We start from the raw sequence: 108284 nt of genomic DNA, 5'->3' as shown, positions 1-108284 counted from the left end.
GTAACAAGAGACAAAGAAGGGCACTACATAATGATCAAGGGAACGATCCAACAAGAGGATATAACACTTGTAAATATCTATGCACCCAACGTAGGAGCACCTAAATACATAAAGCAATTATTAACAGACATAAAAGGAGAAATAGACAGTAACACAATAACAGTAGGGGACTTGAACGTTCCACTTACACCAATGGATAGATCATCCAAACAGAAGATCAATAAGGAAACATTGGCCTTAAATGACACACTAGAACAGATGGACCTAGTAGATATATACAGAACATTCCATCCAAAAACTGAAGAATACACATTCTTTTCAAATGCACATGGAACATTCTCCAGAACTGATCACATATTAGGCCACAAAACAAGTCTCCATAAATTTAAGAAGATTGAAATAATACAAAGCGTCTTTTCTGACCACAACGGTATGAAACTAGAAATCAACTATAGGAAGAAAATCAGAAAAGCCACAAATATGTGGAGATTAAACAAAATGCTACTGATCAACGATTGGGTCAATGAAGACATCAAAGGAGAAATCAAAAAATACCTGGAGACAAATGAAAATGAAAATACAACATGCCAAAATTTATGGGATATAGCCAAAGCGGTTAGAGGGAAGTTTATAGCAATACAGGCCTATCTCAACAAACAAGAAAAATCTCAAATAAACAATCTAACAGTGCACCTAAAGGAACTAGAAAAAGAAGAACAAACAAAGTCCAAAATCAGTAGGAGAAAGGAAATAATAAAAATCAGAGCAGAAATAAATGAAATAGAGACTTAAAAAGCAATAGAAAAAATTAATAAAACCAAGAGCTGGTTCTTTGAAAAGATCAACAAAATTGACAAGCCTTTAGATAGACTCACCAAAAAAAAAAGAGAGAAGGCTCAAACAAGTAAAATCAGAAATAAAAGAGGAGAAATTACAATGGACACCTCAGAAATACAAAAGATTATAAGAGAATATTATGAAAAACTATATGCCAACAAATTGGACAATCTAGAATAAATGGATAAATTCTTAGAATCATACAACCTTCCAAAACTGAATCAAGAAGAAATAGAGAATTTGAATAGACCAATCCCCAGTAAGGAGATTGAAGCAGTAATCAAAAACCTCCCCCAAAATAAAAGTCCAGGACCAGATGGTTTCCCTGGTGAATTCTACCAAACAGTCAAAGAAGACTTAATACCTATCCTTCTCAAACTCTTCCAAAAAATTGAAGAGGGAGGGAAGCTCCCTAACTCATTCTATGAAGCCAAAATTACCGTGATACCATGACAGACAAGGATAACACAAAAAAAGAAAATTACAGGCCAATATCATTGATGAAAATAGATGCAAAAATCTCAACAAAATATTGGCAAACCAAATACAGCAATACATTAAAAAGATTATACACCATGATCAGGTGGAATTTATTCCAGGGATGAGGCATGGTTCAACATTCGCAAATCAATCAATGTGATACACCACATTAATAAAATAAAGAATAAAAATCACATGATCATCTCAATAGATGCAGAGAAAGCATTTGACAAGATACAGCATCCATTTATGATAAAAACTCTGAATAAAATCGGTATAGAAGGAAAGTACCTCAACATAATAAAGGCCATATATGACAAACCCATAGCTAATATCATCCTCAATGGTGAGAAACTGAAAGCTATCCCTCTAAGAACAGGAACCAGACAAGGATGCCCACTCTCACCATTCCTATTTAACATAGTATTGGAAGTCCTAGCCAGAGCAATCAGGCAAGAAAAAGAAATAAAAGAGATCCAAATTGGAAAGGGGGAAGTGAAACTGTCACTATTTGTAGATGACATGATTTTATATATAGAAAACCCTAAAGAATCCACCAAAAAACTTTCAGAAGTAATAAATGAATACAGTAAAGTTGCAGGATACAAAATGGACATACAAAAATCAGTTGCATTTCTATATACTAACAACAAAGCAGCAGAAAGAGAAATTAAGAATACCATCCCATTTACAATTGCAACAAAAAGAATAAAATACCTAGGAATAAACTTAACAAAAGAGGTGAAAGTTTGTACACTGAAAACTATAAAACATTGCTGAAAGAAATTGAAGAAGACACAAAGAAATGGAAAATTCTTCCGTGCTCTTGGATTGGAAGAATTAACATAGTTAAGAAGTCCATGCTTCCTATAGCAATCTATAGACTCAATGCAATCCCTTCAAAGTTCCAACAACATTTTTCACAGAAATAGAAGAATCCTAAAATTCATATGGAACAACAAAAGACCCTGAATAGCCAAAGGAATCCTGAGAAAAAAGAACAAAGCTGGAGGTTTCACACTCCTTGATTTCAAAATATACTACAAAGCTATAATAACCAAAACAGCATGGTACTGGCACAAAAACAGACACACAGATCAATGGAATAGAATTGAGAGACCAGAAATAAACCCACACATCTGTGGACAGCTAATTTTCCACAAAGGAACCAAGAACAGACAATGGAGAAAGGAAAGTCTCTTCAACAAATGGTGTTTGGAAAACTGGACAGCCACATGCAAAAAAATGAAAGTAGGCCATTATCTTACACCACACACAAAAATTAACTCAAAATGGATTAAAGACTTGAACATAAGACCTGAAACCCTGAAACTTCTAGATGAAAACACAGGCAATACGCTCTTTGACATCGGTCTTAGCAATATATTTTCAAGCACCATGTCTGACTGGGCAAGAGAAACAATAGAAAAAATAAACAAATGGGACTACATCAAACTAAAAATCTTCTGCACAGCAAAGGAAACTATCAATAAAATGAAAAGACAACCTAACAATTAGGAGAAGAAATTTGCAAACCATATATCTGATAAGAGGTCAATCTCCAAAATATACAAAGAACTCATACATCTCAACAACAAAATATCTAACAACCCAATTAAAAAATGGGCAAAAGATCTGAACAGACATTTCTGTAAAGAAGATATACAGAGGGGCAACAGGCACATGAAAAGATGTTCAACATCATTAACTATCAGGGAAATGCAAATCAAAACTACAATGAGATATCACCTCACGCCCGTCAGAATGGCTATAATTAACAACACAAGAAACAACAAGTGTTCGAGAGGATGTGGAGAGAAGGGAATTCTCGTACACTGCTGGTGGGAGTGCAAACTGGTGCAGCCACTATGGAAAACAGTATGGAGATTCCTCAAAAACTTAAGGATAGAACTACCATATGATCCAGCTATTCCACTGCTGGGTATTTATCCAAAGAACATGAAAACACCAATGTGAAAAGATACATGCACCCTTGTGTTCATTGCAGCATTATTCACAATAGCCAAGACTTGGAAGCAACCTGGATGGAATTCAACCCATCAAGGGATGAATGGATAAAAAAAAATGTGGTATATATACACAATGGTATACTACTCAGCCATAAGAAACGATGAAATCCAGCCATTTGTGACAACATGGATGGACATTGAGGGTATTATGCTAAGTGAAATAAGTCAGAGGGAGAAGGTCAAATACTGTATGATCTCACTCATAAGTAGTAGATAAAAACAACAACAAACATATAGAGACAGAGATTGGACTGGTGGTTACCAGAGAAGAAGAGGGGAGGGAGGAGGGCGAAAGGGATGATTAGGCACATGTGTGTGGTGATGGATTGTAATTAGTGCTTGAGTGGTGAACATCAGAACATGATGTAATCTGTGCAGAAATAGAAATATAATGATGTACACCTGAAATTTATACAATGTTATAAACCAATGTTACTGCAGTAAAAAAAAAAAAAAAAGATCAAGGAATCAATATCCAAAAGAAACCCAAAATCCTCTTGAAAAATAAAAGTCCAGGACCAGATGGCTTCTCCAGAGAATTTTACCAAACATTCAAAGAAGATTTAATACCTATCCTTCTCAAACTATTCCAAAAAATAGAGGAAGATGGAACACTTCCTAACTCATTCTACGAGGCCAACATCACCCTGATACCAAAGCCAGACAAGGACAATACAAAGAAGGAAAATTACAGGCCAATATCGCTGATGAACATAGATGCAAAAATCCTCAACAAAATATTGGCAAACCGAATACAGCAATATGTTAAAAAGACCATACATCATGATCAAGTGGGATTTATACCAGGGACACAGGGATGGTTCAACATCCACAAATCAATCAATGTGATACACCACATTAACAAAATGAGGAATAAAAACCACACAATCATCTCAATAGATGCAGAGAAGGCACTTGACAAGATCCAACATCAATTTATGATACAAACTCTCAACAAAATTGGTATAGAAGGAAAGTACCTCAACATAATAAAGGCCATATATGACAAACCCACAGCCAACATCATACTCAATAGGGAAAAACTGAAAGCCATTCCTCTGAAAACAGGAACAAGATAAGGATGCCCACTCTCACCAATCTTATTCAACATAGCGCTGGAGGTTTGGGCCAGAGCAATTAGGCAAGAAAAAGGAATAAAAGAAATCCAAAAAGGCAATGAAGTAGTGAAACTCTCACTGTTTGCAGATGACATGATTTTATATGTAGAAAACCCTAAAGAATCCACCAGAAAGATATTAGAAATAATCAACAACTATACCAAAGTTGCAGAGTACAAAATCTACTTACAAAAATCAGTTGCATTTCTATATACTAATAACAAACTAGCAGAAAGAGAACTCAAGCATACAATGCCATTTACAATCGCAACAAAAAGAATAAAATATCTAGGAATAAAGTTAACCAAGGAGGTGAAAGACCTATACAATGAAAACTATAAGACATTATTGCAAGAAATCGATGATGACATAAAGAAATGGAAAGACATCCCATGCACATGGATTGGAAGAATAAATATAGTTAAAATGTCCATACTACCTAAAGCAATCTACAGATTCAACACAATCCCAATCAGAATCCCAATGACATTCTTCACCGAAATAGAACAAAGAATCCTAAAAATCACATGGGGCAACAAAAGACCCCAAATAGCTAGAGCAATCCTGAGAAAAAAGAAGGAAGCTGGAGGCATAACAATCCCTGACAGCTATCAAAATATACTACAAAGCTATAATAATCAAAATAGCATGGTACTGGTACAAAAACAGACACACAGATCAATGGAACAGAATTGAAAGCACAGAAATAAAACCACACATATATGGACAGCAGATCTTCGACAAAGGAGCTAAGAACATACAATGGAGAAAGGAAAGTCTCTTCAAGAAATAGTGTTGGGAAAACTGGACAGCCACAGGCAAAAGAATGTAGACCATCTTCTTTCACTATACACAAAAATTAACTCAAAATGGACCAAAGACCTGAAGGTGATACCTGAAACTACAAAACTCCTGGAAGAAAATACAGGCAGTAGACTATTTGACATTGGTCATAAAGGAATCTTTTCACATTTCATATCTACTCGGACAAGGGAAACAAAAGAAAAAATAAACGAGTAGGACTTCATCAGATTAAAGAGCTTCTGCAAGGCAAACGAAACCAGGATCAAAATGAATAGACAACCCACCAGCTGGGAGAAAATATTTGCAAATCATATATATGACAAGGGGTTAATGTCCATAATATATAAAGAACTCACACAACTGAACAACAAAAAAACAAATAACCTGATCAAAAAATGGGCGGAGGATATGAACAGATACTTTCCCAAGGAAGATATACAGATGGCCAATAGGCACATGAAAAGATGTTCAGCGTCACTAATCATCAAGGAAATGCAAATTAAAATTACACTAAGATATCACCTCACACCCGTTAGAATGGCTATAATCACCAAGACAAAAAACAACAAATGTTGGAGACGTTGTGGAGAAATGGGAACCCTAATTCACTGCTGGTGGGAATGCAAACTGGTACAGCCTCTGTGGAAACAGTATGAAGATTCCTCAAAAAATTAAAAATAGAAATACCTTATGATCCAGCTATCCCACTACCATTTATCTATCCAACGAACACAAAATCAACAATCCAAAGAGGCTTATGCACCCCTGTGATCACTGCAGCATTATTCACTATAACCAAGAAGTGGAAGCAACCCCAGTGTCCCTCGACTGATGACTGGACAAAGAAGATGTGGTATATATATTACAATGGAATACTACTCAGCCATGAAAAAGGCAAAATTGTCCCATTTGCAACAACATGCGTGGACCCGGAGGATATTGTGTTAAGCAAAATGACCCAGGGAGAGAAAGATAAACACTGCATGGTTTCACTCATATGTGGAAGATAAACTAACACACGGACAGAGTGAACTGTTTGGTGGTTACCAGGGGCAAGGGGTAGGGGGGTGGGCACAAGGGATGAAGGGAGGCATTTATATGGTGACTGACAAACAATAATGTACAACTAAAATTTCACAATGTTATAAACTATTAAGACATCAATTAAAAAAGAAAGAATACAATCCCATTTATAATCACGACAAAAAGAATAAAAAAATAGGCAACGTAGGTGATTTTATTCTCCTCCATTTCTTCAAATTCCTGGTAGCATCTGTCCATGAAATTTCTCTGTAAGACCTGGAACTCTTCATCCACGATAATGTCCTCTAAATATCCAACCATAGCATCAATTCTGCACCAGAGGTGGAGCAGATGGACAGTATGTTTCTCTTCCTCCAAGGAAGACAGTGGTACCAGTTGGCCTCCTACCCTGCCCCTGGCCCAAGCCCAGCTTTGGTCTGCTCCAGAGAGCCATAACGAGCATCAAGGGCACATGGATGTGGAGGCCTCATGGTTACCACTCATGAGTCAGGAGCACTAGGCCCCAAATGAAGCCTCCACCCACTGAGGCTATGCACCCACACGGGGTTCCTTATGTCCATTACTCTCAACATAATTCTTTCAGAGTAATCTTAGGTTACAAGGAGAAGCAGCAGAAGCATATAAAGGAAATAACAAGGATCAAGAAGATAAGAGGAAGGAGAGGGAAACTGAATCAGTAAAGAGGAAGAGGGAAAGGAACAAAAGAATAATTGTATTCTGAGCAAATGGCTTCATCAAAGCAACAACATCACCAAATAAAAGCTGGTTCTTACTGCGGATCTAGTTCTTTGCAGAGATATTCTTAAAAGTGGACACTGCAATCCTGGACTTATAAAAGTGATAGTATTCTATTGCCATCATGTGTCCTTAGATAGTGACTAAATGTATATTTTATCCAGAGCAGTCCAAGAATGGTGGGATGGAGATGGGGGCCAGAAAGACAGACTTAGGACATTATTAAGGATGACAAAAAAGATGACAAAATAAGGAGGAGGGAGATTTTTAGGGAAAATGACAGCATGTCTGAGATAAATGGGAATTGGAAGTTGTCCAAGGAAACAGAAAATGGTAAATTTGTGGAGATAGACTTACCTCTTCCCTAAACTCTCTCAGAGATTGCCACACTTGGTAAGTTCTGTTGCCCAAATGACTTTCTTTTTTTTTTTTTTTTAATTTTTTGTTTATTGCAGTAACATTGGTTTATAACATTGTATAAGTTTCAGGTGTACATCATTATACTTCTATTTCTGCATAGATTACATCATGTTCACCACCCAAATACTAACTACAACCCATCACCACACACATGTGCTGAATTATCCCTTTCGCCCTCCTCCCTCCCCCCTTCCCCTCTGGTAACCACCAATCCAATCTCTGTCTCTATGTGTTTGTTTATTGTTGTTATTATCTACTACTTAATGAAGGAAATCAGACGGTATTTGACCTTCTCCCTCTGACTTATTTCACTTTGCATAATACCCTCAATGTCCATCCATGTTGTCACAAATGGCTGGATTTCATCGTTTCTTATGGCTGAGTAGTATTCCATTGTGTGTATATACCACAGCTTCTTTATCCATTCGTCCCTTGATGGGCACTTAGGTTGCTTCCAAGTCTTGGCTATTGTGAATAACGCTGCAATGAACACAGGGGTGCATGTATCTTTGTGCATTGGTGTTTTCAAGTTCTTTGAATAAATACCCAGCAGTGGAATAGCTGGATCATATGGTACTTCTAGCCTTGATTTTTTGAGGAATCTCCGTACTGTTTTCCATAGTGGCTGCACCAGTTTGCACTCCCACCAGCAGTGTATGAGAGTTCCCTTCTCTCCACATCCTCTCCAACACATGTTGTTTCCTGTCTTGTTAATTATAGCCATTCTGATGGGCGTTAGGTGATATCTCATTGTAGTTTTAATTTGCATTTCCCTGATAGTTAATTATTTTGAACTTCTTTTCATGTGTCTGTTGGCCATCTGTATATCTTCTTTGAGGAAATGTCTGTTCGGGTCTTTTGCCCATTTTTTAATTGGGTTGGTAGTTTTTTTGTTGTTGAGATGCATGAGTTCTTTATATATTTTGGAGATTAACCCCTTATCAGATGTATGGTTTGCAAATATCTTCTCCCAATTGTTAGGTTGTCTTTTCGTTTTGTTGATGGTCTCCTTTGCTGTGCAAAAGCTTTTTAGTTTGATGTAGTCCCATTTGTTTATTTTTTCTATTGTTTCTGTTGCCCGGTCAGGCATTGTGCTTGAAAAGATGTTGCTAAGACCGATGTCGAAGAGCATACTGCCTATGTTTTCTTCTAGAAGTTTCATAGTTTCAGGTCTTACATTCAAGTCTTGAATCCATTTGGAGTTAATTTTTGTGTATGGTGTAAGGTAAGGGTCTACTTTTATTTTTTTGCATGTGGCTATCCAGTTTTCCCAACACCATTTGTTGAAGAGACTTTCTTTTCTCCATTGTATGTTCTTGGCTCCTTTGTTGAAGATCAGCTGTCCATAGATGTGTGCGTTTATTTCTGGGCTTTCGATTCTCTTCAATTGATCTGTGTGTCTGTTTTTGTGCCAGTACCATGCTGTTTTGGTTACTATAGCTTAGTAGTATATTTTGAAATCAGGGAGTGTGATACCTCCAGCTTTATTCTTTTTTCTCAGTATTCCTTTAGCTATTAGGGGTCTTTTCTTGTTCCATATAAATTTTAGGATTCTTTGTTCTATTTTTGTGAAAAATGTTGTTGGAACTTTGATAGGGATTGCATTGAATCTATAGATGGCTTTAGGAAGTATGGACATCTTAACTATGTTAATTCTTCCAATCCAAGAGCACAGAATATCTTTCCATTTCTTTGTGTCTTCAATTTCTTTCAGCAATGTTTTATAGTTTTCCGTGTACAGCTCTTTCACCTCTTTGGTTAAGTTTATTCCTAGGTATTTTATTCTTTTTGTTGCAATTGTAAATGGGATGGTATTCTTAATTTCTCTTTCTGCTACTTCATTGTTGGTGTATAGAAATGCAACTGATTTTTGTATGTTGATTTTGTATCCTGCAACTTTACCATATTCGTTTATTAGTTCTAAAAGTTTTCTGGTGGATTCTTTAGGGTTTTCTGTATATAAAATCGTGTCATCTGCAAATAGTGAGAGTTTCACTTCTTCCTTTCCAATTTGGATCCCTTTTATTTCTTTTTCTTGCCTGATTGCTCTGGCTAGGACTTCCAGTACTATGTTAAATAGGAGTGGTGACAGTGGGCATCCTTGTCTGGTTCCTGTTCTTAGAGAGATAGCTTTCAGTTTTTCACCATTGACAATAATATTAACTGTGGGTTTCTCATATATGGTCTTTATTATGTTGAGGTACTTTCCTTCTATACCCATTTTATTCAGAGTTTTTATCATAAATGGATGCTGTATCTTGTCAAATGCTTTCTCTGCATCTATTGAGATGATCATGTGATTTTTATTCTTCATTTTATTAATGTGTATTACGTTGATTGATTTGCGAATGTTGAACCATGCCTGCATACCTGGAATAAATCCCACTTGATCATGGTGTATAATCTTTTTAACATATTGTTGTATGCGATTTGCTAGTATTTTGTTGAGGATTTTTGCATCAATGTTCATCAGTGATATTGGCCTGTAATTTTCTTTTTTTGTGTTGTCCTTGTCTGGTTTTTGTATCAGGGTAATGTTGGTAATGAGTTAGGGAGCTTCCCCCCCTCCTCAATTTTTTGGAAGAGTTTGAGAAGGATAGGTATTAAGTCTTCTTTGAATGTTTGGTAGAATTCACCAGGGAAGCCATCTGGTCCTGGATTTTTATTTTGGGGCAGGTTTTTGATTACTGTTTCGATCTCCTTACTGGTGATTGGTCTATTCAGATTCTCTACTTCTTCTTGATCCAGTTTGGGAAGGTTGTATGATTCTATGAATTTATCCATTTCTTCCAGATTGTCAAATTGGTTGGCATATAGCTTTTCATAGTATTCTCTTATAATCTTTTGTATTTCTGAAGTGTCTGTTGTAATTTCTCCTCTTTCATTTCTGACTTTACTTATTTGTGCCTTCTCTCTTTTTTTCTTGGTGAGTCTAGCTAAAGGTTTGTCAATTTTGTTGATCTTTTCAAAGAACCAGCTCTTGGTTTTATTAATTTTTTCTATTGTTTTTTTGGTCTCTATTTCATTTATTTCTGCTTTGATTTTTATTATTTCCCTTCTTCTACTGATTTTGGGCTTGGTTTGTTCTTCTTTTTCCAGTTCCTTCAGGTGCATTGTTAGATTGTTTATTTGAGATTTTTCTTGTTTGTTGAGATAGGCCTGTATTGCTATAAACTTCCCTCTTAGAACCGCTTTTGCTGTATCCCATAAATTCTGGTATGTCGTATTTTCATTTTCATTTGTCTCCAGGTATTTTTTGATTTCTTCTTTCATTTCTTCATTGACCCAGTCATTGTTCAGTAGCATTTTGTTTAATCTCCATGTATTTGTGGCTTTTCTGATTTTCTTCCTATAGTTGATTTCTACTTTCATACCGTTGTGGTCAGAAAAGATGCTTGGTATTATTTCAATCTTAAATTTATGGAGACTTGTTTTGTGGCCCAATATGTGGTCAATCCTGGAGAATGTTCCATGTGCATTTGAAAAGAACGTGTATTGTTCGGTTTTTGGATGGAATGCTCTGTATATATCTACTAGGTCCATCTGTTCTAGTGTATCATTTAAGGCCAATGTTTCCTTATTGATCTTCTGTTTGGATGATCTATCCATTGGTGTAAGTGGAGTGTTCAAGTCCCCTACTATTATTGTGTTACTGTCTATTTCTCCTTTTATGTCTGTTAATAATTGCTTTATATATTTAGGTGCACCTACATTGAGTGTGTAGATATTTACAAGCGTTGTATCCTCTTGTTTGATTGTTCCCCTGATCATTATGTAATGCCCTTCTTTGTCTCTTGTTACAGTTTTTGTTTTAAAGTCTATTTTGTCTGATATGAGTACTGCCACCCCAGCTTTCTTTTCATTGCCATTTGCATGGATTATCTTTTTCCATCCCTTCACTTTCAGTTTGTGAGTGTCTTTAGGTCTGAAGTGTGTCTCTTGTATGCAGCATATATATGGGTCTTGGTTTTTTATCCAATCAGCCACCCTATGCCTTTTACTTGGAGTATTTAGTACATTGACATTTAAAGTAGCTATTGATAAGTATGTATTTACTGCGATTTTTTAACTTTTTTTCCTCAGTGTTTTAGTAGTCCTTCTCTGTTCCTTTCTTCTTCTACAGAATTGATGGTCTCTTTAGTTTGGCCCCTGTCTGAAAGCTCTACTCTTTAACTCCCCTCCTCCCTCCTTTTATGTTTTTGATATCATATCTAACCTCTTTTTTGTGCATTTGTATCCATTACCCTCTTATCATGGAAATAGATAATTTTTCCTATTTGTGGTCTTCTCTTTTCCCCTTAAATCAGTCCCTTTAACATTTCTTGTAGCACTGGTTTCTTGGTGACAAACTCCTTTAATTTTTGCTTGTCTGGGAAATTTTTGATCTCTCCTTCCATTTTGAATGATAACCTTGCTGGGTAGAATATTCTTGGCTGTAAGTTTTTTCCTTTTAGCACTTTAAATATATCATGCCATTCTCTTCTAGCCTATAAGGTTTCTACTGAGAAGTCAGCTGATAGCCTTATGGGGTTTCCTTTGTATGTAACTTGAATTTCTCTTGCGGCTTTTAGGATTCTCTCTTTATCTTTAATTCTGGACATTTTGATTATGATGTGTCTTGGTGTGGGCCTCTTTGGGTTTATCTTGTTTGGGGCTCTCTGTGCTTCCTGTACCTGGATGTCTGTTTCCTTCCTTAGGTTAGGGAAGTCTTCATCTATTATTTCTTGAAATAGATTCTCTGCCCCTTTGTCTCGCTCTTCTCCTTCCGGGACACCTATAACACGGATGTTAGTGTGCTTGATGTTGTCCCAGAGGTCCCTTAGACTGTCCTCACTCTTTTTAATTCTTTTCTCTTTTATCTGTTCAGCTTGGATAATTTCTTCTAGTCTTTCGTCCAGCTCACAGATCCGTTCTTCTGTATCTTCTACTCTGCTTTTGTGTCCCTCTAGTGAATTTTTCATTTCCAGTATTGTATTCTTCATTTCTGATTGGTTCTTTTTTATATCTTCCATTTCTTTGTTGACATTCTCACTGAGTTCATCTATTCTTCTCCCAAGATCAGTGAGCATCCTTAACACTCTTAGTTTGAACTCTCTGTCGGGTAGGTTGCTCATTTCTGTTTCACTTAGTTCCTTTTCTGGGGTTTTGTCCTGTTCCCTTACTCGGAATGTATTCCTTTGCCTCCTCATTTTGCCTCTTTCACTGTGCTTGTGTCTATGTATTAGGTAGGTCAGCTACGTCTCCTGCTCTTGGATAGGTGACCTTATGTAAGTGATGGCTTAGGAGGCCTGCCGTGTGCTTCCCTCAGTTCTCAATGTTCCAGGGGTGACCCCTATGTGGGCTACGTGTGTCCTTCTGTTGTGGCCAAATGACTTTCTTGGGGAGATTTTGAGTGACTCTACCTCTTTCTCTAAAGCCAGATTTCAATCCACTCTTCTCATTTTGATGCAAGATGTTTGCCAGATGTTAACCAAAGATTATCTCTGGCCATTGGGATTTTGAGTAATTTTTTTTTTGTGATTGATTCAATGTTTTACATTAAACATGTATTGTATTTATAATTGGGAAAAATACCAATAAAACTATTTTTATTGGAGAAAAATGTTGCCCAGTTACTGTCCACGGTCCTGGGTCAAGGTCAGAATCCCAGGAAGCTGATATCAGAATTTCCTCACCATTTCCCTGGGGGCCCTCACCAAGGAACTGATGCTTGGTGTAGGCTAGAGTTGTAAACAGGCCCCATTCAGGAAGAACAATGGTTGTCAGGGGGTGTCATCTGAGAGCAGTGACCAGCATTGTCTTGCCTCAGAGGATGCATATTCTGGCCCCAACCCAGCCCCCCAAACATTATATTTTCTTCTTCTTGACTTTGGGAAAAGTCTTGAACACTCAAGAGGTGTGCAGCTGAGTTCCTATGCACCCAGAAAAAAAATCTCACATGGAACTATAGCTCCAGTCAAGGTGAGGAATTTCATGTGTTATAGTTGAAATTTTAAAAATAGTTATAAATATATATATATATATTTTTTTTAATTTCCTTACTGCCTCCTCAAAAGTCCTAGGGGAATGGAAGGTTTGTGTCAGAAAGAGAGATTGTCTCTTGAATCACTGACTTGACCCCATTCATAACCTACCTTACATCCTAAATAAGTGCCTGCATTAGTCAGGGTTCTCCAGAGAAACAAAATCAATAGAATATATATAAAAAGATATTTATTATGAGGGATTGGCTCACATGATTATAGAGGCTAAGTCCCACAATTTGCTGCCTACAAGCCAGAAGGCCAAGAAAGCTGGTGGTGTAGTTCCGGTCCAAACCTGAGGTCCTGAGAACCAGGAGTGCCAGGGTCTGAGGGCAGAATAAGATGGATATCCCAGCTCAAGCAGAGAGTAGATCAAGATAAGCATTGTGGGAGTCCCAGAAGGAGGAAAGAGAGAGAAAAGGACAAAGAGAATATATGAAGAAATAATGGCTGAAATCCTCCCAAATTTGATGAATATAAACATCCAAGAAACTCAACAAGTTCTAAGATGAACTCAAAGAGATCCAGATTGAGATGCATTATAATCAAAATTTCAAAAGCCAAAAACAATGAGAGAACCTTGAAACCAGCAAGAGAAAAGCAAATTATCATATATAAGCAATCCTCAATAAGATTATCAACAAATTTCTCATCAGAAACTTTAGAGACAGGAAAACAGTGGGCCAATATATTTAAAGCACTAAAAGAAAAGAACTGTCAATCAAGAATCCATTATCCGGAAAAACAGTCCTTCAAAAATGAGGAATAAATTAAGATATTCCCAGATAAACAAAAGCCAAAGGAGTCTGTGACCACTAGACCTGCCCTGCAAGAAACGCTCAAGAGAATCCTGTGGTGAAATGAAAGGACACTGGACAGTAACCTGAAGCCATATGAACAAATAAAGATCTCAATAAAGGTAAATATATAGGCAATTATAAAAGCTGGTATTATTGTGACAATGGTTTGTTACTGCACTTTTTGTTTTCTACATGATTTAAGACACTAATATATTTAAAGAAAAAAATTAATAGTGTAAAAGCTAGTATTACTTTAAATTTGGTTTGTAACTCCAAATCTTATTTTCTACATAATTTAGGAGAGTAATGCATTTAAAAGAATTAAGAGTTTATGTTTTGGGGCACACAATGTATAAAGATTTAATTTTGTGACATCAACAACCAAAAGGGGTGGAGATGGAGCTATAAAGCAGGAGAGTTTTTGTATTGAAGTTAACCTGATATAAATTCAAATTCAAGTGTTACAACTTTAGGATGTTAAATGTAATTCCCATGGTAATCACAAATAAAATAGCTATGGAATATACACGAAAGGAAATGAGAAGAGAATTAAAACATTTCACTGTAAAAAATCAACTAAAGGGGCCAGCCCAGTGGGATAGTGGTTAACTTCGTGCACTCTGCTTCGGCGGCCTGGGGTTCATGGATTCAGATCCCGGGTATGGACCTACACACCACTCATCAAGCCATGTGGTGGCAGTGTCCCACATACAAAATACAGGAAGACTGGCACAGATGTTAGCTCAGCAACAATCTTCCTCAAGCAAGAAGATTGGCAATGTCTGTTAGCTCAGGGCCAATCTTCCCCACCAAAAAAAAAAAAACAACTAAACACAAAAGTAGACAGTAATGCAGGAAATGAGAGACAAAGAACTATAAGGTGGGCCAGCACTAGTGGCCTAGTGGTAAAGTTTGGCATGCTCTGCTTCAGTGACCCAGATTTGGCTCCCAGCCACAGACCTACACCACTCTGTTAGCAGCCATACTGTGCTGGCAGCCCATATACTAAATAATAGAGGAAGATTGGCATGGATGTTAGTGCAGGGCAAATCTTCCCCAGCAAAAAAAGAGCTAGAAGGCATTTAGAAAACACATAGCAAAATGACAAAAGTAAGTCTCTCCTTACCAGCAACTACCTTAAATGTAAATGGATTAAACTTTCCAATCAAAAGATAGAGATTGGCAAAATGGATTTTAAAAAAAAATGATCCAGGGCCGGCCCCGTGGCTTGGTGGTTAAGTGAGTGCGCTCCGCTGCTGGCGACCCGGGTTCGGATCCCGGGCTCGCACCGACGCGCTGCTTCTCTGGCCATGCTGAGGCCGCATCCCACATACAGCAACTAGAAGGATGTGCAGCTATGACACACAACTGTCTACTGGGGCTTTGGGGGGAAAAAATAAATAAATAAAATCTAAAAAAAAAAAAAAAAAAAAATGATCCAACTATGTGCTGTCTACAAGAGACTCACTTTAGATCCAGAGACACAAACAGGTTGCAAGTGAAAAAACAGAAAAAGATATTCCATGCAAATAGTAACCAAAAGAGAGGTAGGGTGGCTATACCAATATCAAACAAATAGATTTTAAATCGAAAAAGTTTACAAGAGACAAAAAAGGACATTATATATTAATAAATGTTCAAAACAGCAAGAAGATATAATTATAAACATTTACACACCTAATAACATCATCAAAATATATGAAGCAAAACTAACAGAATTGAAGGGAGAAATAGACAATTCTACAATAATAGTTGAAGACTTCAATGCCCCACACACAATAATGGGTAGAACAACCAGACAGGAAATAAGTAAGGAATTAGAGGGCTTGAACAACACAATAAACCAACTAGATCAAACAGACATATACAGAGCACTCTACCCAACAACAACAGAATACACAGTCTTCTCAAGTGCACATGGGACATTTTCCAGGATAGACCATGTGTTAGGCCACAAATTAAGTCTGAGTACATTTTTAAAAATAGATATAATACAAAGTATCTTCTCTGACCAAAACAGAGTCAAGTTAGATCAATGACAAAAGGAAAACCAGAAATCTTACGAAATTGTGGAAATTAAACAACACACTTTTAAACAACCAATAGATCAAACGAGAAATCATAAGGGAAATTAGAAAATACTTAAAATGAATGCAAATAAAAACACAACATACCAAAACTTAGGGGACACAGTGAAAGTGGTGCTAAGGGGGAAATTTACAGGTATAAATGCTTACACTAAAAAACAAGAAAAATCTCAAATCAACAACCTAACTTTACAACTTAGGGAACTAAAAAAATCAGAACAAACTAAATGCAAAGATAGCAGAAGGAAGGAAATAATAAAGATTAGAGCAGAGATAAATGAAATAAAGAATAGAAAAATAGAGAAAACCAATGAAACCAAAAGTTGATTCTTTAAAAAGATCAACAAAATGGACAAACGTTTATCTAGATGGACTAAGTAAAAAAGAGAGAAGACTCAAATTACTAAAATCAGAAATGAGGGGCCGGCCGAGTGTAACAGTGGTTAAGTTCACGCACTCCGCTTCAGTGGACCGGGATTCACAGGTTCAGATCCCGGGTGCCAACCTACACACTGCTCATCAGGCCATGCTGTGGCAGCATCCCATACATAAAATAAAGGAAGATGGGCACAGATGTTAGCACAGGGCCAATCTTCCTCAGCAAAAAGAGGAAAATTGGCAATGGATGTTAGCTCATGGCCAATCTCTCTCACCAAAAACAAAAAAGAATGTGGCACATTACTACTGGTTCTACAGAAATGAAAAGGATTATAAGAGAGTACTATAAAAAACTGTACGCCAAGTAACTGAATAAGCTAGATGAAATGGCCAATTCCTAGAAACACAAAACCTATCAAGAATAAATCATGAAGAAATAGAAAATCTGAATAGATCTATAACTAGTAAAGAGATTGAATCAGTAATCAAAAAACAACCCCCCTCTGCAAAAAAAAAAAACAAAAAAAACAAAAACCCTGCACCTTATGGCTTTACTGGTGAATTATACCAAACATTTAAAGAACTAATACCAATCCTTCTCAAACTTTTTCCAAAAATTGAAGAGAAGTGAACACTTCCTAACTCACTCTATGAGGCCAACATTACCCCAATACCAAAGCCAGACAAAGACACTACAAGAAAACTACAGCCCAATCTCCCTTATGAACATTCATGCAATAACCCTCAATAAAATACTAGCAAATGGAATTCAGCAGCATATTAAAAGGATTATGCACCATGACCAAATGGGATTTATTCCTGGAATGCAAGGATGGTTTAACATACAAAAATCAATCAATGTGATATGCCATATCAACAGAATGAAGGAAAAAAACCCACAAGATCATATCAATTGATGCAGAAATGGCACTAGACAAAATTCAACACACTTTCCTGATAAAAAAAACACTCAACAAACTAGGAATAAAAGGAAACTACCTCAACATGATAAAATCCATATATAGAAAACCCACAGTGAACATTATAGTCAGTGGTGAAAGACTGAAAGCTTTCCCTCTGAGATCAGGAATAAGACAAGGATGCCTGCCCTCACTACTTCTATTCAATATAGTATTGGAAATTCTAGCAAGAGCAATTAGGCAAGAAAAAGAAACAAAACGCACCCAAACTGGGAAGAAAGAAGTAAAATTTTCTCTGTTTGCAGATGATATGATCTTACACGTAGAAAACCCTAAAGATTCCACCAAAAGATCTGTTAGAACTAATAAATGAATTCAGCAAAGAAGCAGGATACAAAGTCAACGCACAAAAATCAATTGCATTTTTACACATGAACAATGAATAATATGAAATGGAAATTACAAAAACAATTCTATTTACAATAGCATCAAAAAGAATAAAATACTTAGGAATTAACTTAACCAAGCAGGTGAAAGACTTGTACAATGAAAACTACAAAACATTTCTGAAAGAAATTTAAAAAGACATAAATAAATGGAAATACATCCCATATTCATGGATTGGAAGACATAATATTTTTACAATGTCAATATTGCCCAAATCAATTTACAGATTCAATGAAATCTTTACCAAAATCCCAATGACATTTTTTGCAGAAAAAGAAAAACCCATCCTAAAATTAATGTGGAATCTCAAGGGACCCTGAATAGACAAAAGAAATCTTGAAAAATAAAAACAAAACTGGAGGACTCACACACTTACTGATTTCAAAACTTACTACAAAGCTACAGTAATCAAAACAGTGTGGTATTGGCATAAAGACAAAATGGAATAGAATAGAGCACCCAGAAATAGACACACCCATATATGATCAAATGATTTTTGACAAGAGTGCCAAGACTGTTTAGTGGAGGAAAGAATAGTCTTTTAAACAAATGGTGCTGGGAAAACTTGATATCCACATGAAGAAGAATGAAATCAGAAGTTTACTTTGCACCATATATAAATATTAACTCAAAATGGATCAAGAACTTAAATATAAGATCTAAAACAATAAAACTCTTTGAAGAAAACATAGGACAAAAGCTTTATGACATTGGATTTGGCAATGATTTTCTGGATGAGACACCAAAGGCACAGGTAACAAAAGAAAAAATGGACAAAGTGGACTTCATGAAAATTTGAAATTTTTGTGCATCAAAAAACACTATCAACAGGGGGCCGGCCCGGTGGCGCAAGTGGTTAAGTGCGCGCGCTCCGCTGCGGCGGCCCGGGGTTCGCTGGTTCGGATCCCGGGCGCGCACCGACGCACTGCTTGGTAAGCCATGCTGTGGAGGCGTCCCATATAAAGTGGAGGAAGATAGGCACAGATGTTAGCCCAGGGCCGTCTTCCTCGGCAAAAAAAAAAAAAAAAAAAAAAGAGGAGGATTGGCGGATGTTAGCTCAGGGCTGATCTCCTCACAAAAAAAAAAAAAAAAAAAAAACACTATCAACAGAGTGAAAAAGCAACCCACAGAATGGGAGAAAATATTTGGAAGTCATATATCTGATAAGGCATTAAAATCCAGAATACATAGAGAACTCTTAAAAGTCAACAACAACAAGAAAAAATCCTGATTCAGAAATGGGCAAAGGACTTGAATAGACATTTCTCTAAAGAAGATATAAGAATGGCCAATAAGCACACGAAAAGAAGCTCGACATCACTAATAACTAGGGAAATGCAAATCAAAACTGCAATGAGATACCATCTCACACCCATTTGGATGGCTATTATCAAAAAAAAAAACAGAAAATAAGCATTGGCAAGGAAGTGGAGAAATTAGAATCCTTGTGCACCGTTGGTGGGAATGTAAAACGGTACAGCCACTGTGGAAAACAGGATGGAAGTCCTTCAAAAAATTAAAAATAGAATTACCATATGATTCAGCAATTCCACTTCTCAGTATATACTCAAAAGAATTAAAAGCAATGTCTCAAAGAGATATTTGTGCACCCATGTTTATAGCAGCACTATTCACAGTAGCTAAAACATGGAAGCAACCCAACTCCCCATCAATGGATGAATGGAGAAGCAAAATGTGGTATATACATACAATAGAATATTATTTAGCCTTAAAAAGGAAGGAAATTCTGCAATATGCTACAACATGGATGAACCTTGAGGACATCATGCTAAGTGAAATAAGCCAGTCACAAAAGACAAATACTTATGAGTCCACTTATACAACGTACTAAGAGTAATCAAAATCATAAAGACAGAAAGTATAATGGTGGTTGCCAAGAGCTCTAGGGAGAGGAGATTGGGGAGTTATTGTTTAATGGGTATAGAGTTTCAATTTTACAAGATGAAAAGAGTTATGGGATGGATGGTGGGGATGGTCGCACAACGACGTGAATGTATTTAATACCACTGAACTGTACACTTAAAAATGGTTAAGATGGTTAAAAAGAGAAAGAAAGCAGGTGTAGCTATATTAATTTCAGGCATAGCAGATTTCAAAGCAAGAGGAGTTATCAGGGATAAAAAAGGGCATTACATAATGATAAAGGGGTCAATTCTCCAGGAAGACATAACAATCCTTAATGTGTATGGAACTAAAAATAGCATCAAACTAAATGAGGCAAAAACTTACAGAACTGCAAGGAGAAATAGATGAATCCACTATCATAGTTGGAGACCTCAACATCCCTCTATCAGAAATGGACAGATCTGGTAGGCAGAAAATCAGTAAGGATTTAGCTGAACTCAACAACACTATCAATCAACTGTACATAATTGACATCTATAGACTACTTCATCTAACAACTGCAGAATACATATTCTTCTCAAGTTCACATGGAACATTCACCATGATTGACCACATTCTGGGCCATAAGACACATCTTAACAAATGTAAAAGAATAGAAATCACACAATGTCTGCTCTCAGACCACAATGGAATTAAACTAGAAGTCAACAACAGAAAGATAACTGGAAAATACCCAAATACATGGATATTAAACAAACAAAAAAAGCTTCTGAATAACACATGAGTCAAAGAAAAATCACAAGAGAAATTTAAAGATATTTTGAACTCAATGAAAATGGAAACACAACTTATCAAAATTTGTGGGATGCAGCGAAAGCAGTGCCTAGAGGCAAACTTATAGCATTGAATGCATGTATTAGAAAAGAAGAAAGATCTAAAATCAATAATCTAAGTTTCCACCTTAGGAAACAAGAAAAAGAAGGTCAAATTAAATCCAAAGTAAGCAGAAGAAAAGAAATAATAAGAATTAGAGCAGAAATCAATGAAACTGAAAACAGGGAATCATTAGAGAAAATCAATGAACCAAAATCTAGTTCTCTGGAAAGATCAATAAAATCAATAAGCCTCTAGCCAGGCTAACTAAGAAAAAAAGATAAAAGACACAAATTACTAATATCATAAATGTGAGAGGGGTCATCACTACAAATCCCACGGAAATTAAAAGGATAATAAAAGAATACTATGAATATCTCTATGCCCACAAATTTGATAACCTAGATGAAATAGACCAATTCCTTGTAATTAGTCTTTGGGTGGTGAACATGATGTAATCTATGCAGAAATAGAAGTATAATGATGTACACCTGAAATTTATACAATGTTATAAACCAATGTGCTGCAATGAAATAAAAAAAAAAGACACAATCTGCCAAAACTTACACAAGAAGAAATATATGATCTGAATAGGCCTATATCTATTAAAGAAGTTGAATTAATAATTAATAAACTTCCAAAACAAAAAGCATCAGGCCCAGGTGGGTTTACCAGATAATTCTATCTAACATTTAAGTAATTATGACCAATTTCACACAACCTCTTCTAGAAAATAGAAGAGGAGGGAACATTTCCCAATTCATTTTATGAGGCTAATACTACCCTGACACCAAAATCAGACAAAGACAATACAGAAAAAGAAAACTACAGTTCAATATCTCTCATGAACTTAGATGCAAAAATCCTCAACAAAATATTAACAAATTGAATCCAAAAATGTAAAAAAGAATTATACACCATGACCAAGTAGGATTTATCCCAGGCAAGCAAAGCTGGTTTAACATTCTAAAAGCAGTTAATGGGGCCGGCCCCATGGCTTAGCAGTTAAGTGTGCACGCTCTGCTACTGGCGGCCTGGGTTCGGATCCTGGGTGCGCACCGACGCACCGCTTCTCCGGCCATGCTGAGGCCGCGTCTCACATACAGCAACTAGAAGGATGTGCAACCATGACACACAACTATCTACTGGGGCTTTGGGGGAAAAAAAGGAGGAGGATTAGCACGGATGTTAGCTCAGGGATGATCTTCCTCACAAAAAAATAAATAAATAAAAGCAGTTAATGAATCCATCACATCGACAGACCAAAAAAGAAAAACTGCATGATTATATCAATACATGCAGTAAAAAGAACTTGACAAAATTCAACATCCATTTATGATAAAATCTTTCAATAAACTAAGAATATAAGGGAACTTTCTCAACTGAATAAAGACTATCTACAAAAAACCTACAGTTAACATCATAGTTAATGGTGAGAAACTCAAAGTTTTCCCACTAAGATCAGGTACAGGGCAAAGATGTCTCTTTTTACCACTCCTTTTCAACATTGTGCTGGAAGTCCTTGCTAATGCAATAAGGCAAGAAAAGGAAAATAAAGGTATATAGATTAAGGAGGAAGAAATAAAACTGTCTTTGTTCGCAAATGACATGATCATTTATGTAGAAAATCTAAAAGAATGAACAAAAAACTCCTGGAATTAGTAAGCAATTATAGCAAGGTTGCAGGATACAAGGTTAATATACAAAAGTCTATTGCTTTCCTATATACCAGTAACGAACAATTGGAACTTTAAATTAAAAACACAATACTATTTACATTTGCACTCCCAAAAATGAAATACTTAGATATAAATCTAACAAAATACGTGCAAGATCTATATGAGGAAAGCAACAAACTCTGATGAACAAAATCAAAGAAGAATTAAATAAATGGAGGGATATTTCATGTTCATGGATGGGAAGACTCAATGTTGTCAACATGTCAGTTTTTCCAACTTGATCTATCAATTTAACACAATCCCAGTCAAAATCTCACCAAGTTATTTTACAGATATTGACAAACTGATTCTAAATCTATTCCAAATATGGAGAGGCAAAAGACTCAGAATATCCAACACAATTTTAAAGGAGAAGAACAAAGTTGGAATACTGAAGATAACATAGGAGAATACGTAGATGACCTTGGCTGTGGTGATGATTTTTTAGATACAACACCAAAGGCATGGTCTATGAAAGAAATGATTGATAATTCAAGATTTACTATAAATCTACAGTAATCAAGACAGTGTGGTATTGGTGAAGGAATAGACAAACAGATCAATGGAACAGAATAGAGAGCTCAGAAATAGACCCCTATAAATATAGTCAACTGTTCTTTGACAAAGGAGCAAAGGCAATACAATGAAGCAAAGATATTTCTTCAACAAATGGTGCTGGAACAACTGGACATCCACATGCAAAAAAAAAAATGAATCTAAACACCGACTTTACATCCATCACAAAAATTAATTCAAAATGTATCATAGACCTAAATGTAAAACTATAAAACTTCTAGAAGATAACATAAGAGAATACCTAGATGACCTTGGATTTGGTGATCACTTTTTAGATACAACACCAAAGGCATGGTCTATGAAAGAAATAATTGATAAGCTAGACTGCACTAAAATTTAAAACTTCTGCTCTACAAAAGGCCATGTCAAGAGACTTGGAAGACAAGCCACAGATTGGGAGAAAATATTGCAAAAGACACATCTGTTAAAGGACTATTATCCAAAATACACAAAGAACTCTTAAAACGCGATAAGAAAGCAAACAGCCCAGTTAAAAAATGAGCCTAAGACCTTAACAGATACCTAACCAAAAAAGATATACAGATGGCAAATAAGCATATGAAAAGGTGCTCCACATCATATGTCATCAAGGAAATGCAAATTAAAACAACAATGAAATATACCACTACACATCTATTAGAATGGCCAAAATCCAGAACACTGACAACACCAAATGCTGGCAAGGATGTGGAGCAACAGGAACCCTCATACATTGCTGGTGGGAATGCAAAATGGTGCAGCCACTTTGAAAGACAGTTTGGCAGTTTCTTACAAAACTAAACATGCTCTTACCATATCATCCAGCAATTGCACTCGGTGGTATTTATCCGAAGGAGTTGAAAACTTTGGTCCACACAAAAACCTGCACACAGATATTTACAGCAGCTTTATTCATAATTGCCCAACCTTGGAAGCAACCAAGATGTCCTTCAGTAAGTAAATGGGTAAATGAACTGTGGTACATCCAGATAATGGAATATTATTCAGCACTAAAAAGAAATAAGCTATTAAGCCATGAAAAGACATAGAGTTACCTTAAATGCATATTACTAAGTGAAAGAAGCCAATCTGAAAAGGCTACATACTGCATGATTCCAATTATATGACATTCTGTAAAAGGCAAAACCACAGAGACAGTAAAAAGATCAGTGGTGGCCAGGGATTGGGCAGTAGGAGGGATGAGTAGGCAGAGCACAGAGGATTTTAGGGCAGTGAAAATACTCTGTATGATATTATAATGATGGCTACACATCACTTATACGTATGTCCAAACACACAGAATGTACAACACCAAGAGTGAACTCTAATGTAAACTATGGGCTCTGGGTGGTGATGACGTGTCTATGTAGGTTCATCGATAGTAACACATGCACCACTCATGAGTGATGTCGATAATAGGGGAGGCTATGCATGTGTAGGGGCAGGGGGTAAATGGAAAATCTCTGTACCTTCCTCTCAATTTTGCTGTGAACCTAAAACTGCTCTAAAAAATAGTCTAAAAAAAGAATGTTATTTTTACAAGTAAACTGTACTTTCTTGATTCATGAAAAAGAATATTACTGTCAAATGAAAACTTTTCTCAATAGTGTATAAATTGCAGACATTTGAGTACACATCCAAGCATCACAGTTTGAGAAACAGCTCTACAAACCCCCAATCCCAGCAACATGAAAGATCTCCTATGGAGACTCATCATTATTGCAACAGCAGGGGTGTTCTGGATCTTCTTTTTCATTAAAGAAATCCCCTTTGATACTACAAGTTTCCTGTCTTTGGTGAGTACCAGAAACTATGGGCAAAATGAAATCCCTGGACTGGAAAAAGGAGACATTATCTAAGTGTCTTTTTGTGTGAAATTGTCAGTAACATTGTAGACATTCAAAAAAGAAGAAAGATAATAAAGCTTGAGGACTCAACATATCATTTTTCTTTGATGGAGACAATAAGGGACGTAGCACTCTGGAAGAGAGACTTCAGGGCTGGGAAGAAAGACACTTATTTAATGTTTCAGCAGAGTTGGCTCTTTTTTTTTTTTTTACAGCAATTGATGAGGTAGAAACTATTCTCCTTGTTAAGTAAGTTTCCCATTTTAGAAAATTTCCCATGGTTTCAAAGTTACACATTTTCCCCCCATTTTATACCATAGGATCCTGACCATCAGAGAAGGTAAGTCATTTCTCCAAGCCAAGAAAAATTCTAAAGAGTTGAGAAAATTCCGCCAGAACCAAGAAAAGGCAAAGAAGAAAAGGGAGAGTGGTGAATGGATTATGAAGGGGGAAATGCCACCATGGGAAAGAGTTTAGACTGGGGCAGTGAGTGGTATCACCTTGTCTCCTGTATCTCTCACATCTACACATGCTTTGTCCTTCATGGGATTAAGTGACCTACATCAGACTGTAGTCACAGGGATGAGTGTGGGTGAAGCATGACATAGACTGACATCATCTCATTCCCTCCGTGTCACCCAGGAGAGCTAGAGAAATCCTAACTGCCTTCATTCTTGGACCCATAACCTATACAAGAACTCCTTGTGCAGAATTTTTTCAGATGATAAGAAAGAGACTGGATTGACCCCTGAGCAACCTGCCCTGTATCCTGGAGATATTTCATTCTGTTATGCAAAGGGGAGTCCACCCAGCCATTATTCCTAAAGGGCATGAGTCACAGAGCTGAAACTTACCCTTTTCTCAGGAGGAAAAGGAGATGGTAGCTTGGCAGAGAGCCTGGATGCAGATCAACTCAGGTAGAACAAACCACCTGGAAACCTTCAAACATATGCAGAAAAAATCAGGACCGCTCAAAAACGCGAACTCCCATATCGTGATTGGAGCCCCTCCTGTGGAAAAAAGTAAGTGTGCACTGGGGTATAGACTGTGCAGGGACAGGACAGGCAAAAGTAGAGAGGGCGGGCAGGTGGAAAGGAAAAGGGCCTATGACACCATTTGACATGGGAGGTCCCTCTCTTCTTTCATCACTCCCTTCAGTTGCTTCCAGGATCCCAAACTCTTCTGGTTTTCCTCCAGCTTCACTGGTACATCTTCAGTACCTTTTGCTGGTTTCTCTTCTCTCTCCAAAGTCTAAATGTTGATGTTCCCCAGAGGTCATCCTTGTCTAGACTCATTGTCTTGGTGACTTCATCCAGTTTCACAGCATTAAGTACCATCTATATGCTAATTACTCTCAAAATTACAGCTCCAGCCTAGATGCACCTGTGGTCCTCATTGACCTCTGCAACAGTGGTATCCCTTTTTCCCCTGTCACTGGTAACCATGCTGGCATCTGTTACTGCAGTCTATGGCTAGACAATATGTAGCCTTTTCTCTGTCATCTCAGTCATGACTTCTTGATTCTCCTTGCTGAACCAGCTTCACTTTGGCACTGTGTACCCTCCTAAGGTCTGGCTATGACACTTGTTTGATCCCCATAAGCAGCAATGGTATTTGATAAGAAAAAAATAAACCTTGAAACAGAATAAGCTTTTTCTGACTCAAATACTTTAAGAATTCAAAGGACAGGGCTAAGCTATTTATTATGTCAATAAAATAAGATTAAATTCAAGAGGGCTTAAGTTTTTGGCCTTAATAATACAAAGAACTCTCAATAAGGAAAATCTACTTTTTTCTTTAAGTTTAAACACGTTTTTTAATTGAATGCATTTTGAAATATCAGTATGAACTCATGATGTGTTTTATCTTTTTTTTAAAAAAATGTTTTAGCTCTACCCACCGGGGCCTAGAAAGGACCCACTAGCAATGAGCAACCGTTATATAAACACTGTTTTCCACTAAAAAGAACCAGGGTTCCTTGGAAAAAATGGCTGATTCCAGGTGCAAGGCAGGAAGTGTCATACCAGATAGCAAGGAAGCTTTTGAAAATGATTCAAGTTGTATCAAAAGGGCTCACGATCCAACTTCAAGAGGCTACTTGCCAAAGACAGGGCAATTTGAGCATCAACAAAGATAAAATTTCAATGGTTTGAAACACATAAAATCCATGAGTTCATCCAGATACCAAAAAAAACCCTGATAAATTGTATCACCATTGGAGAATGCTAGGGAACCAATCCATTATTTTGAAAGCTGGTAAATAAAGGGAAAGAATCAAATATTTATCTCCCTTGCCTATATGAACTATACCACTGGGTAACCAAAAAGGAGGGGAATTTTATATAAGCACTCCAGATAATAAATGAAGAAGGAATGTTTGACTTAGAATATCACCATATTGCAACCCGTAGAGTATTGAGGGATCTGGGCACTGGGCATCAAAGGCTGCTGACAGCCTCGAAACAAAAACAACCGGCATTATGTGCCTTCTGATGGAGGAACACAGCCCCAACCCAGGAAATATTATTGCCAGAAAATCTAACCTGAACTTGATCAAGTCCCCATATCCGTATTTTCTACAACCTCTTTCTGATTCATACAAGCCTGTTCTTTTGCCAAAGAATATGATTTCCTCTCTAATCTCTCTGAGGACTGATTTAATATGTTTGAAATTTTCTTCAATTCACTATTTTCTCTGTTGACTTCTATTTTTGGAGTTCTCTTTCTGGTTGAGTTGTTGCTTTTCTTCCAATATGTTGGTGATTCTTATTTCATATTTATATTAAAATGTTTAGTGATTCTTGTTTCAGATTTATATTCAAGGATCTAGAATGAACAGTGTACTTCTCTCTCAGTAACCATCGCTGTTTGCCTCTCTGTAAAAGTGGGTTGTGCTTATGGAAGCCTGCCTCATTAGATTGTAGGGAACCAGTGACACATGGAGGAAGTAAGGAATGTGGGTAGCTGATCTTCTGGGTGACATATCCTCCCTCTCTTCTAGCAAAGCCCTAAGTCATCTGGGGCATTTCCCCATTTATCTGCTTAGACATACTCTGGCAACCTCTACGTTTCTGAATGTCTGCTTCAGGGAACCGTACACAGAGCTTTATCCTAGAGGCAAACATCATAGTCAGCTATGTTATTTCCTCTTCCCCCTGTCGCCTAGAGCTCTTGGCTTTAATTCTGACGTTCTCTCCAGCCCCAGGACTCACACTGTGGGCTCCCCGCTGCAGACCTTCCACTTCATTTAGAGAGAAATCCTAGGACTTTAGCCTGGGGATGGACGTTGCTATCACCAACCCCTTGGTGGTCACTGGTCCAGTGGTTCTATAATTAATTATCCAGATGACCATCCCAGGGCCTGTACCTTTGAATTTGATGGCTCGAACTTAGAATTGCTTGCAGGCTTTTGGTATAAAGATGCATCTACGTGTTGTTTTCTTTGTGTGTCTTTTGGACTATGACTTCCAGGAATTCTTCAAATATTGTGGTTCTCTCATGGCAAACTTTCTGGTTTTTCAGTGGGATTTTGGGTGGGAGGAGATATAGATGCAAATGTTTTTAGTTTATCATCTTTATCTATTTCTCTCACAATCGTTTTTGAATGGTAATGATTTTTTTAAAACTCACAATTTGTGACCAGATATTAACTCCTAAAATGGTCCATACTCAGGCCTGTGGGAGAGAAAATGTAAAATAACCACAGGAACACATGAAGTTAGCATGTGGAAAGACCTAAGAGAGTATTATAACTTCACCCATAGCAACTATTTTCCTCACTTCCCTAAGTTGATAAAGGTCCGTTTTTCTCCCCAATCCTAGAACTGCTGACCATAGGGGTGTCCTCAGTGCCGCGTCCCCGAGGGAGCTACCTCTTGGACACTCTGCAGTCTCTCTTCTTTGCTTCCTCCTCATCTGAGCAGAAACACTTCATTGTTCTGGTACACCTGGCAGATCCTGACCCCAAGTGGCTTGATCAAATGAGTGCCAACATCTCAACTCTCTTTAAGCCATATATCCACGCCAGACAGCTAGTAGTGATCAATACTCCTCTTAAAAGCTATCTTTCCTTGAAGGACCTTAAGAAAAACCTCAAGGACACCCCAGCCTATGTAGCTTTCCGCTCCAAGCAGAGCATGGATTATGCCTTCCTCATGAACTTTGCTACCAACCACTCTGACTATTTCCTGATGATCGCAGATGATGTGAAATGTGCCCCTGGATTTGTCACCCAGATAGCTACTACAGTGTCTGCCTGGGAAAACAAACACTGGGTGACTCTGGAATTCTCTCAGCTGGGCTTCATTGGAAAACTCTTCCATACTAGAGACCTCCCTCGCTTTGTTCATTTCCTTCTCCTCTTCCACCAAGAAATGCCCTGTGACTGCCTCCTCTCGCATTTTCATGACCTCATGCAACAAACGCCAATCCAGTTCCTCCCTTCCCTCTTCCAGCACATGGGTAATTACTCCTCCTTTGAGGGCAAATTCAATAGTCTCAAAGATAAAGAGTTTAAGGAAAATGACGTTGGCTCTCCCAGCAACCCTGCTGCCTCCATCTACACTAGCCTGAAGGTTGCTAATGACTCTGTTCTCATGAATTCCTATAGCTTGGATAAGAATTTCTTTTACGCCAAGTCAGCTGAGGCTGGCAGTCATCTAACTGTGGTTTTGGATATATCTGCCAAAGTGTTCCAAGTTCAAGTGCTGACTGGCTCTGACCTAAAAGACAAGAATCAGCTGAAAGAGGGACAAGTAGAACTGGGCTATGATTCTACTAACAGGGTCAATGACTGTGATGACTATATTCTGCTGGGGCTACTGGTAAATGGCATCCTGAATAAGCAGGTATTATCAAACAAGTCTGGGAAGAAGGTGAAATGTGTGAGATTGCTTGTGACAGCCACTTCACCCTCTGGAATAATAGTCAGGCATATCAACCTCTGGACTGAGTGAAGTTTAAGTAATATATGGAGAAGCCATTGGGAGTTCTGAGAGGGGTCAAGTTGGAGGTTAGAATCTACACAGGTAAAAAATAAAATCTTGAAGTCGGTCAGGGATATCCCATTGTTGGGTCCTTTCAGGATTCTTTTTTTTCTTGAGGAAGATTGGCCCTGAGCTAATATCCGTGGCCATCTTCCTCTACTTTATATGGGACGTTGCCACAGCATGGCTTAACAAGCAGTGCATCAGGGCCCACCCGGGATCCGAACCTGCGAACCCTGGGCCACCGCAGCACAGTGCACTTACTTAACCACTTGCGCCACCGGGTCAGCCCCTCAGGATTCTTAATACAGAAGACACAGTGTGTTGAAAGGCGGAGTGAAGGTAACATCCTCTTGGTCCCAGGGGGCCACTAGTGGAAGAGGTAGGCTTGTTAAACCCCTCCCTGGTTTTATATCCAAAATATCTACCATCCAAAATTCTTTCCTTGGGGCAAGAACACTTGCTATAAACAACAAGAACATGTGGGTAGGACTGACTGACGCTCATATCACAAGACTCTAGCAGAGCATGAGAGAAGATAGAGGATATTTCCACCAGCCAAGAAATGGATTCATTATAGGCTGAACTTTCCATGTGACAGAAAAAAGTAGACTGGTCAGGAGAGGAACATGACTGTTTTCTCTGTGATCTCATTTTTCCATTACAAGGTAGTCATTCATTCGATAAACATTCATTGAGTACCTTTTATGGTTAGGCTGAGTCCTCTTCTACGTGATCATCCAACACGCCAGGGTATTCTTTTTTAAATAGCATCAAAATTATTAAAAACAATTTTCCCTGATTTCTGGTAGCTCCTGTCTCCAGCATAGAAGTATCTCTGGGATTATAAGGTAACTTGGATGTTTCTGAAAGGAAAGACTTTGGGTATTTTACTAACTTTTTTTAGTTCAGTTTGGCTATGAGATCTTTGTTCCAAGAAAAATCTGAGCTCTGAGCCCTGAACTCAGCTAATGTACAGTGTCTGGTTTTCACTAGCTTGAGACTATAACCCATGATGGCAGGGAGAAAGGAAAAGGGAGGGACCACTTTGAGAGAAATATTTGGGAAGAACTGAAATCAAAGCCAGACAGTGTGTCTAAATGAGTTGTAATCAAAACAGTTAGAAAGAGCTGGAGAATTTGGGAACAGGATGATGGGATGGAAACAAGGAGAGTGATGTGGAGGAAACAAACAAGGATGGGAGGTAGAAGCTTTGGGAGTATCTGATACAGGGGACTGCAGCAAGAGTATATTGTAGCCATGAGAATGCACTGTTCAAATCGCCTGCTACAGGGCGCATGATTGACCGGCAGCTCCACTGCTGCCCTCTGTGTTGGTGCCAAGGCCACGCTTCCCACAGAAGGCTCCCAGCCAATGACTGGCCACAGCAGGGGTACCAGAAAGGCCCATTCTGGCAAGATGGGGGACTCCTCCAACAGGTGATATTAGCTCAAGGGCTCCCCATCAGCCTGTTTGAAACTTTCTTGGAACCACATTGCAGTCCTAGGCTTTTCTTAGCCAATCCTGCCTTTTCTGTCACCTTCCACAGTTGTCAGACCTTCACTACCATCTGAACCTCTCTCTGCTTTCTCCTTCTCCCTCCACTAATAAATCTCTTGGATGTCTAATCCCATTTTCACGTCAGTCTCTTGGCAGGTATGAACTAACACAAGGGGTACCAAGAGTATTCTGAGAAAATGGATAGTAAGTTGAGGATTTGGAACTGGCTTACAACACTGAGGAAGTTGTGGAAATAGAGGCTAAAATAGGTCAGTGAAACATGTCATCACTATGGGAAAATAATAAGGCTGCTACTTAACATCTACAACCAAGAAAAGGCAAAAATGGAGGAGCAGGAGATTGAGGACAGTCACCTCAATAAAAAGTCATAATCCTTGCTTAGTTCCTGGACCTGAGCCGATTTTTAGATCCATGTGCATTGACAGAAGAGGTGGTCATATCCCTAGAAGGAAGGACCTTGCAACAGATATATCCTGGAATTATTGTCCAGTTTTTCCCCCAAAGGGACCTACAGTCATTTACTTGGCTAATTTTACAACTGGGGAAAGGGAAATCCCCAGACATTTTCACAACTATTAGACACGAGATCTCAGCTGATATTGATATCCAGAGATTCAAAGCACAATCATAGCCTTCTGTTACAGTGGGAACCTAAGGGGGCCAGGATATAAATGGAGCCCTTGCCAAAGTCATGCTTAGCGTGGGACCACTGTGTCCACAGAGCCATCCAATGGTCATTCTCCCAGTCCCTAAGTGTATAATTGGAATTGATATATTTGCTGGCTGGAGTAACCCCACATTCAATCCTTGGCCTATGGGATAAAAGCTATCACAGTGTGAAGGACCAAGTGGAAACCTTGAAGTTGCCCTACGCCTGGCCAAGATAGTAAATCAAAAACTCTTATATCCCAGGTGGGGGAGGATGGCAGAGATTAGTGTCACTATCAGAGACCTAAAGTATGAAATGGAGGAGTCCCTGTCATATCTCTGTTTAATCACTAGTCTGCCCCTGCAGAAACTGGATGGAGCCTGAAACATGACCATAGACTACCACAAGCTCATCCATTTAGTGGCCCTGATTGTAGCTGCTGTGCCAGATATGCTATCATTTCTAGAGCAGATTAATGCGCCCTTGGGTACATGCTATGCAGCCATTCATGTGGCAAATGCATTCTTTTCAATTCTGATTAGAAAAGAAGATCAGAAACAGTTCACATTCATATGAGATGGACAATATTCGTTCACATTTTTGCCCCAGAACTACGTTGACTCTCCTGCCCTCTGTCATAATATAGTCCAAGGAGATGTGGACTGCCTGGACACCCCACGGACCATCACGCTGACCCAGTACATGCTGATTGGGCAGGACAAGCAAGAAGTGGCTGGATGCTGGAGGTCTTAGTAAGAGGGTGAGGTTCAGGAACTTGCCACTTGAGTGAAGTATTTTGGAGTCCACTGGTCAAGGCAGTGCCAGAATATTCCCTCCAAAGTGAAGGAACAATTACTGCATTTGCATCCTCTACCCCGAGAAAGGAGGCATGATGCCTGGCAGGCCTCTTTGGGTTCTGGAGGCAACAGTTTCTACATCTAGGAATACTGCTTTAGCTTATTTACTGGGTGACACTGAAAGCCGCCAACTTTGAGTGGGTTTTGGAGCAAGAAAGGACTTTGCAGCAGGTCCAGGTTACAAGGCAGGAAGCCTTGCCACTTGAGCCATACAATCTAGCAGGCCCTATGGTATCAGAGGCTATACTGATGGGAAAAGATGCAGCGTAGGGTTTATGACAAGCCCCAGTGGGAGAATCGCTGTCACTACCACGTCTGGCACATAAGTAGCTCAGTAAATATTAGCTCTCTTGGCTCCATTTTTCTTCACATTTATCAGAGGTGGTACTTGAAAATTTGAAAACTTGAACTTAACAAGCACCCTTCAATCAAAACAAGCACTGGACTCAGCAATAGGGTGGGTCCTAGAAGCCCCCTGCAGGGCCAGGTCTTAACTCTTTCGTTGCCAGGTCATGGGAGGTCTGGAGAGCCTCAGGGAAGGGGCAGACATGGCTAGGCCATTGGGGCACACCCAAGGGCAGGTGTTTACTAACAACTGGTTACTAACTGGGTGAACATCAACCCTACGTTACTCATAAGAGTCTTCACAATCTGGATCAAACTTCTCGGACTCATATCCTACTGCCTCCCACCCCACACACAATTCAGATGGTCTAATATGCACTTTTCCTTAGATTTACTTACTGGCAAATTCCTAACCAGCCCTCAGATTCTAGCTTAATTGTTATCTTCTCTGTGAAGCCTTCCCTAATTACTCAGAGACAGAGTTAATAACGCCTTTCTGCTACTTTCATAATATTTTATGCTGAACTCTTTTAGCACTTCTTTCAATCAAGAAATCTATTAAGTGCCTTCCATGTTGTAAGAACTGAGCAAGGAAATACCCTACTGGTATCGTCATTTTCTGCCCACCTATGTCCCACATTCAACGAGATCTCCAGAAGCCACTGGGCAAGGTCTTGTTCTTCTTTTGATCTCCTACAAGACTAGCACAGTGCCTGGCAACCAGGAGAAACTCAACATATATTTGTTGAATAGGTGGATTATTTTCAGTCAGTCAGAAAGTAAGTAAGTCAACCATTCTCTCAAAACTAACTGTGTCCCCTCTCTTTGCCAAGCATAGTGCCAAGCATGGAGATTCAAAGACTGAGGGCACAGTCCCTGGCCTCACAATGTTTACAGACTAGTAACAAACTAGAACAGCACATCCTCGTATCATGAGAAATGCTGGGTAGAAAGTGAGAATGGCACAGAGGAGAGGCCCCAACCCACACTCTCCGAAGCATGAATGGTTTCTTCCAAGAGACTCCACAGGTTCCTAAATTCTAGGTTGTCAGCTGCAGAATTCTGTGAATGGGGGACTTTTGTGAAAAGACACCCAATAATGGAGAGTTTTTAGCCTGGAGTTAACCTGAAGTTAAATATAAAAGTGTGTGTGAGATGTGTGTATGTGTGGTTTTTAGAAGTGGGTATCCGTGTGGGTTCGTGTGGGCATGTATGGAATATACAGGTGGGTGGTGGGTGAGGGGGTAGATGTGTAAGTGAGAAGTATGAACTTTGTGTGCGAGTGGATGTATCTGTAAGTGTGTGGGGTTGGCGTGTGGAAGGTTGGTGTGTACGGACTTGTGGGAGTGGATATATACGCAAGGGTGTGGGGAGTGAATCAGTGTATGTACGGGTGGCTGGGGGGTTGTGGGGGTTCATGTAAGTAGGTGCTGGGTACTTTTTATGCATTTTTCTAAGAAGGTCCAAAGAGGTCTATGGCTGAAACATGATGAAGAGCATCTTCTGGATGTTCTTCCCTTTCCCTCTGAAGAACATTTGAGTTTATCAGTCTAGAAAGTACCATCCCTGAGTACAGCAGAGGCCTGGTGAACTGGATATCACCCAGAGACGTATTCCTGACCCCTTAAGGAAAAGAGGACATCTATTATTGCCCCTTTGTTCCATTTCTAGTCCTTGCTTGCATCAGAAGGGCACAAAGGAGAAGGAGAAAGGGCTGGTGAGCTCCACCTTCAGAAATAATATCAGCTGGGGCTCTAGTACCAATAGAGCAGCCACAAGCTGGCCCTGCGCCAACCCCTGAACACTTCCTGAGGCTCCTTGACTGCCAGTCAGGTCCTGTCTTATCCACCCAGGCGGACCCAGCCACGGCACTGTTTGCTGCCTTGATCCTCTTACCCTGCCTGCATCAGTTCCCTGTTCTACACAGAAGCCTGCCCTGGGCTGGGCCAAGCAAATGAGAACAGGTGGTAAGCAGTATTCAAAACCCGACAAGGCAGCTGTCAGCTCTGCTGGGCTCTCTGGTTCAATAAATCAGCCCAGCCCCTATAGCATTGTCGCTGAAAGCTTTTCTTGAAATTGCATTTTAAAAAAACAGCATCATTCCTTTTATGACAGAGGCAAGAAACAGTGGAGTGGTCAGGTAGCTTTGGGTGGAGCATCATGAAGGGCAGCCAGGAATGCTCCCATGTTCTTCCTGGGCTACTCACTGGGGACTGATTATCTGGGATGACCTATCCTTTCAAATCCCTGTTAAGAGGGTCAAGGAAAATTCCACGTTTTCAGCACACCCACAAAGCGCACAGGCATAGGTCTTGAAGTCTGGTAGGAGCTGCATCATGTTGGTGGGAGGTTGGGCTACAGACCCATGGAACTGTCCCAAAAGCATCAGTGGAACTAGTCAGAGAGAGCAGGACTGGCTAAGTCTGCGAATGCGGGAAATACACTCCACTCTTACCATCGTCAGTCGGCCTCTGAGGGCCACTCCCCTTTCTGCTCTGAGCATCTTCACCCGGATTCTGACCGGGTGAAACAAAATTTACTGACCAGGGCTTCCTTAATCTCACTGTAATCCCTTGAGCATTGTGGGTTTATGAGAAAAATTGGTTATTTCCTGTCATAGGTGCCTGGGCCAAGAGGGCTGGTCAAGGTCAGGCTGCAGGCCAGAACTTGTATAGGCCAGATGGTGACAAGCCCAGCCAGAAATGGAGGAAGCCAGAGGGTGACAAAATAGTGCCAAAGAGAGGACTGACACACAGGATGGAGAAGCGAGATCTGCTTCAGTTTCAAGGAGTTGTCAGGTATGGGACTGGAAGGGAAGCCAAAAAGTCAGGATCAGTGTGAGGTAGGAAACCAAAAGCAAAGGGAGGCAAGAAGATTTTGCCAAATACTGTGTAATGACTGTGTAGGGCATTAGAGGGTTATCCTGGTACACTCTCTGACCACAAAGGAATAAAAGTAGAAAACAGTAACAATCATATATCTAGAAAATCCCCAAACATTTAGAAATCAAGCAATTTTCTAAATAGCTCATGGGTCAAAAAAAATCACGAAGGAAATTAGAAATTATTTTGAACTGTATAATGATGAATACGACATCTAAATTTAAGTGATGCAACTAAAACAGTCCTTAGAATAAAGTATATAGCTTCAAAGGCTTGTTTTGGGGGGAGATGATCAATATCATTAACCATTAGGAAAATACAAATTAAAAACACAATGAGATATTACCATATACCTATTAAAAGGGTTACAATTTTTTAAAAAATGCAAGTATTGATGAGGAGCACCTGGAACTCTCATACTTTGCCAGTGGATATTCAAAATGATACACCACTTTAGAAAAAAGTTTAGCAGTTTCTTATAAAGTAGACATACACTTATCATATAACTCAGCAATTGCACTCCTGGGTATTTATCTGAGAGAAATGAAAATTTATGTTACACAAAAACCTGAAAGGGAATATTTGTAGTGGTTTTATCTGTAATTGCCCAAACCTGGAAACAACCCAAATATCCATCAAATCATGAATGAATAAAAAAGCTGTGGTCTATCCATGCAGTTGAATACTACTCAGCAGTGGAAAGGAATGAGCTAGTAATATACACAAACACATGGGTGCATCTCAAATGCAGCATGCTAACTGAGAAGAGCCAGACTCAGAAGGCTGCATATTGTATGATCCCACTGACATGACATTCTGGAAAAGGCAAAATCATGGAGACAGAAAACAGGTGAAGAGTTGCCAGAGGCTGGAAGTGAGGGGGGTATTGACTACAAAGAGGCATGAGGAATTTGGGGAGGTGATGGCAGTGTTCCATAACTTGATTATGGTGGTAATTACACTGTAATTACCTGTATATGTAATTGACTGTATATGTATGTCAAAACTCACAGAACTCTACACTAAAAATTGTAATATTACTATATATAAACCATATCTTAATTTACAAAAGAAAAAAAACCACAGTGGGATACCAGCACACACCTACCAGAATGGTTAAAACTGAAAGGATTGACAATACCAAGTGTTGCCAAGGATACGGATGAATTGAATTCTCATACATTGCTGGCGGGAGTGCAAAATCAGACAGCCACTTTGGTAAACAGTTGGGCAGTCTCTTATACAGTTAAATCTACCCCTAGCACACAAACCAGCCATTCCACTCTTAGATATTTACCCAAGAGAAATGAAAGCATATGTCCACACAAAGACTCACACATGAACTTTAGTAGCAGCTTTATTCATTACAGTCAAAAGCTGAAAAACCTCTCATGTTCATCAAAAGTCACGAATCGATGAACAACTTGGGGTCCATCCACACACATGACTCAGTCACAAAAAGAGAACAAGGTGCTGACATGCAATAACATGATTGAATCTCAGAGCATTGTGCTAAGCGAAAGAGACCAGACACGGGAGACGACATACTGGGTGATTCCATTTACTTTAAATTCTAGAAAATCAAACTGTAGTGGCAGAAAGCATATCAGTGGTTTCCTGGGACCAGAGGTGGAGTGGAGGAGGGCAGGGAGGGAGACAGTGACTGTGAAGGACCACAAAGGAACTTTTTAGAGTGACAGAACTGTCCTATATCTTGATGGTGGGTCCATAACTGTATACATTTGCCAAAATTCAATGAACTGTACACTTAAAATGATTTGTAAATGCTACATAAATAAAGCTGGCTTAAAAGCTAAAAAAATAGAATAAATTATTCTAATTAAAATGGCATCATTTAAGCACAAGAGTAGAAAAGCACGCCAAGAAATAGGGGTACAGAAAAACCCAATTTATAGTAGAGATGACACTGCAAATGAGTGGGGAAAGAACGTTCATTTTAATAAACAGTGCGAGGAAGCATGGTCATCCACATGAGAAAAATAATATGATTGGAACCCTAACGCACATTCTACCTAAAAATCCATCCTACATAACTTCAAAAAGAATACATAGGAGACCATCATTGTGATCTCAGAGTTGGGGGAGAGGAGAGACAATGTGACACTATTTACAATAGTAAAGACAGTCAAACAGATCAGTGGAACTACATAGAGTAAAAACAGTCTCATGCTTATACCGTTAACTGATTCCGACAAGGTAACAAAGTAATTCAGAGGGTAAGGGAAAGTCTTTTCCACAAATGATGCTGGGACAACTGAATGTCAGTGCAAATAAATGAACCTCAACCCCTACCTCATTCCATACACAAATATTAATTTGAGATGAATCATAGACCTGAAGTTAAAAACTAACACTATATTCTGCACAGCAAAGGAAACAACCAACAAAATGAAAACATCATCCTATGTAATGGGAGAAAATATTTGCAAACCATATATCTGGTAAGGGATTAATATCCAAAATATATGAGGAATTCATACAACTCAACAGCAAAGAAAACAACCCTGTTAAAAAATGGGCAGAGGACCTTTACAGACATTTCTCAAAAGAAGACATACAAATGGCCAGAAGGTATATGAAAAGGTGCTCAACATCACTAATCATCAGGGAAATGCAAATCAAAATCATAATGAGATACCAACTCACACCTGTCAGAATGACTATTACAAAAAAAAAAAAAGATAAGTTTGAGGATGTAGAGAAAAGTGAACCCTTGTACACTGTTGGTGGGAACATAAATTGATACAGCCACTACGGAGAATAGTATGGAAGTTCCTCAAACAATTAAAAATAGAACTAACTTATGATCCAGCAATCCCACTGCTGGGTATTTATCCAAAAGAAATGAAATCAGTATCTCAAAAAGATATCTGCACTCCCATGTTTATTGCAGCATTATTCACAGTAGACAAGATATAGAAACAACCTAAATGTCTGTTGCCAGATGAATGGATAAAGAAAATGTGGTGTGTGTGTGCATATATATACACAGTGGTATATTATTCAGCCTTTAAAAAGGAGAAAATTCTGCCCTTTGCGACAACATGGATGAACTTGGAGGACATTATACTAAGTGAAATAAGCCAGACATAGAAAGACGAATACTGCATTATCTCATTTATATGTGGAATCTAAAATAGTCAAAATCATAGAAGCAGAGAGTAGAATGGTAGTTTCCAGGGGCTAGGGCAAGGCAGAAATGGGGAGATCTTAGTGAAAGGGTACAAAGTTTCAGTTATGCAAAATAAATAATCTCTGGGGATCTAATGTACAGCAATGTGACTATAGTTAAAAATACTGCATTGGATACACAAAATTTGCTAAGGGGGTAGATCTTAAGGGCCTTCACCAAAAAAAAGAAAGAAAGAAAATGGTAACTAGGTGAGGTGATAGATATGTTATTTAGCTTGATTGTGGTGATTATTTCACAATGTAAATGTATATTAACATATCAAGTTGTACACTTTAAATATATACAATTTTGGGCCGGCCCCGTGGCTTAGCGGTTAAGTGCGCGCACTCAGCTGCTGGCGGCCTGGGTTCGATCCCGGGCGCACACCGACGCACCGCTTCTCTGGCCATGCTGAGGCCGCGTCCCACATACAGCAACTAGAAGGATGTGCAGCTATGACATACAACTACCTACTGGGGCTTTGGGGGAAATAATAAATAAATAAAATTATTTAAAAAAATGATAAATATATATAATTTTTATTTGTCAATCACACCTCAATAAATCTGTGGAAAAACACTAACACTATAAAGCTTCTAGAAAGAAACATAAGAGAATATCTTTGCAACCTTGGAGTATACGATATTTCTTTTAATTTTTGTTTTTGTTTTTGGTGGAGTTTTTTTGAGGAAGATTGGCCCTGAGCTAACATCTGTTGCCAATCTTCCTCCTTTTTTCCTTTTTTCTCCCCAAAGCCCCAGCAGATAGTTGTAAGTCATAATTGTACATCCTTCTAGTTGCTCTATGTGGGATGCCACCTCAGTATGTCTGGAATCTACACCCAGGATCCAAACCGGTGAAGCCCGGGCCGCCAAAGCGGAACATGCGAACTTAACTGCTACACCGTGGGGCTAGCCCCCAGTATTTCTTAAGCAGGACAAAAAATCACTGACCACAAAATAAAAAAATAATACATTGAACATCAAAATTATACATAACTTTTAATGCAAAAAAAATTGTTCTAGATCTTCTCTAACCATCTTAACTTCAATATAAAGCTTTTAGTAGTTTTTTTTATTTGCTTCTTTGTTTTTTGGTTTCTAGAGGAGAAAGAGGGGGTAAAAGAAGAAAAATTGGAAGAAGAGGATTCAAAGAAGGGAAAGAGGGGAGGAGAAGGGTTTTAGTTCAAAGAAGCTATGCCCTGGTAGAAGACCGTAGTTTTTAAATACATGGCCTTGTCAAAACAACACTATTATGGTTAAAGAAAATGTGGTGTATGTGTATACATATACACAATGGAATACTATTCAGCCATAAAAAGAAGAAATCCTGCCATTTACAACAACATGGATGGGCCTTCAGGGCCTTAAGCTAAGTGAGACAAGTCAGACAGAGAAAGATAAATTCTGTATGATCTCACTTATAGGTGAATCTGAAAAAACAAACTCAAAGAAAAAGAGAACTGATTTGTGGTTACCAGAAGTGGGGCAGGGGTGGGGGGGTCTAGGGGATGGGGGAACTTGATGAAGGAGGTCAAATACACAAACTTCCAGTTATAAGATAAATAGGTCCTGGGGATATAATGTACAGCATGGTGACTATAGTTAACTCTGCTGTGTGGTATATTTGAAAGTTGCTGAGAGAGGAAACCCTAAAAGTTCTCATCTTGAGGAAAAAATTTTTTTCTTCTTTTCTTTTTTTTCTTGTTTGTATCTATACGAGTTGATGGACATTAACTAAACTTATGGTGGTAATCATTTTGCAATATATGTAAAGAAAGTCATTATGCTTGTGGAAATTAATAAAAGAAACCTTAACTAAACTGAAGTCAGGGAGGCCTGTAGGGGGCGCTCTCACACCCTATCACACATCATCAATTACACCAAACAGGAAGAGCGCACTTGCATCTTGACAGGAAGTGAAACCACTTTACTACTGAAGGAAGACTTCTCTCCCCACCCAGCAACAGGTCAGCCAATGAGAAACATCACAACTCAGCCAATGAGAAGTTGTTGCCACTCTGAATTGCTACTTTCCCCCACTGGACTTTCCTTCAGAACAGTCCCTCCCTCTCCCTCTTTTTCTCTATAAAAGTAGCTCCCCTCCTTTGTTTTCTGGATTTGCCTATGGTTTGCCATAGCATGCACATCCTGAATTGTAATTCTTTTGGCTATTCCCAAATAAACTTATGTTGAGATAAAATAACAGGCAAATTTGCTTTTAAAGTTGACATGCTCTACACCTTAAACTTATACAGTTCTGTATGTCAATTATATCTCAATAAAACTGACAGAAAAAAACAACTATAAGTAAAATCTTATCCTAAATGCAGATTCTGTTTTTCATATCTAAAAAGTTGAATTAACAAAACTAAACACATCAAGAGATAATGTCATTTGATTATCTTCTTTTCTTAGTAAAAGGCCAAATCCACATTTTGCCTAATGCCCAGTCAAGCATTGAGGGGAAGAGTGGGGAGAGCAAGGAAGAACTGGAAATACATTCTTAGTAACCAAAAAATAAACAGATAAAGAGAAGAAAAGAAACTTCAGGGGCTCACTAGGCAGTTCTGGGCCCAAGAAAGAATTGGAGATTTAAGGACCAATATGTGGTAACTAAGAGACCCACCAGGCACCCACCCACAGCATGACAGCAGCCTGAGCCCGGGGGAGAGGGGGGGCACAGAATGGGAGCGGTGACTCCTCCAGGAAGCATCTATGGGGGCCCTCTAATAGGGGAAGGGCCTTTTAGATATCCATTCAATATCCATCTTTGTCAATTTGATTCAAACTGACAGTTAATTTATAAACTTCTGGGTTTGAGATAAAAGACTGGAAAGTTGGCTTTAAAACTTGCCTCCCACTTTATCCAGAAACAGGTGCTTGATGTGAGGCTGGAGTAGTGAGCAGCTCCCCATTCAGGGTGAACAATGGTTGTCAAGCAGGGTCGCCTGGGAGAGGTGACAAGTTTCAGCTACCTCAGAGGAGCCACTCTGGGACCCCATCCTGCAACATTAGAGTTCTTTCTCCTTGATTTCTGAGAAATCTTTGCTCTCTGATAAACCCTCAAGTCACATTTTCTTTTAGAGAAAAAGACTCCAACAGATATAGCACTCTGAACATGGTAAAAACTTTCATATGATTAGAAATTTCTGGTCACTTTTAGGTTTCCATCCTTCTTACCAGTCCAGGATGGGGAAGATAGACTAACACAAGTTTCCCTTGGTCCCTCTGACTTGATTCAAAACCTCATAATCTGCTTAACATAATCCTGGGAAGGATCAGACACAAAAGTAAGTGGGAAGCTAATAGATGAGACCCAATTTGCTGATCAACAACACCCAAGTGGAGACTCTGGCTTGAGCTGAAAGCTTAGAGAAGGGTATGATTAATACCTAACCTTTGATTTCCTCTTCTTGTCAACACATCCTCTCTGATTGGGTCTCTACTCCAAGAGTGGATAAACGAAAGAAGCTACTCCAATTTCACCTGGAAACCCAGACAAGAGGTGAAGAATGTAGAGGTTAAACAGAATCAAACTCCTTGACCTTTATCTCTCCTTAGATGGCTACGAGTAGGCGGGAAGGGTCGAAGTGGGTGGGAAAAGGCTTAGGAAATAATTTGGCAGTTGTGTCTAGGAGGAAGGATGAGGGAAAGGAAGCGGCAGGCTCCCAAGCAAGAGGAGGACACCTCTATGCGTCTCTGAGCAAGAGGCACTCAGGACCCATACTCTGCTCACATTTCTTTACAGAGCTGCTCCAGGCCCCAGCACCATGCATCATTGCCTGTGGAAATATATCATAGTTGCTCTGTCCTTCATCTTCCTAAGCTTCTTCCTCCAGGAGAATAATGAAGAGCATCTTGAGTACAGTTTATCATTGGTAAGTACCAGAGATTGAGGTCGGACTACTTGCCAATTCTTCAGTAGGAGGGAAATTCTTCAGTTATGCAAACACTCTAGTATTACCATAGAAGTTCTAAGAAGAGAGCACTTGAAGAATCAGCATAGTGTCAGAGAAAAGATAAATACTGAACCAGCCTTGAAATATGTATAAGATTTGAATAAAGGCAGGGAGGAAGAGAGGGCATTTTAAGTGTGGAGAGAGAAATGCACAGACACTTCTAAAAGACCATGAGACTGGCAGGACCAGCATATGATGATGACTGCCTGGGTTCTGGCCACTTTCCTCACCAGGGCCTAGCATAAGAGATGTTATTCTTCCCATTTCTCACACGAAGGGATTGAGACTCAGAGCCCTAAAATAACATCTCCCAAGTGTTCAACATCTGCAAGTGGAGAAAGCCACATCTGACACAGGTCATGCTCATGTTTAGATTCCACATTTTTCCTGAATGCCTCAGACCAGCTAGACCAACAGCTAAAGCAAAGCATAACGTGGGTGTGGGGAAGTGGTTCAGAAATGTGTGTGCTCAGAATTGAGCAAAAGAAAGGACTGTAGAATTGAGGCACTGTGTGTAACTTCCTCAAGGACAAGATCAGTATTGGTCTTCAGCATCTGTCACAGAACCTAGCACAGTCTAAGCCAAATTAGATGACTTTTGCCAGCCTGATAACGGTAGGAGAGATTAGATGTGGGGTATGGGGGGGCAGGCAAGTTCTTACTCTACTGTACCCTAGGACCTTCCTACAGGCATTCCACACAGAACTGGGGAGCCCCCTTTCCCTGATGCCAGGACTCACCCCTTCTGGAAAGCACTGTGTGTTCCCCTGATGAGGCAGGGATAGCAGTTAGCTGAGCCCTGATACTTGGGCTCCCTGGTGACTGCATCCTGGGACTTGCCTAGCCTGTCCTAAAAGGGGGATCTGCCCCTCAATTGTCTCCAGGGATGTAGGGATGAACCTCAAGGCTAATGCTTATCCTATTCCCAGGAGGAGGAAAAGAAGAAAATACTGTGGCAGCTAGACCAGGAGCGAATCAGATTTGAAAGCAAAAACCATCTGGACACCTTCAAGGAGATGCAGGGAAACTCCCCCTTACTCCATCATGCCAACTACAAATTCCTGGCTGGAGCCCCTCCCCAGGAAAAGAGTAAGTATGTGGGAGGGAGTGGTCAGACCAGGTTCCAATAAGAAAGAGGAAGGTGGAGAAACGGGGAATGAGCTGGCATGTTGTGAGGAAAGGAGGGTGCTCGGAGGGAGGACCACTCCCACTATGGAATTTGGTGCAAGGATAATCCTGAGTGCATTTTCTTCCCACCTGCCGCCCCCTTGACTGACCAACAGGATGAGAAGTCCATGGTGACCCATCAAGGAGCCATCCAATAGTGAAGCTCACTCATGGCAGGGAGGGGAAGACAGGATGGGAAGGGACCCAGAGGGAGCCATGGGAAACAGCCTGGGTAGAGGGAGAAGAGGGTGAATGGATGTTGACTCACTGTACAGTAGACTGCCAGAGCCCCAGTGTTTACACAGGGCCCTGGAGATCCTCGAGTCCAGATCTGGTTGATCCACGGGAGCTGCGATAACTCTGAGGTCAAGGCTAGGCTAATTTGCCATGCCAGCAAATTTACCTTTGGTATGGGGCAGCCTTCTCTATCAGAGAGAGCCTTTTCCTTCATAAAGATTCCCCAGTACCCTTTCAAAGTAGAGATGAAATAAAACCACTTCACAACTTCTGGCCAGAGTTTAACCTCTTATCCAGACCACACTCTCCCAGGGAAAAGAAATGTGAATTTGTCACAGGTATTGGCATTAAGGGGAAGACCTGGGAGGAGAGACCCACGAACTTTCACCCTCCTGAAGACCTAAAGGCTCCCTTTTCTCTCCCACCCCTAGAACTGTTGACAGTGGGGATTTCCTCAGTGTGGAATCCTCACGGGAGCTCCCTCTTGGATACCCTGCAGTCCCTGTTTCAGGCTTCCGCAGAACCCGAGCTGAATTGTATCGTCGTGCTGGTCCACCTGTCAGATCCTGACCCTGAATGGCTCAGCCAAGCAGTTGCCAATATTTCAGGCCTCTTCAAACCACACATTGAGGCCCAGAAGCTGCTCGTCATCCATAGTTGTCTCAGTGGCTCTCCTTTCCCAAGAGATCTGAATAACGTTAATCATTCCTCACCCTGTGAAGCACGTTATTCCAGGCAGAAAGTTGATTATGCCCTCCTCATGAACTTTGCTATCAACCTCTCTGAATACTTTCTGATGCTAGAAGATAATGTTCACTGCACCCCAAAATTTATTTCTACCATCTACTGGGCATTATCAGCCTGGAAAGAATTACCTTGGGTGATCCCGGAGTTCTCCAGCTTGAGCTTCTCCGGGAAAGTTTTCCATACCAGTGACCTCTCCCGCCTGACTTCTTTCTTCCTCCTCTTCCATAAGGACACTCCTACTCACTTGCTTCTCTCTGAATTCCGTCTTCTCTTGGCTCAAAACACTCCAATTCGTTTCAGTTCTTCAGTCTTCTACCATATGGACAATTATTCTGTGTTGGAGGACACATGCTTTCCTGTGGAGAAGGAAAAGATCCTTGGTGAACCAGACAACCCCGTTGCCAGTGTCCTCACTGACGTGATGACAACATCAAATATTATTCCACAATACGCTTATACTCTGAACAAGGAGTTCTATTCTACCCTTGATCCTATAAGAGGCAACTACCTGACAGTGATTATGGAGAGGCCACAAAAAGTCATCCAGATAGAGGTGCTGACAGGTTCTGACAAGCAAGGGCAAGTAGAACTGGGCTATGATCTCTTAGAGAATTCCAACGGCTGTGCTCGCTATTCCCTGCTAGGTCCACTGGTGGAAGGAAATTTGGACCAGAGGTATTTTATGAAGAAGATTCTGTGGAGGAGTTGCATTGTATACGACTGCTGGTGCTAGCGTCTCAAGAGTCTTGGCTCCTGATCAGGCAGATCAAAGTCTGGACTCAGCACAAGGAGAAGGAGAGTTAGAGGACACACTGGGAATTCTGGAAGGACAGGGTTTGGGAATGGAATCACTTGGTTGACAAGAAATAAAGCTAGAAACTGATTGAAGCCTGCTCATTCTGAGTAGGGTGACCATGTGACTTGTTGTCCAAACTGGGACACTTTTGAGAGTGAAAGGAAGCACTATGAAAAAGTACACTAGAACAGCGGATGTAAACCAGGACTGTCCCAGCAGGCTCAGATGTATGTCATCCTATTTCTGATTTTTGTGGGCTCCTTACAAGAGATAGGGCAGAGACAAGACAATACCCTTCTGGCTTCCAAGGGCCAGAGAAAGGGAAAGAGTCACCACAAACTGCCTTGGTTTTTATCCACACACAAGTATAACACCCTAAGACCTTTCTGTGAAGGAGTTACTGCCCTATCTGGAGTTGCAACAGTCTTGATAGTACCATGATCATGGAGGTGGAACCCACTTTGGCTCACATCTGTACACCTGTCTTAGTCTGTTTGGGCTGCTATAACAGAATACCATAGCCTGGGTGGCTTATAAACAACAAGAATTTATTTCTTACAGTTTTGGAGGCTGGGAAGTTTAAGATCAAGGTGCTGGCAGATTCTGTGTCTGGTGAGAGCCTACTTCCTGATTTATAGATGGCCGTCTTTTCGCTGTGTTCTCATATGGCAGAAGGTGGTAAGGGAATTCTCAGGCTTCTTTTATAAAGGCACTAATCCCACTCATGAAGGCTCTGTCCTCAAGGCCTAATCATCTCCCCAAGGCCATCACCTTGGGGGTTAGGATTTCAATACAAATTCAGGGGAGACACATTCAAACCATAGCAAGACCCAAACCTCCAACGTGCCAATGTTGAGACCTTGCTGGAGCAACGTTTGCTTAGCTGGCATTGGAGAATGGACATTTTAAGTATCTATGAATCCCCTAGAATTGTGTGCAAAATTTGGTATGAATTCATATGTGCATTTTCCTAAGAAGAGAATACTTTCATCAGAGCATTGAAATGTTTCATATCTATTCCTAAAAAGTTAAGAAGAGCTAAACCAGCAGTTTTAACCTTCTTGAGAGAAGAAACAATGTTATTCACAATAAATTTTTCTATTTCCATTGAAATCTATTAAAAAAAAAAAACTCTTAGAACTAATGATTTTAGCAAGTTCACAGAATACAAGGTCAACACACAAAAATCAATCATATTGCTATGATATACTAATATCTACATATACTACATATACTAATAATATACAATTGGAAATCAAAATTTTACAAAGCAATAACATTTAAAATAGCATCCTCCTGTTATGGCCTGAATTGTGTCCCCCTCAAATTCATATATTGAAATCCTAGCCCCTAGTACCTCAGAATGCAACTGTATTTAGAGACAGAGTCTTTAAAGAGGTAAACTGAGGTCAATAGGGTGGACCCTAATCCATATGACGTATCCTTATAAGAAGAGGAAATTAGGACACAGACACACACAAAGGGAAGATCATATGAAGGGAGAAGATGGCCACTTACAAGTCAAGGAGAGAGGTCTTAGAAGAAATCAAAAGCAAATGTCAATCTGGTTGGGAAACTATGTATGAGAAAGAACACCATCTTGGCAAATTGGTAGCTCCAGTGGGCTCCCAGTGTCTGTTTCTTACCCCTCTTGTCTCATGCTTCTGCTGCCAACAGAGGTCAGCTCTAAAACCCTAAGTGAGCATCCGTGCTGTCTTCTGGGTCATTATAGAGGCTGACATCTGTTGAGTATTTTGCTCTTCGACAGTCAGTACACTAAGCATGTTACATATCTCATTTAAGTCTCACAATAACCCTATGAACTACATAGATGATAGTACATATCCATCTATATAGATGAGGAATCACAGAGAAATTGAGTAAGTTGTCCAAGTTTACAGCCAGTAAGCGCTGGACGTGAGATTCTTATTCAGTACAGTCTGCCACCAAAGCCCAGGTCTTTGACCCCGAGAGCAGGAGAACCCAGATCTGGACAAGGAGCTTGACTGGACCCAAAGGAAGCTCCTGAGTGATCCCGATGGCCTGATGTCCTGGCACTGTGAGCAAAACCTGTCAAGTGGGACCAGGAAATGAAGTTGCTATGCACTGTTCACGCCTGAAGGAGACTCCGCCAAGCTGGTCAATTCTGTTGTTGCAATTTGCCTGTTGAAAAACTAGGGTGACTACACAAGGATTAATTTCAGCCCCTCCTACTCCACTTTGAGCCTGTCTCTGGCTCAACGCCAGGCACTTGTATGCTTAGCATTCGCAGACTCAGATTTCCAGTCGCCCAACTTGGTGTGGCTCTACATTTGAGAGGACTCCCACCCTGTTTGGGACTAAGCGGCGCTAAACGGGTCTAAGTGGCAGGGATAGAAGGCTGGGGATGAGGGGCTGGAGCTGCGGTCTTAAGAGGTCTCGGGTAAGTACCGGGCTCCCGGGCCCAGCGGCCAGCAAGTCTAGTAGGGAAGGGGTGGGGCTCAGAGCGACTCCGCCCTCCGGCCCCACCCGCTTCCCGCCCCGCCCCCTTTGGGCCCCGCCTCCTGCCTGCCCCGCGGCGCATTGTGGGATCTGTCCGCGGGCGGGCGGTGGCGGACGTGGTTTGCGGTCATGGCCTTCCAGCCGGTGAGCCTCTCGCTCCATATGCTGTGCCAGGGGACTCCGCGTCACCTGGTTCTGGGCACTCAGCTCCGGACCAGGGTTCTTCTCCGCCGACCCCGCCCTGGATGCTGGGGTCCCGGTACCGCACGTGCGGGCTCGGGACCCTGCCCAGGTTCCCCCTCCGGCCACGGCCTGCTCCCCCGCTGGAGCGCCGGGTCCCCACCGCTGGAGCGGCTGGGCATAGGGGACGGTCACCACCCACTCCCCGGGCGCTTCCCCAGCGTGGCAGTCACGCGGCCTCCTCTACCCGCAGAGCCCAGTCCTGCTGGCCTCCCTGGGGGTGGGGCTGCTGACTCTGCTCGGCCTGGCCCTGGGCTCTTACTTGGTTCGGAGGTCCCGCCGGCCGCTGGTCACTCTCCTGGACCCCAATGAGAAGTACCTGCTGCGACTGCTAGACAAGACGGTAAGTTGTGGAGGAAGGGGCCAGGGTAGAGGAGGGGACCCGAGTTCCCTCCTGGTATGAAACGGACAGCATCCACTGTGGTTGCGATACCCCCAGGCAGCACCAGACCTGCCTGGTGTAACACTCGTGTCATCCATCCTCCAGACTGTGAGCCACAACACCAAGAGGTTCCGCTTTGCCCTGCCCACCGCCCACCACATTCTGGGGCTGCCTGTGGGTAAGGAAAGTGTGGAGTGGGCTCTTTCCCTGGTATCCTAAGAGGGTGATTCCCCTTCTGGGGTCTCTTGCAACACGCTGCTTCAATCTATTGCCTCCCCACCTCCTTTCCCCTCCTCCACCTGGCACTGGATCCTCCAGGCTGTGAGGTGCTACTAGGCCACTGTAGGGTATGGCATCTGTGCCCCAGATATCTTGAACACTCAACAGTCCTCCTTCCTTCCTGCAGGATTTGCTCATACCTGCCCTTGAGCACACACTCATTTTTTTCCCCATTGCCCAGACCCTCTACTCACTGCTGTGTAAGGTCCTGACAGTAATTGGTAAGAGTTTCTCCATTGGGGGGCTTATGAAGGATCCAGCTGGGTGTTCAAAGGGGTGTTCAAAGGGGTGAATCCTCCCTGCCTGGTAGCTCATTGGGACCACAGTAGGAAGCAAGACGTCCTTTTTCTCTCAAATCTCCCTGAGTATTTTGAAAGGTAACTGGAGTGCAGCATGTCCGCAAGCAGCCCTTATGTAGCTCTCCACATGGTCCCCAGGCAAACATGTCTACCTCTCTGCCCGAATCGATGGCAGCCTGGTCATCAGGCCATACACTCCTGTCACCAGTGATGAAGACCCAGGTTACGTGGATCTTGTCATCAAGGTAAGGGGGTAGGAGCTCCTTATCCTACTTTTTCTGGGATTTGTAGAAACTTCCAAGATTTGTTTGATAGCAGGAGATGCGTGTCCTTTGTGGATATCAAGAAAGTAGGTGGACTGGGAAAAGATGGCACATGTGTAATCCCTGCCCCAGCTTCAGGGAGGGTCAGTCAACAGGGGGCTCAGAAACCAGTGGCATTCCAAATAAAGTATTTTCCATTCTCTCTTATCAGGTCTACTTGAAGGGTGTGCACCCTAAATTTCCTGAGGGAGGGAAGATGTCTCAGTACCTGAATAGTCTGAAGATTGGGGATGTGGTGGAGTTTCGAGGGCCAAGTGGGTTGCTCACTTACAATGGAAAAGGTAACAGCCTCTCATCTCCTTGAGCCTTTCTCCCACTTCTCCAGTGCCCACAGTCCTCTTGGCACAATGTGGCTGTGTGTTCACATGTGTGTACATGTGTAAGGACCAGAGCTGCCCTTCCTTTAAACACAGCACTGCTATTATGGAAAGGCATATTTCTCAGCCCCATTTGCCACAGGGATCAGTTCCCTGTCCATTTGAATTGAGCAGCCATGACAGCTGTGGAAATGACTAAATAAACACCGCCTCTCTTTGCCTCCCTCAAAGATTCACCCCTCAGGCTGAACTATTCAGAGAGCCAGAGATAGCTTTCAGCCCCTCTCATGGGAACAGCTGGGTGCATTAGCAAGCCTCTGGAGTTGCTCTGTGCCACTTGGGAAAGTAGAGTCACACCTGGCTCCATGCCTGTTGCCCTCACCAGGGAGTGACCCTCTGCCAGAGGCAGCTGATGACTCACTGTGTGGCCCTAAACTGACTGGTAGTTAATAATATGGGACAGGGGCTGGCCCTGTGGCTTATCGGTTAAGTGCTCTCGCTCCGCTACTGGTGGCCCAGGTTCGGATGCCCGGCGCGCACCGACGTACCGCTTCTCCAACCATGCTGAGGCCTCGTCCCACATACAGCAACTAAAAGGATGTGCAACTATGACCTACAACTATCTACTGGGGCTTTGGGGGGTAAAAAAAAGGAGGAGGATTGGCAATAGGTGTTAGCTCAGAGCTGGTCTTCCTCAGCAAAAAGAGGAGGATTAGCATGGATGTTAGCTCAGGGCTGATCTTCCTCACAAAAAAAAAAAGAAGTTGGATGGTTTTCTCTGGTTATGAAAAAAAAAAAAAATATGGACAGATAGTCCTGGCCCCATTGTCCCTCAAGTGTATTATTGTCAGAGCTGGCTCGACTCAAACCCCCATCTAAGCTCCAGGATCAGGTTTCATAGCAGCTGCTACACTCACCTGGCACACGTTTCGAAATCTGCATTTGTTTTCTTAGTTCTCTATATTGACTTCATTCTCCCACCCTTCTCTTCACTTCTCAGGGAATTTTAGCATTCAGCCCAACAAAAAATCTCCACCAGAACCCCGAGTGGCAAAGAAACTGGGAATGATTGCCGGCGGAACAGGTGTATGTCACTTGAGGGGTCATTCTCTCCCACCGTTATTGACTGTTGCCATGAAAACTCCCAAGTGACCCTCAGAAAGTTTGGTAATCATAGACAAGCTGTTAATCAGGATTCCCAGCGGTGCCTAGAGCTCCCCAGTATCTGATAAACAAAATCATAATCAGGTAGAAACCAAAAAAGATTTTTTTTTAACTGATAGAATGAGAGAAGTAAATCAGGTGGGCTCTCCCAAGACCTCAAATTGAATGCATCTAATAAGTTTTAGATGAGAATAGAGAGAATCAGTTAGGAAAAGGATAGTCAACAAGAAAGAAAATTAACATTGGATACTTCTATATTAGACATTATGCTAGTCACTTTATGTATGTATCTACCAAGTAGGTACTAGCCTTCCGCTTTTACAGATGACAGACTGGAGGTTCAGAGAGGTTAAATGGCTTCCATAGGGTTGTTTAATTGGTAATGGCCAGAGGCAGGATTAGTATCTACTCTGCCCAATTCCAAAGCACATGCACTTGACCTGCATGTCCAGTGTTCCAGAACCCACATCACTGAATCAGTGGGTACTTGTAGTCATCTGTGACATTTGAGTCCTAGCCTCCATGGGACTTGCAGAGGAAGAGTCTTAGATTGACTCCTTAGAAGGATTTCAGCAGTATGAATTTAGTATTGAGCATGACCACAATTCACCTACCATATAGGAATTTTAGTGAGTTTGGGGTAAAGGGCATATCTGTCCAGAAATGTAGGTACTGGAGGATACACAGGAGGAGATTAGAGGATTGGGGCACTAAAGGAAAATGGAGTGGAGTAGTGAATGAGGAGAATTAAGAGAAAGGGTTGGTCACCTAAGGAGCTGGGTCAGGGGAGAGGCTGTGGCCACCCTATCTCACTCTGGGGTATCTGTATGCAGGAATCACCCCAATGCTACAGCTGACCCGGGCCATCCTGAATGACCCTGAAGATCCAACCCAGTGCTCTCTGCTTTTTGCCAACCAGGTTGGTTTGCTTTTCTCAGTCCTGGGACTGCAAAGTCACTGTGTGGGTAGGGCTAAGAGGTGTGGTGCTGACAGCCAGAACTGGTCCAGTGCCTGTGCTAGCCTCTGCCCAAGGTGCCCCCACAAGGTAGAGGACCCTCTCCTACAATAAGAAGGACAGAGCACTGGGCCAGATTCCTTCCCTGCCCAAAGGAAAGAAGGAAAGAAAACATGTAAGGAATCTAGTCCTGACATAGAAATGTGGTTGTCCTTGGTTAAATGTTCCATCTTTATTCCCTTATACTGTGTAAATAGAGGCTGTACCCCTCTCCTTCCCCTCATCCTAACTCCCTAAAAGTTCTGCTTATTCCCTAGAACTTGAGTTTTCTCTTTCCCTCCTGGTTGGAGAGCTATTATAGCAGAGCAATTTTTTATGTGGGCCTGAGAAGTTTCCTAAAGACTGCTTCCCCTTTTCATTTCAGACTGAAAAGGATATAATCTTACGAGAGGACTTGGAGGAACTGCAGATCCGATATCCCAATCGCTTTAAGCTCTGGTTCACTCTGGATCACCCCCCAGAAGGTACTCTGGACCTCCCAAAATCAGGGCCTTGCACCTCTGAGTTCTGGTTTCCGTGAAACCAACACTCCCTGTCACTGCCAGATTCCCAAGTCCAAGTGCATGGGAACACGGGTCTCCTGGCCCTTTCCTTCCAGTTACTGTTCACCATGGGGTGGCAGGGATGGCTCTGCCACTACCCGTCCAGCTGCTGCTATACCAGATACCTGCTCAGGAGCCTCTCTGGGCCCTCCCCATCTCCTGGCACTACACCCCCTTGCAGCATGGGTCTAGAGTGTCAGTTCTCTCCTCTCCCCCATCCTTCAGAGTGGGCCTACAGCAAGGGCTTTGTGACTGCTGACATGATCCAGGACCACCTGCCCGCCCCAGGGGATGACGTGCTGCTGCTGCTCTGTGGGCCTCCCCCGATGGTACAGCTGGCCTGCCATCCCAACTTGGACAAACTGGGCTACTCGCAGAAGATGCGATTCACCTACTGAGCATCCCCTAGTTCCCTGGTCCCTGCAGTTGTCCCCAGTCAGTACATAAATGCCATAAGCCCTAGATTCCTTTCCTGACAGGATCAGCCTTTTTGTCTTACTCTGGAGCTGAAATCTGCATGGTACCTGCAGGAACAACATCCTTGTAGCCATGGAAGAGGGCCAAGGCTGAGTTGTTCCCTGGAAGGCCCCCTAAATCTTCCTGTGATAAGAGGTCCAGGTCAGGCCCATGGAACAGTCTCTTCCATGGGTCAGAAAGAAGGAAGCCTGGACATTTGTTCCAAGACTGGCTAGTTCGTTGATAGCATACACTCTTCTTTGTGTCAGTGATGAAAGGAACAATCTATCCAATGGGTTTTACTTAATATTCAGTGCTTAACCCGTAGCAGATTCTGTATGTGTGAGTGAGTGCAAGTTGAGCAGACTTACAGAGGTAGTCTTACAGAGATCGCAGGAAAAAAGGAAATGGTTTCTCCAGACCTTAGAGAATGGAATCTGAAATATTGATTTGTGTCTGTCTCTCTGTGTCCCTGCACAGGCTGGAGGGAAATAGCCATCCGCAGTCTAAGACTGCTGCTTGTGGCAGGAACCTCTGGCTATGCAAATAAATGGGACTAAGGTCCCAGTGTTATACCTAAGGGGTTGTTGTGTCTGGAGTCCTTGTGTCCAAGGCTTTTCATGCCTGAGAATCTTGGGAGGAAGGGTTTCCCAGCACAGAATTTCTCCCAGTTCTTCCAAAGAACCTTTGAGCAGTTGTACCATGTGCTGAAATGTGAGCTGCCACCAAACTCGGTGATCATCTTAGCAGCTGTCTCAGCAGAGCCAGAAGCTCAACTTCTCCCTGGAGGCTTTTAACAGGGGGGAAAGAGAACACAAGTTAGAGGGGATGCTTTTTGAACCCAGGAACCCGTCACAGTGGTCCCCTGGTGTGGCCCCTCCTTCCCTTCTTTCTCTTGGCCCTTCCTTCACCATATTTATCTTTCAGGGTACCAGGCAAACAAACCAGAGTATTGTCTTTCTGTTTGGAAGAGAAGCCTTCTCCTTTAAAAAGGAACCTGATATCACCAGCCCTGGCCAGACTTGTTGGTGCCTGGACAGAGCTGGCTTCCCCCAGGCCCATCTGTCCTGACTGCCTGTCTCCTCTGCTATGAGAGCATGACTGAGTCCACTCCCTTCTCTCAGGACTGGACTAGGGCAGCTTCTTCAGATCTTCTTTGTTAGTCCCAATGGGACAGCACAAAGCATCAGTCTCAGGAGGAGGGTAGACATTGTCTTTCTGCATGGAACTGTGTATTGCTTTCCCTGGGGCCCCTGAAAGAAAGGCTTGTGGGACCCTCAGAATATCCCCCTCCAGAGGGCAGAGTCGTTAGTGAATTCTGTTGTTGGTATTGTATCAAATATTTCTTGATCAGCTAGTATGTGTATGGCACTGTGCTCTGTGAGACACACTTGGCCACTTCACCTCCAAAAAGGAAAATCTTGCTTAGGATTGTTGGGCTCAGATAGTGAAGCAGCCCAGCAAAGAGAATTTCCCACATGGAAGCTTACCATTCCTTGTCTTGCATGGGTTTCTGCCTCACCCACTCGACATACAGACCTGTATTAAAGACCTGCCATGTGCCAAGCACTGTGCTGGGCCCTGAAGATATGATTGTGACCAAGACTGGTCTTAGACCTCCAAAGTACTCATAGTCTAGAGTAAGAAAGAAAAGTGATCAACAATTACAACATGGTGTGATTAATACTGTAGTAGAGATACATACACGGTGCAGATAGGGAGGGGCTGGGAAAGATTCAGAGAAGAATTAACAGCCACGTACCAGGTACTGTGCTAAGTACAGATCATATAATTTATGACAGCCCTGTGAGTCTAAGATTAAGGATTGCCAAAGGTCAGACAGCTGGTCAGTAGCTGGCAGAGCCTGAATGTGAACCTAAGATTGTCTAAGTCAAAAGCTGAGTCTAGAACTGGGCATTGTAAGTTGCTTGGGTATTTCAGCAGAGAATGGGCGAAGGGAAATCCAACAGAAGGATCAGCATGGGCAAAAGCCCGGAGGAATGAAAGAGAAGTTCATATTTGGAGAACTTCGAAAAGTCCCTTGAGGCCCAAATGCCAGAGGGAAGGTGGAGGAAGATGAGGCCTTGAGATGCCATGCTGAAGAGACTTCAACTCAACCCCGTGGACAGTGGACGTTTCTGGGGGTTCAGGCAACACACCACATCCAACGTTCGTGAAGCACTTACCATTTGCCAAGCATCAGCCTGGGTAAATTATCTCACTTAATCCTGACAAAGACCCAGTGAAACAGCACTATTTTATTCCCATTTTTCAGATGAGGTAATTATCATTTGGAAGGGTTCAGTAAGGTGTAGATCATAGGCTGGCCAGCCCACGCTTTTAACCAGCACCAATAACATTAATCCCACTGCCCTGAGGCATCCATATAAGATTATGATAAACTACCTTCTCTCTGCGTCCAGAATATCACTAGTTACATGCCATCTCTGGGAGAACTGAGAAAACTGTTCTGTGGTTCCGATGAGGACCCACCACCCTGGAGCCTCCCCGACATGCAGTCCGGGGCCACCACTCTGGCTGCAGTGTGGTAGCACGCGCTGCAGCGGGGCGTCCTCAAGCAAGGCTAGTAGAAACGATTCCGCTGTTCTGATGAGAAATAACGGGAGCCAAGACCAGCCCTGTGCCCTGCATGTGATATGCGCCCGACGAGTATTTGTGCAAAGGAGGGAGGGACCACGAGGTCGGAGAAGAGAGATTAGGAAGCGTTTCGGAGATAAAACGACTGGCGTTGGTAAAAGATGAGACGTAGGGCATTTCCCAGCTTAGAGAACAAGGTGTAAGGTAGGTTCCTTCGGAGGGTTGGGTCCAATTCCCCGAAAGTCCTTTTCCATCACGCGCTCCAGTTTGCGACTTGAGGGTGTGGCCCTCGCGAGTTCTGGCGAGCGGGAGTTCACTGCGGGAGCGGAGCGAAGGGGCGGGGGCCGAGCTGGAGGGGCGGGGCGGGGGCGTGGTCGAGGGCGTGGCAGGGAGGCGGGGCCGGGGGAACCGCCTGGTGCGAGGAGAGGGAGCGCCGGGAAGAGGTGACGCGACCGCGGAAGTGACGCCTGTAGGCGCGCGCCTCTTCCGGCGCGGGGAGGGGGCTGAGGATCCGGGCCGCTCGGCCGCAGGCCGCCTCCAGCGCCGCGGGATGTAGCGCGGGACCGCGGCCCCAGTAGAGCCCGCCCGGCCGTAAGTGTCCCCGGGCTGCCACGGCGAGCGGGTGGGCGGGGATCGGCCGGAACGCGGGTCCCCTGGGAGCCTCGGCCCAGGCCTGAGGCGAGGACAGCCCGCGCCAACCCGCCCGAACGTCCCGAGGGTCTCGAGACCCCCGCCCCGGCGCCGGCCGGGCCTCCGGGCCTCTCCGCGGACGGTGTTGTAAACATTTCCGGCCACTCTCACTGCGCGCCGCCTCCGGGGCGGCCTCCAAGCAATTTCGCGGCGCGTGGGCTGCTCGTGCCCCGTCTTCCCCGGACGGCCAGCAGTCCTGGTGAGTGCTGTGTCTTCCCAGCCCGCTGGGCCTGAGACGTCTCGATCAGGCTCCGGCTCGGGACGGGCCAGGCCGGAGCTCAGCCTAGTCCCAGGGCCGCGGCGCGAGGCAAATGCGGAGTGGGTGTGCGGGCCCCCGTCGCAGATCCGCCTCTCAGCGGGGAACACCGCCTTTGGTGGCCTGGGAAGCCCTAAGCCTTTGATCGACCAACAGTCTTTTGCAGATCAAACTGTGACACTGCCCCCACCTTGATGGGGGAGAAGGGGAGGTTGGTGAACAGTTTACCTTTGTTTAAGGTCATCCTAAAAGCTGAAGTGTGAGTAGACTCTAGACTGCTTTGGGGAAAAACGAAATTGCATTCCGTGGGAAATCTCCAGTTTATGTATGCCATCTTATGTTGGAGATTTTTGGTCCTCAGGCCTTCGATTTTTAAGCAAATAATATAGATTTGTGCTTTCCTTCAGTTTCTGGTGCTTCATAGGCGAATAGGAAACTGAGGAGGCGAATTTCACTTTACACGCTTTGAGGTGTCAGAGGAGCAATAGGAGGCCTACATAGTACTTTGTTAGATTCACCGTAGTATTTGCCTCAAGTATTTAGAACACAGGCTAGAGACTTAAATCAAGTGAACACCGTAATGGTTGTTCTTTTCTGAAATGAAGTAGTAGTGGGATCTGTTCACTGCCTTTCTCTCTTGATAGGGGTTGGATCACCTGTTATGGTGCAACTGCGGTTCCTGATGTTTTTATAGTATCTGTAAGTGCCAGGAGTTTAGACTGGGTGGTGCTAAACAGATTGCAGTGCCAGGGTAGCGGGTCCCAGCTTGCAGCTACTAGATTTCTTTATTCCAGGAGTAACTTCTAAGTTCCCGTATAGTGGTTGGTACTTGGGAATCCATCTTAAAAACTAGTGTTTTACCTGAGAAGATCAATCTTAAGATAGACCTCCACAAAACCATACCTAATTGCAGAGTAGAATCTGAAATCATTCTGTTCTAAGTGGCCAAGAAATTACATGATTCCCAAGTGATAAAAAAAAAGAAATATAACCAACCACTTTGCCTGCAAGTAGGAGAGAATCTCAACAAGTATCAGGAAGCAACATTAATCCTCTAGGCTCCCCATTGCCAACGGGTAAAGTACACCATCTTAAGTAGGCTTCGGTTTCTTTAGTCTGGCCTCATTTTACCTTTCCAAGACTCCTTTATGGAAAAGTGGGTTATTCACTGCCCTGGGGGCTATGTTCCTTCAAAGCTGCCTTGGTTCATACCACGGTCCCCTCCTAGAATGCCCTGCTCCCATCTTTACTTATCAAGATCTTTTGTTAAAATCTTCCAGAAAACCTTTCCTGATCATTCCAACTAAAATTGAGCTCTTCTTCTGAATTCCTCCAGCACTCAATGGCTTTGCCTTTTAATGATGTTAGTAGAAAACAAAAGTTATTGCCCCCCTCTTGAAATAAAGGCCAGCAACCATGTCAAGCCTCTTAACTCCTCTCTTTGCCTTGTCTCTGTAGCCACAGTGCCATGTGTATTGTAAATAATCAATAGGTGTTCTCAGATGGATAAAGGATAGAATTTGTGCTTCTTTCTAGGCCACCAAGCTTGTTCTCTATTTCCCTAGGAAATTTCCCTTGACTCCTGTCATATAAGCCAAACTGAAACTCTTGAACACTCTTGCTCTGCATTATGCTGTCCCATCTACTTGTGATCACACTGGTGAACTAAACAGTTATCTTTAAATCCAGAAGCTTTATTATGGTGGGTTTTTTCTCATGCTGGCACTCATCAGTCATTACATTTTGTCCTCAATGTCCATTTGTCCCTAATGTTGCCCACTGGACTTTGTTCCTCTCATTATGCTCAAAGTTGATTCCTTTTTCCTGCTCAGAAATATTGGGGCATGATTAATGTTTATGAAGTTTGTAGCTGTCTTGGATTGAAAAGATCTTTGGAAGTGCCCTCTAGAGCTAGCCCTGATGGCCTAGCAGTTAAAGTTTGGCACACTTCAGCAGTCCAGGTTCAGTTCCCTGGGCGTGGAACCACACCACTCATCTGTCAGTAGCCATGCTCTGGTGGCAGCTCACATAGAAGAACTTACAGCTATACACAACTATGTATTGGGGTCTTGGAGGGGGGGCGCAAAAGAAGAAAAAAGGAGGAAGATTAGCAACAGATGTTAGCTTAGGGCGAATCTTCCCCTGCGAAAGAAAAAAGAAAGTCCCCTCTAGCCAAACCACTTCCAAGTGATTGGCTTTTAGGCATGCACCTGCACCTAGTTTGCTTTTGTCTTTGTTGGGGCTTCTGAGGTGCAGAGTACAAAGTGATCACTATGGTATGTAAATGTGTTGACCATATACCAGAAATGTACTTGAAAACCGGGTGTTAAAAATAGGGCCTGGCACCGACACACCGCTTGGCAAGCCATGCTGTGGCGGCGTCCCATATAAAGTGGAGGAAGATGGGCACCGATGTTAGCCCAGGGCCGTCTTCCTCAGCAAAAAAAAAAAAGAGGAGGATTGGCGGATGTTAGCTCAGGGCTGATCTCCTCACAAAAAAAAAAAAAAAAAAAAAATAGGGCCTGGCATGAAACTCCTTCATATGCCTGTGTACCTTACGTTTTGTTGTTGTTGTTGCTGTGGCATTTGAAAAGCTTGCCTATCTGTTCCAGATCAAAAAGACCTCTTCTGTTGGGATAACTGTAACTGGAGAAGAGCTACAAAGGAAATTAGGTTGTGATTTTCCACTTCAGACTCCTAAGTCAGTGACTCGTAAGTCAGCATCAAGTAGGAATGCTGAGGCCTAATTACTGCAGCTTAGTAATTTCCACACATGGGCCTTTGCCTCGACTTGTTTTTCCCCAGCAGTGCTGTGAAACTACCTTCCCTAACATAGAGCACGTAGAGAAGAGGCTGTGTTCTGTCTTTGCTGCTAGACTAGTCTTGCTTTAGAACAATTAGGGTCAGGTAGGCCTTGATAGAGCCTACCCTTGGAATCTCGAAGAGTCCAGGACCCGAGATTCAAAACTCCTAGAAGAAGCCGTGTGCCTTTGACTCCAGGGAGGGAGTGTGCTATAGCCTGGAAAACTTGGGAACTGGTTCACAGAATAAATGTCTCAAGGAACTATGAGGGGAAATAAACTCTTCAGCTAACTGGCTGGTGATTAAGAATCAGTCCTGTCCCAAGTTTGGCACAGAATTATCTTATTTATGGGAGCACAAACACCTCCCTGCCTCCACAGCTTTATTCTCTAATATCATAGGTTTATCCAGTTGGAAAGCTTAGTGGTAAAGATTTATTAGCTTGAATTGAAGAAATCCCATCAAAAATGCACTCAGCAGAGTTTGGCCGAATTATAATTTGCCATATTGGGTGTGGTGAGTTTGAGGGGAAATGTTTACTCTAAAATACATGAGAATGTAGAAAGCTGGTAGAAAGTTGAAGTGTATCTGGCTCTCTTGAGTGCTCCTAGAATCAGTCTTAACACCTTAGGGGTTATGCTGATTTTATATGATAGAGACTAAAACACTTGCTTATAATAATTCCCAGTTGTTTTTGAGTGGTCCACCCTATCAGAAGTTAGATTTTCAGGTCCTGGTGTTATTTGCTCTTCTTTTTTGCCAGACCTCCGTTCCCTTTCTCCCTTTCCTGTCTCTGTGTTGCTACAGTTTAGAAGACCAAACTGGACAATGGACTTTGCTCATTATGATGACATGATCTCCATTGACCTCCATTGTATGTACATTAATGCGTGATGACGTACCTTGTATGATGAATTGTAGCTGATGGCTGGTTTGTGAGTTAACTGGAGTGTCTGTTAGGTTTAGTGACTGGGTCTAGACAACAATGCTGAGGGAAGGTGTAGGAGCTAGTGAAAGAGGAGCTGGAGGGAATCAGAAGAATTAACAGGAAGTGGTTTGGACTGAAGGAGAAAAGACTTTGCTGATGGCCAAGAGACTGAAATCATCCTAAGAGAACACTAGACTTGAGGGCGTAAAAAATTTAAGATCAAATGAGGAAATTGGTAAGAATACAAAGCTAGATTCTGCATCTGATCTCTGAGCCTAATTGCCCAAATTAAAGTTTGCTTATATTATTCTCATTGCCTCTAGTAAAATAGTTACACAGCATTCAAAATAACTGAACTTAGTGTGTGGCCATAGTAGTTTAGGGGTTCTCTCCCTCCACTGGAACACTCTCCCTCCTGGAACAGTGAAATTGTATCACTGGTTTTATACGTATCACAAATTACCTTATGCCATCTGATTATAGGCTCTTTGAAAACAGTGACTTAACTTGTTCAACTTTGTGTTTTGCACAGTACTTTAGAATGCCTTAGGGTGCTAGTACTAAATACATTTGTTAAGTATTCAGTGAATGCATTGGCTTACTCTGGGGAAAGGGATAGGAGAAAGCCCTACAACCATAAGAACAAGTGGATAAGTCATATGCTTGTTGGCTGGAGTGCTGCCCCATTCATTCATTCATTCATTTTGAAATACAAGCTGACCAAAATCAGGGATATGGATCAATTTATGATCCATGTAGTATTGTATCCCAGAACCTGAGAGTAATCCTCCCCGCCTCCCCATGGCTTGCTTCTAAAGTACTGGCAGCAGTATTCTAAGCTAAATGTATTCCCTTTTCAGACTTTTCAAGATGCCCAAAGCTATTTACATTTTTTGCTCTAGTACAGATTATTTCTTAGTAAAGCTGGTTATTTGGTAGCACTTCACTTTGAGGAAATATGTTTTGTGGTGAGCCCGTTGAAAAAGATTTCCCGATGTTTGTTCTCATATGGGTTGCCTGTCTCCTGAGGTTTTTGGGGGCCTCCAGTTTCTTGTTCTCCTTGGGCTCAATTGTTGGCTGTGACTGTGGGCTGGCGTCTCTCTTGTCAGAGTCTTGCCGTTTGAAGGAAGAGGAGCTGTCTATGTGTTTCACCATAGAAAGGTCTGCTGTTCAGGGAGTTACTCTTTGCTCTCTGCAGCTAGATTTGCTGTTGCTTTCAGCTGTGCTTGTGACCTGAGCCCAGCATGACTGTTCTGAAATTTGAGGATTGCCCTCACCTGACTACATATATCCAATTAGAGTCCCTGAGAAGGAATTGTGATTACTCTTGGGTAAAAAAAGTACTGGTACAAGATGTCAAAGATGTTTGTATAGTCCACTGCCGTGGAAGATAGCTGTAGTGTCTCCTTGGGCACAAAGTCGAGCTTACTGCCCATTATAAAAGACTTGGGTTCCCCAATTCTGTCTCCTCTCCTGTAGTGGAACTCCTGCCTTTTGCAGGTGTTACCTGGTCCTCTTTGCATTGCCCACTGGTTGTTGAGCTCGGGTAACCAGTGCAGGAAAATGTTAATATTCTGGCTACTGCTATTGCTATGAGTAATAAGCTGCTTTGTTTCTGGGGGGAAAAAACACTAGTAATTTATAAGATATTGAAAATCTTTGGGCACTTTCCCCCTCTTTTCAATGTTATTTTCATCTCCCTGAGGCCTGATTAAAGACTGCTGCTGAAGTCCATCTCAGGAAAACCTGAAGTGTTTGAGACTTTTCCTAGAAAACTGAGTTCTGGGTTTTTCTGGTTTTCCTAAAGGATCTGGTGCCTGTCTCTAGTTTCTGAAAAAACATTTTGAGTGGGGCTTAGGTTATGAGCTGTGGTGGTTGGAACAAGCTCTTGCCGAGCCAATTGTTTGGTATGTGTGTGGCAAGGAACAAGGCTGGGGCTGCCTCCCTGTCTTCACTTTCCTGCTTCCAGGTAAGTTATTGCTTGTTTTAAGGAGAGATTGTGATGAAAGCTTGTTAGCCAAGTACTGAACCCAGGCTGTAATCCTATAACAGAATTAGTAGACCTTGCAGAGAAATTAACCACCAGGCATCCAGCCCACTGCCAGGTGTCTTTTGCATTCAAGGCACACTTGTCTGAGCATTTGTAGACAAAGCCCAACTTAGTTCATTTGGCATTTAATTCATTTCTAAGCCTGGGTGGTCTTGTAGTCATTACAGCCGGCTGTTGGCTTCATGTTATTGCTCCACAATCTCAAAAGCAGGCCTTTCTTGGGTAGAATAGCTTTGGGAATGGTAGGCTAGACTCTTCTGATTAATGGGCTCCATGCCTCTGGGAGGGAGTTGAGGGTGAGGAGCTGTTTTTCTGTGGTGACAGTTTGGTACAATAACCACAGATCCTTTGAAGGCAAGCAACCAGGTGTTATGTTTTCAGCCTTATCTGTAAGATTGGAGAGGTTCTGCGTAAAGAGTGATATTAAGGAGGGAGATTAAGGAATAGATTTCATTTTAGCAATTAATTGGCCTTTAGAATTGGAGGTGGTGTCAGTTGATTAGCTGTGTCTTATTCAATATTGGCTTGTAGAAATGAAACTATAAGAGGAATAAATTGTCAACACCTGTCATGTTTGTGTTTGCTTTTAGTGTCTACCATCACAGGGAGATCTCTGCCCCCTGGGGCTGAGAGACCCCAACCTTTCCCCAAGCTGAAGCTGCAGGGTTTTGAGGTACCAGCCAGATGTCTTCTCACAAAGGATCTGTGGTGGCACAGGGCAATGGGGCTCCTGCCAGTAACAGGGAAACGGACACGGTGGAGCTGGCTGAACTGGGACCCCTGCTAGAAGAGAAGGGCAAACGGGTAATCGCCAACCCAACCAAAGTAAGTTGTCTTCCAGGAGTCGTTCCCTGGGTCACCATCTCCTGAGAACTCTGTCCATCTCCTTTTTTTAAGATCCCAACTCCCACCCCAAGGGAAGAACTGTAGCACCCTGGGAATATCTCTGTCCCAGTCCTTATCATACTGTGTTATAAATATCTTTTGATTTGTCTGGTTTTCCCGCTGTAAGCTCTTGTGAGTTCACTCATCTTTATAACCCCAGTGTTTAGCACAAGGCCTGAAATCCAGTAAGTAATTAGTAAATAAATGTCTGATTGAATGAAGGAAGCAGTCATTTAGGATTAGGTTTGGCTTCATATAACAAACAAAAGTCTCTATAGTTTTGTTTTTTTGTGTATGTGAGGAAGATCAGCCCTGAGCTAACATCTGCCAATCCTCCTCTTTTTGCTGAGGAAGACTGGCCCTGGGCTAACATCCATGCCCATCTGCCTCCACTTTATATGGGACGCCGCCACAGCATGGCCTGACAAGCGTGCATCAGTGCGCACCCGGGATCCGAACCGGTGAACCCCAGGCCGCCGCAGTGGCGCGCACATACTTAACTGCTTGCGCCACCGGGCCAGCCCCAAAAATCCCTATAGTTTTGACAAGATAGAAGTCTCTCTCACATAAAAGAATTCTAGAAGTAACCAATCCAAGGCTGATATGGAGGCTCCACTACTGTCAGGCACCTGTCTTGCTCCTCGGTCATCCTTAATGTGTTACCCATCACGCCCATGTACTAGCCACCACAAGGGAGGGAGGGGAAAGGAGAAGGGCCTGCCTTTTCTGGAAGTACCTTGCAACACTTCCGTTTACATCCCATAGGCCAGAACTTAGTTACATAGTTATATTCAGCTGCAGTGGAGGCTAGACAATGTAGTCTTTTTCATTGGGCCTGAGTAAAATTACAATAACATTGCCACCCTGAAAAGAACCAAGGACTCTGTTACTGAGGAAGAGAGAAAATGGATATTGGGGTTGGCCAGTGGGAATCTATATCACAGAATCTAAGAGGGGCCATTTGTTTACCAGGGACCATCAACAGGAGAGAGAGAGAGAATAGCCCAGAGAAGGAGTTGAACTGCCAGGCTCTCCATCTCCATGGCTTGGAGCCTTGGGACAGAGTCTCTCCTTGGTAGGCAAGTGCTCTCCCGTGTGCACACTGTGTCGAGACTCCTTTGGGTACAGGAGTCAGTGCTGCTGCTTTCTGTGGAACCAGTTCTGAGGCCCTGATACTCCTGAGAGCTGCTATGAATATGAAGTTTCAGTCATGATAGCATCCCCAGAGTCCGTGAACAGAGAACTATGCACAGATTTAAACTGTTAAAGGAATCTCTGAGACTCTTTTTCATTGTTTTGAAAGTTTAGTGATCTGGAAGAGAGAAATATTTGGGAAATTGGGGAAAGTTGAGAACCACTGTCCTAGAGATAAGGATGGGCCATTCAGACTTAAAGAACATTTAGGACCAGTGTGACAGTCCTGTGTCCCTCCACTGCCATTCTCCATGTCTGTCTCCTGCATGCTGAATTGAGTTTTCACTCCAGCATTGACAAAGTATTAATAAATCTTGAACTACAGTGTTGTAAACTTATTAACTGTCATGCTTTTGGAGACAAGGCCCCTATGTGTGGGAGAGAGGCTGGGTAGAAAGCATTGAGTGTGGGTTTCTCTGAATCTCTCTCATCTGGAGTAGGACAGTTTACGAGATGACTCCTAGGATTGGTTTTTGTTGTTTTTTTTTCCATACAGGCTGAAGAAGAGCAAGCATGCCCAGTGCCCCAGGAGGAGGAGGAGGAGGTACGGGTACTGACACTCCCCCTGCAAGCCCACCACGCCATGGAGAAGATGGAGGAGTTTGTGTATAAGGTACGCCTAACACCTTCTGTCCTGGAAGGGGAGGGTAGAAGCTTACCAGGGTGTTCCCAGCTGGCAAGCATGTGTTGGGCTGAAGAGCTTTTACTGCTGTGTATGCATTTGTTTTTGCTTAAGGTGAAGTAAATCGGGAAAGGCTGGCTAAATTTTTATTGCCTACGTGTTAGGCATTGTTCAAAATATATTCTAAAACAGAATATACTGTTTTTGCTGTGAATCCCTTTGGCAGTCATCAAAATATTAAAATGTGACATAGTAATATGCCCTCCTTCATAACACATTAAATATTCACTAATGACAAGCTATAACGTGTTTTATTAAAATTTATAATTTCTAAGTAGTGATGAGTAGAAACGATATTTTGATATCTGCAAAACTGATGTGTGAGAATATCTGTGATTTCTGATGGTGACAGAGTCACAAGTTCTAATACTGCTGTGCTTTATTGCTCACACTTATAATTGAAGGAAATGTTAAATTTTAATTTGAGGTGAATGAAAATAAAGATAACTTTCTTCCATCCAGATTTCCATCCATTCCCTGAATTCTGTCTATTGTCCATGTATCCTTAGTTAAGAAGCCCTGCTCTAAAAAGTTATAATCTCAACCTAGTAAGAACTGGAAATCTAATGGGGGAAAGGATAGAGCAGGGGGCAAAAGATAGAGTATCTCCTGGAGGAGAGGGGCAAAGGAGGGATAAAATGTATATTTTTTAAACCGTATGTATAATTTCTATGTCTTTGTTTTCATTCACTATATTTACTTAATTTTGAAATTTTGAGTAGCTTAAAGGAGGTCCTGCTGTATTTTCTTTAAAGATTGAGAAACGCTTATCTAAAGCATATCCAGATAAACTAACGTGACCCAAGAACCAAAGCATTGAAAAAAATGGTCAGTCCCGTGATGGCCTCTTTCATGCTGTGTCTTGGATGTCTCCAGGCCCTGGCTGGTTCCCCACTGTTACCCAGGACCATCCAACGCCTGGCTGATGTCCTCCTAGCCCAGCTCTCCTTCACTTCTTGTCCTTGAGGAAACTAGTATTCTCAAGGGCCCCGCTTAGAGAGAGTGTATATATTCTAGGTCTGGGAGGGACGTTGGAGGGTCATCCCCTATGATGTGCTTCCTGACTGGCTGAAGGACAATGACTACCTGCTACATGGCCATAGACCCCCCATGCCCTCCTTTCGGGCCTGCTTCAAGAGCATCTTCCGCATCCACACTGAAACTGGCAACATCTGGACCCATCTGCTTGGTGAGTGATTTGGATGGTGAAAAATCCAATTTTTTGTCTCCTTAAATGCCACGGGATTATGTATCCTTTGTCCCTGGGAAGGAAGAACAAAGGTGTTCTGATTGATTCATAGCTGGCGTGTGCCTTCAAACTACCAGTGAGCTTGGTTGACTGTTGATCACTGGTCTTTAAGACTGGAGGAGGAAGGCCTAGAAACAGGAGAAGAAATTAGAACTACATGTTCTCTTGTGATCAGATCTGTCCTAGATGGAGGCAGTTCCTTCTTCTTCATAAATTCCCATTGTCAAAAGAAAATGCCAAGATTTCAGGAAATAGTCTTTTTGTCTGGGTTTATATGATGGGTGCCATTTTCTCCTGAAATTTAGACTGCAGTTCCCGCAGCTAAACCCTGTAGTTTTAGTAGTAATTTAACACCATAAGCTGTCGGAGTGTACACATTCCCTTTGTCCTCAGGCTTTTTTTTTTTCCCCTTCCTGTAGGTTTCGTGCTGTTTCTCTTTTTGGGAATCTTGACCATGCTCAGACCAAATATGTACTTCATGGCCCCTCTACAGGAGAAGGTGGTTTTTGGGATGTTCTTTTTGGGTGCAGTGCTCTGCCTCAGCTTCTCCTGGCTCTTTCACACCGTCTATTGTCATTCAGAGAAAGTCTCTCGGACTTTTTCCAAGTGAGTGGAAAGAATGTCAGTAGGGAAAGACCACGCACTGTTGTCACATCCTGTGATCTGAGTGCTGACTGGGTACTGGAACCTCCAATGACTCCTAAAGATTCCCTGATGTGCCAGAGGAAGGGCTTTCTATTTTGTGGGTATAATAGGGTGATGAAGCTTTTCTCTTAAATCCTTCATGGAAAAATTCACTGCAGTCTCAACAGGCGGAACCCAATTGTGAAATATATTTTCTACCTGTGCACTACTATGCTATGTGAAACTTGGGGTGCCAGTGGGCTGCTCTCCAAGTCCAAGTACCCAGTACTGTCTTGCCTTGTTATCGCCTGAGCCAAAGCAGGGCGTGGTGAAGTAGTCTGTGCTTCATTCTACCGGAGCTCCTATCCACCTGTCAAGTAAAGCCTATCTTTACTGCCCATGCATTGCTGGAAGCCCCAGATTTCCGCCATCTAATGCTTTCCATACTCCCCAACTCTGAGCCTGGAGTTCTGTTTGTTTGCTTGTTTTTGTTGGTTTTGGTGGGAGTGGTGTGTTATTTTGTTTTTCCCAATAACACCAGTAACAAGAATACATTTTTATCATTACCCCTTAATACTCCCAATTTAAGGGTTTTGTTTTTAGAACTCAACCTATCAGAATTGGGAATATTCAGAGCCCTTCCTAAGTATAAAGCTGGGAACCAGCTGGACTGTGACAGAACTCCTGAATTTAAGTATCCATGAAGGGATATAGTGTTCACAACTAGGGAAAAGGGATAATCAGGGATTCGTTGAACCTTTTGCACTGCAAAATAGAAGTGCTTGACCTTGTGGAGTTTTTATCCAGGATATAGGATGGATTGTGTGGGAAGTGAGGGGAGACTGGAGATGGTCCAGTCTGGGAGCAGGTGGAGAACAGAAAGAACCAGTTAAATGAGCTGCAGGAATTCTTCATTTCTCCCACTGACTGGTTTCATTTTTGTGGCTCTTTTTCAGACTGGATTATTCAGGGATTGCTCTACTGATCATGGGGAGCTTTGTCCCCTGGCTCTATTACTCCTTCTACTGCTCCCCACAGCCACGGCTCATCTACCTCTCCATTGTCTGTGTCCTGGGCATTTCTGCCATCATCGTGGCACAGTGGGACCGGTTTGCCACTCCTAAGCACCGACAGACAAGAGCAGGTGGGTAGGAAGACACAGTGGAAAAACCTCCTGGGTATTTGGACCTTGAGCCTAATAGGCTCAACTCTGGGCCCTAAGGTTTACAGTTTTGGGACCCCACCCAAACCCTGATTTGTGTTTAGAACTTTCAAAACACTGCATGAATTTTCAAAGGTCAGTTCTCCCTCAAGTTTCATACTACAGTCACACGCCGCATAACAACGTTCCAGTCAATGATGGACTGCACATATGATGGTGGTCTTGTAAGATTAGTACCACAGAGCCTAGGTGTGTGTAGGCTGTATCATCTAGGTTTCTATAAGTACATTCTATGATGTTCGCACAATGACAAACTCGCCTAACGATGCATTTCTCAGAACATGTCCCCATCATTAAACGACGCATGACTATAATGTAATAGCTACAAGCACAATCATCTTTGTGTTGTCTCATCTCGTCTCTTATTTTAAGCTTTTATTACTTGCAGCTACACACCAGTTACCACTAATCTTCGGTCCCTTTAGACTTCTTAATATCGGCTGTGTTTTAGCGTTCAGTTAAAAAAACTAAATATTCATCAAGCATCAACCATGTGCCAGGCATTGTGCTTTCACAAGGGTATCTACAAAAATGGAGAAGGTGGTCCTTGCCCTCCAATTAATGTACAGTGTGGTGGTGGTGAGCAAGTGCTCACTTTTCCCTCCCTCTTACCTTCTCTTGTGTCCCAGAAGCCACAGACAGCGTCTGATCTGGTGTGTCTGTTTACTCAGGAAGTCAGAGTTCTGATTACTTAAGTCTTTTCTCATCTTAATGGAAACCTGTCCTACTTTTCTGGCTTGCAAGCCACCTGAGGCCTTGCCATCTAGGTTCTGTACCCAAGTCAGCCATCAGAGAGTTGTGACATGTCATTTTTGGTTAGGCTTCTTATCAGATAATAAAGAATGTGAGATGCTTGTTCTTGGTGCTCCTTAAAAGGTGACAGCTACATCAGCACTTGCACAGCCTTCTTCCCATTCTGGATGTTGAAGAAATATTTGTTGACTTATCCATCTTGTGGCTAAATTTGCTAAATGTGTATTGTTCACCAGAAAATTGCTAATTATCCTAAATATCTGAATTCAAGAGTAAGACAACAGTGCCTTCATGTAGTGAATGTTTCCCTGCTTGACAATCTTCCATCTGCTTTGTTCAGGAGTGTTCCTGGGACTTGGCTTGAGCGGTGTTGTGCCAACCATGCACTTTACTATCGCTGAGGGCTTTGTCAAGGCCACCACAGTGGGCCAGATGGGCTGGTTCTTCCTCATGGCTGTGATGTACATCACCGGAGCTGGCCTTTATGCTGCTCGAATTCCTGAGCGCTTTTTTCCTGGAAAATTTGACATATGGGTAAGAAATGACTCTTCCAGCAGGGCCCTCTGGTGGTGAATGACCAGCCCAAAGTTAAAGGTCTGAGTGAAAGGCAGTAAGAGACTGTGGGGATCATGTAGCGTTTGGGGGTGTATATATAGATAGGGGAAAAGGGGGGGAAGTAACCAATATTAACAAGTTTGGTGTACCTCTGACACGGCTTTTTTTTTTATTTTCTGCAACAAATATATCACTTTTTTCTTTTCTTCTTCTTTTTTTTTTTTTTGTGAGGAAGATTAGCGCTGAGCTAACATCCAATGCCAATCCTCCTCTTTTTGCTGAGGAAGATTGGCCCTGGGGTAACATCCATGCCCATCTTTCTCTGTTTTATATGGGACGCCGCCAGAGCATGGCTTGACAAGTGGTGCATCAGTGTGCACCCGGGATCCAAATCTGGGAACCCCAGGCCGCTGAAGCGGAGTGCACACACTTAACCGCTATGCCACCGAGCCGGCCCCCCAAATATATCACTTTTTATGATGTAAAAAACTTTTTTTTTAAGGAGAAACTAGAAGAGGCAAATGCTTTCCTACTTATTTCTAATCCCTCCTTGCATTATCCTAAAGGCTCTTCTCTTGTTATTCCTACAGTTCCAGTCTCATCAGATTTTCCATGTCCTGGTGGTGGCAGCTGCCTTTGTCCACTTCTATGGGGTCTCCAACCTTCAGGAATTCCGTTATGGCCTAGAAGGTGGCTGTACTGATGACTCCCTTCTCTGAGTCCTTCCACCTGCCCGGGGGGTGGAGGAGGAACTTCCCAAGTGCTTTTCAAAATAACTTCTTTGCTGAAGTGAGAGGACAAGTCTGAGTTGTCTGTTTCTAGAAGAAACCTCTTAGAGAATTCAGTACCAACCAAGCTTCAGCCCACTTTCACACCCACTGGGCAATAAACTTTCCATTTCCCTAGCTGAGAAAGGTGGGGATGGTCACACTTAGCCATCTCCCTCCTCGGCAAGGCAACTCCCATCCTCCCCCTCCCAGAGACAGTACTTTGAAGCTCATGTTGAGATTTTACCCCTCCGCCAACCATTTTGGGGAAAAATGATGGACTGGGACTCTTCAGAAATTGTTTCTGGAAGAAAATGTCCCTCCCTTACCCCTGTCCTTACTTTGTAACCTGGCTTATAACAGGCCATTCATTTTTGTAGCACACTTTTCAAAAAGTTACAACCTGGTCCCATCTTTCTAGGGCCTGGATCTGCTTACACAGCAGGAAGAACAAAGCCCCCAACTTTTACATAGCCTGGCTAATCATGGAAATGTGTCCAGGCTTCAGATAAGTTGAGTGTTAATTTTTTTTTCTTGGCAGAGTAATGTAAAATTAAAATGAGGAAAGATATTTAATATTTAATACTAAGCTTTAAAAAGAAACCTGCTATCATTGCTATGTATCTTGACGCAGACTATGATGATAATAAAGGAAAGTACAGAAGACACTTGGCATTCAGAGATTTAACATGTGTGGTCTCAACTATTTGCACATAACTCCAAAGGATTAAAACCAGGAAAATAATTTCAGATTCTGCCAAGGCACAAATTTGAATCGCAGGTATTGACAGACTGGCATATGCAAGCCAGTGAATGAACCTAATTGAGTTCCTGGCACATGCTTCTCAATACGGCCTTATCGTTCTCTGCTTATTGCATGGACATTTACTAGAGAAATTAGAATGCTATAGTAGTGTTCAATAACTAGAAGATTCTCAAAGGTGTTGTGATATATCCTTTGTGAATATCAGAGGTCTACTACCTATTACTTTGGAGTTTAGTTCTTTTAAAACTGCCTTGCAGGGCCGGCCCCGTGGCTTAGCGGTTAAGTGCGCGCGCTTCGCTACTGGCGGCCCGGGTTCAGATCCCGAGCGCTCGCCGACGCGCTGCTTCTCCGGCCATGCTGAGACCGTGTCCCACATACAGCAACTAGAAGGATGTGCAGCTATGACATAGAACTATCTACTGGGGCTTTGGGGGAAAAATAAATAAAAATTAAAAAAAAAAAAAATGCCTTGCATAAGGTTGTCTCATCAAGAGGTTATTCCATGCCTTTCTGTGCCTTTGCAAATTATACTTGACCTGGCATGAGTTCTGTTCATTGGATAGCATAAGGCCCACAGTTATCACTTCTGAGCTAATATAAGCAGTTAGACGGAAATCTTGAGTTAAAAGTTGAGTTCACTTCAAGGGTCAAGTTTGTACAACTAGGAGAACAAATGATCCTTTTAAAAAATAATCAAACCATGCCAACAAACGAAAAGTTTCTCAGCTTCACGTGGTAATCAGGGAAATGTAAATTGAAACCAAAGTAATAAACCCTTTTACTTCTACCAGACTGACACAACTTTTTTTTTTGCTGAGAAAGATTTGCCCTGAGCTAACATCAGTTGCCAATCTTCCTCTATTTTGTATGTGGGTTGCTGCTGCAACGTGGCCGCTGATGAGTGGTATAGGTCTGTGCCCAGGAACCAAACCCAGGCCACCAAAGCAGAGCATGCCAAACTTAACCGGTAGGTCATGGTGCCAGCCCCATAGACAGACACAACTTAAAAATCCTCAGATTGAGTGTTGGTACTGATGTGGAGCAGACCAGATGCTGCTAGTGGAATTTTACATTGGTAGGACCACTTTGTGTGGACAAGCATAGAGTATATACATGTTACAACATTCAAAAATTTCATGAAACAACACTTTATAATTGAGATGCATCTGATATTTAATCCTAGGTTACTTTATTTAAAAAAATGCTGGTTCTGGGGCTGGCCTGGGGGCATACTGGTTAACTTTGCATGCTCTGCTTTGGCAGCCTGGAGTTCACAGGTTTGGATCCCGGGTGCAGACCTGTGCACTGCTTGTCAAGCCATGCTGTGGCAAGCGTCCCACATACAGAGGAAGATGGGCACAGATGTTAGCTCAGGGCTAAGCTTCCTCACACACACAAAAAAAATGCTAGTTCTGACCTACTAAATTGCTTCATAATTCATTAATGGGTCACAACTCACACTTTGAACAACACTACTCTTGAGAAACTTAGCTTGTACCAAAAGATTCATTGCAGCTGTATGTAGTAGCAACATACTGCAAACAAGCCACGTATCCAGAACTGTTGAATGGAAAAATCTTGGTTTATTCATATAATGAAACACTATTTAGCAGTGAATATTACAGTGACAAGCAACATGGTTGAATCTCAAGATTAGGAGGAGAGAGGGAAGTAACTTACAGAATACAAAATACAGCCGGTATGATTGCATTTATGTAAAGTTCAGAAATTTGCAAAATTAATGATAGTTTGAGGATACAAACATGGTAAAAATTTAAAAAAGGAAATATTAGTTCAGAAAAGTGGTTACCTCTGAAGGGGTAAGAACAAGATGAGAAGAGAGGAACACAAGATATTTCAAAAATAAAGCTTATATCCTTTCTTTTTAACTAGGTGGTGAGTACTTAGGTGTTCCTTATACCATGATTATTTTTTCTTGCATATATGTAATAAGTATATATTTAATACAAAATAATTTTAAATTTAAAGACAGTTAAGGAGCTGACAGCAGAAATCACAAACTGGTGACCTGCAGGCCAGAAACGTTCACAAATGTTTTGTTTGGCCTGCACGGTGGCAACAATTGACTGCAGCTCAACAGCAGCTCTGTCCTTTAGAGAGGGCTTGTGCTCTCCAGGGCATCATTGTCCCTACCTAGTCTGCTTCACTCATTGGAGTCACCTGCCTGGCCCCTGTAGGCATCTGAGTTTGCAACCATTAGTATAGAACTGGAAGGAAACAGACACATCTGATCCAACTCCATGCATTTTCTACGTGAGGAAATACGGAGATCTGTAGCAATTGGTGAGGCTAGTGTGCACGTTTTCCCATCTTTCAGTAGTAGACAGGACCAGCGAGAGGATCTGAGAGGACATTTACTGAGCATCTACTTTGTACTTTTCACATGTCATTTTATACCTTTTTATCTTTAATCCTGTGAAATAGGTAGTATTATTCCATTCCACGTATGAAAAAATTAAGGTCCCAACAGACTTAAGACTTTTTTCCAAGACGAGACAGGATTAGAGCCAGTATCTGAATCCAGATCATTCTGATTTAGACCCCATGTTCTAAAGCCTCAGATCATTTAAAAATCCCTTTTGCTCCTGATTTCAGTATCTTCCCTTGTCTTTATCAGAACTGCTAACTAGCAACAAGTAAATATTACCTTCTTTCTGTAACTGCATACTGTCGATGCACATAATCCATAATCAGTCTATAAATCAAAATTGGGGTATTATAAGCCAAATTTGAGGACCATATAGCCCAGGGCCTTCCTTCCCCAAGGAAGGAAGGGCACCAAAGAAGTGGGGTGTACAGAATGGTTATATACTGTCAAAGAGCATGTATCACATATGATTGCAATGTCCCTTTTACAATAGTCACAAGATCGCCCTGCCAGATTGCCCTGTCAGCATAGAGATTGATGGACACAGCGGGTAGCAAGTCTGCTGTCTCAATGGGTGTGGCAGGTACCAGGTCTGTTGTCTCAAGTTGGGTGGTCACAGGATAAGAGCAGCAATCAAATCCTAGCCTAGGGAGAAATGCTTATCCTTAAGGAAATGCTGATGTGGGGGAAGTTGCATCTATACCTTAAGGACATTTGTTCTTGCCTTTGGGACATGTTAATTGCTTAAAGCAGATATACAATGAATGTTCAGAGGCCACAGGCCCCTTTTGGAAAAACAAGGTCAGGCCGAGAATCAGTTTTACACCAAATGGCTTCCTCATATGTTCCAATATATCCTATTGCTTGCCATTTATTTATCAAAACTTATGGTTCATTCACTTACTTCCTAAATACTTGAGGATCTGCTGTGTGCTAGGCACTACAGGAGAACAAGTAAATGATGACAGAAACACCGGTAGGCTGTGATTAAAGAAAGGCCAAGAATAAAAGGTAAGGATCTGACTCTACCCTCTTCCTATAAATAAATAAAAAATCAGGGGAGAGACTAACATCTCTATCTATAGAACATCCATTTTCAATTAAATAAAAAGAGAACTTTGGGAACCTTAGTAAACTCTTAAGTTATTACAAATGGATAAGATCCAAAGAATTTATTTTTTTTAATTTATTTTTTTCCCCCAAAGCCCCAGTAGATAGTTGTATGTCATAGCTGCACATCCTTCTAGTTGCTGTATGTGGGACGCAGCCTCAGTATGGCCGGAGAAGCAGTGCATCGCTGTGCGCCCGGGATCCGAACCCGGGCCGCCAGTAGCAGAGCGCGTGCACTTAACTGCTACGCCACAGGGCCGGCCCCCAAAGAAATTCTTAAATGCTCTGTTACTCTGGTCCTCGGGGAAGCATTCGCCAAGATGACATTAAATATGCAAGGATTTTATTAGAGGAAATGCTTATATGCAAAGAAAATATGCAGGGACCCAGAGAAGTTTGGGAGAGCCATCACACTGCAATGCAAGTCTGACCCCCATGAAGGAAATAAGGAGAGAAGGTCGGGAGAAGCGTCCTAGACTGCTTTGCAGTCCACGCAAGTTTTAGCAAAGCACTCTGTTTGAGAGAAGTCCTTGATCCAAAGTCTGCTGACAAAAGAGTCCCATAAAGGGACTCTTAAAGTCCCTTTATTATAAAGAGTCCCAAAAAGGACCCAGAAAAGGTCCACCTTAGTATCTCTGCTATGACCCATGGGGGCAGAAGCCAGCCCATATGAGGCATGATCTGGGCCTGAGTGCAAAATTGAGTGATGACTTTCAAAGCAGCAGCTGGGCCCCTGCCTTGATTACATTCAGTAATTAAGAGGTGTATTGTCATGTCTGCCACACTCTGGTGGCGCAAAAACGCAACGTATTCTGCCCAGCTGGTTTAGAGATTCGACCTATACTCTATGTACATGATCTAGAGCGCCAGGGCAAGTTCTGTTTTCCTTTACCAAAACCCTTGACAAGATATAAACACCCAGAATTTGGAGTGCCAGGTCCAAACCATCAAAGCAGGATTATGTATGGAAACTGACCAACTCACCTTATCCAGACCCAGCCCTCCAGAATGGACCTAAGAAACTCAGAGTTAAGTTTGGGCTGTAGTACTGGGTCGGATAGTCAAATGAATGAAAATATTCTTGTGTGGGAAGGATAGTGTCCGTGCCTTAAAGACCCAAAATATGCCAGGACTATACCACGAAACAGCCTGCGTCTTGGCTTTCTTGCTAATAGTTTCTCCATCTTTTATTATCTGGAAAAGAGGTGGGCATAATCTAAACAAAACCTCTTTTATTAAATGCCCTCTCATATTTGGAAAAATTCCCAATTTAGCAGCCAGGAATTAGGCAATATCATTAAAGTGCTATTTTGCATCCACAAATCAAGGGTTTATTTTTACTTTTTATTTAAATTGCTTGTTAGTACCAACGAGTCGATTCCGACTCCTAGCAACCTTTTGTATAGCAGAGTGGAGCCCTGCCCGAACTTTTTGAGCCATCCTCTCGCCTTCTGGCGCCATATCAGACACTGCTCTGCTGCTATTCATGGTCTTCATGGCCAATTTTGGGGGGAGTGGGTGGCCAGGTCCTTCTTCCTGGTCTGTCTTAGGTTGGAAGCTCTGCAGAAACCTGTCCACCATGGGTGACCCTGCTGGTATTTGAAATACGGGCAGCATAGCTTTCAGCATCACAGTAACACCTAGCTGCCAAAGTACCGACAGACAGGTAGTGTGGTTCCCTGACCAGGAAACAAACAGGGCTGCAGTGGTGAGAGCGCAGAATCTTAACCACTAGAGCCCCAGGGCTATTTAAATTGCACATATTTTTAATTCATATAATGAAAACTTCAAAAGGCACAAAAAGATATAGAGGGAAAAATCTCCTTCCCACTGTCTCCCCACCAACCAGTTCCTCTCTCCGAAGAAACCAGTGTTAACACTTTATTTTGTATCTTTCCAAATGCATTTTATACATATACTAGCAAATACGAATATTTATATTTTGCCAACATTTTACACAAATAATGGCAAACTATACACACTGTTTACAACCTCACGGTATCGGATTGTACGGATGTACCATACTTTATTGATCCAGTCCCCTACTGATAGACATTAAGGTAGTTTTTAATCTAATCTACAAACGACCTTGCACACACATTATTTTATGAATGCACGAGTATATACGAAGGATAAAATTATAAAAATCGCTCAAAGGATATCTGCATTCATAATTTTGGTGAACTTTTCCAAAATGCCCCCAATAGAATTTGTACCAATCCTGCACTCCCACTCACCCTGTGTAAATCAGGGATAATGTTAGATCAGAGACAGATGATAGGAAATTTAGAAACACTAGGTAAAATTAGATTGCTATCCACTTGGCTATGGTTTTATTATCGCTAAAGAATCAAAGGCGTCACAGAGGAAAACAGTATAATCAAACACGATTAGTTTGTACGTTTACATCAGTTGAACCAAGGAACCTCATTCCCTTCCGAGCCTCTAAGAAAAGTGCGCCAAAATCGATTAGAAGCAAAAACGCTCAGCACCCATGAGCTAGCGAAAAGTCAGCAGAAGAGGAAGATGAGGACTACTGGGACTTCTAAGAAGACTCACAACGTCTAACCCCTGGTGACCACGAGTTCCTTCCACTTAATTGTCTGGGAGTGCAAGAGGCAGAGGACATGACCTCAGGAGTGACGACCGGCCCCTCGCGATGTGGAGAAGGCTGAGGTGAGCGGAGCGCAAGGCTCGGAGGATTCTCACCGCAGCGGTGGTCGCCTGAAAAGGGGCAACGCAGACACGGACTTGAAGCAATCTGAAGACCCGGGGGTTTTCTCGACGTGAGAAGGTTCCCGAACACCTGGCAGGTAGCACAGACTCCCTGCAGTGAACTCCTCAGCCTAGAAATCTGTGGGATCCTCTCAAGCGGCCTGCGTCGTGACCCCAAGAGTACCTCAGTCTCGGCCGCTCTCCAAGCGGGCGGGCCGCCCTCCGCCCACCTGCCGTTCGCTTCCTGTCCCGGGCTGGAAACCCGGGCCTGCGGGCACCGCGACGCCCCCCTCACGTGACGCAGAGGGAACGGAAGGGGCGGACCTCGTGCTGCGTACGTCATCAAGCTGCGCGGCCGCGGGGACCTGGTGACGGCTCCGGAGCCTGGGGCCGGGGTGGCGGTGGCGGCGGCGGCGGCGGCGGCGGCGGCGGCGCTTGGGCTCCACTTGGGCCCCCTGCTGGCCCCCAGCCTGTTCCCACGGACGAGGCGCGGCCGGCGCGGGGTGGGCCGGGAGCGGAGGTGAGTGCGCGGAGCCGGGGCCGCCGCCTCCTCCCGTCCCTCGACTCCAGCATGGGTGCTCCGCCCTCGGTCGGAACGGGAGAGATGCGCCCCGGGCCTCTGCCTGGGTGTCGGGGCGGAGACCGCCTTTCCCTCCCTCCTGCCTGGGGTTGAGCCTTCCCTGAGCTCGACACCGCTCCCCTCCCCGAGTCTCCTAGGGCGGAACCCTCGGATGTTCGCGCAAGTTCTAGAATAGATCGCCTCGGGAAGGTGAGGCGAGGCAGGAATCCCCGGGGAGGAGAGCCTGGAGGCTGCAAAGGCGGGTCATAGGCTGAGCCCTGCCATAATCCGCAGCAAGTCCTCACACTGCCTCAGTGTGCGTGTCTTAGACCTTCTTACCAGAGTTGAAACTAAGTAGGCTTAAGGAAAATCTTTTTGAAAAACGTCATCTGCTTTGATGAATCATCCTTTTCTGTAAAATGTATCTTGCACAGTTGTTGGAGGGATTACCTGGAGTGCTTGTAGGATAATATGCTAACTGTAAACAGGAGTAGATGAGAATTTAGGGTCTCGTTTTTACTATTCAAAAATTACCGTTGTGGGTTGTGGACTCTTGAAGAACGTCGTTTGATTTTTTTTTTCCCTTAGATCATTGAAGAAAGTTTGGATTCCAGATAAGATAGACTCTTAGTAACCACGGTATTTTACTCCCCAGAAATTGTGTTTGACGCAAAAAAAGAAAAAAATAGTGTGTCTAAAGCCTGTCAACAATCAAGAAAATACTTCTTAAATTGGTTTTTTGATACGTGATCTCTTACTGAGTTCATTTAGTTGATGCATACAAGTGAACTTTGCAAGTGACCAGCTATGGTAGTAAAATCAGTGGTGGAGTTTTGATAGGTTTCTATCCTAATGAGGCTCTCTGTTTCAGTATAGAAGAATTACTACAGCTGTTGATTTGTTAATGTTGATGGACATTTACTAATAAGATAGAGTAGGAAGACCCCCTCTATAGCAGAGCTTCAATAATGTGAGAGAAAGTCTGTGGATAAGCTTGCATGGTTTCCATTACTCAGTGTAGGTACCGGGTCTTCATTTGAAGTGTAATTTTAAGAAGAAATCCAGATATAGTTGGAAATCATCTTAAATAATTCCTTGCCTACTTCATTAGAAAAAAGTCCATTTTCAGTGACCCTTTATTGCTCGTAGTTGAATACACAATTTTTCTTTTGTTGCATTGAACTACTAGACATTCATTGTACACCTGCTAGCGTAGAAAAAATATGTAAAACGGGATCCCCATCCTCTACGTACGTACGTACTTAATCTTATGGATGGATGTTAAATAATACTGATATCACACTTTTAAGAAATTTTATCTTTTCATCATTTTATCATTTGAGACAACAGCCTTGTAAAGATGCAGGACATGTGAAGTTTCTGTTTGCAATACAGTTGAGTATTGATTATAATAAATGTCAAGTGGTAGGTGTGCTCAGTAATAGCAGAATTCAGAAGAAGAAGAGATCCTTTTTACTTGGGATAGTTAGTAGCTATATTGTGGCGGTAATGCCAGGAATAGCAGTGTTCTCTACTGGTGGGTGTTTGGGTCTGAGGAAGCCTCCTTAATTTGTAAAGCTAATTGAATATATTCAGTCTCCCCAGTCCTTCAGATATGCTCATTTTTTTTTTTTTGTACTTGTAGAATCCAAGGACACCTTTCATTCCTTCTCCATATTGCTTGATGGGAGGCACTATGGCCCCCAAAGACATAATGACAAATACTCATGCTAAATCCATCCTCAATTCAATGAACTCCCTCAGGAAGAGCAATACCCTCTGTGATGTGACATTGAGAGTAGAGCAGAAGGACTTCCCTGCCCATCGGATTGTGCTGGCTGCCTGTAGTGACTACTTCTGTGCCATGTTCACCAGTGAGGTAAGTGGTAAGTTATCCCCTCACAAATGACAGTCACACATGTAACCTTGTAATTGCCTCATTTTACTGAATAAAACGGTAGAAGTTTGATGTAGTAGTGAATTTCTATAGTATGGTGGTTAAATGGGCAGGCTCTGGATAAGATCTGCCACTTGGCCATGCCTTAGTTTCCTCATCTCTACGTGGGATAGTAGGAATGCACAATAACGTGGTTATTGTGACGGTTATTTGAGAACATTACATATAAAGTGCTTAGAACAGTGTCTAGAATGTGGTAAAACACAAATGTCAGCTATTGGATTTTAGTTACTGTTTTTAATTTTGTTTTCCTGTTTTGCTCCTTCTAACGTTTAATATTTTAAAGTGAATACCAGGGGGATAGAGAGGAGGGAAGGGAACAGAAGGGATTCAGTGCTCTTCCCCCTCCTCCTAACGATATTGAAGAAAATTGGTATTCACTCTACTAGTGTAGGTTTTAGAGTTATCTCGAATGAGAGGAGGAGGACTTGATGAATGACTGTGTCGGCATATGGAGGATAACTTGGAAAGAGATGCTGACTCTGGAGGATATACAATTAAAAGGAATTAGGAAAAGGCTGGCTTGACAAGAAAAAAGGTAGTGCTCACAAAGCGTTAAGAAAGACTGCCTTAGTAATTGGCAGAACATTTAAAATGTAGAGTAAAGCTGTTGAATACATTGTGAGCTGCTCCTAGAAAGCTGAACAGAGCAGAAGACTGCAACTTTTTTATTTTTCAAGATCTCAAGTCTGATTTTTAAATTTTAAATAAATTATCTTGATTTTTTCTTAAGCTTGAGCTGTGAGTACACCAGTGTTTATTAGATCATTTATCTACATTTATACATATGCTTGAAATATTTCATTGTGGTAACACTTTTTTTCTTTTTAACCACCAATATGGTCTTCAGTTGGTCCCAACACCTCAGTGAAGATGTTGCTGCTGGATTTGAATAGAAGAGCTAGTGTCGTAATAATGACATAACCACCCTTCTGGGCCAGATGCTGTGTTAGGTGATTGTTATATTCCATTCACCCTAGGGGTTGATGTTACCATTTCCTTTTACATAAAAAGAAACAAGGTCTCAGACATTAAATGATTTGCCCAAAGTCACATGACTTGTAAATGGTAGAGGTGGGACTTAATCCTAAATTTTCTGGCTCTAAAGCCCAAACAGTTTTTAACTACTGTGCCTCCTCAGCCTCTGAAATAAGGATTTTTATATTCTATAATCTAATTTTAAAGCCTAAGTAATTTATAATGTGGTGAGCCAATGCTCAGTCACATGGCTGGTAGGAAAAACATGGAAACCTGACAGATCATTGCAACTAATCCAGGCTAATTTTAAAATAATCTTGTGTAATAGTACAGATCCCTATCCTATACTGTCCTCCACAGTATCTACCCAAGAGCCTCAGAAGCCGTTGGCATTTAACTGGGTTAGGAGAGTGTCACCCAGCAGCTGCTGAGCATGAAATACTAATGGACTAGGACTACTGACTGTTAATTATATGTTGTGCATCCTGTTCCTTGTCAGCTTGAAGAAAATTAATCTGTCTTCACTCTTTTTCTACATATTCAGAAATTGGTATGGAGTTCTGTAAGAGAATTCTTTCATTTTTTTCTCATCAGTGATTATAGTCTTTCTTTAAAACCTGATTCAGGCAAGAAAATGCCAGATGGTTTTGTCTTTGTTTTTAAGAGTAATTGATGGAAAGGAGAGGGTCCAGAGACCTGGATTCTAGGCTCAATTCTCTTAGCAGTTCTGTGTGAACCCTTGCAACCATCTAACTTCACTGGTTTGATCTGTAAAATACAGTGATTGAACTAGATGGTTTCATTGTTCTCTTCCAGCCCGGAAGTGCTCCTCAAATGTGGTCCAATTGAAAGATCATAGGAGTGAGGCAAGAGGACCTGAGTTTCATCTGTGTTTTGCTAGTTAAGAGACCTTGGTGAAGTCACATAACTTCTTTGAACCTTAGATCCTCTATGTCTGATATGGCAATAATGTCAGACCTAACTACGTTACCGGGTTGCTGTGAAAATCAGATGAAATATAGTAAATGAGAAACGCTCTGAAAAATTGTAAAGCAAATATAAATGTGAAATGATACTGTAATTGTGCTAAGTTATTACATAGTGAAATCATTTCCATATTTAAGCTATTTGGGCTGATGGGAATATAGTTTACTGAATAAGAAACTTCTGGAATAAATGTACTTAGATGTTTCTGTTTGTAAATACTTATACTGTGTTAAATATTAGTAAAATGTTTTTCCAAAACAACGTACTAGTGACTTTTTTTAATGTTAGGGATCGATTTTGTTCTTGGCTTTGGTAGAGAATAGTTTCTGATTATTATTCAGGGCTGATAGAGGAATCACAGATGATAAAGACATTTAGTTCATAATGGAAGTGCACTGAGTTTTGTGAGCCATTTGAATTTCTAAACTAAGGTTAAGATCTAGTAAAATTTTTATAAGGTAATCAATTACAGATAGTTTACTATCCTGTAAAATTGAAGATTTCCATACTTAGCTAAACAATTTTCTGTGATTGTCTGGCGTCATCAATACTCATAACTCCAGGGGGCCAGCCTGGTGGCGCAAGCGGTTAAGTGCACGCGCTCCGCTGCGGTGGCCCGGGGTTCGCTGGTTCAGATCCTGGGTGCGCACCAACGCACCGCTTGGCAAGCCATGCTGTGGCAGTGTCCCATATAAAGTGGAGGAAGACGGGCATGGATGTTAGCTCAGGGCCGATCTTCCTCACAAAAAATAAATAAATACTCGTAACTCCAAGGATATGGTCTAGATTAAATAGAACACCAACAATTCAGTAATCCCATAATAGAGTTAACTGAATGTTTTGAAAAAGTATCAAACAGTTCGGTTGTATTCAGACAATGCTACAGCGGAAGGCCCTCAGTTGTATTCAGACAACGTTACAGCGGAAGGCCCCTTAAGATGACCTGCATGTCCCTTTTCATCATTACCAAATGTGGTCTAAGGACAGATAAGACAGGACTGGGTAGTCCTGGAGGGTCTGGAGCTATAACCCGTTGGGTCCTCTACAAGGATCAGATTTCATTGAAATTTTGTTTCATCTTAAAAGCTCACGGACACTACTGGTATGTTCATGGAACTTTTGCATTCTGTTCTTTAGTACATCTATGTTTATTTTAATATGAAAGCAATGTTTTAAGTTATTCACTAGTAAAATTGATATTCCAGGAAGGTATCACCTCACTGTGTGCTCTTGGGTTACATACAGCTCCCCCCCAATTTGAAAAGCTACAAATATATGCCGTAATTGCTTTATACAAATCAAACAAAATACACCATAATTTTTTTAAAGATATATGTGCAATTAATATTATTAACATCTCTTCAAGCTCTTGGATATGAGATACCGCCTTTATCTTGTGGAATTATAATCACCGTTATGTCGTACCCTTTGAATTTTCAGCTTTCAGAGAAGGGGAAACCTTATGTTGATATCCAAGGTTTAACTGCCTCTACCATGGAAATCCTGTTGGACTTTGTGTATACAGAAACAGTACATGTGACGGTGGAGAATGTACAAGAACTGCTCCCTGCAGCCTGTCTGCTTCAGCTGAAAGGTATAGATGTTCAAGTTGCTATTGTTCATGCCAAGGTAGCCCGGGAAATGTTTAAAATTAATGATGTAAACTTAATTGTGAAAATCGTGGAGACAGACTGTGGGCATTCATGTTTACTGCCCATGGCACAGAAGATCAGATTTCAATCACAATATAAAGGAACCTCTTCAAATGTGAGTATTTGGCTCTTTAGAAGAGAGCATTTAGACCTTTTCTGTTTTTAAAAAAATGGAGGAGAGGATAACAGGGGCATTTCCTTCCATTTATGTACACAGTAGCCCTCCAAGGAAATACAAGAAACTGAATCAGTTCATTGCCAACATGGAAGGAAACTAGATGGCCAGGTGGATAGGGAGGCTAGGGGGACTATTCATGGTAAAACCCTTCTGTACCTTTAATTTTTTGAATCATATAAATTATCTATTAAAAATTTAAATTGACACACATAAATGAGAGTGTAAAGTTTTCACAGGATTAGAGATGGTCTCCCTTTCCAGTTGCCAGTCTGTGTTTCTTAACCTCCAGTGATGTTTCTATTATTTCGTTTTTCTGTACACATGATTGAACATTTTCAGTTTTTAATACGTGATTGAAACACTGTGAAACTTTTGCATTAGTGCACAGCTATAAAATTAAGTTTATACTCTAAACTTTTCAATTATAGAAATATGAGATGTTATAGTAGCTTCTGTTTTTCCTTCACTGGAGTCTTTTAGTACATTTTCATGTAGAGTAGAAATTAGGTACATTGTCCTGAATTGTAATTGGTTTTATAGCTTGATTCCCAAGAGTTTTATAGGCATTTGTGTCTAGTTGTGCCAGGGCCCGTAGAAGCAATTTGTCTTGCTATACTTGTTTTACAGCTGAAGCACAGACTGTTGTAAAGGCATTGCTGAAGGTCACACAGCACCTAAGATAGAAATGGGACTTGAATTCCTTAGGCTTAAAATTTCTAATCTGATTCTTAGGTGTCGAGCTGGGGTTCCTCTGATACTGTGTAGAGATGTCACAATCCGGGAATATAGACCAATTCACACCCGGCCAAGTATCCTGAAGTATTCACTGTCTGTGTTTGTCCTAGGTGTGAAGCAAGCCTGCTGTGAGTTCTTAGAAAGTCAGTTGGACCCTTCTAATTGCCTGGGTATCAGGGATTTTGCTGAAACTCACAATTGTGTTGACCTGATGCAAGCAGCTGAAGTTTTTAGCCAGAAGCATTTTCCTGAAGTGGTGCAGCATGAAGAATTCATTCTACTAAGTCAAGGAGAGGTGGAAAAGCTAATCAAGTGTGATGAAATTCAGGTATAGATTTGGCTTGGTGTTGTGGTTTCTTCGAGACTGGGCCTATAAAACTTGCAGAAAGCAGGGTGGAGTTACTGTGTTTCTGTAGCAGGGCTTCTTACTCAAGTGTCCATGTTGGCTCCAAAGGTTTCATTAAATGCCCCTGAAATTATGTGCCAAATTTATTTGCAATTTGTGGGAGACAGTTCGCCACCTTTCTCAATGAAATATATGATGCCAGTGGTTAAGAGTCAAACAGACTAAACAGAGTGTGGAATAAGTAGAAATTGGAAGTAAAGTAGATTTCTGTAGAACACTTCTCTGTTACCCAGTGACTCATTTACAAACATTGATCGAGAATATCTACTATATAGCAATCATTATGCCAGGTGCTATGGATCCAAAAGTGAATAAGATCCAGTTTTTGTTTTCAGAGGATTCATGGTATACTGGTAGAGACAGACAAAAAGACAAATATTATTATAATAGTGTATGAGAATAATGAGCTATTCAAAGTGAAGAAATTACATAGAAGAAAGAAGAGTAAACCTTCTAGGTTTAAATTAGATCAAAGAGGAAGGAACAGAAGATAGGAGATGGTAAGCAGGACCCAGATCATAAATGCCATATGGAGGTATGAGGGAGCAGGAGGAAGGGACATGAGAACTGGATGTTGAAGGAGTAGTGCTTCACCTAGCAGAGGGGAAACCGCTTGTGCCCAGGCAAGCATTCAGCAACTTAACCCAGCAAGAAGAATCTTTGTCAGTCCTAATTCTGAATCATAGTACCAGTAGTTTTGCAGAGTTTTTATTGCATATAGGTCTGTAGTTGGGCTAAGAATTGGAGAGAGAAGTCCAGTGTAGGGCTATTTATTAGATGTCTCTGAAGCCAGTGGCATTAATCTCCAGTGATCCAACTCTTTAGTCGATAGCTTCTAGAAAATACCTAGCAGAGCCAAGTGGTAGGGTGAAAGTCTGCCTATTGTGTTTTGTTTCCCCCAGTTAGGAGAAATTTGATTCTCTAGGAAAGCTAAGAGTTCATTTTTGCTCCTCTCACTCTCCTCAGATAATAATAATGAATTTTAAATTAGCGGATTCTGAGAAGTTAGTGGCACTTCAATTTAAACAAGAGATACATTGGAAAGAAGCAAAGTTTTATTAATATTCTAAGTGCTATAGGAGGAATTTGCTACTTAAAGAAATCTTACAGTAGACTTTTATAACCAAATGATTACTCCCTGATCTATTTTGTTAAAGCTAGATTTTCATGTAATATAATAACAAGTCTTAAATATATTTCTTACCAAATTTTAGCCAACCTTTTCTTTACGCCTTTCCCTAGTGACTTTTCTGAGGGAAAATTGATTAGGGCACGTTGGTGACATTGTTGCCAACTAAAGAGAAATTATTTTCCCATTTGACGTGCTGTTGCATGTCAGCCCAGAGAAGCTGCTGTTAGAAATGCTGCTGAGCCAAGTATTTGTTCTCACCCTCATGGTGTGGGGTGTTGTGTCCTTGCACTGAAATGCCAGGTGTAGCCACATGACATTCTTCAGACTTGGAAACTGGAGTTTGCTAGAATATCTTGATTTTTCTTGATTTGTCCGTACGTTAGAAAATACAGTGGATAGAGTGAGCAGTACAGACTTGAAGTTCACTGCACATGAGAGTAGAATGGCTGCCACTTACTCAGCATTTACTGTTGGTTCATTTATCAGTTAGTCATTGAGCACTTACTTTGTGCCCAGAACAGTTCCAAGTACCAGGCATCCACCTGTGAACTAAACAGACAAAAATCCCTCTACCCTGGAGTTTCCATTCTAATGGCACCATTCTTGGTATTTTTTATCTTATACACTTCTCAAAACTATCTCCATTTGTCAGAGGAGGAAACTGAGTCTGTGAGGGTAGCCATTGTACCACAGCTAGTAGGTGGCAGAGCCAGGACTCATATCTGAGCAATCTGGCTCCAGCGTCTATTCTCTTAACCACTCAACTATGAGCTGGTCACCTAGTTAGTTCATTTCTAATTGACCAAATCAGGAAGCAATCACAGAAGTCATTTATTTTAGAACTATATAGACTTTAGAATAAAACTAGATGGAACAGGGAGAGAAAATAACTAACCTTTTATTCAGAAGCTGAGATGAAAACAGTTTGAGAAGTTTTTGTATGGTCTTCCTTAAGTGTCTATCAGGACTGGCCTCTGCTTTTTTTCTGGAAAGACAGCCTAAGACATTTTTTTATCTTCCGTATACTAGGCTGAAATAGGAACCAGATATCTGACTCCCCATTGCTAACTAACCCTTCCTCTCAATGATGTAAAACAGTAGTACTTTAAACAGTGGGAAGCAGTGTGTCACAGTGGTTAAAACAACATGAGCTTTAGAATCAGACTGGGGTTGTTACCTAACCATTAATCTTTAGTTTCCTCTTCTATAAAACGTTGATCATAGTCATACTTACTACGTAGGGCCGTTCTGAGCATTAAATAAGAATGCCAGTGCCTGATACATAAAAGAATTCACTGTGAAAATTTATTATGGAGAAATTTTTCTCCTTAGTGAAGCATTAATGTTGGTGTTTTTTTCCTCCCACTTTAGTTGTTTCACTGCAATTCTAGTTTATTCTGTCTTCAGTAGGATCAGGAATCTTTGCTCATGACTGAAAAGCCTCATTTTAAAAGGATGTATCTAATTTAAACCTAGAATGTGTCAGAGTCTAGTATGCAGCTGTTTAAAACTATTAGTCTCTCTGTCTTGTCTTTAACAAAAATTTTTTTAAAAAGTCATGGACCCCCTTCCGCGGCCTCCCCTACATCTAATCCATCAGTAGGCCGAGTTAGTTTAACCTCCCGTAGATTTGGTGCACAAATGTCTTCACCGTCACCTTTTGCCTAATGTACAGAGTAGCCTCTAGCTGGCCTCCCAGCTCTCAGCCCTTCTACGCTGTCCTCTTGTGAGTGTCAGGGTGATCTTCAGACAGCATCAGTGTGACCCTGTCACCAGCCTGCTGGAAATCTTGTGATGGTCTCTAGTTGCTCATGCAGTAAAACCCAATGTTCTGATGCTCTCTGAGGTCTGGCCCATGCTGGCTTCTCCAGCTCCATCTTCCACTGTTCTTCTCCCTCGCTCTCTCTACTGCACCAGCCTCTGTCGTTGCCCAGTGGTCAGTTCTTTTTTGCTCTAGGACATTGCTGTCCAATAGAACAATCTGTGAGGATGGAAAGGATCTATATCCGTGCTGTCCAATTCACTAGCCACTATTCATTGGCTGTTGAGCACTTGAAATGTGACTGGTGTGACTGAGAAGCTGAATTTTTAATTTAACTTAATTTTATTTTATTTTATTTTTTTGTGAGGGAGATCAGCCCTGAGCTAACATCCGTGCTAATCCTCCTCTTTTTGCTGAGGAAGATCGGCTCTGAGCTAACATCTATTGCCAATCCTCCTCGTTTTTTTTCCTTCCCCAAAGCCCCAGTAGACAGTTGTATGTCATAGTTGCACATCCTTGTAGTTGCTGTTTGTGTGACATGGCCTCAGCGTGGCCAGAGAAGCGGTGCGTCGGTGCGCGCCTGGGATCCGAACCGGGGCTGCCAGTAGCGGAGCATGCACTTAACCGCTAAGCCACCGGGCCCGCCCTAACTTAATTTTAATCAGTGTAAATGTTAAATAGCTGTGTTGGATGTTGCAGCTCTAGGGTTTTGCATGTGTTCTTCCGTCTGCCTTGGAGTCTCTCCAGGTCTCTCTTACTCTCCCTGCTAACGGCTACCCATGCAGGGAGGCCTTCCCTGACCCATCAGTCTTCATTAGGAAATCTCGTGTTATTCTGTCTCATAGCCACTGTACTTTTCCTTTATAGTACAGGATGACAGAATGAGATTGTTCATTTTTCCAATTTAACAATTGTCTCCCCACTTAAGAGCAAGGTTTATGTCTGGTTTGTTCACCATTATATAACCAGCCTCCAGCACAATGCCTGGCACTTATAAGGGGTTCGGTAAATCCATCGAATGAATGAACATTCTGAAACATTTTCAGTTCTTGGGAAAAGTTCCAAGAATGGTTTCTTTATCTAGGCACTGTCACACTCTGAAAGGTCTCTCTCAGAACAGATACACTCAAGGGGCTGGTGAAGGGGACACAGGACCTATGCTTAGGAGTCTGTCTTTGGGAAGTCTTAGATGTGATCATACCTAGAGCTCTTCCAGGGGTATAATGTAGGTTTTTTAGGGTGTGTCTTATGTTTGTTGTATGTAAGCTTAGACCTTAGTTCCCCAAATGATTGATTATATATATCATCTCAAATAGCATAGTGCCTAATACACAGTAGCTGCTCTAATGCTAATGGACAGTGCTTTGAAAACTGCAACATTCCATATATCATGTAAGAGAGGTTCCTGCTTCACAGGCTTGGATGGAGGAGTTGGGGAGCAAGCCTGGAGGTCCTTAGACAACCCTTATGAATAAAAGTTATTTTAATTAAAATGAGTCAGTTTTGAATAGGGCAGCAGATCTTCCCTCCTCCCCTTAAAGTTTCACAAATGACTGGAAAAAAATTCAGGAATGGGAAAAGCCAACTTGTGACTGATGGTTTGTCAGGCACTATCTTTCTTAGATTTTTTACCCAATTTGACTGTAATGCTTTTTCTGGTCTTAGTGAATTGTGTCTGAAAAGGTTGTTTTCCCAAAAGCCTCACTGTTTCTGGAAGTTGGGAAATAATGGTGGCGGGGGTGGGGAACAGAAAGGAGAAAGTAAGCGTGGTTCCTTTATGAGATTGTGAGATAAGTGGAAAAGCAGAGATTCATGATTTGTAATTGTACATTTATAGGTGGATTCTGAAGAGCCAGTCTTTGAGGCGGTCATCAACTGGGTGAAGCATGCCAAGAAGGAACGAGAAGAATCCTTGCCTGACCTGCTACAGTATGTCCGGATGCCCCTGCTGACCCCCAGGTACATCACTGATGTAATAGATGCTGAGGTAAGTCATGCAGACACACGGATCCAAAACCTTGAGTATCTCTTGTAGCTTCGTATTGTGTACTCAAAATTGGTTATTTTAACGTAATTAAAATAATCCTGGTTTGCCTCTGCAGGAATGCGAGAGAGAGTGGCGCTAGGTAGTCTCCAGGCAATTGCTTGGCAAGTCAGGCTCCTGACACAAATGAAAATCTGTGGTTTAATTAATTCTGTGTTTTAGTGTCTGTTTTATATACCCCTAAGTGTTTTACATAAGCAACACTTGATGAATTTTGTCCCTTCTCTATTCAACATAAATTGTTCCAAGTTGCCCCGAAAAAGATGCTTTGCTTATCAAGTCTCTCTGTTTTTGACCTCTGGTGAAGCCCACATGAAAGTAGTTTGATGCATTTTAATATCAAGTTGGCTCATACCATGTTTACTTATAAAAGTGTTTCTCCACCTTAAATTCTTTGTGTTATGTTTTCATGATTTTTACCATATATATCACCTGTATTACCTGGACCGTCTTTTGGAGGAACACTGATTTCTAACATGTAGGTAAGGCCCAGGTCAATGGACATGTTCCTTCCTCTACAGACACAGTTTTCCAGTTATTCACATTAGAAAAGTTGCAGGCTGGTCGTCGTCACATGTCAAACTCTTTTTCTCCCATGTATAATTCCTTTCTTATAACCCATCCATGTACCCGTCATGTATATTTATTTAAATCATGGTTAGGAGCCCAGACTCGGGCCTGAAATCCCAAAGTCACCACTTACCTTGCAGTGAGGGAGCCTGACTTCACTTTCCTTCTTCCTTCTGAGCTCCTGCTAGGGCTTCGTAATGGCAGAGCCCAACCGGAAGCCAGAGGGCATGGGAGCCCCATGACATAGTTCATATGGGCCAGTCTTCTGAGCCAGAGAGCAGATGGAGGAGGATGCAGAGTGAATGTGGGGAGGCACATGAGAACTGTCCAGTACAGAGCTCTGTCAGCAATAAACATAGGCGTTATCACGGTGCTGTGAGCCTTGGGGAAATTATTCCAGACAAGATGTACTTCTTCCTGTCGTCCCAGAAAATAACAGAAGGCTTTTGGTTTTCCCTTAAAATTTTTATTAGTCATTATGTACTTGTATTTGCACAATCACCGGAGGGATGTACAAATAAATTAATAGAAGTAGTTACCAGTAAGTGCCAAGGAGGCAGGCATGCCTCGGAGATATTGTGCGTTTGGTCCCAGACCACTGCAGTAATGTGAGTCACATACATTTTTTTGGTTTCCCAATGCATATAAAAGTTATGTTTACACTGTACTGTAGTCAGTTATTAAGTATGCAATAGCATTATGTCTAAAGAAACAGTGTACATACCTAACTTAAAAATACTTCATTGCTAAAAAATGTTAACACTCACCTGAGCCTTCAGCAAGTCATAATCATTTTGCTGGTGGAAGTCTTGCCCCAATGGTGAAATATTATGAGAATTACCAAAACGTGACACAGAGACATGAAGTGAGCAAATGCTGTTGAAAAAGTGGTGCCAATAGACTTGCTTGACACAGGGTTGCCACAAACCTTCAATTTGTAAAAAAATGCAGTATCTGTGAAGTGCAATAAAGCAAAGCACAATAAAACGAAGTATGCCTATACATCTTCTTTATATCATTTGATTTTTGAACCATGTAATATATATTGTCTATTAAAAAAAATTTTTTTTAATTGTTCCTGGAAACCCACAGCATAGTTATTACCAGCAGCCCTCCTGGAACCACGGGGCTTTGGAAACTGGTTTTCTATGTTAAGTTAATTCTTTATATGTGCCATTTATACTCTTATATTAGAGGTGGCCGCTGTGGCTCATGCTACTATCTGCTGTGTTTCAGCCTTTCATCCGCTGTAGTTTACAGTGCAGGGACCTAGTTGATGAAGCAAAGAAGTTTCATCTGAGGCCTGAACTGCGAAGTCAGATGCAGGGACCCAGGACAAGGGCTCGTCTAGGTAAGCTGGCATCTTAGCAAAAAGAGGGGATATTTTTCAGTTATCTCTTGCCAAGTGGCATGATGTAGTTGAAAAGAACATTCTATAAGAGATACAAAGACTTTGTATTTAAACGTGTTTTTAATCTTGTATTAGTTGTGTCATCTCAGACAAGTCACTGTATCACCCTGAACTTTGTTTCATATAAACCAAGGATATCTTCCCTATCTATTTCACATAACTGTATGGAGGATTAAATGAGACAAAGTGTGTGAAAGCGCTTTATAAAGTGTCAGCTATTATGCAATATAAGTTATAATTTTATTTCAGTATGTTTGGAGTCTGTGAACTAGAAATTATTTCAAATGCCATGTAGTAGGTGGTGTGCTCCTACCCACCTCTCCCCTTCTCCATATGTGTTTTTTCCATTCTGGAATGAAAAGAGGAAGGAAAAGCAGCATTATGGTATAAAGTACAGGAGTTCAGGATAGTTGCAAGCACAGAAGTTTTGGCAGTGACATGCAGTAGTTAAGAGCCTGCACTCTGGAGCCGACCGTGTGGGTGCACATCCCAGTGTACCAACTACGAGGTGTATTATCTTTGACAGGAAACTTGACTTCTCTGTGCTTCAGTTGCCTCATCTGTAGAAGGGAGTTCATCATAGCTGCTACTCGAAGGTTGTTATGAAGAGTAAATAAAGTAATTTACGTAAAAGGATTAGAACAGTTCTTGGCACATAGTAAGTGCTGTGTATGTTAGCTATTATTTTACAAGCAGGCCTAGGTTCAAATCCAAGCCCCTCCAATGACTAGTTGTATGACCTGGGGCAAGGTATCAATTTATCTGAGCCTATGCTTCCACCTCTAGATTGAGGATACTAATTAATATCTTATCTCACTAGGTGGTTGTGAAGATTAAAGGAGATAATGCGTGTAAGATGCCTAACATTGTAGGTGGCAGTAATAGGTGCTCAGATCTTACTTCACTTCTGTTTCTTACCCTTCCAGTTTTACTGTCCCAAGAGCCTAGACGGTATGTGTAAAAGCATTTTGTAAATTATAGATTACTCTGTATATGGAGTGGTATTTTGTTTTTATTATTTCCTATTCTTCTGTTATCTCACTGTGGACTCATATGTGCTAAGGTGTTAATTGATAATTAACCTGTTCATTGATAGATTTAAGTAGAATGATGATTTATCCCCTATATTTTTTTAATGGCATAAGTACTATATGTCAAATATGTAAAAATTTTAGAAATACAGAGAAGCACAAAGTAAAGAAATAAAAGTCATCCATAATCCCACCACCCAGCGATAGTGCTTTTTTTTTTTTAAGGGAAACTCTTGGACAAGGAATAGTGGATGATACTGTTCTGTTAGTTCCTGGAGGATGACAAAATATGATCTATATCTCATACTATATACAAAGATATATAATCAACACAAGATAGATTGAAGGACTAAGTGTGAAAAACCATAAAAATACTAGAAGAAATTACAGGAAAATATTTGTATAACTTCTGGGTGGGAGCCTTTTTTTCTATTTTTAATTGTGGTAAAAAATACATAACATAAAATTTACCATCTTAACCATTTTTATGTGTACAGTTCAATAGTGTTAAATATATTCACATTCTTGTACAACCAGTCTCCATAATTCTTTTCATCTTACAAAACTGAAACTCAGGGCCCATGGCATAGTGGTTAAGTTCAGCACGCTCTGCTTCGGCGGCCCAGGTTCACAGGTTCTGATCCCGGGCATAGACCTACACCACTCGTCAGCCATGTTGTGGTGGTGACCCACATACAAAATAGAGAAAGATTGGCACAGATGTTAGCTCAGGGCGAATCTTCCTCAAGCGAAAAAAGAAGAAGATTGGCAAAAGATGTTAGCTCAGGGTGAATCTTCCTCAGCAAAAAAAAAAAAAAAAATCGAAACTCTGCCCATTAGACAGTACTCCCCATTCCCCCATCCTGTTGGGTAGGAACCTTTTTAACTAAAACAGAAAAACCTAGAACCCTTCAAGGTTACTTGACTGCATCAAATTTTTTTTTTAATTGATGGCAAAAGACATGGACTGGGAGAAAATATATTCAATATGTATGACAAAAGGTTAATATTTTTAGTATAAAAAGAACTCTCATAAATCAACAAGAAAAAGAACAATAGCCCAATAGAAGATTGCATGAGAGATATATAGATTGCACACAGAAGAGGAAATGTAAGTGAACACTGAACGTTAAAAAATATGCTTCCCTAGCAGGTCTAGAAATGAAGATTAAAGTTTAAAATGTACATACCCTCTTTGTGTCCCACCTCTGGGAATCTATGCTATAGAAAGAAGCACTATAGTATAATCTCTACTATAGAAATAATATATTACCATAGAAATAAGCATATATAAGATATATGCATAAGAATGTTTACCATAAATTGCTAATATTGCCAGAAAAAAAGGGATACATCCTGAATTCCATCTGAGGGGAATGAATGGTTGACTGAATTATAGTACAACTGTACCATGGAATTTTGTGAAACTATTAAAGCATTGAGTCAAATATACATAGCTGGGTGGACAAGAAAGACTAATTGGCTATACTCAATAGGGGAAAAAACTTTTTCATTGGGGGAAAAAAAGGCAAAAACTCCTCTATATGTGTATGTTTGCCTGAGCATAAACACGATATGTATGCAAGGATAAATACTGAACCTTTAACAAGGTGGGACTGTTTTATTTATATACGTCTGTGTTATTACCATAAGCATTTGCTTACTTTTGTTATTCAAAAAATAATAAAAAATATGTAGTCTTTAAATACCATGTGAGCCAGTGATTTAATGGAAAGAATCTGGCACTAGGAAATAAGATATATTGCTCGCTTTGGTTTCTATTCCTGTTTCTGTCACTTACTCTAGTAATGTACTGTTTGAATTTGGACAAGTTCTTTAACTTTCTGGATTACCATTTCTTCTTCTCTGTATTAAGGGAGTTAAAGTCAATCACTAAGGTTCTTTGCAATACAGAAGATATATTTCTTTTTTGCAGAGCCAAAGGTGTCCCAGAGAGTACATGATAGCACTCACTAGTTGCTTGTTAAATTGAACTAAAGCCAATGAAAATTTTTGCGAACCAGCAAACCCAGAAGATTCTTTTGAAGGTACATTTCCTGCGTTTCTCTAAACAGGCAGCAGAAAGCTCCTGCTTGCTCAGAGAACTTGCTTATTGCCCTGACCTTGAGAGATTAGAATATGATTTTACGTGCCCTCATAGTTTTGAGGTTATTTTTCAGAAGTTCTAGAAAGGAAATTCTGGAGCTATTTCCAACTAGATTCTTAATTTAGCATCTCCTCGTCAGTGCCTTAGAAGTAAATTGTTCCTACCATCATGTCCACTACCCATCTCTATTCATAGAAATTGCTAAACCAGCTACCAGGATAATAACTCTTCTGCATACAGCACAAGGAAATTAAATTTACAGCTAAGTAAAAATAGAATGCCAAGTAATGTGTGGGGATTTTGTTTCAGTTATTAACCGTACCCATTACTCTCTCATAGAAGATAAATTCCTAATATGTCACTGTCTCCTTTTCTGAGCTGAAGATCAATGTGTATGGAAATATAGTTCTCTGAACCCTGTTATTTTAGCAGGCTTGCATTCCATCTGCTGTATTCCTCTAACACACCACAGTAGACACACATTCCTACCCGCCCCAACCCCTCCCGCAAAAAAATGACCATGGCACTGTCAAGATGCCTCAGTTTTAGTAATGTGCTTTTTCACACTGTCCTTGCCAGATGTTTTAGACACGCTTTCCTCATCATAAAGATCAAAATCTAACTTAACAAGTACCCCATTCATTGGCAGAGAACTAACAGGCTTCTTTCTGGTCAGTCCTTTCACTAGCTTTTTTCACACTGGTCAGCTTGTTAGAGGAGTGGTCCCCAAATTAGGTTCCAAAGACATTAAAATCCTTAGGAATTCTTGCGGTGGAAGAAGACTTTCTAGGCACAAAGCAATAGAAGAAATCACAGAAGAAAAGACCAGTGTATTTGACTAAATAAAAACCATGTACAGGCGCCAGCCCAGTGACGTAGTGGTTAAATTTGTGCACTCTGCTTTGGTAGCCCAGGGCTTCGCAGGTTTGGATCCCAGGCGTGGACCTACGCACCGCCTATCAAGCCATGCTGTGGCAGGCGTCCCACATAAAAAGTGGAGGAACATAGGCACGGATGTTAGCCCAGGGCCAATCTTCCTCAGCAAAAAGAGGACAATTGGCAACAGATGTTAGCTCAGGGCTAATCTTCCTCACCAAAAAAATAAGAAATCACGTACAACACGATAGGACACATTAGGAAAGTAGATTTGCTACAACCACAACAAAGAGTTAACGTCATTTGTGTTTAGAGAGCTTATAAAAATGCATGAGAGAAACACGAAAAGACCTGAGTGTACAGTTCACAGAAGGAGAGGTCCAGTTGGCTACTAAGTATAAGGGGGCAAAATTCAACCTAGTTAGTAAGAGTCTTATTAGTAATAAAATAAGGATTAAAGCAGTAAACACAATTTTTTCCCTACCAGAGTATCAAAGATTAAAAAACAATATCCAGGGGCTGGCCCCATGGCATGGCGGTTAAGTGTGGGCACTCTGCTGCCGGCGGCCCGGATTCGGGTCCCAGGCGCACACTGATGCACTGCTTGTCAGGCCGTGCTGTGGTGGCGTCCCATATAAAGTGGAGGAAGATGGGCACAGATGTTAGCCCAGGGCCAGTCTTCCTCAGCAAAAAGTGGAGGATTGGCATGGATGTGAGCTCAGGGCTGATCTTCCTCACCAAAAAAATATATATATATATATCCATTGCTACAGAGAGTAGAATGAATTGGCACCATTATAGTGTTGGCGGGAATATAAATTGGTTCAGCCACAGAAAATAATCTTATCATATATATGAAAAGATTTTTTTTTATGTTTGTGTTCTTTACTCTAGCAACCTTCCCATTTCTATGGTAAGAAAATAATGGGGAAAAGTTTCATATTCAAGGATATTTATCACAGGATTATACGTGATTGTTTATAACCCAAAATTACGAACCCCTGATATAAAAACATATATTAAAAGATTTTGTTAATATCTTGGGAAAATGAAATAAAAACAGTAGGATGCGATACAATATGGTCCCATTTATGTTTTATAAATATTTGGAAACAAGGCTGGAAGGAAATAATCTGTTACATTTGGGTGTCTTTGTATTATGGAATTAAGGGTAAAATCTTTTTCGTAAAACTTGTCTATTTTCCAAGTGATTTCTAGCAGTGAAAATGTATTTTATATATTATATGTTTTATAATCACAAGAAATATAATTTTAAATCTTTTTAACCAAGGAGGGGTAATATTTGAGTAAGGATGGCAATTATACTAGTCCTTGAGTTATTTTTTAAGTTTTCTTACAATAAATCTTTTTTTTTTGGAGAGGAAGATTTGCCCTGAGCTAGCACCTGTTGCCAATCCTCCTCTTTTTGCTTGAGGAAGATTGTCCCTGAGCTAACATCTCTGCCAGTCTTCCTCTATTTTGTATATGGGACGCCACCACAGCATGGCTTGATGAGCAGTGTATAGGTCTGTACCTGGGATCCGAACCTGTGAACCCTGGGCCGCTGAAGCAGAGCATGCAAACTTAGCCACTATGCTACCGGGGCAGCCCCAAGAAAATCATTTTTGTGCTAGAAAAAGCTACCCAGGCTGAACAAAGACATCAGAATTGACTAAAATTATATCTATTCAATGTGAAAACAGTGGTGCCCTTAAACTTATCAGAAGCTCTGTTGCACTTATATATAACGCCAGCAGTAATGGGGAAGTTAATTACTTAAATGCAGCTTGGCAGATAGTCTTTCAAAACACAGCATTGGCCAGGAGAAAAGAATGACGAGTATTTCATGGCAGAGAAGTTTGGGAACTAGTGGTCTAGGGCCCCAGGCACTTGTAACCATAAAGTCCCTGAGCAACTCACACTGACACCTCTGTCCAAGTTCCGCTGTAGACATGTAGTTACTGGAAGGTTTACTCAGAAACTTTCAGCGAACAAGAAGTGCTGTCAGTTCACTGGGTTTTGTAGCATAATTAAATATTTCATATCTGCTTCTATGTCCCTATCCTTCAAAAGCTGCCTGAATGAAATCATATTATCAAGAACGAGAGGTTGGGGGCTGGCCTGGTGGCATAGTGGTTAAGTTCATGTGCTCTGCTTCAGCAGCCTGGGGTTCGCCAGTTCAGATCCTGGGCTCGGACCTGCTCACCGCTCATCAAGCCATGCTGAGGCGGCATCCCATATAGAAGAGCTGCAACTCTACAACTATGTACATTTATACAGTTATATACTGGGGCTTTGGAGAGGGGAAAAAAAAAAGGAAGGGTTTTTTCCCTACTTTTTTTTTTCTTAAAGCAACAGAAATTACATCTGAAAATCAATGGAAATTTTGTTTAAATGCGTGAAGCATAGAATGAAGCTCTTAGTTGTTGTGGAGTATTTTCATTCTCTTACCCATACAGATATCCACTAGCATCATATTCATCCACAGAGGGAAATGTGTTTGGATAGAAGGACTGCTCTTACTTTCTGTATTCACATCAGAGGGAGGGAAGAGGTGGGGGAAGAAAGGGCAGAGAGGTGGGGAATAGTGGTGCCAAGGAGGAAACAAATAACTGTGGTCCTGGCATCTCCCTACTTGAAAGAATTTAATGCACAAATAAAATCAGCATAATTTGAAAGGGCCCTTCTGCAAATGGTCTGCTTTTCTGAAAGTAGCTGGCTGCTGAGATCCACTTCCTGGCTCACTTTGGAGAAAGTACACAATATTGGTGCCCTCTTAGAAGATGAGATTAAACTCTGTGGTTTCTGTCTAGGTTATTAAGAAAAATTTCACACAGGGGCCGGCCCTGTGGCATGGTGCTTAAGTTTGGCGTGCCACACTTCGGTGGCCCGGGTTCATGGGTTCGGATCCCAGGCACGGGCCTACACCACTCATCAGCCATGCTATGGCAGCAACCCACATACAAAATAGAGGAAAACTGGCACAGATGTTAGCTCAGGGCTAATCTTTCTCAAGCAGAAAAAAAAAAAAGATTGGCAGCAGATGCTGGCTCAGGGCAAATCTTCCTCAGGAAAAAAAAACAATTTCACACATATGTAAAAACAGAGTAATATGATTGTCCACCATACCCATCACCCAGTTTCAACAATTAGGAACTCATGGCCTGTTTTGAAGCAAATCCCAGGCAAGATATAATTCTATCCACATATATTATGCTTTTGTGTGTATCTCTAAAAGATAAGGAACCTTTTTGTAACGTATCCGAAATGCCATTAACATTCTTTTTTTTTTTTTTTAATTTTTTTAATTTATTTTCCCCAAAGCCCCAGTAGATCGTTGTATGTCATAGCTGCATATCCTTCTAGTTGCTGTATGTGGGACGTGGCCTCAGCATGGCTGGAGAAGTGGTGCGTCGGTGCGCACCCGGGATCAGAACCCGGGCTGCCAGCAGTGGAGCGCGTGCACTTAACCACTAAGCCACGGGGCCGGCCCAAACATTCTTTATTTATTTATTTATTTTGTGTGTGAGGAAGAGTGGCCCTGCGCTAACACCTGTTGCCAATCTTCCTCTTTTTGCTTGAGGAAGAGTGGCTCTGAGCTAATACCTGTACCCATCTTCCTCTGTTTTGTATGTGGGACACCGCCACAGCATGGCTTGGTGAGTGGTGTTGGTCCGCTCCTGGGATCCGAACCCACGAACCCCAGGCCGCCAAAGTGGAGTGCGCCAAACTTAGCCACTACGCCACCGGGCTGGCCCGCCATTAACATTCTTTAAAAAAAACACACAACGAATTCTTTATCCTCAGATATCAAGTACGTGTTCATGTTTCCCCAATTTCCCCATAATTTTGTGTTTTTGAACACTTAAAGTTGCTCCAGTCAGGACCCAGACCAGGTCTACACACTGCATTGAGTTCATATCTCTCTTTAGTCTCTTTTAATCCATAGGTTTTTCTCTCCTGCCTTGGTTTTTCCTTGCAGTTTGTTTATTGAAGAAACCAGGCTGTTTGACCTGTAGAATTTCCCACATTCTAGATTTTGCTGATTACATCCATGTAGTGTCATTTAACATGCTCTTCTGTCCCCTATATTTCCTGTAAACAGGTGGTTAGACTAGAGACTTGAAAAGATTCAAGATTCAGGATCAATTTTTTGATCTGTTGATCTTTGATCAACACTTCATAGGTGTTGGTGGTATGCTTCTTTTGAGCATTATTGAGCAGTATATTAGCTTTCATGTAATGATTGTAGCAGCCACTGATGATGCCTGTCAGATACTACATTAGGGCTCTGTGTTTCTTGTCAGTTTGAAGGTACTACATTTACACTTTCAAGTCCAGGTTATTTCTAAGAGCATCTGGGTCTCCTAAATGCCCTCCTAGTGATTGCGTTGTCCAAAATGTTCCAGCTAACCTTTCTGTCCATGAGCTCTAATAGAGCAGATGCACAAGGGAGTTCCTCAAAAGACTTTGCTCTTTGGGAGGAGACAAGGTAGGGAGTATTTTATCAGAATAAAGCCTTAGGAGAAAGGGGAATATATAAAGGCCATCAAAATACTTTCTTTGGGGGGGCCGGCCCTGTGGCCTAGTGGTTAAGTTCGGCACACTCCCCTTTGGTGGCCTGGGTTCGGTTCCTGGGTACAGACCTCCACCACTCGTCAGCAGCCATGCTGTGGCAGCGACCGACATACAAAATAGAGGAACATAGGCACAGATGTTAGCTCAGGGCAAATCTTCCTCAAGCAAAAGAGGAAGATTGGCAACAGATGTTAGCTCAGGGCAAACCTCCCTCAACAAAAAAAAATACATATATATATCTTCTTTGGGAAAATAGTAGAGAAAAAAAGACTCCTTGTAAAGCCTGGTCTTGTGAATACCTGGCAGTTTTGATGTATTGGCAGGGAACATAGTCATATAGTTGGCTAAATTGGAAGAATAAAAAATCTATCACTTGGGTCCTAAACCACAACTCTCAACGTTTTTTGAGACCAGGTTAGGAGCGTGTTCTTTTCCCATTACAGAAAACTCCCGTTTCTAGTTTTACAGGCTGAGAAGGGCAGGGAGCTTCTTTAGCCTCTTCGTACCTGCACTTAGAACCTCAGTTATCATGTCAACCAAAGTCATCTAGATAGGTTGAAGGGGTGTTGTGGTATGTTCAAGTTTGCCTTCTGGAGTTTTAATGTTGTCCAGAAATTCAAATTTCAGAGATTCAGGTCCTCAAGAGCTAGAGCCTCAGGAAGAAATACTTTCCTGTTAGGACTTAGGATGATTCTCCTAATTCAGATTGCTTCTCTGAGCCACATAAAACAAGATGTCCTAGAGCTGTTTCTACTTATACTTCCCTGTGAGTAGTTCCCCAGCCAGGGATAGTGAAGTAACTTTTCTCCTTTTGTCCTCAGGAGCCAATGAAGTGCTCCTGGTGGTTGGCGGCTTCGGAAGCCAGCAATCTCCCATCGATGTGGTAGAGAAATATGACCCTAAGACTCAGGAGTGGAGCTTTTTGCCAGTAAGTAATGGTGGAACCAGTCATGGGAAAAGAGCTTAATGTCCTCAGTCCCTGACTCTAGATCACAATAATGCAGCCCTAAAAGTAGAAAAGCCTAATAACAGCCTAATGTTCCTTACAACTGTCATGTACAGTAGGGACTCAATAAGAAGTTATTGACTGTTTACAGTAAATAAGACTTCAGAAATATCAGTGGCCCTGTGTCACATTAAACTTAGCTGGCCACTACTATTTCAGCGCCTTCCTGAGCTGTGTGTGTAACTCCTGGCATGCTCCATTGGCCATGCGCTGTTCAACTGAACTCAGTGTTAAATGGTGTTCAACTGAACACTAGTTGGATTGAACTCAGAAGTTTGTATCTTTCTCCTTTGGTGTGTCTGTTTTGGTGCTGAAAGAACAATAATAATTCTGAGAAAGCATGGAAATCTTTTGATCAGTCCTCCTAACTTTTAGGGTCTTTGAATCCTGGCCTTTGGATTAGCAGTGCAGGGATACTTTTCCACTTTAAGGAAGGAAAGCGGTCTAAGTCTCTAAGCCCAGTGCCTTATGGAATAGGAGGGAATCATATACAGGATAAAGGAAAGATATTAAATCTTTTGGAAGTCTTGGAAAGAGGCAAATGTACAGAAGGCTTACATCTTTAGGAGCATCACAACAGGCAAGAGGGTATTCATGCAGTAGGCAGGCCACTGGAGACCACGTGAGGGTGAACCACTGCCTGAAGAAGGGCTCCTGGTAACAAGTGAAGAAGCAGAGGTGTGTAGCTAGAAACAGGAAGGACAGCAAAAGGTAAGGCCTAAGACTCGTGTGACTGACACGGTCTGCACCGCTTCTCTCCTAAATCCACAGAGCATCACTCGTAAGAGACGTTATGTGGCCTCAGTGTCCCTGCACGACCGGGTCTACGTAATTGGTGGCTATGATGGCCGTTCCCGCCTCAGTTCAGTGGAGTGTCTGGACTACACAGCAGATGAGGATGGGGTCTGGTATTCTGTAGCCCCAATGAATGTCCGACGAGGCCTTGCTGGAGCCACCACCCTAGGAGGTAGGCTTGGTGTGCAGGGCAGTGTTTCCATTTTGTTGTGGCTGGATCAGTGTTCATACCTCTCCTGTGGTCTGGCAGGAGCATGACATGTGGAGATATTGGTAAGGTCAAATATCCTTTTTGCTTTCAGAAATATCAGTGTTACATAGCTATTCAATACTCATGGATGTTTAAACACTGATAACAGTCAGCAAATGGAGTTCCAATGTGCTGAGTGGAGAATTGACAATAGTTGTATCTCTATAAACTTCATGTAGTTTTCAAATGCTTTTGAGGATTCAGTCTTACCCCATTCTTTTTAGATGTCTCGACTGTGCTGTTTACCTTATCTATAAGACTTAATTGACTTGTCCCGTAAAAAACAGGGTAAGTTTCTTTTTGCTCCCAGACATTTGAAGGACTTGTGGGGAATTTGTAGAGAAAAGAGTTATTAGAAATATCTCATTCTCTAATTGTCTGTGTTTTGTTCATTCTGAGCAGATATGATCTATGTCTCTGGAGGCTTTGATGGAAGCAGGCGTCATACCAGTATGGAGCGATATGACCCAAACATTGACCAGTGGAGCATGCTGGGAGATATGCAGACAGCCCGGGAAGGCGCTGGACTGGTAGTGGCTAGCGGAGTGATCTACTGTCTAGGTATTGGGTCTGAGATGCAGGGATGGGAGAGAACTCAATTAAGGGTGGCAGCCTCTGGGTGGTGGGGCTTGCATTTTACCAGAAGTAAGTTCGTAGACTTCCTTCAACTAAAATCCCAGTCCAACCCAGTATATTTTCTGTCAACTAGGATAATCTCTTTTGTGGAAGCAGAAAATAGTGTACGAACAGATTTCTCTTTGGATTATTGGAACTCATGACGGAGAACTGAAACTAAAAGAATTAGTTGAATCTCTTCAGAGAAAGGCACACGGGGAGTAGGGGTAAAAATTTGGCATTTCTTCCTGGAATGGTCTCTACTTTGTCTTTCAGGAGGATATGATGGCTTGAATATCTTAAATTCAGTTGAGAAATATGATCCCCATACAGGACACTGGACTAATGTTACACCAATGGCCACCAAGCGCTCTGGTAAGACCACTTGGATCTAAGGGAGGGGACAATAGACGGTGCTGTCGAATCTTGACCTCTGCAGCTGTGGTGCAGTCTCAGGACAGGGCATCAGTAAATCAAAGTTGTGTTTCCTTCTTCACTGTAGAGATAAAGTAAAACATGAGTCAGATTCTGTTCTCCTCTTTGTCTCTGTTTTCTCTAAATATAGTAAGAATAAAGACAACTTAAACTTTCAACTAGATTATAAGTTTGAGGGCAAAAACCTTCTTGTTTCATTCATTTTTTATGTCTTGGTTCCCTCCGCGCACTGTGTAATATCTACACAGTTTTCTGTGTGTAGTATACATTAAGTGAGTGAATGTTGAATAAAATCTCTAATGCACAGGTACAGAGGAGTAGCGATTTACCTTCGCTGAGCTGCTGGAGGTGGAGCAGCCTGGGATGGAAGCAAGGAGAAACACTAAGCTGCTCCAGTTGCCTTCTTTTGGGTGCAAACTGCTCCAGAACCACACTTCCAACTCCTTTCCTCCCTCTACTTTCAGTGCCTTCTTTGTCTACTTCCTTCTTTTCTCCTGGTAAAGAGGGTTGGGCTCTGAATTAATGAAAATGAAGATGACAACCGTTTCAGTTTTCTTTTCTCATTTCAAGTCCCAGCCAAAGGGTTTACAGATGGGATGACTTGTGCTGGACTAGGTTCTTCTAGGCCCGTCTGGCCCCGGTCCACATCCTTCACCTGGCCATCAGTGACCATGTTTTGTTTCTAGAACTCAGATCCTAATTTAAGAGTATTCATTTGCTGTGCCTTTTTCCCCCAGGTGCAGGAGTAGCTCTGCTGAATGACCATATTTATGTGGTGGGGGGATTTGATGGTACAGCCCACCTTTCTTCCGTTGAAGCATACAACATTCGCACCGATTCCTGGACAACTGTCACTAGTATGACCACTCCACGATGCTATGTAGGGGCCACAGTGCTTCGGGGGAGACTTTATGCGATTGCAGGGTGAGGATTTAGAAACCAGGCTAGAGTCATCATGCATCCAGGACCACGTGATCCAGTCCACATTTTTGAATGGAGATGGGGTTTGGGTTGGGGAGACATCTCCAGTAGCAATCTTAGTGTAGGACTTGTATGGAAAAGAATAGAAAGCTCATTTCCTTCTCTTGCTTCTTCCCCACTCAGATATGATGGGAATTCCCTGCTGAGTAGCATCGAGTGCTATGACCCTATCATCGACAGCTGGGAAGTAGTGACATCCATGGGAACCCAGCGCTGTGACGCTGGCGTGTGTGTTCTCCGAGAGAAGTGACCATTGTTGGAGCACCATCCAGAGCTAGTGACCAGTCCAAAGGACAGTTTGTGGGAGAATCAAGGATCCTTTCCAGAATGTCTGCTTCTCACTGTGTGCACAGGGTGATTACAAGCACTGGTGCAGTGACAGTTGTACTTATTTGACACACCTCTCCCTCGCGCTGGTAGTTGTCTCTGAGGAGGGTGGGTAACAGACACTCGGGGGAAAAGAATGCACACTGAATGGATGTGAGAGGCCAGGTCACCTCTTCTTCTGGTCTAGGGAGCACTTTCTTGTCATTTCTAACTTACCATGTGCTTGGGAGAATATGTACATATATATATGAATATATATGTTGTGCCTCATGTGTTGCAGAGAATGAAGGTGAGTTTGACCTACTAGATGTGGGCAGTATTCAGCTAAGATGGTTGGAAGAATACCAACTCGAGTAAGCTTGGTAAAATCCAAGTCTTGTTTTCCAGGGATAAATATCTTTCCTAGTTTATAGGTAGCTAGGGGCAGCACAGTTCCATCCTGGAGGAAAACCAATGAAAGATCCCTGTCAAACTTTAGGGGCCTGGGGAGAGATCTGTCTGACACTCCCTTAGAGGGGACAGGGTTGGTATATCAGGACTGAGGTTAGAGTAAGTGAGGTAAACTGAATTTGATGAGATATGAGTGAACCTAGAAAACCACTTAAGTATAACCTGGAAGACCAAGAAGGGTGTATCATTTGAAGGATCTTTTTATTTCTCCATGGTCTTTCTGAACTAGAGTGTTGTGCACCTTGGCACTGGAGACTGAGAATAACAGAGTGAACAAACGTTGGGAGGAGCGGAGATGAAGTAAATGTGGGAGTTCAGTGTGCCTGGGGACGAATCAGAAGTTCCGTGATTGTATGTTGTCTTAATCCCTGCCAGGGCTTCTCTCTCCGTGGTGAGGTTTGCTTCGAGTGGGTGAGAGACTGTCTTTCTTTGTTGAATCAAATATGACTATGCTGTTATACTTCCAAACTATTTATTTGGGGATGGGGTGGGGATGGCAGCAGCCTAGAAGTTCAGCTACCTGATTACTGCCCCATTCTTTTAAGGGCACACTTCTGCTAAGGAGGGGTTTTCACTGCTGCGTTTGGTACATTTAGTCTTTTTCCTACTATAAGGTTCCCTTCTCTGTCCTTAAAGTGGATTTTATCCATCCGAGGACAGAATAATCAAGAACAACCAGAATTCTTTTGTTAGTTCCAGTACCTGCTATCACCATTTCTGAGATATCACTCAAGGCTCCCCTGTGTTATGGAGTGAAATTCTTGCCTTATGGGTATTGGGAGTGTGGGAACATGACATTTAAATAAGAATGCACTTTCCCTTTACTCTGAAATTCCATTTTTCCTCTTTCCCCCTGAGTTGTGTTGACCTGAAGAGTTCATCTTCTTTGTATTTTTTTAAGAAAATATTAAAAATCACCTGTCTCAAATGCCTGTAAGAGAGTTTGTGGCTAACCAGCACCACCTTGCAGACAGTTTGGGGGACCTGTTCGCCTTGTGTATTTGCCAACTAACTCTAGTATGTCTCTGTTAGACACAGATAAGAGGTAGCCACTGTACCACTATGGAGATTCTCATCAGTAAAATGTTAATGTGAATTTGCCATATTCATTGATGACTCTCACGCTTGGAGTTTACTTGAGCTCATTTAGTACCCATTGGAATTTTAGGGTTTTAGTCACCCCATTCTTTTCCTATTTGCTTCAATTTATGGCCCATGATCTAAACAGCTATGCAGAAGGCCTGCAAACCTGCAAAAGTCCTGATATTCCCAGAGCAAAGGGAAGGGGGAGCCAAAGAGGAAGTTATTTTCATTGAAGGAGCCTGCCAACCTCTCTTTAGCAGAGGGAGTTGTGCCTGCTCATTAAACCACAGCTATGGGGCCGGCTCCGTGGCTTAGCGGTTAAGTGCGTGCGCTCTGATGCTGGCGGCCCGGGTTCGGATCCCGGGCATGCCCCAAGGCACCACTTCTCCATCCAACGCGAGGCCGAGTCCCATGTACAGCAACTAGAAGGATGTGAACCTATGACATACAACTATCTACTGGGGCTTTGGGGGGAAAAAAATATATAAATAAAATCTGAAAAAATAAAAAATAAAAAAATAAACCACAGCTATGGGGGCCGGCCAGGTGGTGCATTGGTTAGGTGAGCGCACGCCGCTGCTGCGGCGGCCTGTGGTTCGCAGGTTCGGAGGTTCGGATCTGGGGTGCACACCGAGGTACCGCTTGTCAAGCCATGCTGTGGCTGTGTCCCATATAAAGTGGAGGAAGATGGGCACGGATGTTAGCCCAGGGCCAATCTTCCTCAGCAAAAAGAGGAGGATTGGCATCGGATGTTAGCTCAGGGCTGATCCTCCTCACAAAAAAAAAACCCACAGCTATGAAACGTATGACTCATCCTATCTCAGGAAGAGATCCAGGGGAGGTTGAGGGGAGGCAGAGAAGTGGGGGTAAAGAACTGATGGCTCCTAGGATATCCTCATTGCCGACTTTTTTTTCCCCCCCTCTAAAGCCCCAGCAGATAGTTGTAGGTCATAGCTGCACATCCTTCTAGTTGCTGTGTGTGGGACGCTGCCTCAGCATGGCCGGACAAGCGGTGTGTTGGTGCGAGCCCGGGATCAAACCCCGGGCCGCCAGCAGCGGAGCGCGCGCACTTAACCGCTAAGCCACAGGGCCAGCCCATTGCTGACTTTTCTGAGTTTCAGACCAGATTCCCAAATAGTTCTTATAAGGGAGCCACAACTGAATATTCTGCAAAAAACGCATAAAGCTCTTTGCTCCCTTTCCACTCTTCTCCCAGTTTTGTATACTTTCACATGCTTTATGCACATGGAAACAGAGGTACCCCTAATTTGATGGTTCCTCCTGTTTTTCTAGCTCCCTTAACTGGCAGCCAGCCACTTAATTA

At 41.9% G+C, this 108284-nt stretch overlaps 5 protein-coding genes across 8 annotated transcripts; all 5 read left to right on the top strand.

Annotated features, from left to right (window-relative positions):
* The first annotated feature begins 24823 nt into the window (after positions 1-24823).
* On the top strand, positions 24824-29937 carry LOC131399600 (alpha-1,3-mannosyl-glycoprotein 4-beta-N-acetylglucosaminyltransferase C-like). Its single transcript, XM_058533941.1, has 3 exons — positions 24824-24931; positions 25848-26004; positions 28805-29937. Exons 1-3 carry the CDS (start codon positions 24824-24826, stop codon positions 29935-29937), a joined length of 1398 nt encoding a protein of 465 aa, XP_058389924.1.
* Positions 29938-43186: 13249 nt separating this feature from the next.
* On the top strand, positions 43187-46330 carry LOC131399599 (alpha-1,6-mannosyl-glycoprotein 4-beta-N-acetylglucosaminyltransferase-like). The gene is given in 4 exon segments (XM_058533940.1): positions 43187-43294; positions 44305-44464; positions 45211-46200; positions 46203-46330. Coding segments are annotated over 4 exon segments (1386 nt in total).
* Positions 46331-48885: 2555 nt separating this feature from the next.
* LOC131399503 (NADH-cytochrome b5 reductase 1) lies at positions 48886-54400 on the top strand. Its single transcript, XM_058533849.1, has 9 exons — positions 48886-48947; positions 49237-49386; positions 49531-49603; positions 50142-50248; positions 50478-50607; positions 51644-51727; positions 52641-52726; positions 53187-53286; positions 53590-54400. Exons 1-9 carry the CDS (start codon positions 48933-48935, stop codon positions 53760-53762), a joined length of 918 nt encoding a protein of 305 aa, XP_058389832.1. The 5' UTR covers positions 48886-48932; the 3' UTR covers positions 53763-54400.
* A 2510-nt stretch (positions 54401-56910) lies between these two features.
* On the top strand, positions 56911-71743 carry ADIPOR1 (adiponectin receptor 1). Of its 2 annotated transcripts, none has more exons than XM_058533847.1 (8): positions 56911-57009; positions 63735-63969; positions 65720-65836; positions 66923-67094; positions 67574-67760; positions 68735-68922; positions 70094-70287; positions 70899-71743. In XM_058533847.1, exons 2-8 carry the CDS (start codon positions 63829-63831, stop codon positions 71025-71027), a joined length of 1128 nt encoding a protein of 375 aa, XP_058389830.1. In that variant the 5' UTR covers positions 56911-57009; positions 63735-63828; the 3' UTR covers positions 71028-71743. The 2 variants fall into 2 exon arrangements, with proteins under 2 accessions (XP_058389830.1, XP_058389831.1); XM_058533848.1 differs by lacking the exon at positions 56911-57009 and adding an exon at positions 57036-57307.
* A 6733-nt stretch (positions 71744-78476) lies between these two features.
* KLHL12 (kelch like family member 12) lies at positions 78477-106805 on the top strand. 3 transcript variants are annotated; one of them, XM_058533843.1, is made up of 12 exons: positions 78477-78575; positions 80260-80493; positions 83977-84130; positions 85212-85429; positions 90239-90388; positions 92252-92366; positions 101840-101946; positions 102796-102991; positions 103472-103630; positions 103961-104059; positions 104857-105043; positions 105224-106805. In XM_058533843.1, exons 2-12 carry the CDS (start codon positions 80299-80301, stop codon positions 105348-105350), a joined length of 1707 nt encoding a protein of 568 aa, XP_058389826.1. In that variant the 5' UTR covers positions 78477-78575; positions 80260-80298; the 3' UTR covers positions 105351-106805. The 3 variants fall into 3 exon arrangements, with proteins under 3 accessions (XP_058389826.1, XP_058389828.1, XP_058389827.1); XM_058533844.1 differs by lacking the exon at positions 78477-78575 and adding an exon at positions 78646-78824; XM_058533845.1 differs by lacking the exons at positions 101840-101946; positions 102796-102991.
* Positions 106806-108284: the final 1479 nt, after the last annotated feature.

Source organism: Diceros bicornis, chromosome 38 (genome assembly GCF_020826845.1).
Source record: "Diceros bicornis minor isolate mBicDic1 chromosome 38, mDicBic1.mat.cur, whole genome shotgun sequence".
NCBI classification, from domain to species: domain Eukaryota; kingdom Metazoa; phylum Chordata; class Mammalia; order Perissodactyla; family Rhinocerotidae; genus Diceros; species Diceros bicornis.
This window is presented reverse-complemented; position numbering and strand designations above follow the sequence as displayed.

Bases quoted from the DNA above. Each gene is read 5' to 3' on its own strand.
- ADIPOR1 (XM_058533847.1), top strand. From the start codon at position 63,829: ATGTCTTCTCACAAAGGATCTGTGGTGGCACAGGGCAATGGGGCTCCT. The intron at 63,970-65,719 runs GTAAGTTGTCTT...TTTTCCATACAG, and splicing joins TAATCGCCAACCCAACCAAA to GCTGAAGAAGAGCAAGCATG. The intron at 70,288-70,898 runs GTAAGAAATGAC...TTATTCCTACAG, and splicing joins CTGGAAAATTTGACATATGG to TTCCAGTCTCATCAGATTTT.
- LOC131399503 (XM_058533849.1), top strand. The intron at 49,387-49,530 runs GTAAGTTGTGGA...TCCATCCTCCAG, and splicing joins TGCGACTGCTAGACAAGACG to ACTGTGAGCCACAACACCAA. The intron at 50,608-51,643 runs GTAACAGCCTCT...TTCACTTCTCAG, and splicing joins GCTCACTTACAATGGAAAAG to GGAATTTTAGCATTCAGCCC.
- KLHL12 (XM_058533843.1), top strand. From the start codon at position 80,299: ATGGGAGGCACTATGGCCCCCAAAGACATAATGACAAATACTCATGCT. The intron at 92,367-101,839 runs GTAAGCTGGCAT...TTTTGTCCTCAG, and splicing joins CAGGACAAGGGCTCGTCTAG to GAGCCAATGAAGTGCTCCTG. The intron at 101,947-102,795 runs GTAAGTAATGGT...CTAAATCCACAG, and splicing joins AGGAGTGGAGCTTTTTGCCA to AGCATCACTCGTAAGAGACG.
- LOC131399600 (XM_058533941.1), top strand. From the start codon at position 24,824: ATGAAAGATCTCCTATGGAGACTCATCATTATTGCAACAGCAGGGGTG. The intron at 24,932-25,847 runs GTGAGTACCAGA...CCCTTTTCTCAG, and splicing joins CTACAAGTTTCCTGTCTTTG to GAGGAAAAGGAGATGGTAGC. The intron at 26,005-28,804 runs GTAAGTGTGCAC...CCCCAATCCTAG, and splicing joins AGCCCCTCCTGTGGAAAAAA to AACTGCTGACCATAGGGGTG.